The 144,179-nt window shown below is 44.7% G+C and overlaps 3 protein-coding genes across 6 annotated transcripts; 1 reads left to right on the top strand and 2 right to left on the bottom strand.

The window, feature by feature from the left end:
• Positions 1–48,043: 48,043 nt before the first annotated feature.
• On the bottom strand, positions 48,044–95,967 carry NSUN3 (NOP2/Sun RNA methyltransferase 3). Its single transcript, XM_075263561.1, has 6 exons — positions 95,878–95,967; positions 92,628–92,722; positions 91,034–91,368; positions 75,643–75,797; positions 74,963–75,084; positions 48,044–49,729 (listed from the first exon to the last, which is right to left on the bottom strand). The coding sequence occupies exons 2-6, from the start codon at positions 92,720–92,722 to the stop codon at positions 49,471–49,473; spliced, it is 966 nt and encodes a 321-aa protein (XP_075119662.1). The 5' UTR covers positions 95,878–95,967; the 3' UTR covers positions 48,044–49,470.
• Positions 95,968–100,508: 4,541 nt separating this feature from the next.
• Positions 100,509–142,810, bottom strand: ARL13B (ARF like GTPase 13B). 3 transcript variants are annotated; one of them, XM_075263554.1, is made up of 11 exons: positions 142,651–142,810; positions 141,289–141,477; positions 134,902–134,972; positions 133,076–133,325; positions 113,683–113,788; positions 112,130–112,332; positions 109,915–110,026; positions 109,372–109,615; positions 107,973–108,089; positions 105,955–106,023; positions 100,509–100,924 (listed from the first exon to the last, which is right to left on the bottom strand). In XM_075263554.1, exons 2-11 carry the CDS (start codon positions 141,348–141,350, stop codon positions 100,848–100,850), a joined length of 1,311 nt encoding a protein of 436 aa, XP_075119655.1. In that variant the 5' UTR covers positions 141,351–141,477; positions 142,651–142,810; the 3' UTR covers positions 100,509–100,847. The 3 variants fall into 3 exon arrangements, with proteins under 3 accessions (XP_075119655.1, XP_075119656.1, XP_075119654.1); XM_075263555.1 differs by having other exon boundaries at positions 100,509–100,765; XM_075263553.1 differs by lacking the exon at positions 100,509–100,924 and having other exon boundaries at positions 105,827–106,023.
• Positions 119,647–128,094, top strand: STX19 (syntaxin 19). Of its 2 annotated transcripts, none has more exons than XM_075262598.1 (2): positions 119,647–119,688; positions 127,068–128,094. In XM_075262598.1, exon 2 carries the CDS (start codon positions 127,108–127,110, stop codon positions 127,969–127,971), a length of 864 nt encoding a protein of 287 aa, XP_075118699.1. In that variant the 5' UTR covers positions 119,647–119,688; positions 127,068–127,107; the 3' UTR covers positions 127,972–128,094. The 2 variants fall into 2 exon arrangements, with proteins under 2 accessions (XP_075118699.1, XP_075118698.1); XM_075262597.1 differs by lacking the exon at positions 119,647–119,688 and adding an exon at positions 121,039–121,122.
• Positions 142,811–144,179: the final 1,369 nt, after the last annotated feature.

Raw genomic sequence — 144,179 nt, 5'->3', positions numbered from 1 at the left:
CAAACATTAAGCCTTCATATGGCTCTGCAAAGGAAAAATAAGAAAAAGGTTTGGGTTTTAGAAGGTTGAGAGTCAAAAAACGAAAATAAAAAAATGCCTGTGGCGGGAAGAGGTTAATCCATACCCCCTTTTCTCTGAGAGGCCACACCTATAAGTCAGCTCAACCCCAGATGTGCCAGCTGCACAAAGATGTGCCAAAAGTAATCGTATTTATGCCTAGTCTAGTCGAACTAGAGATGAGCGAACACTAAAATGTCCGAGGTTCGAAATCCGATTTGAACAGCCGCACACTGTTCGACTGTTTGAACGGATTTCGAACCCCATTATAGTCTATGGGGGGAAATGCTCGTTTCAGGGGTACGCAAAATTCGATAAAATTATACTTACCAAGTCCATGAGTGACAGTCGGGCTGGATTCTCCTTGAAGTCTTCTCCCGGCGCAGGGTCCCCGCGTCTTCCGGCTGGAATTCACTCTGCCTAGGCATCGGGGCCTAGGCAGAGCCGACTGCGCATGCGAGGGCATGCCCGCGCATGTGCAGTCGGCTCTGCCTAGGCTGGATGCCTAGGCAGAGTGAATTCCAGCCGGAAGATGCCGCGGGGACGCTGCACGGAGAAGACTTCTAAAGGTAAGAGAAGAACCAGCATTGATTGGCAGAATGTATAGCATTCTGCCAATGAATGCTGGTTCTGCATCGAACCTTAAACTTTGAACAGCTAGTACGAGTATTTCGAATACCATAGTATCGTACGGTACCGTATACTAGTACCGTAGTATTGAGTACTACTCGCTCATCTCTAGTCGTAACCACATTAGTAAATCTGTGCCAATATCTCGAGCAGATCGCTGCATTGTCTGTTCGCTGCTCTTCTAATAAGTGCGGCGCACAGTATGATACTAACCTTGGCAGTACTTTCTTGTCATTATATCAGTAGGGGGTACGTTGAGAAACACGGCTCTACACGATCTCTTATGTTTCCTATTGTTTCCCCGAGTACATGCCCTCTTTGCCAAGGAGGTCTCAAATTTAGCTGACTTACTGCTTCCTTTAATTGCTCCATCCATTAGAAACGTCAGGTCAAGTTACAGAACGCAACAGTGTTTCGATTTACTTCCATCAATTTTTATTTGCTTAATTACATATTATGGCGCGTTCATGTGTAGTTTTTTGTTAGAAATGATTCCATTATTTATAGCTCGGCAACATCAAAAAGAGTTTGGAGGTTTTATTTATCGGAGGCTTCGAAACATTAATAAGCGCGTTTTTGTTCGGAGACGTTTGCCGACAGCCCCGGCACAAACCAATTCATTTATGTACATTAATAGGACGTTGTTAATCTCTGACAAATACGCTCGATGTTGAACGGTCCTGGAAATACAACCTTAAATGTTATACCCATCAGGCTGTAAATCTAAAACAAATTTGCATGCAAATATCGGTCACGTCCCATAATGACATTTTCTTTCGGGACGCGTTCTATTTTTAATGAAAAATTTGCCCACAAAATATATTTAGAGGGGGAAAAAAAACGACCAAACTTGCCTAAAAAGACAATTTTCGTAAGCAGCGGAGCTTGTGCGGATTTATAGATAGATCGGACAAATTAAATAACTTGCAAAAGTAAAACACCGAACTAAATACGTAAAAAAAAAACACTTCACAATTTATTTTTTTTTCCCCCATCGCTTCTTAAATTACAATTTAAAAGGAAAAGATAACTCTGTTAACACTGATGAATTTTTACGACAGCATTAAAGCCGAAACAATTAAGGTTCAGTAACATTTCATTGATTGGCAACCATATGTTCTTTCATCTTTCATGTGAGGAACAGCTGGCAATCAAAAGGGTAACTAAGTTCTCCATTCACTGAATCATTTGGAGAAGGAGCCGATCTGTTGATGTCATCCGCTTTTATTAATGAGTTTTTAGTTTGAGGAATGTTTTTCATTTTGATTAGTGGGAAACCATAACTTTTTGTGGCTGGGACAAGATCTGAAGACCAGGGACGTTTCTGGAGATACGAACTTGATGTTGTGGGCTTTTACCCACATAGGCAATGTAAGGGTCTAAATATTTGTAATAAGTTAGTGCTTTATTTTTTAGGGGCGCTCATTATATTGCCTTTAAGACCACCCCCCCCAGTAGTAATATTTGTCCACTCGGTAATAATATTAGACAGTGTCTTTCCTTATTCTGCTTTCATCTTCTTCAAAAAATCACACAATCACACTGTGACCTCTTTTTTCTAGCATGGGTTGCTGTGTAAACAGGAGGTCTCTATTGCTTGTAGATACTATTGACAAAGTCTTGCCCCCTGTTCTTCTATCCTACCTCTATTGTCAAAATTTGCCTCCCACCTCCTTTGTCTCTTACATTATCTGCCATCCAGGGGCGTAACTTGAGGGGGTGCAGAGGGTGCAGTTGCACCGGGGCCCAGGAGCCTTAGGAGTCCCATAAGCACTGGCATCAGTATTGAGATTGCAGCTTCCATCTGGCCCATAAGCCAAGGAGACCTGGAGATGACAAAAAATCAGTTAGGTGGATTCACAACTGGCTTAATGATCGGGCACAACGAGTAATATTAAATGGCTACACATTGAACTGGAAGAAAGTCAAAAGCGGGGTGCCGCAGGGCTCTGTTCTGGGCCCAGTACTTTTTAATATCTTTATAAATGATCTGGACGATGGAATTATTGGGGAACTCATAAAATTTGCAGATGATACGAAGATAGGAGGAATAGCCAACACTAGAGAGGAGAGAGAGCGTATTCAAAAGGACTTAGACACACTGGAACAATGGGCGGAGGCGAACAAAATGGTATTTAACAGGGACAAATGCAAAGTTCTACATCTGGGTAACAGAAATGTAAAAAACATATATAGTATGGAAGGAATAGAACTAAGTGATAGCATAGGGGAAAAGGACTTGGGCATAATAGTAGATCACAAATTCAACATGAGCCAACAGTGCGGTGCTGCTGCAAAAAAGGCTAATAAAATTCTGGGATGTATTAAGACAAGCATTGAATCTAGATCAAGAGAGGTCATTATTCCGCTGTACTCTTCCCTGGTCAGACCACACCTGGAATACTGTGTACAGTTCTGGGCGCCTCAATTCAAGAAAGACATCGATATATTGGAGCAAGTCCAGAGAAGAGCAACCAAAATGGTGGAAGGTCTGCAAACCATGTCCTATGAGGAGCGGCTAAAAGAACTGGGATTGTTTAGTTTGCAGAAGAGAAGGCTGAGGGGAGATTTAATAGCAGTCTACAAATATCTGAAAGGTAGTCACAGTGCAGAGGGATCTCCCCTATTCTCATTAGCACAAGGAAGTACAAGAAGCAATGGGATGAAACTAAAGGGAAAGAGATACAGATTAGACATTAGGAAAAACTTTCTGACAGTGAGGGTAGTGAGAGAGTGGAATAGGCTGCCACGGGAGGTGGTGGGCGCTCCATCAATGGAAATCTTCAAGCGGAATCTGGATAAACATATAGCTGGGATGATTTAGGAAAACCTGCACTCGCAGGGGGTTGGACCCGATAGCCCTTGAGGTCCCTTCCAACTCTACCATAAGAAAAAAAGAAAAGAAAAAAAGATTACACTAACCACACTAAGGTTCATTAAACTCCTTAGCCTCCGTAACCATCACTATTAAGAATTCTCTGTAGGGATGAGGTAGGGGGCCCCGGACAACAGATTGCATCGGGGACCACAAAACTTTAGTTACACCACTGCTGCTACATTCAGCATCATTTAATGCAGCTTCTAAGACCTCTGATGACATCGTCCTCAAAGTCTAAGGTCCTGGAAGGTCCATTTTAGCTTTATCTCTGCAGTGATAATACAGAAATAATAAATAGACATTTGTAGAGGTACAAGACATGGGTAAGGGTGCATTCACATGGAGTAAAATGGAGTGTAATTTGGAGCGTTTACGGAGCGTATACGGAGCGTTTACGTAAACGCTCCGTAAACGCTCCGTATACGCTCCGTAAACGCTCCAAATTACACTCCATTTTACTCCGTGTGAATGCACCCTAACAGTGCCAGCCACTGCAGTCTCCTTCATTGACCAGCTAAAAAATATACAACTAGAGATGAGCGAGCACTGTTTGGATCAGCCGATCCGAACAGCACGCTCCATAGAAATGAATGGATGCACGTGGTACTTCCGCTTTGACGGCGGCCGGCCACTTAACCCCCCGCGTGCCAGCTACGTCCATTCATTTCTATGCGAGCGTGCTGTTTGGATCAGCTGAAAAGAAAAGAAACGACATGCCCTTTCTTCGTCTCTCTCGGTGTCAAAATCCGCGCGGGCAGTTCACGTGTGAACTGACCCTAATTCTTTTCAGTAGTTTTTATTAAATTTTCCAGAATAACAAACAAGACAAAGGATAACAAAGGTCACAGAAAATATTATAATTATAATTAATAGAGACAATATTGGCAATAGATGAATACATTTCAAAGAAAACATTTCATGTCCATCAATCAATTCTATGTTGTTTTTATTTTTGCACGTGTTTGAATTTTTTTTTATATCCAGAAAAATATAAACAAAAGAGAAGAAAACGTGTCTATTTTTCACTTTTCATTGCTAGTGGAGGAAGAGTAATAGAGGCAATGTTGCTGACAGTGGTTACTGTACAGGTGTACAGGGGGACAATGGATATATTGGAGAGGTGATAGAAAAGTGACAATGCTACTGCCAGTGTGAAAAGATGGGAAGGGGATAATAATGCTGCCAGTGGGAAGAGGTGGGAAGGGAACAATGCTGCTGCCAGTGGGTAGGGGACAATGCTGATGTCAGTGGGAAAAGGTGGGAAGGGGACAATGTTGCTGCCAGTGGCAAGAGGTGGGAAGGGGACAATGCTGCTGCCAGTGGTAAAAGGTGGGAAGGGGACAATGCAGCTGTCAGTGGGAAAAGGCGGGAAGGGGACAATGCTGCTGCCAGTGGTAAAAGGTGGGAAGGGGACAATGCTGCTGCCAGTGGGTAGGGGACAATGCTGATGTCAGTGGGAAAAGGTGGGAAGGGGACAATGCTGCTGCCAGTGGGAAAAGGTGGGAAGGGGACAATGCAGCTCTCAGTGGGAAAAGGCGGGAAGGGGACAATGCTGCTGTCAGTGGGAAAAGGCGGGAAGGGGACAATGCTGCTGCCAGTGGTAAAAGGCGGGAAGGGGACAATGCTGCTGCCAGTGGGAAAAGGCGGGAAGGGGACAATGCTGCTGCCAGTGGTAAAAGGCGGGAAGGGGACAATGCTGCTGCCAGTGGGTAGGGGACAATGCTGATGTCAGTGGGAAAAGGTGGGAAGGGGACAATGCTGCTGCCAGTGGCAAGAGGTGGGAAGGGGACAATGCTGCTGCCATTGGGAAGGGGACAATGCTGATGTCAGTGGGAAAAGGTGGGAAGAGGACAATGCTGCTGCCAGTGGCAAGAGGTGGGAAGGGGACAATGCTGCTGCCATTAGGAAGGGGACAATGCTGATGTCAGTGGGAAAAGGTGGGAAGGGGACAATGCTGCTGCCATTGGGAAGGGGACAATGCTGATGTCAGTGGGAAAAGGTGGGAAGAGGACAATGCTGCTGCCAGTGGGAAGAGGACAATGTTGCTGCAGTGTGGGAGGTCTGAAAAGGTGAAGTATGCATCCGGTATGGATTCTTCACTGTGGTATCTGGTGCTGTTAAGGGTGTTACAATGGTGTTTACTTGGCATATGGTAGTTTTTATCAGCTAGCAAGGCCTCACATCACTATGGTTTGACTTTTGCAGTCTGAGCAGAAAAATGTGAGAAGCCTTGCTCTAAGCTCTATTATGGACAATAAGACTATATTATTGCTTTAAGGAGCAGATTACAAAGAAACAAATCCCATTATAAATAACTTTGCGCGCACCATAATGTTATTCTGCTGTAATTGTATCCTTTTATCATTTCAGGCTTCAAGCCTGGATAAGCTAATGTTACTGTTGTATAATTAGAAAATGAGATGCATTGCGTCTCTTAAATACAGATATTTCATGAATCTGAAGGCCTGCTACATCCAGACACTCAGACCCTACTGTAGAATCTACGGCTGCGAATATCTCCAGCACTTCAGGGACGATTCCTCTCCTTCTGTTGCGCAGGATTATTTTATCCTGCAGGTAAGTAAAATGCAGCCTTGTCTGGCCCCGGACCCCGGGAACTTTCTAAAATGTCTAATTGGAGCCATTCAGCAGCAATAAATGTTACAAGTCTTTAATAAGCGACACCAGTAATCATGGAAAACGGGCCAAACAGTACAGAATACGCTCCGGCACTGAATATTCATACTAAGTGCAAATGTTAATTCATTTTGGGCTTGCGTTACACCGGTCTAATTATCTGGTGGAAGAATCTATTAGCGGAGCACTGTCAATCCTGGAGATTGGGTTCAGCAGAGTGAAACTGAATTGCGAGCATTTCCGACTAATTACAAAACCCTTTCTGACATAGCTTTCAATACAGCTCAGAAACAGTGTGCGGCTGACCCATAGGATAACACCAAGAGGGAGGTAAAAGCACTTCTAGATCTCTCCAGCACCCGCACAGAACTAACAATGTTAACATCTCCAAGTGGATTTCCAGGGAGAAAGTGTCTGCACAATAAAACTACCACCTGTGTTAGATACAGAGATGAGTCTAAACTTATCATTCTGCAAGTTTTGTTAAAGGGATTTTCCAGGATTTCTTTAATTGATAATGTATCATTAGGATAGGTCATCCATTAAAGATCTGGGAGGTCCTTTAGCTGGGATTCTTGTGGATCAGCTGCTTGAAGTGACACCAATGCTTGCCTGACACCAGCCTCAATAGTATTTCAGCCCTCAAAACTAACTGCATTGGTTGCTCAGGAATGGTGGGGGCTAGAGAAAAAATTCCAACTGTTTGAGAATCAGTGCAGCATCTGTTAACAAATACCAAGAACTGGAGTATGTGATGGTGGTTAAGGGTCCTCTTTAGAGTGTAACCTTACAGCTATAAACTGGAGTGAAAGCTCTACCCAGTCTGGCACTGATACTAGACCACTCTTCAAGTAATGGATCAAATAGATTTATACACAGAGCGAAGAAAGGGAATGTGTTAAAGACAAAAGGGAGGTGGAGTTCTCTTTCATTGTGAGAATCCAGGATGAGGCCTGAGAAAGAAAAAGGGAGATGTCTACTTGCTGAGCAAGTGACAGAAATATTAGGCCTCTAAGAGCTACTATGTATGATGATGATGATGATGATGATGATGATGATGGTAGTTGTTGAATAGCTACTGTAGGTTATGTATTATGTTGATTATGACTGTAAAACTCAGTGGGTGAATGTAACACTCTTCATGTCAAACCAGCCTGATTTTGGGCTTAGATAAAGGTGTTATCTAAGTTATCCCTTTCTTTTCATTCTTTAACCCCCATAATGGAATCTGGGCTTCACTGCTGGGAAACCACCAGGTCATTATCTCTTGGAGTAGTCCCAGTGTTGGTGACAATTGACCTAGGTCGGTTGAGAAACACTGACATACAACATTAAAGGGTTTGGAGAAGACATAGTCAGGAAACAGGCTGAGGTCAGGGCAAGTAGAGTAAGGACAATACAGTAAAATAGGCATTAAGTCAGGGCAGGCAGAGCAGGATCAGAGTCATGTAGTAAGCCAAGAAAAACACTGATAAACAGGCAAAACAAGATCAGAGTCAATAATAATAATAATAATAATAATAAATTTTATTTATATAGTGCCAACATATTCTGCAGCACTGTACAATTTGCGTCAGGTAACAAGCCAAGAAGCAGCTGCTAAAGTTTGCAATGCTCCCCTCCAGTTGTCCCCAGTTTAATGTCCTCCAGTTTAAGCGCCCCCTTCATCTGCCCCATTTCATGTACCCTCCTCCATCTCTGCCCCCGGTTTAATCTCTCCCCCTCCATTTCTCCCTTCGTTTCATATAACCCCTTCATCTGCCCCCAGTTTCAAATCCTCTTTCATCTGCCCCCAGTTTCATATCCTCTTTCATCTGACCCTAGTTTCATATCCCATTTCATCTGCTCCCAGCTTCATATCCCCTTTCATCTGCCCCCAGTTTCATGTCCCCCCTCCATCTCTGCCCCCAGTTTCATGTCCCCCCTCCATCTTAGCCCCCAGTTTCATGTCCCTCCTCCATCTCTGCCCCCAGTTTCATGTCCCCCTCCATCTCAACCCCAGTTTCATGTCCCTCCTCCATCTCTGCCCCCAGTATAATGACAAATACACACAGACACAGACAGACACACAGAGAGACACACAGACAGACACACACACACAGACTATCTCTTCCTCCTGCATCTCACATCCCCCCCTTCTCAGTACCTTACACTCATCTCTTCATCTCTTCACTGCACGGGACAATGACAGGCCCACCTAGTAATGTGACCGTGTGATGTCACACAAGGTCCTTGAACCATAGTGAAGCATTCCTCCAATAACAAGAGCCTTTTATCTGTTATAAGAGCAGGCGGTGATCGGAGGAATGATTGTTCAGTAAAACATTAAAGGGACATAGTGGGAAATGTAAGGAGCTGCGTGGGACCGCGGGACAGGAGTATGGAAGCGGAACTTTCACACCAAATGCGGGACGGTTGGGAGGTATGATGTATATTCTATTAAAGCATAGCCCTTAATATATACACTAAACATAGGTTCCAAATGTGGAATGAACATAGCCCAACATATACCTGTAACTTGTTTGGTGTTCTTGTGTACAAGACTAAAGACCACCATTAAATATTTTTAGGGCATCATGCAGTTAAATAGTCAGGGGGCCCAATGTATATCCCCCTTAGTGCCGCGTTCTGCTAAGGGCTTTTTATGCTACAGATGTAGCAGAGTTTAACTTGAGTTTCTGCAGCCTGACATCTCAACAGAGAAGACAACAAAAGCCATTGGAAACCCATTGAAAGAGTTGAGGTAAAATTTGAGTCCATGCCAATGTAATAACAACACCATCTGTGATCCCGTGGATTGTGCCCCCACGCAGATCTGGCGGTGTAGTTATGTCAGAAAGGAAACCGCCAGATGCTCAAATACCGAACCAAAGCTTTACTGAGAATGACTGTAAAAATACAGAAATGACTCAGTATATACAATGTGCTCAAGCAATGTCAGTCACCTGGAGCCAATGGGGATCTCCAGCTCCTTCTGACATGGGACGATGCCGACCAAACCACTGAATGGATGGACTCCACAAACTCTCCTGGAAAGGAAGGTTATATACAGAACCTGTAAACTGGTATAACCCAAGCATCACAAGGGCCATACAACATGGCGCGCCAATACAATATAATCCCTTTGTGGTGCAACATCTGGGTACAGCTGCAATTCACACAATGCATGAACACAACAATAAAACACTTCAGTCAGCGAAATGGGCATCACATTGCAACAAACACCATTATATACAGCTATGCAGGGGCTAATACCCCGGGCTAGGGTATGACACTGAATATTTCCATCACCAGTCACCCACCTATAGGTGCTAAACCAAAGAGGTTACCCTTCACCCTCACATATAAACAGCTGATCGGTGAGGGTCCAGACAATCAACCTCCAATGATCTGGTCTTAAGAATAGGCCATTTGTTTTAGAAAAGTAGATGAACCCTTCAAGATGAGAATTGACAACAACAATGAGAATGCCTATGGTGCTATTGGGTCTCATCTGACAAGTCTCTGTCTTGACAATGGTCATAAGTCACAAAGCGAGAGCCCAGCCTTCCTACAACACAAGGAACCTTATTATTCCTACCACGTTATTTTATTACAGGAAACATATTTTTGACATTATTTGCCCAATTACATTTTGCACTGAATCAGTCAGGGAGACTTCTGGAATGATTTTTGACAAGTGAAACTTATGATCATCTGGGAACAGTATGTATGGCGGTACCTACAGGTGCAGGCGACTGCTGCCATCTGGCACATTAGTGTCTACATCTTATCACAAGCTGAATACTCCTAATGTCACTGAAGCAAAAACAACGTATGCTTCCCCGGGAGGAGAGGAGCCTGAGCGACTGCAAATATTATCTCTAGTTGTGGATCCCGGATATAGAAGGCCATGACTAATAACTAGGGCGTTGTATCATTGGTGTTATGTATGGCAGCATACATGTGTTACTTCTAGATCAGCAGACATCTAGAAAGATCTATTATTGTCATATATATACAGTATATATATATATAGAGAGAGAGAGAGACATTTGTTTTTAAAAGCCAGACAGAGATATATTCCCCATCAGATATCAATTTTGGAGCATTTTTTTTTTTTTTTTAAAAAAAGAGGACCTTTCACCATCACAACCATCTACAGCTCTTTGTAATCCTGTACTACTCGCAGCTCCACTGATTTCAATGCAGTTGGAATTTTCTCTTTAGCGCCCACCATTCCTGAGCTATCAGTGCAGGTATTTTCAGCACCAAGTGCTTTAGGGTTAGGTGAGCGGTCCGGCAAACTGACGGCAAAGAACCTAATTAGTATTTTAAGTGGTGAAAGTACATGCACTGATTTGCTACAGAAAATAAACCAACTGCATTGGAATGAGTGGAACAGCGACTATTAAAGAATACAAAGAAAGCCCCCCACGTAACGTACCCAAAGGGGTAGTGGAGTAAAGGGCTCATGACAGAAAATGCGAGAAGAGCAGTAGGTCAATGTTAGTTCAGCAGGGGTTCAGGTAGGGGACAAAGGGGTGGGGACAGTAGGATGTTTAGTAAACTTAGGCTAGACCCAACAGTCATTCCATCACAGGAGTTTGAAGGAGAAACTTGTGCCTTCTACTTACCATGTCGGCTGACATTGAGGCTTTGCTGCGGGAGATGCGCCGGGCCGCTGAGCTTCGCGGTCCGGGGTGGCTGCAGGATTGCCTGGGGACTGCTTCTCCTGATGTGGCTCCTGCGTCAGGTGAAGGTACCCGGCCGCACAGGAGACGCGCGCGGCCTCCAGAGAGATTGAGCCCAGAGCTTCCCCCGCCATCCAGGCGCAGCAGACGGAGCCCCGCAAGGGACCCTCCTGAGGTGCTTTCTGGCCGTCATGCTCCGGCGGCTAGGGGTGCCTCTGGGAGGAATCCGGCCCCGCGGCCTGGACGGGCGGCACCGGGGGGGTCCCGCCGCAGGTCCCCTTCCCCCCGGCGCCCAGCTGTAGTTTCCAGGGAGACGGCCGCTTCCCCTGCTGATGCTCCTAGCAGGGGGCGGGCCGGGAGATCACGGCGGTCCGGCAGTCGGCCGGAGCCGCTTGCTGTCTCGTCTGCAGTCGTGGTGCAGGAGGATCCTGAAGAGCCGGATGTCTTCGCGGCCGAACCGGAAGTCCCTTGCCAGCGGCCATCTTGGGATTCCCGGTTCATCTTCCTTGGGCCCTAGTCCGAGTGGCCCCGCCCCCGGATCTGCGAGCGACGAAGAAGATGTCAGTTCCGGTGACGGGGAAGGGGCGGTGCCTCTGTCCCCGCCCCTCGGCTCGATTGTGATCCCCAGAGTGACGCCTGGAGTGCGGGCAGGCCGCAGGAGCGGCCCTTCCTCGACCAACACACCTGCTGCGATCATTATCTGCTCCTTCACCGCCCAGAGGCGGTGCCATCACAGAGGGGACGGCTGCCGGGGCGCTGCCCCACCGAGCTGGTGAGTCGGACGTCACCCCTTCCTTGGGTATTGGGGGGGGGAGTAATGCTCAATTATTGTCTAGTGTGCAGGGTTTGCTTTTGGGAGTGCAGCAGTTGCTTAGTGGCGCGGGGGGTGTGCAGGGGGGATCCCCGGCGAATGTGTGGGGGGCGGCGGGTCAGGATCTGGTGGTTGCAGGGGGCTCTGGCGCGTCGGCATTACCTGTAGTGAGTGAGGACTCAGGGTCAGGGGCGCTTGCGGCTGCAGAAAAGGTGAAGGAGGATGTCCGCATGGCGGACTCGGCTAAAAGCGAAGTTTATGTGTGCTTTGAGGGCCCTTTGGGAGCCCATTTGAAGCAGGAAGTGCGGGAAAAAATTTGGAAGGGGGAGTATGTGGAAATTTTTTCCCTGCTTCCCCTTGAAAAATTTAACTTGGACCGGGTTAAACCGGACGAGTGTAAGAAGGAGGAGGAACGTCGCCGCTATAGGCTTATCCCTAGGACGTTCTCGAATTGGCTGCAAGCCTTTGTTATCTTGGCCAGCGTAATAGGGGAGCGGGCGCCGGAAAATTGTTCGGCCCTCTTTTGCTATTTGGATTCGATCGGCGAGGCGTACCGGGTCTACGGGGGTAATGCGTGGCTTAGGTACGATGAGCATTTTCGGCAGCGGAAGGCGGTGCGTCCGTCCTTGCGCTGGGACCACAAAGACATCAGCTCTTGGATGAAGCTGATGGCCGCTCCGCGGAGTGGGGGCGGGCAGTCCTTTCGTGAAGGAACCGGCGGTTCGGGATCGGGGTCAGGCCGGTCGGGTGGCGGCGGAAAAGGCTTTTGTTGGCAGTTTAATGACGGCCAGTGCAAGTTCGGCAGTGACTGCCGATTTAAACACGAGTGCTCCGGGTGTGGGGGGGCGCACTCTCTCGCCCGCTGTTTTAAGAAGGGGAAGGGAAAAGGAGACGATGCTGAGCAAAAGAGGGGCAACGCCGGTGAGGGTGGAAAGGATGGCGGAAATGCTAGGACTATATCCAAATAGGGCGGCGGCGGAACGGTTGTATAAGGGTTTTTCGGAGGGTTTCAAATTCCGTGTTTGAATGTTGGGGTGGGGGGGAACCGCGCAATTTGGCATCGGCAATGGCACATCCTCAGGTGGTATCGGAAAAGCTGGTGAAAGAGGTGGAACTGGGCCGGATGGCGGGGCCGTTTTTGCGGCCCCCCTTGGACGGGTTACGGGTGTCCCCTTTGGGGGTGGTCCCCAAAAAAGAACCTAACAAATTCCGCCTCATTCACCATCTTTCGCACCCGCACGGGGGATCCGTCAATGACGGCATTGACCCGACTTTGTGTGCTGTCTCTTACGCGTCGTTTGATGCGGCGTTAGCGTGGGTGCGGCGTTTCGGCCCGGGGACCTTGTTGGCTAAGACCGACATTGAGGCGGCCTTCCGACTTTTACCGGTTCATCCGGATAGCTTCCACCTACTGGGGTGCAAATGGCAGGACAGTTATTTCGTGGATTTATGTCTGCCTATGGGGTGCTCAATCTCCTGTGCCTATTTCGAGGAGTTTAGCACTTTTTTGGAATGGGCGGTGCGGCACCAGGCACAGGTGGACTCTGTCCTGCACTACCTGGATGACTTCCTGTTCATTGGCCCCCCGGGTACGTGGGTGTGTTCCTTGCTGTTGCGGACCATGGAGCGGCTCTGCAGTTGGTACGGCGTCCCTTTAGCTCCGGAAAAGACGGAAGGTCCGGCGACGGAGGTAAAATTCTTGGGCATAGTTATTGATACAGTGGGGATGGAGTGCCGCCTTCCGGAAGACAAGTTGGTTGAGTTGCGGGCGCTGGTTGATAGGGCGTCGCGCCAGCGAAAGTTGCGTTTGCGCGAGCTTCAGTCCCTGCTGGGGCGTCTTAACTTTGCCTGCAGAATTATGCCAATGGGGAGGGTGTTTTGTCGGCGCCTGGCGGCGGCCACGGCGGGCGTCCGGCGGCCTTTTCATTTTGTGCGGTTGGGGGCTGAGTTGCGGGAGGATCTGATCGTTTGGGGGGAGTTTTTGGCACGATATAATGGGCGCTCTGTGTTGTTGGCGGCGCCGGTATCGAACGTTGATTTGGAATTGTTTACGGATGCGGCGGGGGCATTCGGTTTTGGGGCTTTCTTTCAAGGGCAATGGTGTTCTGGGGAGTGGCCTGAGGCCTGGCGACGGGACGGGTTGGTGCGGAATATGGCCTTGATAGAGCTGTTCCCGATCGTGGTGGCCACGGTGATTTGGGGTGAACGTCTCCGGGACCGTAGGGTTCGCTTCCTTTGCGACAATTTGGGGGTTGTACAGGCCATTAACTCGCAGTCCGCCAATTCTCCCCCGGTAGTTCGCTTACTGCGAAAACTGGTTTTGCGGGGTCTGGAGCTGAACTCTCATTTTGTGGCTGTGCATTTACCTGGTTGTAAGAATGTTGTCGCTGACGCTATTTCCCGTTTTCAGTGGGACAGGTTTCGAGAATTGGCGCCGGAGGCAGATTTGGAGGGCGTCCCTTACCCGGAGGACCTATGGCGGCTGGTTTGATGATGTCTATGGCTCTGGTGAGGCGGTCTTTGGGGGATTCTACATGGGTAGGTTATAGTCGGGTTTGGGCTGAGTGGGAGCGGTTGGTAGGGGAGTTGTATGGCGAATCCCCCCCTTCTGATTGGGAAGCGGCTGTTTTGTTTTTTGTGGGGTCCTGTTTTGGGTCTGGGGTTTCCGCGTCGGGTTTATCTCGGAGGCTGGCGGCGCTGGCTTTTTGGTTTAAGTTCCGGGGCTGCAGGGATTTTACGAAGACTTTTTTGGTGAGGCAGGCTGCCAGGGGTTTCAGGAGAGGTTTGGGGTCCCGGGACACGCGTCGCCCGCTGTCTTTTCCCGTTTTGGTGGATCTCCTGGGGGTGTTGGGGACCGTGTGCTCCTCCGCTTACGAGGTTCGTTTGTTTAGTTTGGCGTTTTCTTTGGCCTTCTTTGGCGCTTTCCGGGTGTCCGAGCTGGTGTCCCCTTGCAGGGCCAAGGCAGGTGGCTTGTGGTTGGCGGATTGTGGGGTGATTGCGGGGGAATTGGTGTGCCGTGTGCGCAGATCTAAGATGGATCAGGATGGTAAGGGTATGGTGGTGAGGTTGTGCCCTCTCCCGGGGTCCCCTGCGTGCCCGGTGTCGTGTTTCGGCTCGTTCTTGGAACACCGCCCGACAGGCGGTGCTGCATTGCTAGTGCACGAGGATTCCTCTTGCTTGTCCCGCTTCCAGTTCGTGCAGGTGTTGCGGCGGGGTTTGCAAGCCCTGGGTCTCCCCCCTGGGGAATACAGCTCTCATTCTTTCCATATAGGCGCTGCGACAGAGGCCGCTAGGTGGGGTTTGCCACCTGCGGTGATTCAGCGTATTGGTAGGTGGGAGTCTGATCGCTTCCGCCTGTATGTGCGCCCCCACTTGTTGGGATAGGCTGGGAAAGTGCGTGTGTGTGTGTTGGGGGGGGGGGGCTGTGTTTTTCGTTTGTGTACAACGGGCGGTTGTTTTTGTTATGTTTGTTTTTGTCTGCTTTCCCCGCAGGTGCTGCTCCATGCTTGGTGTGGGTCGTCGGCCACTCGTATGTCCATTGGGGTGGCTTACGTGCAGATGTCCGGCCATCTGGCCGTCAATTGGGTTTTGACCGTTCACAGGTTCAGATCAGATGGGTGGGGGTGCGGGGAATGTTGTGGTCCAGGGTTCTGTCAGAGGTTCAATACCACGCCGAGTTAGACAGGCCCCCCGATGTCTTAGTGCTTCATGCGGGGGGCAACAACCTCGGTTTACGGGCATCCAGGGAGGTAATGCGGGATATTAAAATGGATTTGTTACGGCTATGATCTTCCTTCCCTGGGCTACTTATAGTTTGGTCCGATATAGTGGCGCGCCTGCAATGGCGACATGCCCGATCGGTGGCAGGCTTTGATCGGGCGCGTATTAAGATAAACCGGATGGTGGGTCGTTTTGTAGCAAGGAATGGTGGCATAGTGGTGCGCCATAGAGAGTTGGAGAAGGTATCGGCGGACTTGTTCCGCCGTGACGGCGTTCATCTCAATGCTGTTGGGCTTGACATTTGGCTGTTAGGCATACAGGAGGGCATTGAACGAGCTGTGCGGGTTTGGGGTGACGAGTTCGTGTAAGGTGGTCACAGGAGCTCGCTGTGGCGTGCACAGGAGGGGTCTTTGGAGGCACAACGGGGGTGGAGGACTAAGGGGTCTTCTCCACCCACTTAGGAGTAGGGATGGTAGTGGAAAACCTGAATGGGTAACAAGTCCTGTGGTCAGGGGTATCCAGGACTTAATTGCCTCCGATGGCAGTGCCCCTGGGCTAGGCGAATCACGGCTGGGGGTAATATTCGGAGGTGGGAGTGTTGTCTCGGGGGTGGTGCCTTCAGAGGCCCCTCCTTCTTGGAGGGGATGTGATCTATAGTTCTAAAATTGCTGGGATTCGATAGTTATGCAAATGGAGAGTTATTGTTGATATGTAAATGCTATGCAAATTCTGGAATGTTGGTTCAATGTTTTATACTATGTTACGAATATGGAAGTTAAAAGGTACATTGGTAGTGTGATGTTAATAAAATGCCGCTGTGGCCTATTCTTCCAACCTCTGGTGTCAGTGTCTTATTGGGATGAGGGGTAAATACAGGTTGGGAATAGTCACCCGGCTCAACTAGGCCATTTTTATAGTCAAGAAAGCCTCCCACGTAACGTACCCAAAGGGGTAGTGGAGTAAAGGGCTCATGACAGAAAATGCGAGAAGAGCAGTAGGTCAATGTTAGTTCAGCAGGGGGTCAGGTAGGGGACAAAGGGGTGGGGACAGTAGGATGTTTAGTAAACTTAGGCTAGACCCAACAGTCATTCCATCACAGGAGTTTGAAGGAGAAACTTGTCCCGCCCGCCCTCCCTTAATTTGTCCTTTGTCATGGCGGCGTGCACAGGAGGGGTCTTTGGAGGCACAACGGGGGTGGAGGACTAAGGGGTCTTCTCCACCCACTTAGGAGTAGGGATGGTAGTGGAAAACCTGAATGGGTAACAAGTCCTGTGGTCAGGGGTATCCAGGACTTAATTGCCTCCGATGGCGGTGCCCCTGGGCTAGGCGAATCACGGCTGGGGGTAATATTCGGAGGTGGGAGTGTTGTCTCGGGGGTGGTGCCTTCAGAGGCCCCTCCTTCTTGGAGGGGATGTGATCTATAGTTCTAAAATTGCTGGGATTCGATAGTTATGCAAATGGGGAGTTATTGTTGATATGTAAATGCTATGCAAATTCTGGAATGTTGGTTCAATGTTTTATACTATGTTACGAATATGGAAGTTAAAAGGTACATTGGTAGTGTGATGTTAATAAAATGCCGCTGTGGCCTATTCTTCCAACCTCTGGTGTCAGTGTCTTATTGGGATGAGGGGTAAATACAGGTTGGGAATAGTCACCCGGCTCAACTAGGCCATTTTTATAGTCAAGAGCTGTAGTTGTTGAAAGTGGTGAAAGGTCCTTGATGAACATCTGAATTGTGCCATTACTCTGTCATTTTCTGTGTCAATGGGGCGTGTCTGTGTACACTGTAAACTACTCAGTCAGTGCTGACAGTGTTAGAAGGCAGAACAGCTTACTGACAAGCAGAGTGGTGACACCGCTATTCACTCATTTTTATTGGAGTTCCAAAAATATCTGACTCAATGTGTCCAGTTGTTGGAGTCCCATTGACCGATGTACGGCCACCTCTCTATTCACACAAAATGGAGTCCCACACGTATAAGACATGTATGATATATCCTAATAAATATGCAAATCTATTCTCCAGGATGTAATTAGGAGAGCAGTGCACTCTGTACGCCACCCTATAGAGGGCAGCATCCTTAACATCATGAACGACTCAGTTATAAAGTCTTTTTAATCATAATGTGGATTTAATTGCCAAATCAGTATTTCTGTCCCAAAAGGAACAGATTCCCAGCTATGGACAGCGCTGTTTCGGCCTTATTTTTCATAAGCTCACCGCTTGTTAAAGCGTTCAGTATTCCGTCCGGGAGATCCCCATGCAGACTCCCTGAACGGAATACGAAACGCAGAAGTGAACCAGGCCTTAACCTTAGGGGGAGTTCATCACCTCTCCCAGCCACTGTAAACCACTGCTACAGTGCTGTACTGCCTAGGAATACAAGTCCGGCCGTACCTGGCGGTTTCCGTATACGTATAATGGGGCAGAAAATCCACAGCAGAAGACTCTGCAGGTTTTCTGTGAAAAACGTTGTGGAAAAAAATGCAATGTGTTGCATTTTTTGCTGCATCTTGCTTACGTGGATCCTTAGCCTGAAGTGGGTTTTGCAAAATTTTCCATAAGGGTCTATCTCTGTGCATGGAAGAATAACCAGACGCAGTCCATGGACAGCTATAGCAGGCAGAGCCTTCTTCCCAGTCCCAGACCATGCCTTTAATTGTACCGGAGTAATTTGGCTTCAGACATTACGAGCAGCCATCTATTGATATAGAAATCAGATTGTAGCTCCTGTGGCCGTCTTGCTGAGAATCGCTCTGCCAATAAGGTAGATGCTAAGCCCCTCTGGCACATTCATGATACATTGCCGCGCGGCTCCTCCATGTTTGCATTAATGAGCATTAGCAAATAATTGATTGAGAGGAAATTTCTCGGCATTAGAATGAAGTGTAATGTGTTGTTCTGCTGCTCGCGGACAAAGAAAGATTCCTAACAAAATGGAAACGAACATACTAATTGCTGACTCGCAAATTAAAAAACATGCCGAATGAGAATGTAATTAATACAATGAAAAAAATGTTCCAGTTCACTGACCCATTATCTAAATCCAATTACGGAAGATTCTTCCATTTTTTATACTAATTATTATAACTTTTTACTAAAGAATAAAGTTCAGTTGCCTGATAAAGTGCGATTATATCTCAGCGGGCGGCGTCTTGTCGTTTGTCTGGGTTTCCAATTGTCTTCGTGAACTTTTCCATCTCCTAGGTCAGGGGTGCGTAAACTTTTTGCCAAGAGGGACAGATATGGTGAGTCGAAAATGTGTGGAGGCCTGACATTGTTTTAGCCATTAAAGAGGACCGCTTATCATAGATTTGCGGTATTATATACTGCTAGAAAGATGACAGTTGGTGGGTAAAATAGTGAAGGGGACAGTGTATGGGAGGAATAGTGAAGGGGCCACTGTATAGGCCATACAGTGGCCCCTTCACTTGTCCTCTTTATAGCAGTAATAGGTCATTACTTACCTCTCTGCTCCCCGGTCCCACTCTGTCTCCCTGCTTGGGTGCACTGTTGTGAGATCATGTGCGCCCAAAGAGCAGGTAAGTATTGGAACTTTAACAGTAACAGAACTGGGTTATTGGCGCCACTACTCCCTGATTTTGCTGATCTGGGTTGGCCCTGGTGGCCGATGAGAGAAGACGAGGCTACGAGCAGGAGCGGGGTTAGGTAAGTTAATTGGAGCCATCACTTGACCCCAATGCCTACTAAAAAAGCAGAGGGGATATAGTAGGGCCACTTAAAAATGAACAGTGTTGGCGGGCTGGAGGAAATTTGAATATGGGCAGCATTTGGTCTGCGGGCCGGACTTTGGACATGTCTGTCATAGATCAATGGTTCTCATCCTGCGGTACACGTAACCCAGTTTGTATGCCCTGCAGTCTGGGGGTACACACTACGGCTAAGAATCACTGGTCCATGTTACATGCTGCACTGCATGCAGATCTCTCCTGCCCAGGGTGGACGCTCATACATAACCAGGGGCGCCATGCTTACTTTAGGAGTACAATGAGTGCTTATATCAGTGCATATGTAATATAGACATCATTGGGTGCGGGGGCTATTATTTTACATGTCACTATGTTGCATTGGTGGGGCAATGTGGGGCCAATGATGTTACACATTAGGGCACTGGGGTGACCATTATGTTTCATGTGGAGCCATTATATCACAGCTGGGGGCCATTATACAAGTCATTTATAAGAGTTTGCCACTTTGGGGTACTCGGATGGGACATTTTCTCACTAAAGGGCACTTCACTTGAAAAGGTTGAGAAACTGTTTCCTAAATGATCTCATTTGGAAATTTTCACAGGTCAGTTGGTTTATTGTATCTCATATTTCACAACGGGGGTCACTTCATTAACAATGGTTAAAAGTAAATGTAAAGGAGACAGAAAGAGATATGCCAAATTTATCGCGATGGAGCAGAATGTGTCATAGATTTGGCGCATGAAAGACATGTTAGGCATTCTGTTCCACTTTATGTCACCTCTTGGTTGGCTTCTTTTACAACAGAATTTTGCAAGAAACTGGTGGCAGATGTCAATAGTAAATTTTATTAGTACTGGGATGGATTTGCTTGCAGGAGCCCTGCTTTAAACTAGGAGCAAGTTGCCTGTATATAGGGAAGCCGTAGAAGGAATGGAGGAAAGTTGTCAGGAATAATGTTGGGTAAACCGTGTCAGATTCGTCTTGGGCTAAAATTGTTTTGTTTGGTCAGAACCAGAATTGCCAAGGTGAGACGCGTAAACATAAAAAACAGTAACACTCACCTTTCTGGGCTCCATCATGGCCTCTGTTGTGGGTCCTCCTCCTCTTCAGACCCTCAGAGATTGCTCAGACAAAATCGCATGGGTTATGCCCACATAATGACACTTACACTCACCGGCCACTTTATTAGGTACACCATGCTAGTAACGGGTTGGACCCCCTTTTGCCTTCAGAACTGCCTCAATTCTTTGTGGCATAGATTCAACAAGGTGCTGGAAGTATTCCTCAGAGATTTTGGTCCATATTGACATGATGGCATCACACAGTTGCCGCAGATTTGTCGGCTGCACATCCATGATGCGAATCTCCCGTTCCACCACATCCCAAAGATGCTCTATTGGATTGAGATCTGGTGACTGTGGAGGCCATTGGAGTACAGTGAACTCATTGTCATGTTCAAGAAACCAGTCTGAGATGATTCCAGCTTTATGACATGGCGCATTATCCTGCTGAAAGTAGCCATCAGATGTTGGGTACATTGTGGTCATAAAGGGATGGACATGGTCAGCAACAATACTCAGGTAGGCTTTGGCGTTGCAACGATGCTCAATTGGTACCAAGGGGCCCAAAGAGTGCCAAGAAAATATTCCCCACACCATGACACCACCACCACCAGCCTGAACGGTTGATACAAGGCAGGATGGATCCATGCTTTCATGTTGTTGACGCCAAATTCTGACCCTACCATCCGAATATCGCAGCAGAAATCGAGACTCATCAGACCAGGCAACGTTTTTCCAATCTTCAATTGTCCAATTTCGATGAGCTTGTGCAAATTGTAGCCTCAGTTTCCTGTTCTTAGCTGAAAGGAGTGGCACCCGGTGTGGTCTTCTGCTGCTGTAGCCCATCTGCCTCAAAGTTCGACGTACTGTGCGTTCAGAGATGCTCTTCTGGCTACCTTGGTTGTAACGGGTGGCTATTTGAGTCACTGTTGCTTTTCTATCAGCTCGAACCAGTCTGGCCATTCTCCTCTGACCTCTGGCATCAACAACGCATTTCCGCCCACAGAACTGCCGCTCACTGGATGTTTTTTCTTTTTCGGACCATTCTCTGTAAACCCTAGAGATGGTTGTGCGTGAAAATCCCAGTAGATCAGCAGTTTCTGAAATACTCAGACCAGCCCTTCTGGCACCAACAACCATGCCACGTTCAAAGGCACTCAAATCACCTTTCTTCCCCATACTGATGCTCGGTTTGAACTGCAGGAGATTGTCTTGACCATGTCTACATGCCTAAATGCACTGAGTTGCCGCCATGTGATTGGCTGATTAGAAATTCAGTGTTAACGAGCAGTTGGACAGGTGTACCTAATAAAGTGGCCGGTGAGTGTATACTCACTGTCCTACAAATAACATGTCAGCCATTCTAAGCATCCATATAGGTAATGGGTAAATGATTTAAAGAAGACCATTATGTCCTTTATGCCCACCCAAATATAGCACCGATAAGAACATCAACACAAAGGTCCGTCGACAAAATCTCTAAATAGGGCAAAACAAATCTAATTTTCATAGAATTTTTTAAAAATCTTTCAAGCAGTAAAACTATATACATTTGGTAACATGACTATTAGGGTTGAGCGATTGTGATCTTTTTAGCTGGGATCGAGATCGGTGATGATTTCCCACAATGCTTTGCTACTGGCCAAGCAGTGTGGAAAAAGCGAACAATGTTAGCCTTCATACTGAGTACACGCTCCGCTCATTCTGAGTGGAGTGTATACTCAGTGTGAAGGCTCTGCTGCCTTCCATAGGAATTAATGGAAGCAGCCGACACACAGCCTTAACCCCCTGCACGCCGGCTGCATCCATTCATTCTAATGGGAGACTAGCTAACATCTCTAGTAGCTACTTACCTGCAGAGATGGCTGGTCCGGTGCCTGGTGTTCTCGTTTGTCTTCGCCTCGCTGCCCCTGCCTCCCAGGTTAGTGTTTAAAGAGCTAGGAAGAAGGTGGGGCTTGTGGCTTAGGAGAGTGTGGGCGGGTAAAGGGCAGGGAGATGTGATGTCTCCCCTCCCAGTGCCCGCCCACACTCTCCTAACCTGGGAGGCAGGGGCAGTGAGGTGAAGAAGCACGAGAACACCGGGAACCAGACCAGCCATCTTTGCAGGTAAGTGGACACCAGGGTGGACTAAGTAGCCAGAGGATTAAAAAAAAATCCTCTGGCTACTTAGTGATTAAAAAAAATCACTACACAGTGTGGATTCTAACAATTAAAGCGTTCAATTGTTAGATTCCATGCTGTATAGTGAATAGGATTGTTTTTAAAATCCAATCTCCGATTAGTAAAAAAAAATCCCATTGACTTGCATTGGGATCGGAATTGGGATCGAGATCGGGTTCGAATGAAAAATTATCGGAAATCAGATTTCAAAATCGATCCTGAAAAGTCAAGATCGGCTCAACCCTAATGACTATATACATTTGGTAACGTGCAAATGTGTTTTAATTCCAAGCAATTTTTAAAAAAACCTTTACTATACATCTTATGGTATTGTCAGGATACAGAGTCGCCACGGTCTCCTTGCGGCACGGCGACTCCCCGGGAGACGTGTAAGGCTCTATTCACACAGAGTTACGCCAGGCGTCATTTGTGTGTCATTACAATGACGGCCGTAAATGACGTCCGTAAATTACGGACGTCTTTTCCTATAGAACTCTATGTAAACGTTTTATGACGGCCGTAAAAGACACACAAATTACACACAAATGACGCCTGGCGTTACTCTGTGTGAATAGAGCCTTAAGAGTTCGATTGATTGTGCTTAGGTGATTAAGTGTTAATCTTTTCCTTGCTCTCAGTTCTCCATGCCATTAGTCATCACAGGTGTTGTGGGTTGTTTTCTCTGCTGCTATTTAAACCCCACCCAGGCATGGATCCTTGCCAGCCATTCACTTAGTGTTTCCTGGTCTCCTCCAGATATCCAGTCTGTGTGTCTTTCTGTCTGTTTATTGGTTACTGTATACCCGGCTTGTATTTGACTATTCCTTGTCTTCTGATTTTGTACTTTATTCTGATCTCCTGGCTTAACCTCTTGCTTGTCCGACCTCGCTTTCTCTTCTGTGTTTTTGCTGGGACTTGTGGTCCTCCCTTGTTCCATGCTGTTTTGTCTTTGGTTTTGCATTGCATTTTATACTGTGCTTTCTGCTTAGGTGTGACCCTCGTGACTCCAGTCCCTAGCACTTTCAGGGCCTCCTCTTCCCTGACCCTAGCTGCCTGGACAGTAGCATAGGAGTCGTGGCAGGCGCACTTCAATTAGGAAGTGCATTGGTCTGCCTCATCTCAGTTCTACAGCATAGTTATAGCTGCAGGGCCTACGACCCCTTTTGTCATTAGTTGCACAGTGTTGCTTTCCCAGCTGTGTCACTTTGCACTTCCTGACCCTGACTCCAATCCTTACAGGTATACTAAATTATGGAATTAAAAAGACAACTCATCTTGCAAAAAACAATGGTTATGTACATGGGAAAATAAAAAAAAAAAGATGGCTCTTGGAAGGTGGGGATGGAAAAACAAAAATAAAAAGATAAATCAAACCTTGGCGTCAAAGGGGTAAAAATCTAAAATCACAATCTGCTTAAACATATGCTAAAAAAAAAAAAATGACCCAGACTTGTACATGAAACCAGAATTTCTAGCTGATTTCTGCAGCCTGACACCTGGGTCCATATTCACAGTGTGAGTGCGCGGTACGAGCTGCCTATGACAGATGCCTGCCGTTGGTTCTGATGTACTGGCATTTAGTAAGACGTGCTCGGAATCTTTAAGTAATAAAAAGCGAATAAAATCAATTTCCAGGACAAGGTCATCTGTATGAGGATACTTGTATCATATTTCCTATTTGGTGCAGAAGACAAAAATCATGAATAATATTAGGCTTACTTACATGTTCTATTGCTCTCATAGCACATTGTTTGCCTAATGTAATGAGATCTTGATAGCCTCAATAAAAATACACATTTTTGGGAAGCGCACTAAGATCTGCCAGAATATGCTGGAAAAAAAACAGATATGAAACACTTTAATTTAACTTGCACCATCTGTCAATACTGGCGCACGCCTGAGTTAATCTGCACAGTTATAGTGATGAAAGTAATAATGGTCTCAGTACATTAATGGAAATGCCAACTGCACCCATTTATTTGGTACTCAGTTCCTTCATTACCTGCTCCTATTCAAGTCCAATCCTCCAAATGCAAGGTAATTTCATTAGAGGGAAATAGGACGTGGCAGGACACATTAACTCCCAAGGCCGGCACAGTCACATCGGAGACTCCTCATACTTTCATTTCAATTAGCTTTATCAGCGGGGTCAGGCCACATGTCACTACCTGGGCCCTGTAATTACACAAAAATCTGCAGCCGGGGGTTAAGGAGGCCACTGACCAAAGGATATCAGGGAGCTGGAAATGCTGGAGATAATTGTATCTTACAGGAATAAGCAAGGAAAAGCAGTACTGTACATTGTCTGAGGATGGAAATACTGAGGAAAGGAAGTAAAGGGTTAATGCACAGGAATTGTGTCACATATTTGTTGCTCATGTAGATATAAAGATATGAGATGGATGGATGGATGATAGAGAGAGAGAGAGAGAGAGAGAGAGAGAGAGAGGGAGAGAGAGATAGTTTAAAACAATGGATACTTACTGTATATAACTAATATAGTAATACATCTTTAATAAAATATATGTATCTATCTTTCTAATTATCTATTTAGATAGATAGATGATTGATAGATAGATAGATAGATAGATAGATAGATAGATAGATGATTGATAGATAGATAGATAGATAGATAGATAGATAGGAGATGGATAGATAGATAGATAGATAGATAGATAGATAGATAGATGATTGATAGATAGATAGATAGATAGATAGATAGATAGATAGGAGATGGATAGATAGATAGATAGATAGATATGTAGATAGATAGAAATGTAGATAGATAGAAATGTAGATAGATAGATAGATAGATAGATAGATAGATAGATAGATAGATAGATAGATAGATAGATAGATAGTTGTACCTGCCTCCTGGTATCTGAGGGGGCCCCAATACCACATGAGAAGATAACAATATCATAAGTATGATATTAAATAGATCAAACTTGTTAATTCACCCATTTTTCAGTTGTTTCCAGGTCCTCCACCCGGTCCCCCAGTGAATACTAACTTCCACCCACATACCCACTTCTTACTACTAAGAAGAGCCTGCTTAAGGCTGTATTCACACAGAGTAACGGCAGGCGTTTTTTGTGTGTTTTTTGCACATAGCGCCGCGTAGCGCCGCGTTAACGCCGGGCAACGCCACCGCAAAATAGCGCGGCGTTAACGCGGCGTACACGTGGCGTTAACGCGGCGCTATGTGCAAAAAACACACAAAAAACACCTGGCATTACTCTGTGTGAATACAGCCTAATAGGCTGTGCTCCATGGTGAGGGCGCCTGCCTGAAATATGCTAGGATCTGTGTGTGTGAGACGGGAGCCTGATCTAATGATAAAATACATAGAGTAAAGCTTTATAGATTGGGGATCCCCTCTGTAATTTATATACATATATATTATAGTACATTGGGGTCTGATATTATTACTACATTTCGCTGAGCTCTTTTTTAAGACCACCACCTAATCACTGGTGTAAAAGACCCTTATTATTTTATTACATTTTACTATTATTAGTATTTTACTCTATGTTCATGTTTCAGCTCAGATTTGTGAATATGTCACATAACATATAACGCAAGTATAAAACTGCTTAGTGAAAGGTGTGAATAGGGTCTTACAAAAGTAAATGACAGTGTTTTTTATGTTTGTATCACCTCCGGGTCTCCGATTATTATACTCTGGGGTCTGAAAAGATCCCAGAGTATAATAATTGTTTATGGGTGTCCACAGTGGGACATAATACTGTGTGCAGGGGCCAGTAAGGGACATAATACTGTGTGCAGGGGCCACTATGAGACATAATACTGTGTACAGGGGCCACTATGAGACATAATACTGTGTACAGGGGCCACTATGAGACATAATACTGTGTACAGGGGCCACTATGAGACATAATACTGTGTGCAGGGGCCACTATGGGGCATAATACTGTGTGCAGTGGCCACTAAGGGGTATAATGCTGTGTGTAGGGGCCACTATGGGGGAATAATACTGTGTGCAGGGGCCACTATGGGGGAATAATACTGTGTGCAGGGGCCACTATGGGACATAATACTGTGTGCAGGGGCCACTATGGGGGATAATACTGTGTGTAGGGGCCACTATGGGGGAATAATACTGTGTGCAGGGGCCACTATGGGGGCATAATACTGTGTGCAGGGGCCACTATGGGGGATAATACTGTGTGCAGGGGCCACTATGGGGGATAATACTGTGTGCAGCAATGTGGAGGGGTGGTCGGTCGAAGTCTTTGGTGTCAGTCAGGGGGGGCCCCATGAGTTCGCCACGGGGCCCCACCATTCCTAGTTACTAGAGATGAGCGAGTACTGTTCGGATCAGCCGATCGGAACAGCACGCTCGCATAGAAATGAATGGACGTAGCCGGCACGCGGGGGGATAAGCGACCGGCCGACGTCAAAGCGGAAGTACCAGGTGCACCCATTCATTTCTATGGAGCGTGCTGTTCAGATTGGCTGATCCAAACAGCACTCGCTCATCTCTACTAGTTACGCCACTGTCTATATCATATATATATATATATATATATATATATATATATATATATATATATATATATATATGAACAATCACCTATGCAATGTACTAGAAAACCAAGTCATCGTGCCAGTAACATAAGGGGTCAGTCTTTTGCATATCTATTGCCAAAAGATTCCAGATCTTCTCCAATCTCCTACACCTACTTTTGTACATTTCCTTATATACAACAACCAAAGACATCAAAGACTATCATTCTTTCTTCAAATCGTTTTCTAATTTCGCCTTGCGCACAACCCGGATATAAATGATACAATCCATGGGTCTTGGCACAAATGACTTGGTTTAAAGGCTTTCCCCATTGAACCAAATAGAAAAATTGGCTCTCTATGCCTATTGACTGTCATTTCTCTACCAATTACATTCCTTGTGACAACCACTCAACCTCGGGCTCTCGGCGCCGGCTTACGAGTCCCATATTCTACGAGGTGGCATCCCCGGCATCAATAATTTCAGCTTTGTGTAATGAGAGGTGCAACGCTCAAAGTGATCAAGCAAGACAGGGAGATAAAAATGTGTCTGGATCTTGGGTTCAGCTCTGATTCTCTACGCATTCGCGGCAAGACAAATGGAGCTTTTAGCGGAGTTTAAACTCCTTATTATGCAAAAAAGTAAGAGATGAATACAAATAAGCATATGTCTAGGTTAGGATGTTGACTCAAGGTACTTAGGTAACATTTCTCCTTTTGTTGACATCTTTCAGTGCCGCTAATTTGAATCTCGGGAAGATTCCCTATAGTTTCCTATAAATTTCCGCCACACTGTGACATCTGCTTGCAGGGAGAGAATAGATTCATTTCAAGACTCTTGACATCTGCTGCAAGTCCTGATTTATTTTTCAGCGTTATGGAGCCAGCCGTGTATGTAACCAGCTAAATCTTTTCTAAATGTATCTCTGGGAATGCTAAATCAATGTGTTTTCACAACAATAGGTCACTCTGGAATGTCAGCTGTGGATGGTCAATACCTACCTGAGGTTCGCGATGACTAATTGACCTTGGGATTGTCTTTTTAAGGGGTTGTACAGTACTGTGCAAAAGCTTTAGGCAGGTGTAGAAAAAATCCTGCCAAGTAAGAATAGACATCGAAGGGTTAATAAGTGAATGAACAAAGGAGAAATCGAAATCTCATCAATATTTGGTGTGACTCCCATGGTCATGTGATGGACACACAGGTGCACAGCTTGTTACCAGACTAAGCTCTAAGTACTGTGCTGTGACTGTAACGAGCTGTACACCTGTGTGTCCATCACATGACCATGGACTGTATATCACATGACCATGGACTGATTTGTATCCACTGCAAGTAAATAAAGAATGATAGCAAACAGAGATCTTAATTTTCCACCAAACCCATATCCTTCACCTTGGTTTCCCTCTGCCCCTCTAAGGGTAAGTTCACACAAGGTTTTTTGGTCCGGAACCTGAGGCGGAGGCCGCCTCAAGTTCCGGACAAAAAAAACGGGTAGCCACGGCTGAATGCCAGTGCCGGCATCCAGTCACACACTCTGTCCCAGATAAGGCCCAATGAATGGGCCTAGTCGGGAGGAGGGAGTGTCTTCAGGCCAAATCACGATGCGAATGAGCATGTACCTTCTTTTTTTCCAGGACCCGGAAGAAACGGCTCCCGGAAAAAAGAACTGACCGGCTCCCATTGATTTCAATGGGAGCCGTCTTTTTGGTCAGGATTTTGAGGTGAATACGGCCTCAAAATCCTAACCGAAAAACCCTGTGTGAACTCAGCCTAATAGTTAATCTTAGCATTACCTGTGTGATTGACAGCCTATCTTCCTATCAAGTCTTGGATGGGTTCTTCCTCTTTATTTATTCTTGGCTCACATTCACATTGGTGCTTGCTATTGTCTTGTGCATAACGGCTATTTTCTTTTGTTGTTTGTTACCTGTCTTCTTATTCCTGACCTCTGGCTTTACCTTTGACTCTTCTCTTTGATTACAATTCTGTACTGCGTTGCTTGACTGTTACCGACCCCTTGGCTAGCTGACCTCCTTTTGTTGTTTGTTACCTATATTCTTATTCCTGACCTCTGGCTTTACTTTTGACTATTTTCTTTGATTACGATTCTGTACTGCGTTGCTTGACTGTTACTGACCCCTTGGCTAGCTGACCTCCCTTTGTTGTTGTTTGTCATGTGTGCATTCTGTGTCAACACAAATACCTAGGAAGGGTTTGTCGACCAGTTGTCACCTGTCTATTAGGACAGGATAGGCAAACATAAAGTCCGGGAGTATCCGTGTACCCTGAAGGAATCTTCACATATTATCAAGCAAGTCTACATACGAGGTGAGCCACAGTTGTGCTTTTTCTTTTTTCTCTTTTATAAAGGGACAGGGGAGTGTTTAGCTTTGGGCTCACTGTCATGTCGTGCCCCTTCCCCTGAGTTCACCAGCAGCTACTAGGTAATTGCTCCTCTAGCAATTCCCTTCCAATTTATTTGCAAAATCTCTCCAAGTTTATCAAACATTGCATGACGTTTAATACATTTGGTTCAAATTCCAGCAACGCGGAGCACATCATGATTTTTCTCCGCCATAGTACATTGCTTTAAAAATAGGCTCAGGGACAAGTATCTGAAGGATGGTTTCCTCTGGCTTCTCACTACTTGGCTATAAGCTTGGTTGACAGATCTTGCTTTGTCTTGCTGACAGGTTCCTTCTAAAGATCTGGAGAACTCCTTTAAAGAGCCACTACTATAAAAGCTGTCTATGGTGGCGGCGTCCAACCGAAAAGGACAATTAGGGCAGATCATTCTGACAAGCAGGAATAACAGAGGAACGGCACATACCCCGACATTGATATACTATGGGAAATACAATTATTTACTAAAACAGACATGTCAGGAGAGCGGACGGCATCTTTTTAAGAATGATCTTCCTCCCAATCATGATAAAGTAGAAATCCTCAGAAGCGTCTGACATTCCAATAACCTAAGACATCTCTCCGTAAAAGAAGTTCTTTACTTTTACCACCAAACATCTGTCTATTTCTAAAGAAGTTCTCTATTATATTAGCCCTGTAATATCTCTTGGACACTGCGGTACAAAATGGAGACATGTGAGGAACAGGGTAAGTGCTTGTCACCAGCCAAAATCATCCTCTTGTCTAATACAAAGGCTTAAAGGCATAAAAATATCAAACTGCTAAACTGAAGCTCGGCATCTGGCGGCACAGACATTTTATTTGTATTAGCTCTTCCTAAATCTGATTGTACACATAAGTGTCAGAGCGGCAGACAATAATCTTATATTTCCCCATTCGTCTTCGTGAAAAATGTGCCGCGCTCTTCGTGTTCTTAACATAAACATTAGCATGAAATGACACTTTCCCTCTCGGTCGGGTCTTATTCTATTACCTGTAAAAAGTTTATCACTAATTTTCATCTGGAAATGTCCCTTTAGGCTACAAGAGGAATCTTTTTGAAGATAAGATTTACCCAAGTAATGGAATAAGTCTCATATTTGTTTTCCACCTTTCCTGATAGTAAACAGATAAAATCACAGTGAAATCTAAGACAATAAGCCCACCGAGCAGGGTCTTAAATCTTCACTAATCTTGACGGCGTGGCATGAGACACACAACGACAGCGACGGTTACATCTAATATTTATTAGAAAAGTGAGACGTGTTTGGAGACTTCTATTTATGCACAGTAAATGGTCTCTAGAGGTGCCAAGGGATACAAAGGGATAGACCCGAATACTTACTGCTGCAGCCCATTGGGGTGGCCAGGAGTAGTGATACTTGCTGTGGTCATGGTGGCAAGGATGTAAATTCTTCAGCTCTCCCCTAGGCTGGTGCAGTGCTATGGGGGCCTTCAAAGTGTCTGATGATGTGAAGGTTGTAAATATAGGAATCACAAAAACCTTAAAATTAAATGCAGTATAATTACTTATGTTTAAAACTGAATATATTACATAACAAGATGGCCTCTATGGTGTAGACCTGACCATGTGGACACAAGGAGACTCTACAGGGTTTCCCATGCTCTCATGGGAGGGCCTGGCACTCCCACAGAAAGTGACATCACAGGAAGGGGCGGCGGAGGTCACTGCCTTTCTGGAGGTAGTACCCTGGAGCTGATGTCACATGATGCACATGAGGCGGATACCCCGACCAACCAATCAGACTCATGATAGAGCTTGCTGTTACTTCCTGTACTTGGATATAAAAACCTGCACATGTGGAATAAAGGTCTCTCTGTTTTGTGTGCAATGCTCTGCTGAGGCTAAGAGAGGAGCTTATACCAACTGTTGTGGTGTGAATTCTTCATTGCTAGCACTTAGTCTATGAATTTATCCTTGGTCTATGCCATATTTATGGATAAAAAAAAATCACAAGAAACAATTTTGCATCGTTTTAAACACCGTTTGCAGCAAAAGTTGTTGCAAGTGGCATTTTTGCATTGCCTTTTGCCACTTTCTAGAAAACTGGGCCACGGGCCCCACCAGATTTATCATCATTTGTACCAGTTTTCTGATATAAATCATACCTGAATCATACACCACCTATGTAGATTTCCCCTGGAGAATGGACATTGCCTGCCCTTGTCATAAATTAGGCAAATCCTTTAGTAACGTAGGGCTTCTCAAGACCGGCAGGGATTCTCAAGACCATGATAAATCCCCCCCCCCCCCCCCGCCGTCCACCGTATCGTTTTATAACATACGTGACTGATACTATGTTCACTTTTCAGTGTTCTCTACTTTACCGCCCCCTGTTGATAGTCGAGGGATAAAGTGTTCGGAGTTCAGGATGGGGCATTGTAGGTTTTTTATTTCATTAGCATATTACTCCTCTGTAAAAATAAAAAAATGAAAAAAAAAACATTTATAACATTTTCACTTTTATAGATTTGTTTAGGATTTAGCTGTAGACAATTTGGCAAGGATAAGAGAGATACAAAACCTTTATAGCTAGAGGTGCCATTCTGTCTCAGTTGGACATTAACAATCATTTTCTGGGACTCATGCCAATATGTAGCTTTCAGAAATGATGTCTCTACCCAGAGCACAAAAAGGGAATCCCAGCAAGCAGTCGGAAGATTAGGATTTTGTGGGGAGAAATTCACAGCAAGTCGTCGAAATTGTGTATTTTAAGTGAGTATCACAGGCGGGGAAATGTGAACAACGGACAAAATGCAACAAAGAAAAGATTTCTGCAAATCACTGAGATTCCTGAGACAACCGCGTCTAAAAATAACGTTCGTGGTTTAACCCATTCAATATAATGGGAGCTTGTAAAAAAAAAACTGCCAGACCTTAAACCAACAGATGCCCCAGGCCAGGTAACATCACAGTAGGATGGCGGCGAGGAGGAAATTGCATTATGTTCAGCTCTCTAATAAACTCTGGTTAACTGAAGGCTTACAGCGGGGGCCACGTACAGATGTGTCCTTACTTACCATCGCCCTCGGCTCCAGTTCTGCTCTAGAGCACATTAGGAAATGGAAGCCATAGTCGATCTGTAATGTTCTCACGATCGATTCCAATAACACCTGTAGTACTGTGAAGAATATCAGATTGCTGGAAATTGGTTCACTCTTCTAGTCAATGGACTAAAATCTGGCAGATGGGACAATAGGTAAAGGTTATCATACTCATAGGCACGGCGTGTTCTTGTCTTGGGTATCTATGTGTCTTTGGATGAATGCAATGATTCCATTTGCTTTAGCAGCAGCTGTCTGGCATTGGTTGATAAAGCAAAGGAAAAGGTCATGGTGGTTACTGCAGTAAAGTCTGAATTGAGGTCGAGGCCCCACATAGAGTAAACTCCGTTTTACAGACCGCCAGTGATTTCTCTATAACTATAATTGAAGCAGAGGAAACCTCTATGGAAAGTCCGTGAAAAATGTTGCAGGAAAAAACGCAATGTGTTTTACTCATAGTGCTTTTTTGCTGCAGCCTACTACATGCGGCCTTAGCCTAAGGCCGGGTTCACACGAAGTTCTTTGGTCAGAGTTCAAAAAACCACCTTCCATTAAATTCATTGGGTTCCTTTTTCCACGAGCGGTTTGTTCCCGCTTGCGGAAGGAAGAACCGACGTACCCTTTCTCGAGGTGGATTCCACAGCGGCGCAACGCCTCCCCATTCATTTGGGCCTAATCCGGAGCAGAATGCCACAACTGTATGCACTGCGCCGACATCCAGTCGCAGCTAGCCATTTTTTGGACCGGATTCTGAGGCGGTCTCCACGTCAAAATCCATTCCAAATACCCCCCGTGTGAACCCGGCTTTAAAGTGGTTTTTCCATGTTAGAAACCATACACAAATTTGTATAAACATTTTTGGAAATACAGATAATTACACATTTTGCAGAATGTTAAAGATTTCCTTTAACCATTTTAGTGGTGACAGTCTATCATATTGGCTGGTTGCCACTGGATATGACAATGCAGCCACTTTATTGTGGTATGGGACTTGGTATCAGATAGGGCCACAAAAAGGACATCATAGCTGGGCTTGGAACCGGTGCTGGACCACTGAAAGTTCCTGCATTCATGGTCATATCCATTGATAACCTACCAAGACAACAGATGTCACCACTAAGATGGTTAGAGAAAATCTTTAAAACTCTACAATTTTGGCTTTTTTTCACAGGCGCTGGCAGATATCTAGAAGAGGAGGACACGACCCCCCTGAAGGAAGTGACGTCCTATGCCTAGAATATCCAGACAGGAAGACAGTAAGTATGATGGGGTAGGGGGTGGGTTGAGTTAGTTAGTTGGGAGGGGCTAGTAGTGGGTGGGCTAGATAGGGAAATAGGGAGGGAGAAGGAAGGAGCGAGAGTCAACTCTGAGTAATTGTAGGAAAACAGAACAGGAAGCTACACCAAGTAAACAAATGCAGAAGATGCCAGGAGCTCCCAGAAATCACTGCTAAAGGTATTTGGGTGCACTTTTTAACCTATTAATTTCACTAACTGACCTTTTTTGAAAAAAAAAAAAATTTGCCCAGAAAGCCCCTTTATCTTTTATTTGTCAGCATTTTTAAATATAGAGATGTCCGTAGGAAAATCCCTTTAAGGTGACGATGGCTTTTGTTGTTTCAGTTGGCCTTCCGGAATTGTAATAGAAAATGACCTATCCATCAATATTAGATCATTGGGTTTCAGACACCCAGAGTTACTCCCATGGTCAGCATTCAGGCCTCTCACTGAGCATAAACCACAGCGCGTACATTGTATAGGGGCTATGCTTGGTATTACAGCTCAGTCCCATTCACTTGAATGAGTGAGCAAGATGTCAATGGTCTCTGAAATGGGCCTCAAGCAGCTGATCTGTGGGGGTCCTGGGTATTGGACCCCCACCAATCAGACCTATCCGATGGTCCACAACAGAAAACCTTTTAGATTTTTTTGCATTTCCGATGGAATAAATAGGACTCACATAGGAGGATTTTCTACCGTAATTGTGCGGCGAGTCATCTTTAAAGATCTGAGAACTAAACAGTAAAGGTTTGTTGAGTGTGATCCATCACCCGGAGTGGGAATTAGTAATGGGCTTTGCTAATGGTTATGTTTTTTATGATGATTTACAGGCTGTATCATGGAATGGACAAAGTGATTTAACAGGGACAGAGCCTGTCATTTTATGGTAAAAGCTCAATCTTATTCCAGAGACAACCTGCATAATGAAAGATCAGCGGTGACTGATTAGTACGCCGGCGAGGAAAACATCATAATGATATTGACATACAGAATTGTTCATACTGAAAAATGTGGATCTATTTCAGGCACAATAGGTTTTGTCTCCGTGCTTTCACCAAGGATGGGAATAATACAATTTACATGTAATTACACTTTTCAGATTATTCCGACCGAACACAACATTCTACCTGGAAAAACAAAGAGGATCTTTGCAGACCCATGTTACGTTTAATGCTTTGCTGTTGCAGCAACAACAGGCGTTTCAATACGGGATTTTCTATTTCTGAGAACGTCAGTTTCCATCATATTAGCATGTTGGCGCCATGTCTAAACAGATGGGAGATTTGGAGGTTTGTTTGGATCTGTTGCAGTCAAAAGGCAAAGGGATCTGAATGTTGGATTAGGAGTTAATTTGTCCCCGAAGAAGTTGCCTCTCGTAGCCATGTCAGAACATGCTGGGAGATGAAGGTCAGAGAAGATGGCAGTACATAACCACAGGCGTAACTACCATAGAGGCAGCGGAGGCGGCTGCCACAGGGCCCGGGCCATTAGGGGGCCTGGTGACAGCCGCTACCGCTGCGTCTTTTTTTAAAATTTAAATTGGCCGTTACGGGCCCATATTTATTTGCCGATCCTGGACATAATACTGTGTGCAGGGGCCACTATGGGACATAATACTGTGTGCAGGGCCACTAAGGGACATAATACTGTGTGCAGGGGCCACTAAGGGACATAATACTGTGTGCAGGGCTTACTAAGGGACATAATAGAGTGCGGAGGAGGGGGTCGGTCGAGGTCTTCGGCATCAGTGTCGGTTTGGGGGGGGCCCATGTCAAAAGTTCGCCATGGGGCCCCACCATTCCTAGTTACGCCACTGTACATAACAATAAAAACAGCTTAATAGTTAACCCCAAGACTGGTAATTTTACTGGTAATACACTGTCTACCAATAAGTATTTGGACACCCATGCAAATGAAGATATCTGCGGTCGTGATGTACGTCACACCTTCTGCCGTTAAATAGGAAACAGCATTGGTATTAGTGCATTGGCATTAGTCGCATGTAAGATCCCACAAAGTGCAGAGTTGTCCGATTTCCAGATGGGTAATTGTGGGGCACCACAGAAATGGTCGAACCTTAAGAGACATAGCAAGTGAACTGAATTACCCAAAATCAACAGAGGCCTATGTGATTACAAAGTGGAAGGTAAACGGTGATTGTCGGAATGTGCCCCCTAGTCGGCAGACCCCCGAAACTGGGAGATAGAGACTGACGAGTGCTGGCCAGAGAAACCGCACCCAACCGATGGCTCACATACACCGGAAGTGTCACCAGGCATCCAGGAGTATTGTGCCGCTCAATAACATCCGTAAGGAAGCATCTGCTGGGGTCTACCAAGTATTGGATAGGAAGGAATGTTGCTTTTCTATTCTACCACAGGGGTCCAAATACTTATTGGTAGACTTTTGTAAAAAGTCACATGAAGCCACATTTCAGCATGATGGGCCCACACTCTTGAGGCCTCCTGACTCTCTTCTAAAGCAACACCTCCAGCAACACATGTGACCATACTGAAGTCCAACATGCCCAATCCTTTCATCCCATGGGAGATAAGCTGCTACCATATGAGTCTAGAGCGCCATATTCCCCTCTTGAAATAAGCAAGCATAATTGTCCAAGTTGTTTGTGTATGGTTTTGGTGGAGTCGATGGAAATCTTACAGGTATAGTCAGCTTTCTAGGGACCCACATTCCCTTCTCGGGGCCCTACAGATGCAGTGTGGATCTGACTTGTTTCTATGAGAAAGACAATTGCTTATTCACAAGAACATTTTTGACATGATCTCCCTCCTCTACAGAATCATGTTTATTACAATTAAAGGGATTGACCTTCTGATACAAGCAAAGAACAACTCTCCAACCACTGTGGTAGTGTAATGATTAAAGGGAGTCTGTCAGGAACCCATCATACCATCCCAGACCCTCAGGTAGGTTAGGGTCACCTGAACCAAATAATGGTTTTCCCTTCTGAATCTCTGCCACTGTTACTGAAATATCAATGTTTTAGTCAATATACCAATAAGCAATGCTGGTACCACACGAAACCTCAGTAACAAATCAAAAAAATCACCAATTACCAATGTATTGTCTCCTACAATTACAATCTTAACTAGTTTCAAATCTCAAAATTGAATGGAACGTATAAAGATGTATAATGTTATAATATCCCATGTTGCGGAAATGCAGCTTTTTTGTTGCAGAATTTGCTGTGGCTTTTAGGCCATAGCCAAGAATGGCTACAAAAGGAATGGGAAATATATAGGAAGTTCTTATACTTCTCCCTTCTGCTCAATCCACTCCTGACTTGGCTGAAAAAATACAGCAAAATCTGCAACAACAAAATAAAAAAATCCTTCCATTTGGTCCAGTTTTTTTTTTTTTAATTAGGGGGAGGCTAGGGATAACTGTCCTGGCCGCCGTGAGAAAGTAGTGCAGAAGGTCGCCCTTCACCTTTGAGAGTTTGCCAGGGATGAGGGAGAGGAGGGCCACCTGAGGGGACGGAGGAACAGAGCGGCCAGTGACTTTTTCATACAGGGAGAACACAGCTAGCCAGAAGGGTTGAAGCACCCCACAATCCCACCAAATGTGAAAAAGAGTACCCTCCGTGGAACCACCAAGCCAACACAAGTCAGAAAGTGATTTTTTTTTAGATCTGTTCCCGCGGTGTTGTGTCTGCTATTGCTGTAGTGTAGTGATGTGGGATGGTGTGGCCCGGAGACTGGCGTCTTAACCTGGCAGCGGGCATGTTGCTCGGTTTCTGGGTCGCTCACCCTGTGGGTTCTGTTTTGCAGTGGTGGTTGCTGGACAGCACCACATCCAGTAGAGAAGGAACCCACTATACAGGTCGCCATGCATTAGCTAGTGGGAGTATACACCTTGATCAATATATACACCATGTGCCTTGTGTTAATTTTTAATTTTTTGCTGAGAAGCACAAGATCAATGTATAATATAGAGATGTTAGGTCCATGTTTTTGCTTTGTTCTTCCTCCGAAATAATGGTCATACTTATTGACGTAAATGCTAACAGAGTTCTCAAGTTTCCTCCCACTTTCCAATATCATGCTGATGGCTTCACTAGTTTTCTATGATATTGGTTTTAACACGGCGATTGATTTTCTGTAATATCAGTCCCAGTTTGAATGAAACAAGGGAATTAAATAGGGAATAAGGAGCTAAAGCTGTAAGTAGGGCTCGTTCACACGGGGAGCGGTGGGGCGGATTTTGGCACTGAAAGTGACACGGGGGAACCGCGTCACTCTCGGGTCAAAACCCGGATGTCACGACCATTGCGGTCGCGGCTTTCCCCTCCGGAGTCGGCTTAAATGAATGGGCCAACTCGAGAGGTTGCCGCGGAATCCTGCCGCTAGCGGAAAAAAAGAATGCTAGTGGTATCTATAGACCACCATTGTATGGAGGTGGATTTTGAGGCGAAATCCACTGTCAAAATCCGCCTCCTTGCCCCCGTGTGAACTAACCAGTATTTGCATTGGAGCCTCCATAGGAGAAAAGTCCTGCAAAACCTATGGAAACCAGTTATATTATTATATTACATTATAGTCTATGGGGTCTGCAGGTTTCCACATGTAACCATTTTTTAAGCAGTCAGTCTCCATCTTTTGGGTCCCGATGCAGACCCATCGGACAGAACCCCAATCGCTAGCGTGAACTTAACATAATGTGAATAGTGGTCATCTCTGTACAGCGCTGTGGAAAATGTTGGCGCCATATAAGCAAGAGGGAATAAAAAAAAAACCAGATCCCGATCTATAAATCAATTCTAGATAAAGCGCACTGTATACAGAAAAGAGCGACGCGCTATAAAAACTATAACCATGATAATTACAAAGGGAAACGCTATAGACTATAAAGTGTCTCTCATGCTTGGAGGGTTTTATATGCAAAACACCAAGAACACAAAACAATTATTGTTACTAATCATCTTTGGTAATTCAATTTGCATCCTGATACAAAGCGACTCCTTAAAGCAAGAGGAGAAAACTTCAAGCTGTTTTTTTGACATAGTTTAACCTTTCAATTCCTATTTAGTAAATCTGGGAGAGATGAAAGGCAATGTCAATAGAGTCTCTGACCTTTGCAGTAAACACAAGTCTCTCGTTACCAGTAAACAACTTAGCAAATAAGGCTTTTTAGGCTTCCTATGACAGCGGCTGAATATAAATCATCATTGGAAAATACAAGTCTTTATGAATCTAAAATGAAAGGAGGCTTAATGTTCATGCATGAGTTATACTAAGGCATCTGCAGTCCACGGTAATGTATAAATAGAGTTTCATCGCTTATATATTCTGAAGACTGGAAACAAGAATGGCCGTGGCAGATGGAGACGACCTCTCTGCAGGGTCCCCAAGTGTTAGTCTGTTATTGTACTGGGGATACAAAGTGTCAAGACAATGTCTTTTGTAAATGAGAATCTTGAGTTTCAGACCCATAGACATCTTAAGTAGAGATGAGCAAACAGTAAAATATTCGAGATTCGATATTCGTTTCCAATAGCCCCTCAATATTCGACTATTCAAATGAATATCGAAACCCATTTATCTTCTATGGGGAAAAATGCTTAGTTTCCGGGGAAGCCACACTTCGACTCAGGAGAGTCACCAAGTCCACTATGACACCCCAGAAAATGATGTCAACACCCTGGAATGCAACTGGGACAGCAGGGGAAGCATGCCTGGGGGCATCTAACAAGCCCAAGTACCTGTACTACACCACTATTTCGTCGGGATCCCTGTCAGCTTGCGATATGTGGGAGCTGACGTTTTCCCATAGGAATGCATTGACCAGCGTTGATTGGCCGAATGCCATACAGAGTACAGCATTCGGCCAATCAACGCTGGTTCTGCCGGAGGAGGCAGAGACTAAGATCCATCCACAGCAGTCTCTATTGTGGTCCGATCTCAGATGTAGCATTGTTGAGCGCACAGCTCTGATACACCTGAGATATAACACAGCTGAGTGTGTGCTGAGCTCTGCTACACCAGAGATGCGTCAGAGCACACTCAGCCCTGCTACATCTCGGGTGTAGCAGAGCTCAGCGCACGGCCAGCTCTGCTACATCTCAGGTGTATCAGAGCTGTGTGATCAACACTGCTACATCTGAGATTGGACCACAATGGAGACTGCTGTGGACTGATCTTAGACTCCGCCTCCTCCGGCAGAACCAGAGTTGATTGGCTGAATGCTGTACTCTGTATGGCATTCGGCCAATCAATGCTGGTCAATACATTCCTATGGGAAAAAGTCAGCTCCCGCATATTGCAAGCTGACAGGGATCCCGACCAGATAGAGCTTCAAAGAGCTGGGTGAGTAACATTCCCCCCTAAATAAAGCTAATCCCTAGCTAACCCTGCCTGTACATCTATCCCTGTCTCACAGTCACATAGTTCACAGTCTCATATGACCCGGATCTTAAATCCACTATTCGTATAAATTGGAGGTCACCTGATTTAGCCAGCCAATTACTTTTTCCGATTTTTTTTTCGATGCCTCCGTTATCATAGTTCCTGTCCCACCTCCCCTGCGCAGTTATTGGTGCAAAAAAAGCGCCAGGGAAGGTGGAAGAGGATACAATTTTTTTCTGCGTTTACCTCATGGTATTCGATTGTAATCGAATACCTCGCATGGCCTGATATTCGATCAAATATCAATTCAATCGAACGCCATTCACTCATCTCTAATCTTAAATCTTAGGGCTCGTTCACACGGTGTAACGTCCCGCGAGATTTGGCACGTGTACGCCGCGTGACCCTTTGCGTGCCGTATACGCTCCCATTCATTTCAATGGGAGCGGGGATCATATGCGCCGCGCTAGTTTGTGGCCGTGAATAAATGCACGGCCGCAAACTAGTGCGGCGCATACGATCCCCGCTCCCATTGAAATGAATGGGAGCGTGTACGGCATGCAAAGGGTCACGCGGCGTACACGTGCCAAATCTCGCAGGACGTTACACCGTGTGAACGAGCCCTTAAAGCACCTGTCTATACGGGAACTCAAAAATGATATATTAGTAAATACCTAAAGACAGAGGCGTCGCTATGGGTCCAGCATAGGAGAGGACAAACACATGTGAGTGGACCACCATAGGAGACGGCCACACTAGCACAGGAAAGGAGGGAACGATGCCGGTAAGTATAAATATAGGGTTATTTTTACTACACCTTGCCTGCAGACATTTTTTAAAATCCCTTAATTTCCCATTGTATGGTTACCATCCCCCTTATTTTAATAAGGACTTTACATAGCACTACAAAGCCGACAGTGCTCTGCACTGTTGGCTTTCCCGTTATGTGCCCCAGGGCTGGAGATATCCTTGCCGTTATACTGTCGTTATCCTTGCCATCCCAGAAGGGCGTTCCTCACAGTCTAGCTGGGCTTTGAGGAACGTCCCCCCGACATTACTCGTCTATAGACTAGTACTAGGGGGGCGATCTTCACAGCTCAGCACTATTTTGCTTGGAGTCCGGCTCTGGACTGGTTTTGGTTGGGAAATCCCCTGTATTTTCGCATGTGGAGGAATCCTATATTTTTTAGCATACCAAGACCTTTTCTGTTCTACCATGACTGTTTCCCAAAGCACAAAGCAAAGTCAATATAGCCCTGGTTGGAGGACTTTGGTGCAGAAGAACCTCACAAATGTTGCCTTCCGGATGGATAAAAATTGTCATAGCTTGCTCCAAAATCTTATACACAGCCTTCCCAAAACAGTGAAAGCTGCAAAGAGCGACCAACTTCATATTAATGTCTATGGATTTTGATTGGGATGCCATAGAAGCTCCTGTAGGTGTAATGTGTAGAGATGAGCGAACAGTGTTCTATCGAACACATGTTCGATCGGATATCAGGGTGTTCGCCATGTTCGAATCGAATCGAACACCGCGTGGTAAAGTGCGCCAAAATTCGATTCCCCTCCCACCTTCCCTGGCGCCTTTTTTGCACCAATAACAGCGCAGGGGAGGTGGGACAGGAACTACGACACCGGGGGCATTGAAAAAAATTGGAAAAAGTCATTGGCTGCCGAAATCAGGTGACCTCCATTTTAGACGAATAGTGGATTTCAAATCCGGGTCATATGAGAATGTGAACTTTGTGACTATGAGACAGGGATAGCTGTACAGGCAGGGATAGCTAGGGATAACCTTTATTTAGGGGGGAATGTTATTAAAAATAACTTTTTGGGGCTCTATCGGGTGTGTAATTGTGATTTTTGTGAGATAAACTTTTTCCCATAGGGATGCATTGGCCAGCGCTGATTGGCCGAATTCCGTACTCTGGCCAATCAGTGCTGGCCAATGCATTCTATTGGCGTGATGAAGCAGTGCTGAATGTGTGTGTTTAGCTCAACTACACCGGTGGAGTAGTTGGCTAAGCACACAGATTCAGCTCTGCTTCAATCAGCGCTGGCCAATGCATTCTATTAGCTTGATGAAGCAGAGTGTGCACAAGGGTTCAAGCGCACCCTCGGCTCTGCTACATCAGAGCCGAGGGTGCGCTTGAACCCTTGTGCACACTCTGCTTCATCAAGCTAATAGAATGCATTGGCCAGCGCTGATTGGCCAATGCATTCTATTAGCCCGATGAAGTAGAGCTGAATGTGTGTGCTAAGCACACACATTCAGCACTGCTTCATCACGCCAATACAATGCATTAGCCAGTGCTGATTGGCCAGAGTACGGAATTCGGCCAATCAGCGCTGGCTCTGCTGGAGGAGGCAGAGTCTAAGGTCGGACCTGAATGGAGACTGGTGTGGAGCGATCTTAGACTCCGCCTCCTCCAGCAGAGCCAGCGCTGATTGGTCGAGTTCCGTACTCTGGCCAATCAGCGCTGGCCAATGCATTCTATTAGCCCGATGAAGTAGAGCTGAATGTGTGTGCTTAGCACACACATTCAGCTCTACTTCATCGGGCTAATAGAATGCATTGGCCAATCAGCGCTGGCCAATGCATTCTATTAGCGTGAACTGAGTTTGCACAGGGGTTCTAGTGCACCCTCGGCTCTGCTACATCAGATTGCTACATCTGATGTAGCAGTGCCGAGTGTGCATCAGATGTGTAGTTGAGCAAAACTGACTCAGCACTGCTAAGTCTCTGCATTCGCATAGGAATGCATTGGCCAGCCTTCGGCCAATCAACGCTGGCTCTGCCGGAGGAGGCGGAGTCTAAGGTCGGACCTGAATGGAGACTGGTGTGGAGCGATCTTAGACTCCGCCTCCTCCAGCAGAGCCAGCGCTGATTGGTCGAGTTCCGTACTCTGGCCAATCAGCACTGGCCAATGCATTTCTATGGGGAAAAGTTAGCTTGCGAAAATCGCAAACTGACAGGGATTTCCATGAAATAAAGTGACTTTTATGCCCCCAGACATGCTTCCCCTGCTGTCCCAGTGTCATTCCAGGGTGTTGGTATCATTTCCTGGGGTGTCATAGTGGACTTGGTGACCCTCCAGACACGAATTTGGGTTTCCCCCTTAACGAGTTTATGTTCCCCATAGACTATAATGGGGTTCGAAACCCATTCGAACACTCGAACAGTGAGCGGCTGTTCGAATCGAATTTCGAACCTCGAACATTTTAGTGTTCGCTCATCTCTAGTAATGTGCAGATGTCCCATTACTTCTGTCCATATTGTGTATGTTCTATTATTGGATCCCTTAGCAATAAAAAGCAGCTTAGGCTTTGCTTTATAATACAGTGAAAAAATATTCTGATATACACTGACTGTATGCCAAGATACTTGTGTGGCATATGTTAGATCTAGCAGGAGCAGAGTATGGAGTGTCGGAGCATTCACATTCATCCAATCTCTAAGAAAAGTGACAAACACAGGAGATTAGAGATGAGCGAACACTAAAATGTTCGAGGTTCGAAATTCGATTCGAACAGCCGCTCACTGTTCGAGTGTTCGAATGGGTTTCGAACCCCATTATAGTCTATGGGGAACATATACTCGTTAAGGGGGAAACCCAAATCCGTGTCTGGAGGGTCACCAAGTCCACTATGACACCCCAGGAAATGATACCAACACCCTGGAATGACACTGGGACAGCAGGGGAAGCATGTCTGGGGGCATAAAAGTCACTTTATTTCATGGAAATCCCTGTCAGTTTGCGATTTTCGCAAGCTAACTTTTCCCCATAGAAATGCATTGGCCAGTGCTGATTGGCCAGAGTACGGAACTCGACCAATCAGCGCTGGCTCTGCTGGAGGAGGCGGAGTCTAAGATCGCTCCACACCAGTCTCCATTCAGGTCCGACCTTAGACTCCGCCTCCTCCGGCAGAGCCAGCGCTGATTGGCCGAAGGCTGGCCAATGCATTCCTATGCGAATGCAGAGACTTAGCAGTGCTGAGTCAGTTTTGCTCAACTACACATCTGATGCACACTCGGCACTGCTACATCAGATGTAGCAATCTGATGTAGCAGAGCCGAGGGTGCACTAGAACCCCTGTGCAAACTCAGTTCACGCTAATAGAATGCATTGGCCAGCGCTGATTGGCCAATGCATTCTATTAGCCCGATGAAGTAGAGCTGAATGTGTGTGCTAAGCACACACATTCAGCTCTACTTCATCGAGCTAATAGAATGCATTGGCCAGCGCTGATTGGCCAGAGTACGGAATTCGGCCAATCAGCGCTGGCTCTGCTGGAGGAGGCGGAGTCTAAGATCGCTCCACACCAGTCTCCATTCTGGTCCGACCTTAGACTCCGCCTCCTCCAGCAGAGCCAGCGCTGATTGGCCGAATTCCGTACTCTGGCCAATCAGCACTGGCTAATGCATTGTATTGGCGTGATGAAGCAGTGCTGAATGTGTGTGTTTAGCTCAACTACACTGGTGGAGTAGTTGAGCTAAGCACACAGATTCAGCTCTGCTTCAATCAGCGCTGGCCAATGCATTCTATTAGCTTGATGAAGCAGAGTGTGCACAAGGGTTCAAGCGCACCCTCGGCTCTGATGTAGCAGAGCCGAGGCTGCACAAGGGTTCAAGCGCACACTCGGCTCTGATGTAGCAGAGCCGAGGGTGCACTTGAACCCTTGTGCACCCTTGGCTCTGCTACATCAGAGCCGAGGGTGCGCTTGAACCCTTATGCAGCCTCGGCTCTGCTACATCAGAGCCGAGTGTGCGCTTGAACCCTTGTGCAGCCTCGGCTCTGCTACATCAGAGCTGAGGGTGCGCTTGAACCCTTGTGCACACTCTGCTTCATCAAGCTAATAGAATGCATTGGCCAGCGCTGATTGAAGCAGAGCTGAATCTGTGTGCTTAGCTCAACTACTCCACCGGTGTAGTTGAGCTAAACACACACATTCAGCACTGCTTCATCACGCCAATACAATGCATTAGCCAGTGCTGATTGGCCAGAGTACGGAATTCGGCCAATCAGCGCTGGCTCGGCTGGAGGAGGCGGAGTCTAAGGTCGGACCAGAATGGAGACTGGTGTGGAGCAATCTTAGACTCCGCCTCCTCCAGCAGAGCCAGCGCTGATTGGCCGAATTCCGTACTCTGGCCAATCAGCGCTGGCCAGTGCATTCTATTGGCGTGATGAAGCAGTGCTGAATGTGTGTGTTGGTACTATTCCGTTATCGGGCCAGCAGCAGCGCAGTTCAGCAGCAGCTTTCGGGACAGCAGTTCAGCAGCGGGAATTACAATGACATCCGAGGACTGCTGGCCCGATGCTTGTGCCCAGTAACCAGTACATCGATGACCCCCTCCCCCATCCTTCTCCTCCTGCCAGTGCTGCCCCCCAGCTCTCCTTACATCTTCCCCGTACCCTCTCCCCGCCACACGACTAGGCCTCACCTCAGCGCTAGTACCGAGACCGAAAGGAAAGACACCGGGGCTCAATCCAGGCCCTGACAAGAAACACGCCGACTATAGGAACGGTGAGCTACAGCGAGCCGGAGGGACAAACTTTCTGCAGCGTCCGGCGGCTATCTAGTAGCATTCATTGCTCAAGATTTACGGTGAGGCCTATTACAGGGAGAGGGTACGGGGCAGATGTAAGAAGAGCTGGGGGGCAGCACTGGAAGGAAGAGGAGGATGAGGGCATCGATCGATGTACTGCCTACTACACACAAGCACGGCCTCTATCATCGGGCCAGCATCGGCTTAGTCATGTGGCGGGGAGAGGGTACGGGGTAGATGTAAGGAGAGCTGGGGGGCAGCACTGGAAGGAGGAGGAGATGGAGGGGGGGTCATTGATGTACTGGCTACTGGGCACAAGCATCGGGCCAGCAGTCCTCGGATGTCATTGTAATTCCCGCTGCTGAACTGAACTGCTGTCCCGAAAGCTGGTGCTGAAATGCGCTGCTGCTGGCCCGATAACGGAATAGTACCTGTGTGTTTAGCTCAACTACGCCGGTGGAGTATTTGAACTAAGCACACAGATTCAGCTCTGCTTCAATCAGCACTGGCCAATGCATTCTATTGGCGTGATGAAGCAGTGCTGAATGTGTGTGTTTAGCTCAACTACGCCGGTGGAGTAGTTCAACTAAGCACACAGATTCAGCTCTGCTTCAATCAGCACTGGCCAATGCATTCTATTGGCGTGATGAAGCAGTGCTGAATGTGTGTTTAGCTCAACTACTCCACCGGTGTAGTTGAGCTAAACACACACATTCAGCACTGCTTCATCACGCCAATAGAATGCATTGGCCAGCACTGATTGGCCAGAGTACGGAATTCGGCCAATCAGCACTGGCTCTGCTGGAGGAGGCGGAGTCTAAGGTCGGACCAGAATGGAGACTGGTGTGGAGCGATCTTAGACTCTGCCTCCTCCAGCAGAGCCAGCGCTGATTGGCCAAAGTACGGAATTCGGCCAATCAGCGCTGGCCAATGCATCCCTATGGGAAAAAGTTTATCTCACAAAAATCACAATTACACACCCGATAGAGCCCCAAAAAGTTATTTTTAATAACATTCCCCCCTAAATAAAGGTTATCCCTAGCTATCCCTGCCTGTACAGCTATCCCTGTCTCACAGTCACAAAGTTCACATTCTCATATGACCCGGATTTGAAATCCACTATTCGTCTAAAATGGAGGTCACCTGATTTCGGCAGCCAATGACTTTTTCCAATTTTTTTCAATGCCCCCGATGTCGTAGTTCCTGTCCCACCTCCCCTGCGCTGTTATTGGTGCAAAAAAGGCGCCAGGGAAGGTGGGAGGGGAATCGAATTTTGGCGCACTTTACCACGCGGTGTTCGATTCGATTCGAACATGGCGAACACCCTGATATCCGATCGAACATGTGTTCGATAGAACACTGTTCGCTCATCTCTACAGGAGATTAAAGTCTACGTTTCCCATATTGCATTACTAACATCAGCGCTCTGTAGAAAATAGGAAGCCTTGTATTACTCGCTATCCATAATAGATTAGTTAGGGTGCTGCCTCGTGGCAACTGCAGCCGTAGCATGCACTAGGTTCACACCTGCGCTTGGGTGTCCGTTCTTCAGGTCCACTTGGGGACTCGAAAAACAGAAACTCAATCTCTTAAAAAGTCTATGGGGTCCGACGTAATTCCACACGAAAAATGCGGAGAGAAAAGTCCTGCTTGCACACGGATTCGGGGACGGAAAACCTGAACGGAGACCGGGTGCATGTGTGAACCTAGCCAAGTTAGTAACAATAAAAAATTTTTTTTGCATAATTTGCACCAAAAAAACTGTCTAATATGCCATGCACCATATTCATGATATAGAGATGAGCGAGTACTATTCGAAACGGCAGTTTTGAATAACATTCACCCATAGGAATGAATAGAAGCGGCCAGCACGCAGACTTTGCCGGTTATGTCCATTCATTCCTATGGGTGCATGCTATTCGAAACTGGAGTTTCGAGTAGTACTCGCTCATCTCTATAATCATGAAGTGTTTTAGACACTTTTACAACTTATGCAGAAAAAGGGTGGGGCCTATTGTGAAAGGGGAGGGGCCTAGGTTGCACCTCCAAGAACTTTTTTTTTTCCCTGTTAGGGGGAGTTCACACGGAGTATTCTGGCTCGTCATTTGGTCCGTAGACGCCGCGGGAGGATTTGCGGGCCGTATACGCTCCCATTGTTTTCAATGGGAGCCGGTACCGTACACGCGGCACTATTTTGCGGCCGTGATTTTGCGTCTATGGACCAAATGACGAGCCAGAATACTCCGTGTGAACTCCCCCTTAGATGTCAATAGCTCAGGCTGGTGACGTATTGGTGTGTACTATATGGGTGTCTCTAATAAAGTAGTTATTCAGTGTATGCATACACAATCTTAGATTTTGATCTGATCTATTGATGCTTTTGTCTTCCTAATTTAAGGACTACCCCATGAGTTTGATTTTATTCTGGATCAACAAGTGAAGAAAATAGTTGGGAGTAACTTATTACCTTTCTATAACTGACACAAAACATGCACAATAATAATAATAATAAAAATAAATTTTATTTATATAGCGCCAACATATTCCGCAGCGCTGTACAATTTGTAGGGTTCAAATCCAGACAGAAAGATACATTACAAAGAAAGTCATTTCACACAATGGGACTGAGGGCCCTGCTCACAAGAGCTTACAATCTATGAGGTGGGGGGGTGACACAAGAGGTAGCAGGGGCCGCATTGCTTATACAGAGGTCAGACACTTTTGTAATAGAGGTTACTACAACATAAAACTTTATGAGCCGTCACTAGTTGTGTCCTTTAACATGTGGATGGAGCTTGGACCTATAAAGTTAGCCCGAAATGGCATCATATCATGTGGGGAAATGTGGGAGCGGGGACAGAGGAGGGTTAAATTTTGGGGATTCTAATTATAGTACGGAAGGATTGACATTAGGAATTGTGATAGGCTTGTCTGAAAAGATGTGTCTTTAGTTTGCGTTTAAAACTATAGAAATTGGGAGTTAATCTGATTGTCCGGGGTAGAGCATTCCAGAGAAGTGGTGCAGCTCGGGAGAAGTCTTGTATATGAGCGTGGGAGGTTCTGATGATAGAGGATGTAAGTGTTAGGTCATTGAGTGAGCGGAGAACACGGATTGGGCGGTAGACAGAGATGAGGGCATCCGTGTTCTCCGTTCACTCAATGACCTAACACTTACATCCTCTATTATCAGAACCTCCCACACTATATCAGCTATACCTTACAGTATGAATTGGACCACTAGCTTTACATTGCAAATTCCTTAAATATTTGATGGCTCTACCTTGACAACTGGCATACTCAATTTCTATGAACAGATTACTGGGCAATATGAAAGATTAAAACAAGATAAGCAAGATTTTTTTTTTAATTGTGAAAGTGGACCTTTCACCACCTCCACCAATTCCAGTTGTTAGCATCTGCTAATAGTTGCCGCTCCACTGATTCCAGCACAGTTGGAATTTTCTCTCTACCCCCCCACCATTTCAGAGCAACAAAAGCAGGTAGTTTTGGTGTCTGATATAGTATATAAGCTCTATAATGTCAGAAGGGGCGGTGTCAGGCAGGGGGTGAGACTCAGAGCTCCAACCAGAGGCAGCCAGTGTCAGAGCTCAGAATCACACCCCTTGCCTGCTCCTGCCTGACACCGCCCTCCTGACAGTACAGTGGAGACTAGAGAGAAAAATCCAACTGTGCCGGAATCAGTGGAGCATCGCCTGTTAACTGATGTAAAGAGCCGGACATGTTGGAGGTGGTGAAAGGTCCCCTTTAAGTTCAGTTAGTGCACAGTTCATTAATTTCAGTTTATTGGACCTCAATAATATAAAAGATCAAAACAAGATAAAAAGAAAGAAAAAAAAAAAAAACATTTTTGTGTAAATTGTTAAGTTTAGTGTGCAGTTCATCCATTTATGCTGACCACAAGAACTGGAACTAAAGTTTTAGCAACTTAGATACAAACATAGGTCCCCAGGCTTTTCCTTTATGTGGAAGAACTAATAGTCCATGAGTTACATGTGCTGCAAATGTGAACTCGTGAGATAACGTATTGGCCATGTCACTCAGGTCCACGGGGACGACATCTCTACAAGAGTTCAAGATATTGGAAACCACGGCATCGTTTTCTGCCTGGGATAATGTGCATGTAGAATACACCACCGATCCTCCGGGACGAAGGGCATGGATGGCAGACCTAGTGTAATTAGAAACAAGAGCAAAGACAAACTGGTGTTATAAAAAGGAGATTATCCCGCACACAGGGTCAGAGAAAAATTCCTTTATTTGACAAATTCTAGAACATTTATGTTGTACACTGTAATTGTAGACGCTTGACCCGTACTAACAAGTGACCCGGATTTGAATGTCCTTCAATTTAAAGCAAAGAACTTACAAAGCAAATAGGGTCCTCTAGACGCACAATCTCCGGTGATGAGAACACTAAAGTCCACTCTACTAACTAAAATGAGATGGCGTTGGGACTCCTTTAGCTACATCTTTAAAGGGGTTCTCTTATCTGGGATAGTTATCCCCTATCCACAGGATAACATTAGGGGTCTGACTGCTCAAACCCCCACCAAGAAGGAGAATGGGAGATTTTGGTCCCCTGTTCTGAATGGAGTGGTGGTCATGTGGTTGGGCAGTGGAGATAGCCAAAGTACAGCACTCAGCAATCTCCATTGCTCTTACTGAAAATGGTGCACACACCACCCGACCACTGCTCCATTCAGAATGAACAAGAAAAATCCCCTGTTCTCCTGATCAGTAGGGGTTTAAGCGGTCGGACCTCCACCCATCTGCGAGTCATCCACAATACTATGGATAAGGGATAACAGATCCCCCAGGTCTATGTGGGGCAATTATCTCGGGTTGTCTAGATACTTGGAGATTATAGCCATTCACTGTCTCCTATTGCGCTTCCTGGTGAGCTTGTGCTTGAACACAGCAGCCTGTCTGAGCAAACAGAGCTACAGCATGAAACTTGGGGATGGAAAGGAGGTGAATTTCAGACCTTCTCAGGCATCTATAAGACCTGTTTTTTGTCATCTGAAATTATCACTATCAGTACGATCTGCACTACGGGTTGCTCGGTGTCTCTTTTCTTTTTGAGATCTATAAGACCTTGGGTAAGGAACCTTGGAGATTCGGATGACTAGCGGAATAATGTGAAATTAGACAGCAATCTATCTCAAATAACATATTAAAGGGGTTGTAACATCACAAGGATCCTATCTATACTGCTAGTTTATGTGGATTTAAGCCTTTTCCTAAATGCATTGCTTTATCAAAACTGCTTTGTTTGGCCGCTATCTTAATTTATTCACTTCACTGTTTACACTCTGTTTCTATGGCCCTTGGGATTATCTGCTCATTTGTCAAGTGATGTAGCTGCCTGCTCTCAGGGGGGGGGGGAGGGGCTGGGAGCAGCTCTGAGCTGTTTGTGTCTTTTAAGTAGCGGAGCTTCTAAGATAGGGGAGGTGAGAGCTCCGGGATTTCTGACCTCTTATCAGTCGGTTTAATTGAATTTGGCTGATAAGGGCTGAGATAGGGAGTCTGTTACCTCTGTATGTAATGCAAACTGACTCAAATCCAGCTCTGCTACTTCAGCTTCACACTGTGGTAATTTACAACCAATCCCGTGCAATTGAAACCCCACCCACCAATGTGCCGAGAAAAGCAGGAAGTGAAAAAAGCACAACAGCCTGCAGGTTAGTGAACAAGCGTCATGGGAATACCCCTTTAATTGTGTTATTTTAATAAGTCATTAAACATGATTTCACCTAAATGTCCACAATAACAATGTCATTGGAATGGCCGAATAAAGGGTCCATTCACTCCAATCAATGGGAGCTTTTACGGCGCGCAAAGTCTCACATGCCGTATATGTGCCACATCACGCGGCACGTTACTCCGTGTGAATGGACCCAAAGGCTGTATTCACACTGAGTAACGCTGGCGTTTTTTGTGCTTATTTTTGCACACAGCGCCGCGTTAACGCCGCGTTATTTTGCGGTGGCGTTGACCGGCATTAACGCGGCATAATGTGCAAAAATAAGCACAAAAAAACGCCAGCGTTACTCAGTGTGAATACAGCCTAACAATGTCTTCAGGCTTCCCCCCCATTCAAAGAGATTTTAATATTTATGACCCATTTTTTGGGTAGGTCAATATCAGTTTGGTGGGGTCTTACTCCAGGCACTGTACCAATCCGTTGATTCGAGGTGCCACAGTGTTCCGATGAGTGCTGCGCCCTCTTCATTGTTGACCACAATGGCAGCATCCATAAGGTGTAATGTCAAATAATCTGCTTTATTAGTTCCAAGACATAAATAGTATAACACTCCGACTAATACAGAAGCCTCTTCAAGTACTAGAGAAAGATTCAAGGCATCTTAGCGTGTGTGCCAAAATTTCATTTGTAATTGGCGCAGAATGGCGCAGAGTGTACTGTGGAGTTATGGCTGCATGAGCAGTACAGTAAAGGCATCATGTGAACCTCGCCTAAGCTGCATTTAGTGAGTAGCACCTACTGTTATTACACAGCATCTTAAGAGTTAAACACAAATACGCACAGTATATGAGCCAAGAAAGTGTAAGTGGGAGAGCGAAAAGCTAGGGCTATGGTCACACATGGGCTGTTCTGGCTTCTCTCAGTAAACAATGCTATTTTTCCCTTGTTAGCCTAACATACGGCCGTCCAAACTGTAAAATCTGGTGTTTTGTTACTCAGGCTGTGCCGCCAGATCACACAGTGTAACCAGGGCCGCCGATAGGCCAGTACTACTGCTACTGGCGTCAGGGGCCCGGCCAAATTTAAAAATGGGGGGGGGGGGGGGGGGGGGGCCGGTTTTGGCCCGCCACCGTGTGCTGGCCCCCTGGCGCCGGCAGCAGTCATTGTATGTCCTGTTTCAACTCAGATCTGCGTCCAGAGGACGCAGATCTGAATTGAACACATACGCGGCTGAAGCGAGGAGCTGACCTGTGTCAGCTCCTCGCTTCGCCGCTGCCGCCTCTCTCGCTGACACATATGCGGCTGAGGCGGAACCCGGCAGTGTAGACGCGATGTGATGACGTCACATCGCGTCTACAACTGTGCGCCAGTAAGAGAGAGAGGCGCGCAGAGAGCAGCGGGGGAACGAAGGAGAAGGTAAGTGTAATGTGGAACGTGAAACTGGGGGCAGATGAAGGAGAGGACGGCATGACACTGGGGGCAGAGATGGGGGACATGAATCTGGGGGCAGAGATGGAGGGGACATGAATCTGGGGGCAGAGATGGAGGGACATGAATCTGGGGGCAGAGATGTGGGGACATGAATCTGGGGGCAGAGATGGAGGGGACATGAATCTGGGGGCAGAGATGGAGGGACATGAATCTGGGGGCAGAGATGTGGGGACATGAATCTGGGCGCAGATGAAGGGTGTATATGAAGCTGGGGGAGAGACGGAGGGGGGACATATAATTTACGGGTGACTGTAGGAGGATTATACAGTGTGCGGGCAAATGGAAAATTAATGAGTGGGTGGAGTCAACATAACAGTGGGTGGGGCTAAATTTTCAGCGGCGCGCAAAGCGCGCCGCACATTTTGTCCCTCTTTTGGTTCTTCAAAAGTTGGGAGGTATGGGTACAGGGGGCAATGGAAAGATGTTAGAGGGTGGACGGGGGGGGGGGGGGGGGATTGTTGGGACATCGGGTGTGCAGCACTGCGGAGAGGGAACTGGGGCAATAATATATAATATATAAGCTTTTAGCTGGAGAATAATAATGATGTAGGCTATGTTACTAGCATAGCAGCCTGTTTGGGGGTGGGACTTTCACTTTAAAGGAGTGTTCACATTGCGTTTTTGGCCTCCCTTGCCGGGATACGTTGGTAACCAGTCACAATCAGCTCCCCACTTATCCCTGCACAGAGAACTGCAGGCCCCCCTTTTTTTTTAATGGCCAGTTCTTCGTGCAGGGATAAGTGGGTAGCTGATTCTGACTGGTTACCAACGGATCCCGGCAAGGGAGGCCAAAAACGCAATGTGAATAAGCCCTGATTTATTAGGAGGGCTCTTATAGATGGTGTTGGCTCTCTACAGGGGCTGTCAAACGTAGCAGATTTTACCTGCAAATAGAATCTGATTAAGCCTTGTAATGCTGCTAAATAAAGGGAAATGTAATACAGAATTGGTATGACGCAAAATAAGGTAGTTTTAAAATGGCGGGGGGGGGGGGGGGCAGACACTTAGGCTGTATGGGGCCCCAAAATTCCTGATGGCGGCCCTGAGTGTAACCTCCGTTACTTTAGGGCGGAATAATATTAACAGTATTTTCCTTTCTGGGTGCAATCATTTTATATGCAAGTTTAATGCCATGTATTAAGTTTCAGAATTACAATCCCTTCTACTGTATGGTGTGTGATCCGGTCACTTACCTTCAGTGACTTTGTAATCGTGTTATTCTATGTAATACTGTCTTAAAGGCATTTTTTGGCCCCAAATCGAATTTTTTATTTTTTAAAATTTTTATGTAGATTGTGAGCTCCATATAGGGCTCACAATGTTCATTTTTTCCTATCATTATGTCTTTAGAGTATGGGAGGAAATCCACGCAAACACGGGGAGAACATACAAACTCCTTGCAGATGTTGTTCCTGGCAGGATTCAAGCCCAGGACTCCAGAGCTGCAGTGCTAACCACTGAGCCACCGTGTTGCCCCCCCAAATTGAATTTTTATACCGATAACCATTAAGATGTGATCTGTGGGGGCCTGAAATCTGGACCCCACAAGGATCATCTGTTCAAACAGCCTCTGGGTGCTGGAAGTTGCTAGTGGACAAGGACCACATTCAGCACTGCTCCTATACAAGTAATAAGAGCAAAGCTGCAGTTCACATGAACCATCACTATGCAGTGGATGGGGCTGCTGTGTTGATCCTACACACACCTTCTGTCCACTATCAGCATCCTACATGTGTAGGTTGTGTGAGAGAGTGAAAGGTGTGGTCTGGGAAGACAAGTACGTCCCAGGCAGGCAGCTAAAGGGTGTTTGGTGTAGACCCACACCAGGGAGGTCAGCTGACTAATCAAGACCTGATAATAGTCTGTGTGTGAAGACTGGGAAGTGTGGCACCACACTGACAGAGCTGACCTGTCCAGATCAAACCTATAGAGCAGGTACTGTGCCACCCGTTGTTGTTGCCAAGGTGGGAGACTGATAGCCAGTCCCCTGTATAGTCAGGGAAAAGTTTCCTTATGTTTAAGTTAGTTCTCAGCCGAGAAGGGTTTTGTTTTGGTTATTTGTGCCTTTGCAAAGGCAGTTAATGCACTACAAATGAATAAAGCCTGAACTTGTGTGCAATCCAGTGTCTGTGTCCCTGTTTCCTGCACTGCTACAAGCATCTACCTGAGCGATTCCCCACATTTGTTGGAACAGATGATCTGGGCGGGATGCAGGTGTCGGGCCCTGACAGATCAAAATCAAGACAGGTCATGAATATAAAAATTTGATTTGAGACCAGAAAACCCCTTTAAATTGGAGCTTTCACCATCCAGTCCAACTCTATGCATTGCTCTACTGTCAGGTGGGCGGTCCCTGACTGTTTCTGCCCACGATTGTCTCCCTGACAGTAGAGAGTCTAATCAGCATATTGGGTGTTAAAACTAGCAGCACCAATTGCTCAGGAATGGTGGGGGCTGGAGGAAAAATTCCAACTGCTTCGGAATCTGAAACGGTGTCTATTGATGGACACACAGAACTGGAGTTGGTGGAGGTTGTGAAAGGTCCTCTATATAGGGACTGTCCCTCAAAAATAATTTAGCATCTATCCAAAGGTGAGGCGATGAGCACCTAATCTCTAGGAATCCCAGCACCGGGGCCCACACCGATCACGAGGGTCACATGTCTACCTGTCTCAATAGAGCAATGGAGGCACATAAGCGCTGCTGCTCCATCCAGAGTCCTTGGGACTGATGAAGATAGCCAAGTATTGTACTCTATGGAAAGATCATGGATTATTGATCCTTCACGGGAAGTTGCAAAGAAAAATTATAGATGTCCGCCTTGAAATTCCTTTGTAGTAAAATTTTAGTGTATATTTGCAGAGGATATTGATCATTTCTTCTAAATAATGGCTGATCAGAATGGTATAAACTGCTGAATAATTCACAAGCAGTGAATCTAAACTACAAGTCCGTGTCTCGTGCCAATCCCACAGAATGGCAACGCTGGAAACCCGCAGGAGAGTAGAACAGACTGGTATCAATACTGAATGTGACTTACAGCCGGAGTCTGGTTTCCACACTCATAAATCTCTCCTTGCCGCTCGGATACATTGTGATGTATAAGCTCAGGCCTCTGTATTTTACACCCTGCACACCGGGCTCGCTGCTGTTATTATACTGGAACTGGAATAATTGCAATGAGACTTAAAACCAATAAGCAGCTTGACATAGCTGGGATTTAGCTGAACTTTAGCGTTCAAGGTTATACAGAAAGACTGTACGAAAGAGAGCTGGAAATTTCACTTCTAAGACTGCAGGAAACATTTCTTATAGTCCTCTAGTAAATACATAACAAACCCTTAAAGAGGGACTTTAACCACCCAAACCCATTCCAGTTCTTAGCATCTGTTAGGGTAAGTTCACACGGCGGAAACCTTGCAGTGCATTGGCATCCCGTTGCTGCATCCCGCTCCTGATTAGGCCCGAATGAATGGTCCTAAGCAGGAGGGTGTCTCAAGCCGTGGATGTCGTGGAAAAAACTCCTAGAGACTTCCATTGAAATGAATTTGAGGCGGTTTTGCAGGCGGATTCCGCGTCAAAATCCACCTGCAAAAAAAAAGCCTTAAAGGTCTCTGCTACTCTGATTCCAGCTCTGTTGGAATTTTCTCTCTAACCCCCACCATTCCTGAGCAACAAGAGCAGTTAGTTTTGTTGCCTGATGTGCTATTTAAAGAGGACCTTTCATGGTTTGGGGCACAGGCTGTTCTATATACTGCTGGAAAGCCGACAGTGCTCTGAATTCAGCGCACTGTTGGCTTTCACGATCTGTGCCCCGGGTGAAGAGCTAGCGGTCCCGATACCGTAGCTCTTCACAATCAGAAGGGCATTTCTGACAGTCAGTCAGGAACATCCTTCTTCCCAGCAGCGCCTATAGCGCTGTGCTGTGTGAGCGGGGAGGAACACCTCCTCCCCTCCTGATAATACTCGTCTATGGACGAGCACTGTGAGCAGAGGGAGGGGCGTTCCTCCCCGCTCACACAGTACAACGCTATAGGCGCTGCTGGGAAGAAGGATGTTCCTGACTGACTGTCAGAAACGCCCTTCTGACTGTAAAGCGCTACGGTACCGGCACCGCTAGCTCTTCACCTGGGGCACAGATTGAGAAAGTTGATAGTGCGCTGAATTCAGCGCACTGTCGGCTTTCCAGCAGTATATAGAACTGAATGAAAGGTCCTCTTTAAGCCCTGTAATGTCAGCTGGGCGGTGTCAGGTAGGGGGCGTGATTCAGAGCTGCAATGAGAGGCAGCCAGTGTCAGGGGATAGAGATAAAATTCCAGCGGAGCAGCAGCTATTAAATGAACTGGACTTGTTGAAGGTGGTGAAAAGTCCTGTTTAAAGGGGTATTCCCACGTCGCATACTCACCAGCCTTCGTTGTTGAAAAATCTTCTGTCTTCCGGCTTTGTTGCGTCATTGGTGGGCGAGGTCATATATGCAAAGCCAAGCGGTGAGATGCCGCTGGCCCTGCGTGCGCGCTCATAGACCAGTCTAGCCTTCACAATGCAAATACAGACCCGACATCCGCCTCTCTATTACAGCAGGTGACGGTCTGTATTCGCATTGTGAAGGCTAGACTGGTCTATGAGTGTGCACGCAGGGCCAGCGGCATCTCGCTGCTGGCTGTGCATATGTGAAAATGTGACCCGGCTCCTGCTGCTGCTGGCTTCATGCAGGGCAGAAGCATAGCGATGTTGCAGGCACCTGTGCCGGCGTCTAACCGTCCCCGGCATCCGCCTCTCTATTACAGCGGATGCCGTGTCTGTATTGGCGGCTCCTTCCCCCCAAAGGGTAAACTACCCCCCCCCCCAGGCTCGCTCCCGTGCACTTAGCCCCTCCTCCCTCCCCCTCAGAGCAGCAGATACATCACTTGACTTATGAGCAGATAAGTCAAGGAATGTGTCCCAAAAAAATGAATAAAGTAATATAGCGGCCAAACAAAGCAGTTTTGCTGAAGCAGTGTATTTAGGAAAAGTCTTACATTCACATTAACAAACAGTATAGATAGGATCCTTGTGATGGGACAACCCCTTTAATGGAGTAAAAGTGGTCGTACACTTTTACAGCTGTCGGCCACTATTCCTTCCTCCCACACTCATTTGTATTCTTGGTGGAACCGCTTGACAATCTACTGTGTAAGATGGTGTCCAGACGTTTGCTAGTGGCAGATGTCTAGGAGAAAAGGTTTGGACGCCTAGACTTCAACATGCAAATTTTTTGGTCTCATGGGGGAATCCGTCACCATAGTTGTTTGGCACCTCTCTATCGAGAATACATGCATGCTTGGCAGAAATGTATGTGTGTGTTGGATTTGGGGAAAAAGCAAACAAGTGACAGTCCGGACCCATATTATATTTATATGGGAACAACTAGACATACCATATTAGGTGCTATTTATAATGTGGTGTGGTGCATTCACACTGAGTATACGCTGACTGATTCTGAACGTTAAAACACGTTCAGAATCAGTTTGTACAAAGCAGATCCCATTCATTTCAATGGGAGCCGGCATACGTGCGCTCCCCATTGAAATGAATGGGCTGCTTTTTTTCACTATTGGTTTCAATGTGATAGCCAGACTAATGCTTTATGGGGCAATATAGTATATATTTACTGTAAACCTATTCATCAAGTCAAAAAGATGAATATTTAGAATGAAAAGAAGGACAGAGGGATATGTGTAAAAGCAGGAGTGAAGCTCCAAATGCAGGACACTTGGGAGTTGTCACGTCTAGTGAGAATACATGCAGAACATACGAAGAATATCTTTAGATTTGGTTCACTGCATCACTAACAAATCCCAAAACATTAAAGGGGTTGTCCACTTCTTATTTTATTGATGACAACGCCCATGCAATGTAATTACAGTTCAGTGGCGTAACTAGGAATGGCGGGGCCCCGTGGCGAACTTTTTTTTTTTTTATCAAATGTAGACTGTGAGCCCCACATAGAGCTCACAATGTACATTTTTCCCTATCAGTATGTCTTTTTTGGAATATGGGATGGAAATCCATGCAAACACGGGGAGAACATACAAACTCCTTGCAGATGGTTTTATGCCCTTGGCGGGATTTGAACACCAGGACTCCAGCGCTGCAAGGCTGCAGTGCTAACCACTGAGCCACCGTGTGGCCCCTTCCGTGGCGAACTTTTGGCATGCCCCCCCCCCAACCGACACCGAAGACCTCGACCGACCCCCTCCTCCGCACTCTATTATGTCCCTTAGTAAGCCCTGCACACAGTATTATGTCCATTAGTGGCCCCTGCACACAGTATTATGTCCATTAGTGGCCCCTGCACACAGTATTATGTCCATTAGTGGCCCCTGCACACAGTATTATGTCCATTAGTGGCCCCTGCACACAGTATTATGTCCATTAGTGGCCCCTGCACACAGTATTATGTCCATTAGTGGCCCCTGCACACAGTATTATGTCCATCAGTGGCCCCTGCATACAGTATTATGTCCCGTAGTGGCCCCTGTATACAGTATTATGTCTCATAGTGGCCCCTGTATACAGTATTATCCCCCATAGTGGCCCCTGTATACAGTATTATCCCCCATAGTGTCCCCTGCACACAGTATTATCCCCCATAGTGTCCCCTGTACATAGTATTATGTCCCATAGTGGCCCCTGAATACAGTATTATCCCCCATAGTAGCCCCTGCACACAGTATTATGCACCATAGTGACCCCTGCACACAGTATTAACCCCAATAGTGGCCCCTGTCACAGGACCCCCTAATTGCCCAGGCCCTGTGGCAGCCACCTCCGCTGCCTCTATGGTAGTTACGCCCCTGTTACAGTCCCATCTTTTTTACTTGTATGGGGCGAGGATATAATTACATCCTAACAGTGAAGAGGTCACATCGCTTGCTTCAACCTTTTCTGTGGGGTCCCGGAGTGTCAGACCATTGTTCTTTTATTGATAGCAAATCTTGAAGAGGTGAACAAACCCTTTAATAGTCTAACATGCAAAAATGTGACGACTATGACGTGCTCTTGGATTATACCCCCAAACTAGGTAATGTCTAGAAATCTAATTGTAAAAATAAGGGGTTTTCCAGGCTTTATAATTGATGACCGATCCTTTCCCCCGCCGATCAGCTGGGCAAGCACTGAGACTTGTCTTCACTATTTGCCATATACAGTGAACAGGCCACGTGGCCATGTGACCAGTGAATGTGACATCACCCGGCCTGCACAGCAGAAGCAGAGTTCAAGGAGCAGCTTCAAACAGCTGATCCTCTCTCCAGGGTGTCAGACCCCTCCTGATCATCTGTCCAGGGTGCAAGACCCTTTTTGATTGTCTGTCCAGGGTGCAAGACCCCTCCTGATCCTTTTTCCCGAGTGTCAGATCCCTCCTGATCCTCTGTCCCGGGTGTCAGACCCCTCCTGATTTCTGTCCCAGGTGTCAGACCCTGCCTGATCCTCTGTCCCGGGTGTCAGACCCCTTCTGATCCTCTGTCCAGGGTGCAATACCCCTCCTGATCCTCTTTACCAGGTGTCAGACCCCTCCTGATCTTTCTGTCCAGGGTGCAAGACCCCTCCTGATCCTCTTTCCCGGGTGTCAGACCCCTCCTGATCCTCTGTCCCGGGTGTCAGACCCCTCCTGATCCCCTGTCCAGGGTGCAAGACCCCTGCTGATCCTGAACCAATGACCTATTCTGAGAACAGGACATCAATTAAAGTTTAGTAAAACATATTGCAATAAAACTGCAGCAGAAACACATCAAAACCTGCCTGTGTGAACACTGCAGGTTGGAAACAGAAGTATACTATAAGTCTGGCAGATCAGCAGTATGATATATAAGCTCCAGACAGGCATTATGTGATCTATCCCATCTCACATCAAAAGTCTATAGACTCAGACACTCAGTGTGTACAGACTTTTAATGCATCATGCTCTGATCCTTCTGACTCTGCTACAAAGATATGCAGACACAATTTGGATTATAACCCACCTTGTTCATTGCACTCCCCTATACTCAGAGAGGACGCCCTGGGAGTATAAGGTCTTTTCATGAGACAGCGGATAAGGGTAAAAGCAGCTTGGCAGACACCAGAGCATGTCCTTGCTTGGCTCTGGCATGTGGTATTAATAAGATTTTTTCCAAAGCACGCACCTCTGTGCATTGTTTATATGACAGTGCTCTGCTGCTCACTTGCTGTATTTTTAAAAGCAGTGACCCATTCAAGTCTATAGGACACTGCTGCAGTACCCTTAACCACCACTACGAAAAGTATGGCAATCGAGCAGCGCAGTGTCTAGTACATAAATCCAAAAGTCGCCTGCTTTGGGAAACAACTGATCCCCAGGGGTCCTGACAAGCTAAAATTACAGTAAGGGACAGTCTTAAAGGGGTCATCCAGCCCCAAATCAAATTCACCGATCAATATCTGATCTGCTGGGGTTCAAAACATCCACACCTTGCACAGACCCAAGTGCCAGAAGCTGCTAATGTGGGCAGTGCCGGTCCTATAGAAGTAATAGAAGTGGTGCTGCAGTTCACCGGAACCACCACTAGGCAGTAGACAGGGCTGCATGTACTGCACTTCCACTGGCTGATTCCTGTATCTGAAGGCTGGTGGAACACTAGAACTATGAATTTATTTCAGAATGTTCCTATTATTGAGTAAGTATTACCTTATCTAGTTTTATTAGAATATAGACAGAAGAATATTTGCACTGTCACCAGCAGGCAGAGATGGCGCTAGCTCTAGCTGTTCATGTGATGCTGTACTGAGCAATCATTAGATCCATAGCAGAGTACAGATAAAGTAACACATAAAGGGGTTTTCCGCAGGGTAGGTGATCAGTATCTGATAAGTTGGAGGGGGGGGGGGGGGATCCAAGACCCAGATCACCAGCTACTAATAATGATCAGACAGGCTCCTGTCACACAGTTATAATGAAGAATATGAGAGCTCCGCCTCCTTGACTGTATAATTATAGTGTCTTAAATTAAGGATAATATAGAGATTAGGTTTCTGTTTACTTTCTGAAGTGATAACGTCATGTCCATGATACAGGAGTCTGTACCAGCCAATCACTAGTCTCAATGGATGATATTGGGATGTACAGGAGGTGATCATTGAGGCCAATACATGGCTGTGGTAGTCACTTGAATGATGTACGTGATGTCATCAGTGCAGAGTGAATGATGTATGTGATATCATCACTGCAGGAAGTGAATTATTTATGTTATGTCATCACTGCAGGGAAGTGATGATGTACGTGATGTCATCACTGCAGGAAGTGAATGATGTATGTGATGTCATCACTGTAGAAAGTGGATGATGTCATCACTGCAATGATGTAAGAGACATAAGCAAAGACTTGTGGGGTCACTGGAGTGGTGGGGGATTGCGTATAACTTTTTTCATTTTATCCTATTTCCTGTTCCTATTTCAATTTCTGTACATCTCAGAAGCTCCTTTAATTCTTCCAACATATGATCTGTGAATCTCCTAAGCCCTCACACTTCACCCCCATTAAGATATAAGCGCTTCGATGTTAAACAAGCTTATTAAAAGCTCTTTCCCCTATTTAATACATTCACCCCATTAACATAAGATATGGACGCCCACACACATGAAGGAGCTGATCCCTTTAAACATGTCCGCCACCGACATCAGAAGAAGAGATTAAAAATGCAGGACAAAAAGACCTTTCCTTTCACGTGTAAAGCCTGTATTTTCCATCCTTAGTATTTTGGCTTCTTAAATATACAGTATGCTCTAATGTAAGAACAGATATGCCGGATTCGGAAAAAAGGGTCAGATTTAATGATACCATAATTTAACCGTTTTCAATGTTAAAAGAAAGTTGAAACAAGTCGCTCCGGATAAATCCCGACTGTATTAATTAGAAGGTGTCCGTGTGCCAACACTGCCATCTTCTGTTCCACGGGGCACGCTGCCCGCTATCTCGCCGTCCCTACCTGCGCTGTACGATACAGCTCATAAACTTGCAGGAAATACAGCACTATCCACATTTGCAGCAATTCACGGATTCCTTTCAATTATTTGCTTAATGCTCATTTTAACAGTTTTATTTTGTTTGCTTTCCAGTGCGGCAAAGGATGTTACCTTCTTTTTTTTTCTTATTTTCAATTACCTTTTTCTTTTTATTCCAATACAAAGAATTTCAATCTACTCCCGAGAGCAGCCGCCGAATATGTTCATAAACTCTAAAGCAATTGCAAATAAAATGTGTAAGTCTTGCTTGCAATTCAGAAGAAGGCCAATAATGGGCCTGATACATAGATTTTATTTTATGCGGGAGGTCAGAAAGCGTCGTAAAAACGGATAGTAAAACAGTGGTAATAAAGAGGTAGAGACAGGTAAATGAATATGAGATAGATAGATAGATAGATAGATAGATAGATAGATAGATAGATAGATCCATAGATAGATAGATAGATAGATAGATAGATAGATAGATAGATAGATAGATAGATAGATCCATGGATAGATAGATAGATAGATAGATAGATAGATAGATAGATAGATAGATAGATAGATAGATAGATAGATAGATAGATAGATAGATAGATAGATAGATAGATAGATAGATCGATCCATGGATGGATAGATAGATCCATGGATAGATAGATAGATAGATAGATAGATAGATAGATAGATAGATAGATAGATAGATAGATAGATAGATAGATAGATAGATCGATAGATAGATCGATAGATAGATAGAAAGATAGATAGATCCATAGATAGATCCATGGATAGATATGAGATAGATAGATAGATAGATAGATAGATAGATAGATAGAAAGATAGATAGATCCATAGATAGATAGATAGATCCATAGATAGATAGATAGATAGATAGATAGATAGATAGATAGATAGATAGATAGATAGATAGATCGATCGATCCATGGATAGATAGGAGATAGATAGATAGATAGATAGATAGATAGATAGATAGAATTTCAATCTACTCCCAAGAGCAGCCGCCGAATATGTTCATAAACTCTAAAGCAATTGCAAATAAAATGTGTAAGTCTTGCTTGCAATTCAGAAGAAGGCCAATAATGGGCCTGATACATAGATTTTATTTTATGCGGGAGGTCAGAAAGCGTCGTAAAAACGGATAGTAAAACAGTGGTAATAAAAAAAGGTAGAGACAGGTAAATGAATATGAGATAGATAGATAGATAGATAGATAGATAGATAGATAGATAGATAGATCCATGGATGGATAGATAGATCCATGGATAGATAGATAGATAGATAGATAGATAGATAGATAGATAGATAGATAGATAGATAGATAGATAGATCGATAGATAGATAGAGATATACAGTATAAATCGATCGATAGATAGATAGGAGACAGACAGATAGATAGATAGATAGATAGATAGATAGATAGATCCATGGATAGATATGAGATAGATAGATAGATAGATAGATAGATAGATAGATAGATCCATGGATAGATAGATAGATAGATAGATAGATAGATAGATAGATAGATAGATAGATAGATAGATCCATGGATAGATAGATAGATCCATAGATAGATAGATAGATAGATAGATAGATAGATAGATAGATAGATAGATCGATCCATGGATAGATATGAGATAGATAGATAGATAGATAGATAGATAGATAGATAGATAGATAGATCCATGGATAGATAGATAGATAGATAGATAGATAGATAGATAGATAGATAGATCCATAGATAGATAGATAGATCCATAGATAGATAGATCCATAGATAGATAGATAGATCCATAGATAGATAGATAGATCCATAGATAGATAGATAGATAGATATAGATATACAGTATAAATCGATCGATAGATAAATAGATAGGAGACAGATAGATAGATAGATAGATAGATAGATAGATAGATCCATAGATAGATAGATAGATCCATGGATAGATATGAGATAGATAGATAGATAGATAGATAGATAGATAGATAGATAGATCCATAGATAGATAGATAGATCCATAGATAGATAGATAGATAGATAGATAGATAGATAGATAGATAGATCGATCCATGGATAGATAGGAGATAGATAGATAAATAGATAGATAGATCCATAGATAGATAGATAGATCCATAGATAGATAGATAGATAGATAGATAGATAGATAGATAGATATAGATATACAGTATAAATCGATCGATAGATAAATAGATAGATAGGAGACAGATAGATAGATAGATAGATAGATAGATAGATAGATAGATCGATCCATGGATGGATAGATAGATAGATCCATGGATAGATAGATAGATGATAGATAGATAGATAGATAGATAGATAGATAGATAGATAGATAGATAGATATAGATATACAGTATAAATCGATCGATAGATAAATAGATAGATAGGAGACAGATAGATAGATAGATAGATAGATAGATCCATGGATAGATATTAGATAGATAGATAGATAGATAGATAGAAAGATAGATAGATCCATAGATAGATAGATAGATAGATAGATAGATAGATAGATAGATCCATAGATAGATAGATCGATCGATCGATCCATGGATAGATAGGAGATAGATAGATAGATCCATAGATAGATAGATCGATCGATCGATCCATGGATAGATAGGAGATAGATAGATCCATAGATAGATAGATAGATCCATAGATAGATAGATATACAGTATAAATCGATCGATAGATAAATAGATAGATAGGAGACAGATAGATAGATAGATAGATAGATAGATAGATAGATAGATAGATAGATCCATAGATAGATAGATAGATAGATAGATAGATAGATCCATGGATAGATATGAGATAGATAGATAGATAGATAGATAGATAGATAGATAGATAGATAGATCCATGGATAGATAGGAGATAGATAGATAGATATAGATATACAGTATAAATCGATCGATAGATAAATAGATAGATAGGAGACAGATAGATAGATAGATAGATAGATAGATAGATAAATAGATCCATGGATAGATATGAGATAGATAGATAGATAAATAGATAGATCCATAGATAGATAGATAGATAGATAGATAGATAGATAGATAGATAGATAGATCCATAGATAGATAGATCTATAGATAGATAGATAGATAGATAGATATAGATATACAGTATAAATCGATTGATAGATAAATAGATAGATAGGAGACAGATAGATAGATAGATAGATAGATAGATAGATAGATAGATCGATCGATCCATGGATAGATAGATAGATAGATAGATAGATAGATAGATAGATAGATAGATAGATAGATACTCATTTGTGGACCTTTTGAACAGTGGAAAAAAAGACAAAAACAATAGAAGGCAAGTAGAGGTGATGGGGTACAATAACCTATTGTGAGAATGGGAATTTTTCCGAAACTGTAATAGAGAGAACTAGTATGGCAGATCATGGGGAATATCCCTTTAACTAATAACATTAAAATGAAATATGTGGAACATTAACTAAAAGACAACATCCCCCTGATCAGAGCTGCCCTGACTCAACGGCCTTCAGTGTTCCCTGACATTTCCCCTAGTACACCTATAGAAGATCTATATATCCCCCTGGCATGTAATGTGTAATAAAGACTGATGGTCCAATTTCCTCTGAACATGTCGCTTTCAGTCATCGCCCTCTAAAAATGTTCAATGCTGCAAATGATCTGCCAATACACGTCCTACAAAAAGAGAATGCGTCACTCGCCCACATAGACTGCAATGTTTTCCTTGAATGTACAGGTAGGAAAATCCTTAAATTTGGTTATTTCACATTTCATGACTCTTAGTCATGGCCCAGCCTGTACCATGGTGGGATCAGCAAATAAGCAGGATGGGTCATATGTGCAGGGAAATAGAAGCCTTGTAAATCGGAGAACTGGGCGCTATAGTTGAAGTGGACGTTTCACATCCTCAGGCACCGGCTATAAAGTTGGCAGTGCACTCAATTCCACACACTGTCATCTCTCCCGGGATGTGCCCCTGTACTGGGGATATCGGCACATACTGCTCAGCGACATCACTGGACTGTGAGAAATGCAACCCCTGACTGTACTCTTACATAGCCTTGTACTGTCAGGGGGCATTCCTCACAGCCCAGTAGTAAGGCGCACACTTCTGACCGTGGATGGATATCAGTGCTGAAACTAACGGTACCAATATCTCCTGCACCTAGGTGGCAGGGGCGTAACTACCGGGGTAACAGATTAGGGGCCTGGGGACAGCCGCTACTGCTGCATTTTTGTTTTTTTCTAATAGGCCGTTACTGGCTGGAATAACTCAACAAACAGTGTTACTTACCTGTCCGGGCTCCGTGCAGGCTTTCTTGCCTACTTGTGTGAAGTCCCTGACGTCACATGACCGGGACCTGCATCCATATGCGTTGCGACGCAGGTTCCCCCCCGGTCACATGACGTCCCGGACGTTATTGAAGATGGTCGACAGCGGCGGACAATGCAGCAGAGCCAGAGATAGGTAACCAACCATGGTCAGTCGGAAGCTGTAAGAATTCTCTAATTCACTATAATACTACAGACTGAACTCCTAGGAACGCAAATATGTAACAAGCCTTGCATCTAATTCATTATAGAATATTAACAATTACGAGTATTTTTTTTTTTTTTTTTTTTTTATGTAGATTGTGAGCCCCACATAGAGCTCACAATGTATATTTTTCCCTATCAGTACGTCTTTTTGGAATATGGGATGGAAATCCATGCAAACACGGGGAGAACATACAAACTCCTTGCAGATGGATTTTTGCCCTTGGCGGGATTTGAACACCAGGACCCAGCGCTGCAAGGCTGCAGTGCTAACCACTGAGCCACCGTGTGGCCTCATACGAGTATTTAATAATAAAAAAAATTTTTTATAATTTTATTTTGAAGCCGGTAACTTTTCTCTGGCTACATCCAAATCTGGTCCTTGACTACACAGCCCTGGCTATAAGGAGATTATTTCTCGCTTTCTTGTTATTGCTGAATTTATCAATACTGTCCAACTTTACATGTCTAAAACTATGAATCCTGTTTGTATTTCTAGACATATTTATAAATCTGTTGTACGGATCTTCTGGCTTATATTTTACAAATAAAAAAAAAATCTGTCTCTGATGCACCAAAATTCTGTCCCCATCGCCCGAGCACCAAAATTCTGACCCAATTAAATCGTCATTTTAATCTTGCACAAGAAAATAGCAGTATACATCAATACAAAACACTTCCTAATATAGATCCTGTTTAAATTTAGCCCCGTTTATCTGACTTATTTTCAGTGACCTCAGCTGTGACGTTTGATTTGCAAGCTCACTACCCCTCCTTGTAAGCAGTTCAGCCAGCAAACAAAACTTCATAGGAGCATATGATCTCTGATGTGGGAATGGTTTATTACCTGTTATTTCGTCGCAAGGTAGAGTGCAGAAGGAAGGGGTACACAGAGAGTGAGAGCAGGCAGATGAATCATGGGAAATGTAGTTTGTTCACACATTCACTCCATGCAAATAACAATGATACAAGGAGCAGCAAGTAAAATAAAGCCAAGCAAAGGCTACACAAGGGAACAGTGAGGATTTAGCACTGCTGTGGATGGGTTTGCAGATATTTTTTGGAAGCTGGATAAGCCCTTTAAGGGTTGCCCACTATAGGAACCTCATACATAGCTCAGCTTAACCAATGTTACCCGACCCTTGTCTCTTCTGACTACATTACTGAATGCTTTGCCCTGTTGCCATATCTTCGTTTCCCTGTTCTGACCCCATCTGTTCACTATACCCTTCTCAATACCTTATAGAAACCTTTTAGTTTTATAACATAACAACTAAATCTAAGAAAACACCATTTAGGTTTGATTTTATCCCAGCTAGGTTTTATCCAGAAAATCAATCACCAAATCAGCATAGGATCTGGGGATAATATCACTCCTTAAGAAGTGAGCACCTTCACAGGCATATGGAAACTTACAAAGCCTTTTTCGGCCCACTGGGGGATTATGGGAAAAAATATGCAAATCTGTTTTCCAATATGTAAATAGGAAAACAGTGCCTCTGATTGCTGCCCTCTAGGGGGCAGTTTAAGGGGGCTAGTTTTCCTATTTACATGTTGGAAAAAATTTTTTGCATATTTTTCCAAATCAGCATAAGACACCTAAGTCAAGGAACCAACCAATTCCGTCCACCATAAACTAAGTCATGAGAAACTTGCACATCAGGGAATGTGCACTCAGAGTTTTTTGCAGGCAGATTTTTTTCAGCGCCAGGTGTGTTTCTCATACCAACAGAATAGGTCCGGTCATTACTTTCTGATCCGTTGGGGTCCAACACCTGGATCCTGCACAGATCATCTGTTTTGGCTACAAAGGAAAGGGATTGAAAAGAGCTCTGCTTCTACGTAATAGCTTTGTCCACTGTATAGTGGTAGTTCCCATTACTTATGTAGGAGGAGACTGCCTCTGCTTCCTGTCTACGCCGAAGGATATCTCACCCCCAACAAATTGGATACTGTTAACCTAATCCTGTGGACAGGTCATCATTATGAAACAGACTTTTGGGGCCAGGAAAACCCCTTTAAGTAAAATGAGTTTCACAATTATTTATTTAGCGCCATCAAATTCTTTACAGATATATTGTCAACCCTGTCCCATATAGGGGTCACAATATACTGTATATACTCGAGTATAAGCCGACCCGAATATAAGCCGAGGCCCCTAATTTTACCACAAAAAACTGGGAAAACTTATTGACTCGAGTATAAGCCGAGGAGGGGAAATGCAGCAGCTACTGGAAAATTTACAAAATTAAAATGTTCGAAGTTTTTGGGTGCAGTAGTTGTTGGGGAAGGGGAGGGGGTGTTTTGGTTGTCTGTCTGCCCCTTCCCTGAGCTTGAGGACTGTTTTTTTTCCCCCCCACTTGGAATTCAGTCTGGCTGAATATAGGGTATCTGCAGTGCTCCTATTAACCCCTTCCCGACGGAACAGGAGCACTGCAGATCCCCTATATTCAGTAGACCGGGCACTGTAAGACACAGGGATACCTAATGTGTATGTGTTTCACAGTCATTTTCTACTTTTGTAAGTATTCTAGGGAAAGGAGAGATTTACAACTTTTTCTTTAAAAAAAAATAAAAAAAAATTTAAAGCTTCTTTTTTTCCCACTATTTTATGGGATATTCTATACATTGATATTGCGGCTGGTCATAGACCCCCCCCCCCCCTAAAAAAAAAAATGTATATATATAAAAAAAATTTTTTTGCTGACTTAAGTATAAGCCGATGGGGTCTTTTTCAGCACAAAAACTGTGCTGAAAAATTCGGCTTATACTCGAGTATATACGGTACATTCCCTACCAGTATGTCTTTGGAGGGTGGGTGGAAACCCACACAAACACGAGGAGAACATACAAACTCCTTGTCAATGTTGTCCTTGGTTGGATTCAACTGAACAATGATCCCAAATTTCCCCTCACAACCGTGTGAATGTGCTGTATAATACATATCATAGCTGCTGCAGAACGTCTTTGGAAAGAGAACACAGATCTTCACGTTAGTGGTGCAGCGATGGTCCCGTGTAGCACAGAAATACTTTAGAAAGTCTAAGCTCTCGATGGATACCAGATTACTTTGTTGTATACCATTTAGCGTAGCGTGACAATGACGGATTGGAATTTTAGGTTTATTTCTGCAACCTTTAGACCTCCCAATGTGTATTCACGTGGTGCCACAACCTCTGCGGCGGCTTAATACCATAGGATAACGATCAGTACTATCATGGAGCCGGAGAGATATTCGCAGTGACACGTCTGCACAACACGGAGGGTTAGCACAAGTAACAATGATGTATGCCTCGGCTTTCCCTACAGCTTCACAGATTTGATTTTTCATGTCAAATCCAGAGTGAGAAAATTATAAAGGAGGGCGAAGGCTTATGATTGATTCCACCCTACCAAATAAATGACATGATGCATTACCCCAATAAGACACTCAAGTATTTCACAGATCAATCAGAATGTTCTTTGAACTCAGCGTTTTTCATTTTACTAAGGAAAAAAAATCGCCATTGTTCGGAATTCCACGGTGGCTTTTATGTCCCATTTTATGAAATATTTTCAATGTCTAGATCTCATCACGCTACTCCAAAGACTGCGCGCCACAGTGAGGAAAAGAAGAGACTGTGCTATAATCAATGGGGCCCCGGAAATTGAAAGGGCGCCTGTCCCTTACACCTATACCATAAGAGGGGTTTGCTGCGTTAGACTTCAGTGTTTATCCCATCAAATAAGATGAAATCTGCATTTGCAAAAAATTTTTAGCCTAAAGTCATAGGCAAGTGCAGGCAGTCTATTCCTCTGTAAGGCTAAGGCCCCACGGGCCGTATCCGCAGCACTAAAGCACTGCGGGAAGAACTGCTGCGTGAACGCATTGTGGTTCTTTCCGCAGCGCTTTTAAGAGAAAGTTCACAGAGTTTTCCTCTGCGGACTTTCTCTTAATATTATATCTATATATAGATATAATTGACATGTTGCAGCTTGCAAAGCTGCAACGGCTTTGCAAATCTCAGCGTGTCCGCGCTGCAATCTTTTCTGCAAAGTGGGGATGGGATTCGCATGAATCTCATCCACTTTGCCTGCACTGCACAACGCCGTGATTTTTCCCGCAGCGTCTCCACTGCGGGCAAATCGTGGCGGTTCCGGTCCGTGGGGCCCCGACTTAAGATCAGGAGCAAAGACAAAAGTCTGGGTGAACTTGGCCACGTTCTTGGAAACAGGGAAGAGACACACATGCACAATTGATTTGGCCAAGTGTGCATGTGTTCTGAATGAGGATCAGTGGGGGTCAATTATCGGAACTCTGCTCTTAGTGATGTGAATTGTAACACAGTTGCAGTTTCCTGGTGACACTGCTACAGTGTACAGAGCCAGAAGTTGAGTACAGTGTATACGTATATTGTGGCAGTGATGTCTGGGAAATGTAGTTCTACTGCCATTCACTTCAATAGGTGCAGTGTAGCCTCCAGCTGTATAATTTGTATACGGCTTCCAGCATCAGTGAAGGGTCCATGTCCCCATGAATTTAATACTTATGATCTATCCTATAGATCAGTCATCACTGAGCCGCAGACAACCCCTTTAAGCTGGCTGTACATATAATATTACATATCACATGGCCTGCTTTAATAAGAAAGCTATAAACTAAGAGACTGCAGACCTGAGTGACTATGCCGTACGACAGAGGAGACTCATAATCACCTATAAATTAATTTAGTAATCTATATAAAGTAAATTGTTGAGGGCAGACAGATTGTTTTTACAACCAAGCAAATAAATCTCATGAAAAATGCTCAAGACATATCGCACCTTAGTAAAAATATCCCAACCCATTTCCATATCGCTGTGCTGGCCGGCTGACAGAAAGGAGAAGCGGACGGGATAGAAGCTCTCAAGAACGGTAATGGATTTAACACAGTCCAGTAGGGAAGCATATTTCAGAGAAAGACAAATACAGGAACAAGAGGTCATGCTCTCCCGCTGGATGCTGCCAGACTCTGGAAATGGAAGGCAGCGGCGGGGCAGGAGGCGAGCAGCGACAAATACAAAACTACCTGGGCTCGAAAAAGAAATATTACAAACTGAACGGCGGCCAGAGAGGAGGCAAGTCAAGCAGAACGTAAAGGAAAACATCTGAACGTGAAAGACACAAGAAGCGCAAAAGTCACTGAAAAGTTTTATAACTTGTACCAATCGTAAGAGTCTGCAGTTTAGGCCCAGCTCATATCTGCAATGGAGGCTGCGTACAGCGTTACGTAATAAGGGGTATACACTTACTGAACAAGCGTGGACATATAGAATATATATGTAGGTATAAAGTCGGGGCCCCACGTGGTGGCAAAGCCGCAGTTTACGACGCATCAGTCACTATATAGTGGATGGGATTCTAGTCACAGTGCGGAAAAAAACACGCTGTGGACATGCTGTGATTTCCCAAACTGTTGCGATTTTGGAAATTGCAGCATGTCAATTAAGTTCACACGGAGATTCTTGGTCAGGATTTTGAGGCCGTATTCGCCTCAATATCCTGATCAAAAAGATGGCTCCCATTGAAATCAATGGGAACCAGTCAGGTGTTTTTTTTCCGGGAGCTGGCTTGTTCCGGCTCCCGAAAAAAGAAGCAAGGTCTTCAGGCCATTTTGCCTTACTCCTCCTGACTAGGTGCATTGATTGGGCCTAATCCATAGCAGAGGGCACGACTGGTGCCGGTGCAGTGCACTGGTATTCAGTCGCGGCTACCTGTGTTTTGGATCGGAACCTAAGGCGGCCTCCACCTCAGCTTCTGGTCCAAAAAACCCTGTGTGAACTTACCCTCATACCTACTGAAAAGCTGGCAGTTTCCCCACAGGTATGATGGAAGCAGGACGCTACGTGGGCCCTTAGGGCTCGTTCACACAGTGTAAAGTGCCGAGTGATGTGGCACGTGTACGCCGCGGGATCCTTTGCATTTATTCACGGCTGCAAACTAGCGCGGTGCATACGATCCCCGCTCCCATTGAAATCAATGGGAGCGTGTATGGCACGCAAAGGGTCCCGCAGCGTACACGTGCCACATCACGCGGCACGTTACACCGTGTGAACGAGCCCTTAGACTTATATGGTTTTTGTGGCAGTAGGTTAAAAATGTTTTTATTTTTTTTTTAATTATTTGAGCCCCTCTGTTAGGACATTCCACTTATTAGGCCCAGTGCTATCATGGTAAGACCCCATGCACACGACAGAGTGCGTATCCTTTTTTTTTTTAATGTAGATGGTGAGCCCCATATAGGGATCACAATGTACATTTTTCCCTATCAGTACGTCTTTGGAGTATTGGAGGAAATCCACACAAACACAGGGAGAACACACAAACTCCTTGCAGATGTTGTTATTGGCAGGATTTGAACCCAGGACTCCAGCGTTGCAAGGCTTCACTGCTAACCACTGAGCCACCATGTTGCCCCATACTGAGTGCATATCCGAAGTGGGGCCATGTTTTCAGCGAAATGAACCAGGGTGAGACTCGGAGTGACTGCTACAAACTCAGCCCCCACATTGGAAGCGTGCTTGGTTATGTGCATGGGGTCTTGGGTTATAACCACACAACAGTGAATATCGGCCGTGTGAAATCATTTTAACAAATGCTGCATTAATTTCACTGTATGTGTACAAGGGTTATTCACATGACCGATATGTCGGCGTTATAATAGACTGCCAAAATATAGATCTTGTTTTATTGTTATCTATTTGCAGATCCCTCCATACACAGTAATGTATGAGGGATCTGTGAAAATGGCTGCCGATCAGATGCAAAACGGCCATTTTGACCATCATCCTTAGGACTCCAACTTTAACCAATCTCAGTGATCACACTGCTGAGGCTGTTCTAGAAGAAATAAGGAGTGTCCTCACTCTGTTGGCATCGCTATCGGCATTGATCCTGGCAGTAAGACAATATATCTCTGTATACTAAGCAGTGAAGACAGCTTGACTGTCCTCGGCCTCTACGGTGCACTGTGCATGTGACGGGAGCTGCCGGAGATGAGTACAAGATTTATCTCCAGCAAAGTTAAAGGGGTTTTCTGGCTTCAGATGCATTTTTGATACTGATGACCTACAGGATAAATCCTCAGCATCCGATCTGGAGGTCTGACACCTGGACTCACCATAGATCTGCTGATCCGGCTACCTTTGGGTGTCAGAATCCATAGCAGTGTACAAGGAGTGCAAGCAGCCATCCCCAGCACCATCCTATACAAGGGACGACAGCAGCAGAAGTCTGCAGGATCCTACTATTTATAATGCATTTAGGGTCAGAAAACCCCTTTACAGGGAAACTCCAATTATAGAACTACTTGTCATAAAAGAACCCAAATTTTTGTGAGAGTCACCCCATAGAATGAGGGGGCTAGGTAAATATCTGTGACCTCATGACCCCATCATGACCCTGCAGTATAATAGTAGTTTATTGGGTGGCAAACCCCACAAACCACCATTATAGGGAGCACTCTCACCCCAGGGGTACGTGTACCACAAGCTGAGACCACACTGAGACACCAGACCTGCTGACAGGTTCCCTTTTATCCCTATTATATATCTAATTCAATAAGGAGAGCCATCAATCCAGAAGAAGAGAAGAGTCTCCTGTACCTGAGTAACTCGGTTTGTATCGCAGGGAGGGTTTTCCTTTGGGATATTCGTTCTGCTGCTTGTTGGACATCAGATGAGAACAACCAACTTCTGTCATTGGAACAAGGGGCATCTACTAAGACCTATGGCGTAAAAACAGGACCACAATCAGACTAGGAAAAATCTGCACATCCTGCAAAAAATAAGCTGAGTATTAGATTAGTCCAAAATTATAAACCCATAGAAATTACCTCCTTTTACTATTATAGGGAGTCGGTCACCGGAACCCAGCATATTAACCTGCAGATAGATAGGTTAGGTTTACCTTAATCAAATGGTGTTCCCCCTTGTGAATCGCTGCCTCTGTTGCCGAGATATTGCCGTTTACCTCTTATCTCTTTGGAGCAATGACAACACTCTTGTGGCACCAAAGAACTCAGCAAAATCAAAAGTAACGTGGGAATAGAAATAGAACAACACTGTTTGATTTAGGTAACCATAACCTATCTATCTGGGTTGATAGGCTATGGTGAGCACTCACTACATACAGTATAGGACCACAAACCTGTCCCAGAAGCTCAGCCCCATATTATTTTAACAAGTGAAAGGTGAAGAGAAGAAGAATATTCTGGAATCTTTCCAGTATGTAAAGGTAAACTATGCAGAGAGAACAAAGCACGCCATCCTAAAACAATACAGACCTTGTCATATGAGTTGGCATGTACGTTCCCTATAAGCCTCCCATCCAGCTGAGACGTAGAGATGGCATTCACATGGGGCCATGGTACAAAGGACTCCAATGTCTGCTTCAGCCACCGTGATCTGTGGATATCCGGCTCATTACAGTGAAGACGCCCTAGGCCAAAATGATAATAACACGAGCGCAATAAATACAGATTGTTCAGAAATGTCTAACACAAGCTTACTGTTATATATTCCTTACCGACACAGTCACTGTATACAGATTATTGCAGCTCAGGATTTATTGCCGACTAAAGCATTTCCTTCCATATTGTCTCAGGATACTCACCGATGGCAAATCACTATTAATATCCATTTGGTGGGGTCAGACTGCCGGGACCACCACCAGCTATAGCCAATGTGTGATCCGGCGACTGCCACTTGTTCTAAAATTTGGCAGGGGTGACAGCGGTCAGGAACTATTGGCCTATCGGACAATAATGGCCATATGCCAGCAATGCGTTACTAGACACCGCTTGTATACTATAAAGCAGTGTATCATGAGGTTTATATACAATATGGAACAAACATTTCATAATGGATTAGCTGCAGTCCCCTGCCAAACTTGGAGGCCAGTGCCCCATCAGTCTCAGAATCGGATGGGAGTCACAGTGGTCCGATAACATGATGGGGCATCCGACTGATGTGTCTAAGCTAATGAACTCCATGGCTAACTATTATTGGTGGACTGTTAAAGAAAACGGAATTGTTGAAGATACCTGAAAAAAAGGGATAACTAAAACTGTTCTTGCACAGGGGCCCTCAGTTGTCTGCGTCTGCCCCTGGCGCCATTGCTAGGAGATCCAATGATCAATTGTGGGGAACCAGGGATCAAGTGTTCAATTCCTCTGCAGCACCACCAAAGGTGAAATTGGTACACACAGATACAGTGCTGGCCAAAAGTATTGGCACCCCTGCAATTCTGTCAGATAATACTCAGTGTCTTCCAGAAAATGATTGTAAGCACAAACTCTTTGGTAATATCTTCATTTATTTTGCTTGCAATGAAAAAACACAAAAGAGAATGAAAAAAAAGTCAAATCATTGATCATTTTACACAAAACTCCAAAAATAGGCCGGACAAAAGTATTGGCGCCCTCAGCCTAATACTTGGTAGCACAACCTTTAGACACAATAACTGCGCACAACCGCTTCCGGTAACCAGCAATGAGTTTCTTACAAGGCTCTGCTGGAATTTTAGACCATTCTTCTTTGGCAAACTGCTCCAGGTCCCCCCTGAGATGTGAAGGGGCCTTCTCCAAACTGCCATCAAGAGATCTCTCCCCCACAGGTGTTCTATGGGATTCAGGGCTGGACTCATTGCTGCCACTTTACAAGTCTCCAGGGCTTTCTCTCAAACCATTTTCTAGTGCTGACCTGAAGTGTGTTTTGGGTTATTGTCCTGCTGGAAGACCCCTGACCTCTGAGGGAGACCCAGCTTTCTCACACTGGGCCCTACATTATGCTGCACAATGTGTTGGTCGTCTTCAGACTTCATAATGCCATGCACACGGTCAAGCAGTCCAGTGCCAGAGGCAGCAAAGCAACCCCAAAACATCAGGGAACCTCCGCCATGTTTGACTGTAGGGACCGTGTTCTTTTCTTTGAAGGCCTCTTTTTTTCCTGTAAACTCTATGTTGATGCCTTTTCCTACTTTTGTCTCATCTGACCAGAGAACATTCTTCCAAAACGTTTTTGGCTTTCTCAGGTAAGTTTTGGCAAACTCCAGCCTGGCTTTTTTATGTCTCTGAGTAAGAAGTGGGGTCTTCCTGGGTCTCCTACCATACAGTCCCTTTTCATTCAGATGCCGACGGATAGTACGGGGTGACACTGTTGTACCCTCGGACTGCAGGGCAGCTTGAACTTGTTTGGATGTTAGTCGAGGTTCTTTATCCACCATCCGCACAATCTTGCGTTGAAATCTCTCGTCAATTTTTCTTTTCTGTCCACATTTAGGGAGGTTAGCCACAGTGCCATGGGCTTTACACTTCTTGATGACACTGCGCACGGTAGACACAGGAACAATCAGGTCTTTGGAGATGGACTTGTAGCCTTGAGATTGCTCATGCTTTCTCACAATTTTGCTTCTCAAGTCCTCAGACAGTTCTTTGGTCTTCTTTCTTTTCTCCATGCTCAATGTGGTACACACAAGGACACAGGACAGAGGTTGAGTCAACTTTAATCCATTTCAACTGGCTGCAAGTGTGATTTAGTTATTGCCACCACCTGTTAGGTGCCTCAGGTAAGTAACAGGTGCTGTTAATTACACAAATTAGAGAAGCATCACATGATTTTTCAAACAGTGCCAATACTGTTGTCCACCCCTTTTTTATGTTTGCTGTGTAATTATATCCAATTTGGCTTTTTGACAATTCTTTTTGTGGTTTTCCATTGAAGACAAATTAAATGAAGATAATAATACCAAAGAATGTGTGATTGCAACCATTTTCTGGAAGAAAATGAGTATTATCTGACAGAATTGCAGGGGTGCCAATACTTTTGGCCAACACTATAGGTGGAGGTATAGGTACACACAGATAGGTCCAGGTATAGGTACACACAAACAGGTGCAGGCGAAGGTACACACAGTTGCAGGTATAGGTAGACACAGTTAGGTGCAGGTATAGTTACACACAGATAGGTGCACGTATAGGTACACACAGATGCACTTCAAAATGAGCACAGGCCTCACCACACTGCAAATATTTGGTATACACAATTAAATTGCATTATTGATATAGTCACTATACACATACACTTGAGGTTTTTGCTGCACAATTCGATCAAACTGCTAATGCTCAATTTGTTAGTAACAAGGTGACCTTTTGGAAAAATATTCACATGGCAGAACTTTTCCTAAATGAAAAATTCAGCTTCAAAAATTTGATGCTGAATTTTTCCACTTCACCAAATTCCACGTCAAATTCTGCATCTCCCAGGCTGAATTTTCCACCTCTCATGCACAATGGGAGTTCTCAGGCAGAATCCACCTGAAGATCAAGCAGGACACTTATTTTTTCCAGTAGCTGAAAGAAACAACTGGACAATTCATGGGTTTTCCCTAGTGAATACTACAAAAAAAAAAAAAAAAAATAATACTAATAATAATACATTTTATTTATATAGCGCCAACATATTCCGCAGCGCTGTACAATTTGTAGGGTTCAAATACCGACAGAAAGATACATTACAAAGAAAGCAATTTCACAATAAATAAAATAATAATAATAATAATAATAATAATAATAATAAAAAAGTAGTCAGCATTATCTGCAGGTACACAAAACCTACGGCTGCAATACAAAATCAAACACAAGATGTAATATCACGCTGTATGCATTAAGTCCAATGTCCTGCTCATGTAAGGCATGGCAAGCCTTATACCAATTCAACTCATCATATCTAATATCCTATCCACAGGACTGGAGGTAACTTGCTGATCAGCGCGGTGTCACCCATGGATCTTGAGAACTGGGGTGTTTTGCACCCCAGTGTGTGTTGAGTTGAATGAGGACTGCCGGTGATACCCGACCGCTGTCTGAGCAAAACCCCCCAGTTTTCGAGATCCAGTAGTGGAATACCCCACCGATCCTGTAGATAGTGGTAACTTGCTGTGGCTGGACCACCCCTTTAAGAATACTTCAATGTCATACCGATGATTAGTAATTAATATTAATAAATGTTTCTAATACAATTGTGATGACGTTGAAGGTGTGGGGGAACAATAATATCTTATGAAAAATTGTGTATAGAGGTGGGGGCTGAGATGGTTCTATCTGTCCATCTCTCTCTCCCAGAGAGATGCAGTTTGGATCTTGCCAGACTGGTTATGTAAATACTATGCTCTGTGTATTGGGTGATGCTATCTTACAAAGAAACTAATTAAAATGGAGACAGTTCGGCAGGAACCACGGGCATTGTTAGGAAAGGATCAAAGACCAAAGACCCTTTTTAAGATAAAGGGACAAGAGAAGGGTAATTAAGTTAATTGTCTCCAACAAGGATGTCTATTGTCTTTAGAATACCATGAGATAGACATCTAGGATGTGTATTTGAGACATGTGCTGATGGCTGCCATTTTGATTGATACATGCGGCTACCATGTGCTCACAAGACTCCATTTTAGAGTAAAGCCAGCCCTCAGGGGGGTGTGTCCTCTCTCCAGTTTCTTATCCAATAGATATGCATCAGGGCTATTGTTACAAACTTCTCCACCAATAGATGTATGCTAATTCTACTAGCCAATCCTGTTCTGTCTATGCCATGTGATATATACTTTGTTCTAGCCACCATTAAAGTAGAATCCATTTTGATACACGACCACCATGTGTCTTCATGATTCTCCAGGCTAAAAGATGGCGGAGGCCGATCTTGGCCTGTTAATTATTTTTCCTTTACAGACAGCATATCTCTGGGGTATTATGATTTGACCTCAACAGAAATTGGCGCCCAAACGTGCGGCTTGAGAGATGAGGAGACGGTTTGCTGATCCCCCGGACGACCAGATTACAGGAGTGCTTGGAAATACAGATCCAACAAAGTCAGCGCTGCAAGGTAAGAACTTTAATCTTACCAGTTTGATCTGTGTTTCTAAGAACTTTTGTATTCCTGTCCGAGTGTGAGGTAAACACATATGTTCCTTATATAGATAGCTCAAGCTTTTTGCAAAGAACCTAAAAGAATATATATTGTCTGTAAAGGGGGATGGGAAATCTCACTCTTTGTATACTGTCCATGCTGTGATTTGATTGATACATCTGTTATAAAGTGTATAAGGCGGTACAGGCAGTCTCCATCCTTAGTTAAAAGACAGAGATTAGTTCAGTGAAAATGGGGAGTAATCTGTGTGATCCCCCAAATAAATCTGTGTGGTTCCGGGGAGTAATCTGTGTGATCCCCCAAATAAATCTGTGTGGTTCCGGGGAGTAATCTGTGTGATCCCCCAAATAAATCTGTGTGGTTCTGGGGAGTAATCTTTGTGATCCCCCAAATAAATCTGTGTGGTTCTGGGGAGTAATCTGTGTGATCCCCCAAATAAATCTGTGTGGTTCTGGGGAGTAATCTTTGTGATCCCCCAAATAAATATACCCCATATGAACTAATAGAGATGAGAGAGAGAAGTTGCCGCCCAAGTAAAAGAAAAAATAAATAAATAAATAAATAAATAAAAAAAATCCTTAAGAGAGCAGGGGTTCCTAAGATAGGATTGTTTGATAGTAAATGTTGGGAACCAATGGAGATTAGATCATGCAGGACAGATACAGGAGCATAAGTTACAAAGAGGAATAAGCTCTGATTGAAGAACAGAATGGGGGGAGTGCAGAGTCAGCCAGTATGGAAATCAACCCAAGAGATAGTTTAAGGAAAGAGCAGTTAGAAATGGAGGTGAGAAACTGCTGATAAGATATTGGATAGTTGGATAACAAATTAAGTAAGGAATGGTTACAGAAATAAGGTATTAAGTGTTTGTATATCTTTCTTAGTGTAAGGGAATATATAGTGAGCACTCACAGTCCAGATAAAGGGTTAAATCTGGTCTGCACATGGCATTGTGTTGTTAGTGCCATGTGAGTGATGATGAAGGTCAGGCCCCTCCCCCCAGTGTGACTCGTATATATCCACAGCAGAGGTATCATGGTATACAGGTTTGGTAGCAAGAAGGGGGGAGGGGAGACACGGCAGTTAGCTAAGATTTTAGCTATGAGTGATACGATGTAACATCATTGGTATAATGTATGGAGAATTATGAATATATGGTTTAACAATTTGTAACTGTATAATTTAAGCTGTTTTTAGAAATGCCAGTATTTGATTTTTAAAACCTTGTGTAACAGTGGTAAAAACTTTGATTGAAATCTCATAAAGAAAAATGTTAAAATTCTGGCAGTTGGCCCTTAAGGCAAAACCTCAAATATAGTTTAAGAGTTTCTGAGCATCTGTAGCAACTAGATGAGTGGGGTCTGCCATGGAAATATTCGAAGACTGCACAGAAATATTAATATGTAATGTTGGTATCAGTATTGGCTGTTTAAATCATATTTAATGTCTTTAGAATTGGATTAATGTCATAAATTTTAGATAATCATCATTATGTTTATTTTCCAGTGATATACACATTGAGGAGAAGACGAAGGCATCTAAATCACATGTTTTGTTTATTTTTCTTCAATATTCAGCTGTGCAGGAATTATAACTAACTCTGTGATTATTTGTAGGAAAATATGAAAATTTGACAAGTTCTTTATGATTTAATGGATGTGTGTGTGTCTGGAGCTCCAGTGTGAAGTTTGCATGTATGTATATGAATGGGCACATATGTGTTACATGTATTTGCTATATGCACATGCTCTGTTTGTTCATGTTTATATTGTTACATTTTTAAACTCCACAGGGAGCAGATGAAGAAATTGAATGCTGATAGTCCCACAGAGGGTGGTGACAAGTAGATATGAGTTCTTTTCCATCGTTGAATATATATATATGTCTTCTGGTGAATATGAGATGTACTTGATATACCATGTACATGTACTAGGTACTCTAGGTGTTTATTGGTTATGAGTTTATACTGTAAACCCATGAATGTTAACAATTGGGAATTATTTTGTGAAAAAGTTTTATCTAATACTTGTAAAATGTTATTGGTCATTTCTATTCAGATTGATCCTTCTGATATGGGATTAGGCACCATAAGGGGTAGGCAATGCATGAGAGCTATCTTAATATGTACACGCAGGTAAAGATAAATCATAGTTTTACAAAACAAAAGTGGTATTTCTGTGGCATTGTTTGCTACAAGGTGATAGACATCTGACTAAGTAGATTAGAAGTCACTCGGATGTCTGCTCTGTAATGTGTTTTTGTGTATAAATTCTTGTTATGACGGGGGAGGGGGGAGATAGATTGATCCCTTAAAGTTTTTGCCTTCTCTGCTGATATATTTTGAGCATTTAATGAATTAGTTGTGATTCTGAAATAATTAGAAGTTGTAGAGAATTGAATTTACTTAGGATTGTATAAATAAGTCTGAATACAGGTTTGGCAAGTTTTAGCCAGCCAACCACTTACAATGGCTGTACCCTTAAACAACAGAATGTCTTAATTAGTGTCTTAATTAGTGTCAAAAGTCCTATTGTATAATGGCTAAAGGGTAAATAGAGTATTGTATTGCCCTGTGTAGCTTAAAGTGAGACACTGGAAATCTAATTAGAAGTGTCTCTTATTATCACCTTAACTAAAAGAAGTGATAGCAAAAACCACCAGTGTATGAAAAAGATTAGACAAATGTTTTATGGGAGATTAAGTGAATATTATTGTGGTATGTTGATAATTTAAATTTTTTTTTTTTTATTCTTTGTGCCACAGATAGACAGACATGAACCTGATGTGTTTTCCTCTATCAGAACGGTGGTAAGGCAATCCTCACACAGATAGACAGATGTCATATTTCTTTGGCAAGATAGAGTAACATGGAATTTGCTCTACATCCTCCTCAAACATCTCATTTCAGCGTTATTTGACTTTTGAATCCTGCAACTCTTATACCAGTAGGAGTTCATGATTCAAAGGGGGGGAGTAGATAATGAGATATTTGGTAGATGAGATATTTTTAAACTCCCTCTCAGAAGAGGCGGCTTCGGTCATGTCACTGACGCCCCATTGGAGAATCCTGACTATGAGATATTTGTGGACGGTTCCAGGTACCTAACAGAAAAAGGCAAATTTGAATACAGGGTATGCTGTAGTCATTATACATGACACCATAGTATAAGAAGCCCTTCCACCACACATGTCAGTATAAGAGGCTGACCTTATAGAAGCCTGATAGCACAGCAAACATTTACACTGACTCCTGGTATGCTTTTGGCATTGCACATGGTTATGGTCCAATATGGAGGTCTAGGAACTTCCTGATGGCACAGGGCAAACCAATTAAGAAAGGAAACTTAGCAAGTCAGTTGAGATATGGCCATATTGCTCCCTAAGCAGTTGGCAATTGTGAAAGTCAGAGCTCACACAAAGGGAAGAGACCCTGAGAGTATTGGAAATAGGCTGAGTAAGCAGCGGCACTACCGCCATGGAAGGGTCTCAACCAGGTGAGAAAAATAGCAGACCCCAAGGGGCTGTACTCTAAGGTGACTGGTGAGGAAATTGAGAAATGGACAAAGGCTGGTGCCAGAGAATGTGAAAATGGGGGATAAATCAGTGTACCCCCAAATGGCTGGTTTGGCCCACGGTAAGGTGCACGCCTCTTGAAATGCCATGGAGTCATTAGTGGGTAAACTATAGTTTGCCTCAGGTTGGAAGGGCTGCAGGGAATCACGTAAAAGCATGTCACATATGTGCTCTACACAATCCAGGACAGGTAGTTAAGACACACCGCATGCACACCAAAACCCCTGTATCCATTACATACAATTGCCTGAATTTACAACATACAAATATGTGTTGGTCTGTGTGTATTTTGTTCTCAGGTTGGATCAGCCGAGCAACAACGCAGGTAACTGCCAAGAAATTGATATCTGAGCTTGTGTGTAGATTGGGGATACCTGAGATGAGAGAGTCTGATAGAGGGACACATTTCACAGGTGAAATAATGAATAAAATAATGTATGTATTGGGGATTGAGCAGAGTTCAGGCAAAGTAGAAAAGGTTCAAGTGCACACTCAAGGTGCTTTATGGAAGGGTGCTTAGACTAAGGGTTGTATTTTCCCCAGACTTCACAACTTAAGTGTGATAAGTACTGCCGGCTATGTCCAGAACTTGTGTCAAAGACTGAAAGTAACACATGAACAGGCGTTTTCTTCTATTCTAGACCCTGTTTGATCTTTTGATTTTTTCCAGGAGCACATAGCTTGCAGGTGGTGATTGGGTGATAGTGAAAAGACATATCAGAAAGACGGCCCCTCCTAAGTGCTGATGACAACTGCCACCTCCGTCAAATTGGAGGATACCTGCTTCCCATTATACAAAGATTCCTGAATCACGGCAGGAATGAAGAAATGGACATTATTTGTTTGTTTTTTTTTTTGTTTTGCTTTCCTAAAAGGATAATGGGGATATGGCAAAACATTGTACAAATTGCCATGGGCATATTGTGTATATAGTATTTTCTTTCAAGTTAATTTTGATATGTTTTAATAGATGTTATGATAAAGATAGATATAAGTGGTAGACATTTATAAAAAAAAATATCAGATGGGGAATCCAGCAGGGCTGGCATTTAGGGAACTAAGTGAACGTACTCATCTGATATGAAAAATAATAAATGTCTTAATGGGGGAATTGTGGGGGAACAATAATATCTTATGAAAAATTGTGTATAGAGGTGGGGGCTGAGATGGTTCTATCTGTCCATCTCTCTCTCCCAGAGAGATGCAGTTTGGATCTTGCCAGACTGGTTATGTAAATACTATGCTCTGTGTATTGGGTGATGCTATCTTACAAAGAAACTAATTAAAATGGAGACAGTTCGGCAGGAACCACGGGCATTGTTAGGAAAGGATCAAAGACCAAAGACCCTTTTTAAGATAAAGGGACAAGAGAAGGGTAATTAAGTTAATTGTCTCCAACAAGGATGTCTATTGTCTTTAGAATACCATGAGATAGACATCTAGGATGTGTATTTGAGACATGTGCTGATGGCTGCCATTTTGATTGATACATGCGGCTACCATGTGCTCACAAGACTCCATTTTAGAGTAAAGCCAGCCCTCAGGGGGGTGTGTCCTCTCTCCAGTTTCTTATCCAATAGATATGCATCAGGGCTATTGTTACAAACTTCTCCACCAATAGATGTATGCTAATTCTACTAGCCAATCCTGTTCTGTCTATGCCATGTGATATATACTTTGTTCTAGCCACCATTAAAGTAGAATCCATTTTGATACACGACCACCATGTGTCTTCATGATTCTCCAGGCTAAAAGATGGCGGAGGCCGATCTTGGCCTGTTAATTATTTTTCCTTTACAGACAGCATATCTCTGGGGTATTATGATTTGACCTCAACAAAGGTTTTTAGGAAATACAAAGAACTTTGGAGCCAGCGGGAGACCTATCAATACACCTTGAAACCAAAAAAGACAATGTAAAACAATTAGCTCAAGGTAAAACGCTTAAGAACTTACCGGTACTTAATTACAGAGCAGGAATATGGAAAGTGCTGATGCGGTTGCAGAAAGTGGTCATGTCTCTTTCAGCTCATTTCCCCATAACGTCCTACTAAGCAGTTCCTGCCTGACACTGTGTAACATTAATCACTGCTGGAGAGATGATGCACTTCAGATGCCGAGCCCCAGCACAGCAAAGAGTCTGACAAGTGAGATGATCTTGGCAGCTAGATAAGGACTATTGTCTCCCCTGCGCCCGACTGACTCCACTATCACTCTCTCCAAAATGTCATTTCTGAGATGGCAATATGTCCGTATAACCGCACGTGCAGATAGGAGGCAGGGAAGGGGCATCGCACAAACGGGGAAGATGGGTGAAAAACTGCAGGATCTGAGCACTAAATGCCTATAATAATACACAATGATGAGTATGAGGTGCTTCATTCTCAAGACGTCACATTGGCCCACATTTACTATTGTGGTTACGACTATATATAGTGCCAAAATAACGTTGACAAAAATTCTGGCTCAAAGTAAAGCCCCATGCATATGACTGAGCGTGCCGTCCAATGTGGGAGCCGATTGTATAGTGGAATGGACTTGGAGTGGCATCAGAGTGCCTTTCGCGATGCATTCACCTCTATGAGGGCTTCCAATCCATTCTGTCCCAATGGCCGGACTGCTCAATGATCATCGGAATTGAAGGGAAGCTTCTGCTAGCAGAAAAAAAGCTGCTCCTGACTCCCACTGAAGTGAATGGGAGAGTTGGAAAGATGGGAGTTTTCAGAAGATCCCTTAAAGAAATCCGAATGGCCAAAATGTGATGTGATGAATCTAACAATGTCTTTGACACCCATATTTGCCAAATCTCCCCCCAAAAAAGTGAGGCTTCCATAAAAGCAGAGAAGGCTTCCCGAAGTTCTGAAAGAGTAGGCAAATCTGGAAGAATGGGAAAAGCTACTGGAAGAATGGGCAAATCTACTGGAAGAGTGGGCAAATCTATTAGAAGAATGAGCAATTCTACTGGAAGAGTGGGCAAATCTATTGGAAGAATGAGCAATTCTACTGAAAGAGTGGGAAAATCTACTGGAAGAGTGGGCAAATCTACTAGAAGAATGAGCAAATCTACTGGAAGAGTGGGCAAATCTACTAGAAGAATGAGCAAATCTACTGGAAGAGTGGGCAAATCTACTAGAAGAATGAGCAAATCTACTGGAAGAGTGGGCAAATCTACTAGAAGAATGAGCAAATCTACTGGAAGAGTGGGCAAATCTACTAGAAGAGTGGAAAAATCTACTGGAAGAGTGGGCAAATCTACTAGAAGAATGAGCAAATCTACTGGAAGGGTGGGCAAATCTACTGGAAGAATGAGCAAATCTACTGGAAGAGTGGGCAAATCTATTGGAAGAATGAGCAATTCTACTGGAAGAGTGGGCAAATCTATTGGAAGAATGAGCAATTCTACTGAAAGAGTGGGAAAATCTACTGGAAGAGTGGGCAAATCTACTAGAAGAATGAGCAAATCTACTGGAAGGGTGGGCAAATCTACTGGAAGAATGAGCAAATCTACTGGAAGAGTGGGCAAATCTATTGGAAGAATGAGCAATTCTACTGGAAGAGTGGGCAAATCTATTGGAAGAATGAGCAATTCTACTGAAAGAGTGGGAAAATCTACTGGAAGAGTGGGCAAATCTACTGGAAGAATGAGCAAATCTACTGGAAGAGTGAGCAAATCTACTGGAAGAGTGAGCAAATCTACTGGAAGAGTGGGCAAATCTATTGAAAGAGTGGGCAAATCTATTGGAAGAATGGGCAAATCTATTGGAAGAGTGGGCAAATCTACTAGAAGAATGAGCAAATCTACTGGAAGAGTGGGCAAAACTCCCGGAAGAGTGGGCAAATCTACTGGAAGAGTGGGCAAAACTCCCGGAAGAGTGGGCAAATCTACTGGAAGAATGAGCAAATCTCCCTTTATGTGCTGATCAAGCTACAAAGAAGGGACATGACTGGCACATTGCATGTCCCACATCACAAAAAGTGGCATGGCACGTACCAAAAGTGGATGTATCACAATCATAAAGTGGAATGGCCTTGCCAAAAGACATTGAACATGGACACCCTGGAAAAAGTTTTGCGATGTGCATTGTTCTCCCTGATCATGTCATGGTAATATTGGCAAGCAAAACTACAGCAACTAATCCAAGACCACCACAGGAGTCAGTCCGACAATTAATAAAACCTTCCAGAGACATCCACAGATAGTCTCCAACCTTTATAGCAGTCACAGCTGTTTTACATAGACATAGATTTAATATATTACATGCATGGTCTCGTACCATTATACAGTGAATAAAAGGGGACCCCACCAGCCAAAAGAATGGGGGAGAACGAGTTCTGGAGTGCCTCATGTGAAGATAATGGTGGTGGGCATGCTTAGCCTATGTTCCATTTACTTCTATGTGACTGAGGGCCAACGCTGAAGACCAGGTACCATTGACACTGGACTGGCGGGGTTCAGTGACAGGAGTATGACTTTGTTTTAAAGAAATATTACCAGCTTAAAAACTCCTTTAATAAATGAATCCATGTAGAATTAGGGTATGTGCACATGGAGGAAAGAGAATAGGAAGCGGAGACGACTTCAGCTTCAAATTCTTCTCCACCATTTACTGACTCTCAAGCTTTCACTTGCATCTTAGGCTCAGATGAATGGGGCGAATCCGGGCTCTGCAGGTGAATAATCCACGGAAGCCACGGCAATATCAAGCAGACGCTTACTTTTTCCGTGTGTTGCTTCGAGCTCTTCCGCCCATTGAATACAATGGGGGGGGGGGCAGATTCATGGCTGAATTTGGAGCTGCTTTTGAGGCCGTATCTGCCTGGGAACATACCCTTAAAAAAATGTAGAGATCCCCTTCACAGTGACACCATCTTTGTACAATCTAAGGCATGTAAGTGTGTCTTTCGCATGTCTACTGGTGTATACCTGAATGTTACACGCTCACTATCGTACAGTAACCTTCCATAAATACTGGACAAAAATAAGTGATGGTATGAAAGAGATCAGAGAAGTAATGAGAATGTGATATCGCTCATAAATCCAGATATGGATGAGAGCACAAAAGACTTGGCGGCAAGTAAAGACGAGCGAGAAGTGACAACAAGCGGCTGAATAATCTGTACTGATAGAAAGCACCTCTCCATCTCAGCAGACAATGCTTTGTCATATCTTATCCCCAATCCTTTTAAGATGGCTTTCAATGTAATATAAAGACTTTATCAGACCTTTAAATCCACCTACAAGACTGCACTGAAAGCCTAGCAGGCGGCAGAGGAGTCCCTTTAGGATTCGGAATCCTAGACGCTACTATAGGGACACGGCCCCACCAGTATGAAAATATACGTGACAATTGTTACTGCAGAAAATGCTTGACAAAAATTCTCCTACAGAGGTAAAACAGGTAAAAAAACGAATTCTTATTTCACTATTATTGGAAACGTATAAGAAAAATGTTATCTTTGTACCGTATTAGCCAGTGGATATGAAGTGTAAAGATTGAGAGTCCTCGGTAGTTTGATACCTTTCTAATGGCTAACAAAACATGGTGACATATTGCGAGCTTTCGGAACTGCTATAAGGTTCCTTCTGGTATATCAGCCTGATGAAGGAACTTTATAGCAGTTCCGAAAGCTCGCAATATGTCATCATTTTTTGTTAGTCATTAAATTGGAAACATATACTATTTGATCCCATATCTTTGTATGTGAACTACAGGCGACAAGCGCGCGATTCGGGTTGTGACTGAACGGCAACGGCGGTACATTGATGACATCTGTGTCCTGTCCACATCGCCAAGGCCCCAAGCACTGATCTCAGTGAGCCCGTGCAGCATAATGGAGAGGAAAAGGACTTGTCCTAAGTTATGCCCCAGGTACAAAGCCCTATGAGCCATGTGTATGGGGCCATAGAAATGAATGGGTTAATGTGATAACTATGAAAACCCCATGAGGCCTAAAGAGTATTTCTGGGGCTTACCTAATGATGACCTATATTTTGGATCAGCCATCAGTATGTGATTTGTGGGGGTCCAACACCAGGGATCCCGGTTGAAAAAGCTTCAGCGACTAGGTGAGAGCATCGGCCTCGTCACTGGATAATAAACACATTGCCACACATAATGTAGGGGCCTTGCTTGGTATTGCAGCTCAGCCCCATTCACTTGAATGAGACTAAACTGCTGCAGTGCCATGTGACCAGCGAAGATCACATCACCTTCTTTTGGAGGTGTATATTCGTTAATACTTAAAACAGGGCCCGAGTCTGGTTTCAGATGTCTCCCTCTAAAATTGCAGCGCTAGCTGTGAATTACAAATTACAGCATTAGTTCCCGGTCCCTTGGGATGTAATACTTACACCTCTCATAGCTCTAATGATGTACTGGCGTGGAGTGAAATCAATAAATAAGTGTATTACAGGCCTATTGATTTCACCTCCTTGGCATTGCTCAAAGATATGTAAATCTCCCAGTTAAAGGCTATGCGCACCTTCACAAGAGCTTGCTAAACTATTGCAATGCATCTACAATGAAAAATAAAACAACATTGCAAACAGTCCTGAGCGTTTTATGCTCTCCGCGGCGAAACTGTCGGACATGCAATGCTCTGTGTCCGGGTTAAAAAAAAAAAGTTTCGCCGCGGAGAGCATAAAACGCTCATCGGCGCTCACGGCCGGACTCAGCATGACAGGTTTCTGTCTTCTGCATGCAGATTTCCTCCCATAATCCAAAGACATACTAATAGGGAAAAATGTACATTGTGAGCATATAAATAAAAAGAATCATTTACAAAGTTGTTCTTTATTGTAGGTGTACTGCAATAATAAAAAAAAACATCGGCTACAGGAGTGTACACACTATTTAATCCAAAGGGATTCAACTTTTACTACATCATCGCAGCCCCTCTATTTTTATATTTGTCCCAAACCCCCAAACCTTGACCGATGCTATCCCTTGATATGCATCCTCCTGATGTGCAGATCACAACATACTAAATCCCCCCCCACACACACACATATTATTGTACATATTATTTGAAGACAAGTATTTGCAATAATTGTAATTTCATTGCTCAAAATTTTGGTAAAATTTTTACGGAACATGACATAGTGATCATCAACTCTAAAACAAATGAAAATTATTATTTTTAATATTATGTACGAATCATAAAAATCAGAGGCCGTTACCTGGTGTCGCACACTGCAGTAGTGCTATAGACTTGCCACCGGGGGCAGCGCACATATCCAGGACAGTCTCTCCATGCTTGACATCTAACGCTAAGACTGGGAGCAGCGAAGAGGCATTCAGTATATAATACGCTTTAATCTTGCCGGCTTGATGGCGTTGTGAAGGAAACGTTCCAGGATTTCTATTGATATAGCACTTCAGTGACTCTGGAAAGGTTTGGTGAGTGAGCTGGTGGTAGTTGTGCACCAATAGATTGTTCAGGGTCTCCAAACTGGACTGGAGATTATTTAGTAACACTGCATACTGCCAGAGGCCGGGGGTGGTCAGCACTTCTCTGTGAATTACAGGTATGTAGTTATACATGTAAGTTATTCTACAGTCTAAATGCACAACTGTAATAATAATGGAACAATCCACAAATATACATCATGGGGCAAATACATGTATATAGAACAAAATCTATCTATACTTAGAATCTGTAAAACGAATTAAAGGGATTCTACCACTAATTAGCTATTGTTTGTGCTTTAGACGTTGGAATAGCCTTTTAGAAAGGCTATTCGTCTCTTTTAGACGTGGTCTCCACCGCGCCGTTCCTTAGAAATCCCAGTTTTTACCGGTATGCTAATGAGTTCTCTCGCAGCAATGGGGGCGGGCCCCAGCGCTCAAACGGCGATGGGGCGTCCCCACTACTTCCCGAGAACTCTCTCCAGCGACGCCTCCTTCTTCAGCTGCATCCTCCACCTTCTCTCGTCATTTTCCTTCTGCGTCATCTCCAACGCCTGCGCAGTCGGCTCTGCCAGTGAGACACTAAGTAGAGCCGACTGCGCATGCCGGCCGGTAGCCATATTTTCGAGGCCGCAATTGCGCGCACACGCAGTACACTCCTCGAAGTCTTCACCGAACAGAGCGTACGGTGCATGCTCAGTAAGGTCTGTACTGCCCTCCTAAGCCTGGATGACTTCACTCACGCGTCCGAGGGCTGTACAGACCATATTGAGCATGCGCTGTACACTCTGTTTGGTGAAGACTTCGAGCAACGTACCGCATGTGCACGCAATTGCGGCCTTGAAAATATGGCCACCGGCTGGCATGCGCAGTCGGCTCCACTAGTGTCTCTCTGGCAGAGCCGACTGCAAAGGCGTCGGAGATGATGCAGAAGGAAGACGACGAGAGAAGGGGAGGATGCATCTGAAGAAAGAGGCGTCGCTGGAGAGAGTTCTCGGGCAGCAGTGGGGACGCTCCCATTGCTGATTGAGCGCTGGGGCCCGTCCCCATTGCTGCAAGAAAACTCCTTAGCATACCGGTAAAAACCAGGATTTCTAAGGAACGGCGCCACGGAGACCACGTCTAAAGATAAGAGACGAATAGCCTTTCTAAAGGCTATTCCAATGTCTAAAGCAGAAAAAATAGCTATTTAGTGATAGAATCCCTTTAAAAATAGATCTTTCCCCTCCTGGGGCACACGTGGTGTAATACACCTGATTGGCTCAGAGGACTGTGGTAATGTCATGTAGCAAAGATGTTTTGGAAGCAGTTTTAATAAATGGCCTGACTTCTGCAAAGATTTTCTAACTTTCTTATTATACTTACCTGACTATTTGCCACTGATCCCCCAACTCATTTGTATAGGTTTTATCAAAGTAATCCAGCACCACCCGGCAAATCTGTCTCTTCAATCTTGCCATCTGTTTGCACAGGACACCGAAAACATAAAACACACAAAACCAGGTATTATTGAACAGCACTAAAATAGCACAAAAAACATAATTTCCCAATAAGAGCTAGTTCACATGGGGATAAGCGCTGCGCATTTTGCTCCTGATTCTGATGTGGGAAGCCACATCAGAATTGGACCAAAATGCGCCTGCCACGACTGTTGCGGCTTCACCCTCCGGAGTAGGCTCAAATGAATGGGCGAGGCGAGGCAAACGCGGAGCTGAATCAGCCGCGGAGTCCGCCTGAAGAAAGGGCAGCTCGCTTCTTTTTTCTGTGAGCCGGAACATACCGCTTACGGAAAAAAAGTCAGCTAAGGCCTCGTTCACACGGTGTAACGTGCCGCGTGATGTTGCACGTGTACGCCGCGGAACCCTTTGCGTGCCGTACATGCTCCCATTGATTTCAATGGGAGCGGGGATCGAATGCGCCGCGCTAGTTTGCGGCCGTGCATTTATTCACGGCCGCAAACTAGCGCAGCGCATACGATCCCCGCTCCCATTGAAATCAATGGGAGCATGTACGGCACGCAAAGGGTCCCGCGGCGTACACGTGCCACATCACGCGGCACGTTACACCGTGTGAACGAGGCCTTACGGTCTACATAGACCTCTATTGTGAGGGGGCGGATTCTGAGCTGGATTCGGCATCACAATCCGCCCCCTCTTGCCCTGTGTGAATGAACCCCAATATCAGGGTAAGGACAGAAGAAAGTCTGAATGCTGCTACTGTCTTTAGCATGCGATCCTGTGATTCCTTGGCAGCTTGTACTGCCACCAAGATGATGTCATGGCAAAGTGTGTTGCAAAATTTTTAAAGAGGCCGTGCCCCTTTTTGGAGCCCCCTACAATGCCTCCTGTACCCCAAGGAATCTCATGCCCGTCATTAATGTTCCCTTACATGAATTATGTTCCTCAAAATTAATATTCCCCCAACACCCCCTGACTCCCTACTTTATTATTCCCCCTAGTGTCCCTTGTTGTACCCTATCTATCCTGACACACATAGTCACAGTCACTTTGGGCCGGTGGCCTATAAGTAACCAGGACCACGGTTAGAAGGTTGTGTTGCAGACGTCTTCTCTGTGTTCTTGGCAGCTTGTAGGGTGCAGGTCTAAGGCAACTTGCGGCCAACAAGCAAGACAATGATAGGGCTGAGTGTCAGGACCGGGTTGGGGCACCTCTTCTCCTCAGTTCTGCAATGTGGTAGAATATTTAATAACTGGGTAAGCAGAATCGGGAAGAACCGGCTACATCTCAATCTTGATTTCCACTTTACCCCTGATCAATTTGGAGTTTTTATTTTTTTTCTCCAAAAATCTGTCCACTCATTGGAAGGTTATAGGTTAATTAGCTTATTCTTCAACTGGGTGGTAACCTTCAATTTTCTCTGAGAAAAAAACTCCCACTTGGAGAATAAGGATAATTTACATATTACCTTAAAGGGATTGTCCTGGAACAAAGGGACAACCATTTTAAAATTTAAATCAGCCGGGGGAATTTAATAAAATATAAAAATGCATATTCACCTGTCCCCGTTGCTCCGGTGTCCTCCCATGTCCCGGTTCTTCTGCTCTCCCGGGACTCTTCCAGAGTTCCGCTCAAGCCACTGATTGGCGAAGGGTCTGAATGTCACTACCTGTGACATCACGGATCCTCTTCCTTAGGCCGCAGATTGGTCATGTGACTGTGTCGGAAGAGACCCGCCAAAGCAGAAGAACGTGTGGGAGGATACCAGAGCATCGGGGACAGGCGAGTATGCATTATGTATTTTTTCAAAATTTTATTCAATGCCCCCGCCCGATTTAAATGTTAAAAGGGTTGTCCATTTTTGACTGGACAAGCCCTTTAACTTTTGAATGGGTGGATGGATTCTTCCCTTTAATAAGAGACTTGTGCAATGAAGTTTCTTCCTTATTCTCCTGAGACACATGATCTGCTTCCATGAATCATCCGGCTACTGGGAGATCACGAGATAATGGCGTGGCGTTGTGTGACGCAAAGGGCGCAGTATCACACCTGACACTGTGCAGTGCTATGTCAGGTAATAATACACATGGCGGGTGGCTATTAGGACTGAATGCAGATACTGCACACTGACATGATGGGCACACTCTGGTTTCTGAAAGGTGTTAAAGGGAAACGCCAATGTCATTTTCCAGTCTATTACCTGTAGAGTACAGAATGAATACTCAGGGAACAATATACTTTGGGACCCATCTTAAGGGCGTCATTATATTGTGGGGCCCATATTAAGGGGGAAATTATACTGGGGGGCCCACCTTAAAGGGAACAATATATTGTGGGGTCCATATTAAAGGGAATATCATACTGTGCGGCCCATCTTAAGGGGGTCATTATACTATGGGGTTCATCTTAACGGGGTCATTATACTGTGGGTGCCATATTAAGGGGAAAAACTATACTGTGCGGTCCACCTTAAGGAGGACATTATACTAGGGGACCCAATTTAAAGGGTACATTATATTGTGGAGCCTATATTAAAGGGAATATTATACTGTGGTGCCCATCTTAAGGGGGAAATTATACTTTAGGGCCCACCGTAAGCAGATCATTATATTGTGGGGTGCATATTAAGGGGGAAGTTATACTGTGGGTGCTTAAGGGGGAAATTATACTGTGTGGTCCACATTAAAGGGATCATTATACTAGGGGGACCTCCTTAAAGGGGACATTATATTGCTGGGCCCATATTAAGGGGGACAATGTACTTTGGGTGTCACATTGAGGGAGAAGGTTACTGTGGGGGGCATTACACTACAAGGGCTTCAGGAGGCCATTACACTGTGTGGGGACCACAAGGGGCATGATGCCATATCAGGAACACTAGGGATAAAGTTACAACTGGGTAGAGCCAAAGTGGGCAGGTTTAGCTTCTGTTTCAGTGCCGTGAGAGGTATATATAATATATACTAATGCACAGCTGTAATTAGGAGAGGAGATATGTAAATCTGCATCTCCATTACGTCACTGAAGATTCCCATACACATAATAATTATGATATCAGTCAGGGGATGAAACACAGGAGTCATAGGAGAAGTGTCTGTAGATGTGGAAGCGCCTGTACATGAGGACGGTGACACGGTCTCCATATTACGAGCACTCACCTCTCATACTGTGTAATACAGACAGACACGTCCCGCAACCTCTAAGCACGTGTAGGAACTCACACAGCAAAAACACTCCGGCATCGAAAGGGTCAAATCCAAGTGCGAGAACTATCACGTGACAACTTTGAATACCGAACGTCACTTCCGGACCCGCTGCCTTGTGGGAAATGTAGTCCAAGCAGAGATGTAGTATAAGGTCATGTCTCCCGGCTGAGGAGCGTCTGGTGACACAGTTACTATAGCAACAGCTGCTGTGGGTCACTGAAGCTCAGGCGGCCATATTTGTTTAGGCTAATCTCTCCCTTTCTGGGATGTTTTACATTATAATAAATATACACACAGTAACTATTATGTGGTAAAATGATAATAAAAGCTGGAAAACTGTACATGGCTTGCACTAGTCCCTAAAAAAAACACGGGAGAGGTGGGGAGAGGCTTTATTACTTTATAAGTTGTATTGTAACACAGTAAAGGCATATTGTCAGTCATTAAAGGGTTAAGGAATGGGTGAAATAAATCCTCATATAATGAAGACACGTGAGGGGCCGGGTTTAGGGTCCCATCACATCTTAGGGTCCATTCACATGGAGGAAAATGGCGCTTTATATGGCGCTGAATTTTCCACGCTGAAAAAAAAAGCCTCCTATTGACTTCAATAGGTGCCGCTAGCTTTTTTTTTTTCCACTAGCGGAACCCATTGAATCAATGGCTTTTTTTTTTTCAGCGTGGAAAATTCAGCGCCAACTAAAGCGCCATTTTCCTCTGTGCGAATGAAGCCTTAGACAGGAGGGGTTCGGTTCTGACTGATGTTATATCATTCTGGTCTCTCGGAGGACCAGAACAACAGCCAGGTGGATGGCTAAGGGGGTGTTCACACTTGTGGCCGTCTTCGTCCTATTCCCCAGAAAAATTGCATAGGGGACGGCTTCCCGGCGCTCAGTTTTATAACCCATTCATTTCAATGGGTTTTGAAAGCAAACCGCCTGTGTCCAGATACAGTAAATGAATCAATCCATGTATGGCATATGAATATCATACATGAGTAGAGATGAGCGAGTAGCATTTGATCGAATACTACGGTATTCGAAATACTCGTACTCGATCAAGTGCTATTCGAATGGAAAAATTTGAAAGCTATATAGTCAGCCAATCAACGCTGGTTCTTCTCCTACCTTTAAAAGTCTTCTCCGTGCAGCATCCTCGCCTCGTCATCCAGCAATGAATTCACTCTGCTAGGCATCGGCCATGGGCAGAGCCGACTGCGCATGCCCGCGCTCCAAGAAAATGGCCGCTTTGACTGTAAGCGGCCATTTTCTTGTAGTGCGGACATGCGCAGTCGTCTCTACCCAGGCCCGATGCCTGGCAGAGTGAATTCATTGCCGGATGACGCCGCGGGGACACTGCGCGGAGAAGACTTCTCGGAGGATCCAGCCCAACCCTCACTCGTGGACTTGGTAAGTTCAGTTTGATTGAATGTTGCCTACCCCTGAAATGAGCATTTTTCCCCCATATAGTATAATAGGATTCGATATTCGATTTGAGTAGTCGAATATTGAGGGACTACTCAAAACGAATATCGAGTATTTAACTACTCGCTCATCTCTATACATGATCCGTCCATGCAGGTTTTGCACAGACCCATAGTTTAACACGTTCCTGTGTAGGTAGGCTTATTCATTGGCTGCACTTCACACAACTAATTTAATTAAAGAGGCCTTTAGTTCTTAAAGAATTGGGTGTATCTCAGGATGTTCATGCATCTGTACCGGGTGTCAGTCTGGTGCAGATTTGTCCAAAACGGCCAGCCAAAAACGTCCTGCAAGCCAATATCTTCAGTTAAAAAAAGAACGGACACTCACTAGACTCCCATTATAGCTAGAGTTCCTCAGGCTCTGTTCGTGTCCACTTATTTTATGGTCCGTCCTTCTATGGAGTAGGTACAATGGATATCCGGTGCAGATGTAGACTAAGAGTATGCCAAGTGGTGCAAATCTGGCACAATCAATAGGTTGCCCATCTAGAAATTCACGCGTGCCACATTGATCATACAACCTGGACCATTGGGATAAATGTTGCATGTTTTCAGACTGTATTAGTAAATGTGGGCCAGTGTCCTAGTCACCTTATACTATTATAGTCTGTGGGACAAGAGCCATGCCATGCCATGCCATACAGCGGAGTGCCAAGGGATATAGATAACCGCCCCAGACCTCAGCTCTGTTCAGTACATGGTCCCACACATCATCCCATAGAGACATACACAATATAGAGGAATAAACACACTGCACTTTGTATCATTCAGGTTTCTTTACTGCAGGTTTTGTAGTGTACCAATACTCTTGATAAAATTCTATACAATTATTATATACAGTACCAGTGAGGATTATATATAGCAGTAGAAAGATAGTGGCTACATAAATATAGTAAAGGCCAGGAATACTGAAATGATATGGAGAAATTGTCACAAAAATATATGCAGTCCCAATACGGGAAAAAATACAGAATCGGCCAGATCAATTATGGTAGTAAAACTTCCCAGACAACCCCTTTAAAGGGATCCTATCACTAAAAAGCATTTTTTGTGACTAAGGCTGTATTCACACAGAGTAACGCCAGGCGTTTTTTGTGTGCTTTTTGCACATAGCGCCGCATATACGCAGCGTTAACGCCGCGCTATTATGCGGTGGCGTTGCCCGGCGTTAATGCGGCGCTAAGTGCAAAAAACACACAAAAAACGCCTGGCGTTACTCTGTGTGAGTACAGCCTAACACGTAGGGATAGCCTTAAGAAAGGCTATTCTTCTCCTACCTTTAGATGTCTTCTACGCTCCGCCGTTCGGTAGAAATCCCGGTTTTCATAATTATGCAAATGAGTTATCTTGCAGCACTGGGAGTGGTCCCCTGCGCTCAAACAGCAGTAGGGGCGTCCCCAATGCTGTGAGAGAACTATCCAGCGCTGCCTCCATCTTACTTACACAGGAAGTGGCCATTTTCTTGTGGCCTGTGAGCATGTGCAGTCGGCTCTGCCCGAGGCCTAGAAGTTTGACCCCCAGTGCCGGAAGAAGACTCGTGAAGAGACCGTTCCTAAGAAGATGGAGCGGCGCTTGAGAGTTCTCTCGCAGCATTGGGGACGCCCCCAGTGCTGTTTGAGCGCTGGGGCCGGCCCCCAGTGCTGCGAGAGAACTCATTTGCATACAGACGGAAACCGGGATTTCTACTGAACGGTGGTAGAGAGAAGATATCTAAAGGTAGGAGAAGAATAGTCTTTCTTAAGGCTATCCCTACGTGTTCGTCACATTAAATTGCTTTTTAATGATAGGATCCCTTTAAGGAGGTTCCTCAATACCAGTACTACGCATATGCAAGAAGGGGCAAAGAGACTGCAGGCATTGCATAAAAACTGCAAAACTGCCCAGAAAATGTGGCCTTTATATATAAAAAGTGTTCCCATATCAAGAAAAAAGGTGTCAAAGCAGCCAAGCAGATACAGCCTGTGAACATATTACAGAGGGAATCGGTTTGGCTGCTATGAGCAAGACTGACACACTTAGGCCTTGTTCACACAGTGCAGTTTTCCAACAATTTCAATCAAAATGGTGATTGGCGAATAAAGGGAGGAGAAATATGAAAGGAAAATCTTTTCCTGTCTTCACTTTAGAGCCAAACCCAGTTTTAGATAAAAAAAAAAACAAATGCATTAAAAAACTGCAATAAAATTGCACTGTCTGATTACAGCCTTATATATTTTTTTTTTTGGTTCCAACTTGGTTTTACAAAAGACAGAGGCACCTCCCAAGTCTCATGAATAAATTAATTGCATTTGTACCATCATAAGGAATCCACTTAGGCCGGGCTCACACATCCGAAAAGGATTCATATTTACATACATGGAATTTCACCCCGTGAGAGTGTGAACCCAGCCATAAATGGTTTGTCTCACAATAGCGGATTATCTCTTACCCATAGGATTGGCGATAAAGGTGTGATAACTTGAAACCACATTCATCGGTAGACTCCTCCCTCTTGTCTGTTCATTGCAAGGGGGAGGAGGAGTCTGAATGGGCGTGTACCATGTGGCTCTATTCAATGTCGATTGAGACCATGAGAACGGCTAATTGCTACAATCTGCTATCTCCATCCGTACTGGCAAGAAATAAGCAGCACCCAATACGTGACCACTCCGCCATTATACTCCTCCTCTTTGTAGTGATGTAATGAGGCACAATGGGGGGCTCAGTCCCTCATTCTACTGATTGGTGGTGGTCCCCGCGATCACACAGTTATTACCTATCCTTTAGACAGAGGACAAATAGCCATTGTGAGACAATAAGGCTCCGTTCCCACGGAGTAACACGCCGCTCATTTAGACACGTAAACATGTGTCAGAGCGAGGCGCTTCAAAACAGATCCCATTGACTTCAATGGGTGCTGGTTTACGCGCGCTACACATTGAAATCAATGGGTTATAAAGCCTCCCATTGATTTCAATGTGTAGCACGCATAAGCCGGCACCCATTGAAGTCAATGGGATGTGTTTTGAAGCGCCTCGCTCTGACACGTGTTTATGTGTCTAAATGAGCGGCGCGTTACTCCGTGGGAACGGAGCCTTATAAATACTTAGCAGGCTTTGTGCTTCTTAGAACAACCTTGTAAAAAACGTTTAAAACCTGTAAAATTTCCAGGGAAGAAAACAATTTTTTAAAAAAAGTACATAATACTGGATGAAAATAGTTTGGACATTCTAGTGGAGGAGAGATGTCGTGTCCCACGTTGTTATAGCTGACGTGCCATTTTACCATCTTCCACAATGCCCATGCCATAAGCCACATTCGGCCAACTTACTGGCGGACCAATGACTGGCGACATCACTTCCAATCATTTTAGTTCTGTAAGTATAAAATACTGATGTCACAGGATGGTCACCAGCGCAAGGACGTGTAAAAAAATTACCATTCCCTGTTGTGCATCTCAAGAGATGACATCGTGTGTGTCACTGTTGGGTCTTTGCCGCATTGTCAATGGCGGGAGAGGCTTTCCATAAAAATCTAGTTCAAGACAAACAGCAAAACACAAGAAACAATGGTCCGATTAGTAGTATAGGGTGCAAGTATAGAGACTGGTAGAGGCAGCGCATGCAGGGTGAGTATGGTGCATAGGAGTCATGTCATCAGAACCAGTGCTACATGGAAAAGGAAATGGTGAGGGTTAGTCAGAAGAATGGAGAACAATCCAAAATCCTAAATGCAATGGTCATGTTGGGGCAGATTTGCTGAAAAATTTTGTGACTGTACCCGACGTTAGAAATCCATGCCCATACTGTATCTACAGACCCATTCACACTTGTAGAGTGGGTTTGAAAGGAAGAGCTTTTACGTGTTGACTTGGTTTTAGAATACACAATGAAAATCTGAACATGGTCTTATAAATATAGAGACTTATAAGGCAATTCTTTAGTATTTAAAGAGGACCTCTATGATTGGCTTGTCCCTGTGATGACATCACTACAAGGTCTTTTGTTGTCTTCTAAGTAGTAATCTATGCAGAGCAGTGGCTGCAGCTCCCTGTGTCTATCATACTGGTAGATCTCCATGTGCACAGTAGATCTATGATATGATAGACACAGGGAGCTGTGCATTTACATATACGTTTAAAAGGTAATTCATTAAAACGGGGGGGAGGGGCTTTTAACAAACGATTAGCAGGACCTGAATAGCCTTTTTAAAGACTATTCAGGCATATGTTCATCTAAAATGGAGAAAATCCAGTGATCGAGCCCCTTTAAGTTTTTTTTTTATTTTTAATTTACCTCCAGTTATAAACAACTTTACATAAATGAATAGTACAAGCTGATATAAGAAATGTTGTAATATATCTCATTACAGAGATCTGTCTCCTTATTTTCAATCTGACTGCTTTAGGGTCAGTGCACATTGGGAAGCTTTTTTGGAGGCCGATTTTGAGGCGGATTCAGTGTCAAAAATCAGCGCCAAAAAACGCTGTGTGCACTGACCCTTACATTATATCCATCTCTGTAGTCACCTCACACATACAGTAGAGCTCTATGGAGAAAAGAGGGGTAGAGTAGGGTTCTCCTGCTGACTGGTTAAAGGGGTTAACCGAGGAGTAGTAATATACTTAAAGGGTGCATTCACACGGAGTAAAATGGAGTGTAATTTGGAGCGTTTACGGAGCGTATACGGAGCATTTACGTAAACGCTCTGTAAACGCTCCAAATAACACTCCATTTTACTCCGTGTGAATGCAACCAAAGAGGACCTTTCATCAGATCGGGCACATGCTATATACTGCTGGAAAGCTGACAGTGCGCTGAATTCAGTGCACTGTCGGCTTTCCCAATCTGTGCCCGGTGTAAAGCGCTATCGGTCCCGGTATCGTAGTGCTTTACAGTCAGAAGGGCGTTTCTGACACTTAGCCAGGGACGCCCTTCTGCCCAGCAGCGCCTATCACGCTGTACTGTGGAGCAGGGAGGAACGCCCCCCTCCCGCTCCTGATAATACTCATCTATGTACGAGCTGTGTGAGCAGAGGGAGGGGGCGTTCCTCTCCGCTCCACAGTACAGCGTGATAGGCGCTGCTGGGCAGAAGGGCGTCCCTGGCTAAGTGTCAGAAACGCCCTTCTGACACTAAAGCGCTACGGTACCGGGACCGATAGCGCTTTACACCGGGCACAGATCGGGAAAGACAATAGTGCGCGGAATTCAGCGCACTGTCAGCTTTCCAGCAGTATATAAAACTGCATGTGCCCAATCTGATGAAAGGTCCTCTTTAAGGATCCTTAGTGATCACTGATGATAGACCAAGGGGGTTTCAGTGGTGTCACATGATGTCATGTAGCATTGCCCCCCTCCCCCAAGTCACTGTACACCCCCTTTCCCTGAGTAATTATTTGTGCCTCAGATACTGGCTTTCCTATAGTAAGTAATTACCTATGAGATCAGGAAAGGGGGGGGGGGGGGTGGGCTGCATCAAATCACATGACCTGGGAGTTGTGATAATGCCAGATCCCTAGGGTTCATCATCTGAGCAGGTAAGTATATTACTACTCCCTGGACAACCCCTTTAAATTAATTTATTGAATCATTCTGTGTGGTACTACTAGCCTTGTATCTAGAAACATAAAAGAGCTAAAAAAAAAAAAATTCAAAGTAGCAGCAGCAGTAATTATTTGAGTGTCTTTTCTAGAAGCTCATCTTACCCTTCCTCTCTTCATAGACTAAGTAACTAACTCTGCTTGATAAGCCAAGTAAAAAAAAGTTGTAAAATAAGATAAGTCAGTGTTTTATCAACTGCAGGAAATAAATGGCACAAAAGACAAAAAAACGCTCAAGAACAATTTATTCAATGTAAACAGCAACAAGCCATATAGAAAAATATAGATTTACTATGAAATGACCTCTAGGTTATATATAAATATATTAATTAATAAAGTTCTCGTCTACCTGAATAGTAGGTGTATTCATTTGGGAATCAGACTTCCTTATGAATAAACCATGTCACACCCTATTGTAAAGAGGAATCTGGTTGTAAATATAGTCATAGATTTCCAGGATGAATAACAGAGGAGCAGTACAAGATCACATTTTGGACTGTTATATCTTAAGGAATCCAAGGATTTACCAAAATAGAAAGGATCCTACAACTTTCTAATGTAAAACAATGTAGCGGATCCACTACAGTCCTATGTATTGTACTGGAACACCCCGGCGGAGTCTCATAGTCGTATTGATATGTGATTGATTATTGATATCCTATTCATTATAGACTCATTCATTTTGCTGCGGTATCCATGTAATTTTGGGCTGGTGATGTTTATGAATGAATGAATGAAATATATCCATATGAAATAATTATTTAATCATTCACTTTGTTTGGGGTACGTTTGGGTCACACGAGGATACTCCACTGTCTCCATTCTCCTGAGGAATTTTAAAGGTTTTTAAGTAGAGATTCCCATTTTGAATAGCACGCACCCACAGGAATGAATGGACGCAGCCGGCATGCAGGGGGTTAAGCGGCCAGCCGCCGGCAAAGTCTGTCTGCCGGCCGCTTCCATTCATTCCTATGGGTACGGCCGTTTCGAATAGTACTCGCTCATCTCTATCTTTAAGATTACTGGTCCGCACTTCGTTATTCTTGTTATAAACTAGCATTCTATTATATTGGTGTTCGGATATTAATTTTTATCTATCTATCTATCTATCTATCAGATGTAGGGAATTATTTCTCCTGTATGTTCCTTATACGAAGGATTTGTCACATGAAGACAAACCCCTGTTCAGTGATCGGTCTGGTTCCCTTATACTCTGATGAACACGGAGGAATCCAGTACACAGATCGTCCGGATTTCATAGCCCAAACTAAGTTTGGAAACCCAAACTCCCTGACCATAGTGTTCTATGATGTCAGGAGTCCCTACCTCACTGCAGCTCTGCTGTGCCATACGATATATGGGATAGTGGATATGGGATAGTGGGACCACAGGGAGGTAGGGGCTCCTGACATCATAGAAGACTATGATGAGGGAGTTTGGGTTTCCACACTGAATTGGGACCAGTAAATCCAGTCAATGTACAGATCGGATTTTCTCTTTGATTCGTCTAAATCCTGGACACCCCCCTTTAAAGATGACCTGTCATGTCTTTTAACCTTGGCGGTATGCACCCGGGATCTGGAGATATTTGCACGGTTTGCTTCAGTACAGATATCTCTTCACAGTCAGGAAGATAGGCCTTACAGCCTTGCATCATCGCAGGGCTATGAGGAACGCCCCCATGACAGTACTCTATGAGGAGCACCCCCTAGAAATACAAAGCTTTGTACTTCTAGGGGACGCTCCTCATAATAACTGCAAGAAACTCACCGTGTACCAATCCCTACAAAGGGACTACACCATGGCCACCTACCTGGAGAGAATACCCCACCCCAAACACAGACAGACCCTGAGCCGGTACAGACTGAGCGCCCACAACCTAGAGATAGAGACGGGGCGATACAGGCAGACGTACAAGCCACGGGAGAACAGACTGTGCCAGCACTGTGACCAAGGGGCCCATTTCCTGCTATACTGCACCAAATACTCAGCTGTGAGGGCCGTCTACTACCAAAGACTCTCTGCCCACTTCCCAGACTTCACATCTGCAGGCGAAAAGGGGAAACTCTACATCCTACTGGGAGAAGAAGAGGCCACTGTGGAGATCGCTGCCCAATAGGTGTCCAGCTGTCACCAAACAAGAGGAAGATGAAACGCATGGACTATCAAACCCCCCATGGACTATTAAACCCCCCACCCACAAGACCACTAAGCTCCCCCATCATGCGTCTACCCCATACCCACACGCCCCAAACAAGAACGACGAGACCCTACAGACACTCAAACCCACAGACCCCGTACCCATCCCCCTCCACCACCCCCAACCCCCTTTTTGCTTTGGCAACACCAAATGTCTTATTCTTTAGTAATGCTATCTGACACTAGAATGTATGGCGCATTATTCTAACAGTGGAGGGATTCTGGCACCGATATCTGGCACCCGGGCGCATACCTGCAAAGCTGGAAGTGCATTGTCAAAGCAAGTCAGCTTTCTAGCAGTATATAATACCGCACATCTCCGAGGACATGAAAGATCCTACATTGTACGCTGCTAATGGCTCAGCATTTTTGGGTAATTCAGCACCTCGTACATCCCTTGTAGGCTTGACTATTGGGAAGTTTACTACTTTAGTTTACACAAGCAACAGAAGTGGCAATTGCGTAGAATGGGGATAAACGTTACCACCATCTTATCTTCAGTACAAATGGAGTGATCCCCATCACAGCGGCTTCTATACAGTCCTGACATTTCCTTCATTGGGATGTATGTGGTTAGTATTTGAGAAATAACCAATGAAGAGGAAAGAAACATGACAGAGTAAAAAACCAAATAACTGAGGCCCCATCCATGCTGGTTAGGAAGCAGCCGCACATGAAGAAAGCGATGGGTTAATGAGAGCGCCATGGCCATGGAGAATGGAGTTTGCATGCGAAGAAACAGAAGATAAAGGCATTTTACAATTACCATTATGATGTGTTTCTCCAAGAGCCTCAAGTTTTGGAAGTCTAGTAACTTTTGGGGTTCCCCAGCCAACTACAGGGAAAACAAACAAAATTTCACTAAAAATATAAAAACATAAAAACATCAGCAAATGGCTCAGTGGAAACTGAAAAACAAGAAGTTCTACAGAGTTTGGATAAAAGAGCTAAAAAGAGACAAAACCAGTTACCTACATAGACGTCTGATACAACATTAAAAATCTTATAAAACTTATAAATAAATAAATTTGCTGTTCAAATAATACATTTTACACTTAAAAACTAAGGGCGTCTAGCAGGTGAATTCTGTCTCCCGGACTCCCAGCACACGGTAGGGCACTTAGAGACCTTTGGGCTCAGACAACAGTGGTTATTGTTAGTGCTTTTAAAGAGGACCTTTCACCTCCTGGGGCACATGCTGTTTAATACACCGCTAGAAAGCAGACAGTGCGCTGAATTCAGACTGTCGCCTTTCCCTTTTTGTGCCCCTGGTGAAGAGCCATTGGTCCCAGTACTGTAGCTCTTCACTGTCAGAAGGGCGTATCTGACAGTCATGGACGCCCTTTCTCACAGTATAGCGCTATATTGTGAGAGTGGTGAGGAACGCCTCCTCCCCTCCTGATAGTAGAGTCCATAGTGCTTGACTCATCATTCAGTGTCATCGCTGGGCGGTAAGCAAAGCCCCCCTCTCACAGTACAGCGCTATAGCCGCTACTGTGAGGAAGGGCGTTCCTGACTGACTGTCAAACGCCCTTCTGACAGTGAAGAGCTACGGTACCGGCACCGATAGCTCTTCACCGGGGGCACAGATCGTGAAAGCCGATAGTCTACTGAATTCAGCGCACTGTCAGCTTTGTAGCTGTGTATTACACCGCATGTGCCCCAGATGGTGAAAGGTCCTCCTTAAATAGAGAGAAAATAAACTTGTCATGCAAAGTAGCTGGCAAGTCCCCAAAGGATGGTCGTAGTCTGGGCAAGTGTTTTTAGACTCCCTCATAAACCTTGCTCAGTGCCTCTCCTTTGCCTACTGGGTTCCAAGTGTCTTACTAAGCGGTGGAAGATTTTTTTTAGAAGGCATAATTCACCTGACAGACTCCCTTTGAAGAGAGTCTGTCACCAGGATGAAGCATATTAAACCAGTAACTCAGATAGGTAATGCTTTTTCCCCATGAAAAGTTATGCCTCTGTTATTATTCATTTATTTCGGTTTGCAAATGAACAATCTGGAGCACATAGGGCGCCTCCATTGCTCCAAATTGTTACACCCCACACTGCTCTAATACGCCTGTCTTTACCCCCCTCCCCCTTAAAGTGACAGGGCAAGGGAGCTATGCCGACATCTCACCTGGGCCTGTGTTCTCACATCTGCATCAGTATATTAGAGCAGTGCGGGACGTAGCAGTTTGGAGCAACGGCGCCACCTTAAGTGCTCCAGCTCATTTGCACATTGTGAAATAAATGAATTTCTCGTGAACAGAGGCATGAATGTTCATGGAGAAAAAGGGTGTTACATTCAGCCGACCTGGTGACACACTCCCTTTAAATACTGAACCCAAAAATACTTTTATGACATGTGACACGACAAGGAACCACCAACGATGAGGATAAACATAACCAGAGAGTCTCGGCTGCCAGGATATGTCATAAAAGTCAACCCTGCAAAAACCTCTTTAATAATAAAATATCACACCGTAAGAAGCGGTCGTACCAGCAGACTGACAAAAAGCATATAAATGATGTAAAAATAGGATATAAATACAGTTTATCAATTATTAAGAGCTAAAAGTGCCAAAAACAACAAGATATTATTGCAGTTTTATGTAGCTCGTGTTGGTTCAAAAGCAAACCTAATAGATTGTAACATTTAATAAAGCTCCAATGTAGACTGTCCACACGTGATATCGAGAAATACATAAAAGCTTTCTTCAGTATTGTCCACAAAAAAAAAAAAAAAAAAAAACTTGCTTGGATATCTTCCAGCAGGAGGCGCACTTCTTTACTCACCAGGTAACTGAGGTGGCGGCGTAGTTGGGCTCTTTAAATCTGACTCCTCTGCACTTAAAGGCTCAATTTTGTTATTTCTTTTCATTTTTAGCTTTTTCGTCTTCTTTTTGCTTTGAGCTAAACAAAACAAAAAAAATTAAAACATAAAAAATAAAACAAAACAGAATTCATGTTATAGGGAATTTATTATGTATTTCTGCATGAATTATTGGCATATAAAAGATACCTAACCTTATTGGATGGCTCTATATGAGAACCATATCTCATAGCAGCGCGCGCAAAAATACGTGCGTTATACGAACATGCCATTGAACTCAATGGCTAACTACATTTTACATGTGTAAAATGTACAGAATACACCGAGCGTAGACAGAATACACGGAGCGTAAACTCCGTGTGAGGGGGCGCTAACACTCTGTTTTGCCCTCCTCCCCAGGATAGACTTCTATAGGCACACTTCAGGTATCAGAATTTACAGTGCTTTTTTTTTTTTTTTAACTAGTTACTATTCCTTTAAGGGATCCTATCACTGGATTCCCTTTTTTTCTGACTAACATGTAGGAATAGCCTTAAGAAAAGCTATTCTTCTCCTACCTTTAGAGGACTTCTCCACACCGCTGTTCGGTAGAAATCCGGGTTTTCTTCGGTATGCAAATGAGTTCTCTCTCAGCACTGGGGGCGGGTCCTAATGCTGCAAGAGAAATCTCCAGCGCTGCCTCTATCTTCTTCTGGAACGCCCTCTCCCTGTGTCTTCTTCCATCCTGGGTTTCAATCTTCTAGGCTTCGGGCAGAGCCGAATGTGCATGTCCGGACCACAAGAAAATGGCCGCTTACACCAGGTTACTGTGTAAGCGGCCATTTTCTTGTGGCCGGGCATGCGCAGTCAGAGAACTCATTTGCATACCGAAGAAAACCCGGATTTCTACTGAACAGTGCTAGTTCACCTCAAAATCCACCCCCTCACAATAGAGGTCTATGTAGACCGCGAGCTGCCCTTTCTTCAGGCGGATTCCCGGCTGAGTCAGCCTCATTTGGGCCTAATCTGGATCGGAAAGCCGTGACGGAATGTGCTCACGCGGAGCAATCAATTGGCCTCATGCACACGGCTGAAATGTTTCAGCAGAACGCACTTGGGTAACATGTATTCCATCTCCCACTGTTTTCAATGGGGCTTTTTGTTCCAATGTCACAGGGCAGGATCTGCTCTATAATATTCAGAACAGAACTTAGCATCAGAACCCATATAAGTTGTGTGCGGGAGGCCTTACAGTCTCTGAGAGGTGACCGAGTACCCCCAGAGTGTGACAAACAAACTGCATTATTCATTTATCTACGTGTATCAAGTACTATCTAATCCTGTAAATTTAACAAAAAAAAAAAAAAAAAAAAAGATAGATACCGGATTCCCTCCGTTCAGAAGGATCCACAACGGCCTCGTCCTGCTCCAGCTTCTGGGCCAAAGCATCTTTATAGGAGTCTAATAAATGTCCATCCTGTGATGCCCGGCCGCTCTCGCTCCCTTCACTTCCAGAGTCCATTGCTTCCTCTTCTCCCTTAGGCTCCAGAGCAATGTCTAGCCCATTCTGTCCATTTACCATTTTTTGGCGCTTTTTCTCCTTTTCCTTCCTAATTTTTTCTTCGTTCTAGTTATTATAAGGAAGAGAGGAAAAAAAAAAATTATTGTAATTCAGGATAACACTGGTCAGAAGGTGAAGCATGATTGTACAGCTCTAACATATAATACAATGATATACAAGTGTATACACTATATACAGCTTGACAGGTGCTCTCTCCTCAGACACTATCTATAAAACTGGCTCCCATCTGCCGGGCGCTGCCAAGATCCCATCAATGGACGGTTTATGAATCTTGACATAATCTACTATAAAACGAGATCAAAGTCCAATGCAACAGGATAGAAACACACAGAGTAATAGGATACCTCCATGATAACGGCCGATATCGGCTGGAATGGGTTCACCATAGGGACGGAGGAGTCTTCATCAACCAGTTGTCTTCCCTCTCGCTCGGCTTCTTCCCTTTCCCTTTCTTCTCTATACGTAATGGAATAAAACGTTACACGTAAGGCCGTGATGGTAGGAGATCACATTTCTATATACAGTCGTACCAATGGAAGAGGCAGGAGTGGGACAAACTGGTCAGGAATATGATAGAACTGATGACTGAGTGTTGTTTGTCTGTTATAGATGTAGCAGAGCTGAGTCAGTCATGTCACACGACTCACAGTCACGGTTATTCATAGGTGGACAGGTAAGTACAGGGGACACCGCCCGGCGCTGCTCATTCCCAAGAGTCCTCCTAGTAGATCAAATCTAGCAACATAAATGACTGGTGTGACCTGCTGGCGTACAGAACTATTAAAGGGACATAGTAGGCAATAGAGTTGAGCGAGTACTGTTCGGATCAGCCGATCCGAAAAGCATGCACGCATTGAAATGAATGGAAGCACCTGGTGCTTCCGGTTTGACGGCTGCTTAACCCACTGCGTGTCGGCTGCGTGCATTGATTTCAATGCGTGCGTGCTGTTCGGATCGGCTGATCCAAACAGTACTCACTCAACTCTAGTAGGCAACAGTTGCACTAAACTTTTTCCAGAAGAATACAAATATTACTAAGGGCGGGTTCACACCTGCGCCCGGTCCCCGCTTTCAGGTTTCCATCTTCTGTCCGAGAAACTGGACAGGAGACGGAAACTCGGCAGTCAGTTTGAAATGACTTTCTTTGTAATGTATCTTTCTGTCTGTATTTGAACCCTACAAATTGTACAGCGCTGCGGAATATGGTGGCGCTATATAAATAAAATGTATTATTATTCATTTGAATGGGTTTGCAAAGTGTCCGCCCGTTAGTGTTTTATGGTCTCCGCGACGAAACTGGTATTTTTCACCGGACAAAAAAAGGGCTTCGCCGCAGAGACCAGAAGTCACTCACGGGCGGACACTGACTACTGGGTTACCGGCTCCTGTCCAGTTTCTTGGGCAGAAGATGGAAACCCACAAAGCGGAGACCGGGTGCAGGGGTGAATCCGCCCTACGGAACTCTCTGACAGTATGAGGCTATTGCAGAGGACTAGTGGGGGGATTTTGTTTCTTACTACCCAGTGATAACATTAGGCTGCAAGGCCCACCCTTCTGACAGTGGAGAGATATTGGTGCCAAAACTAATGGAACAGATATTTCCGGTACTGGGGCACGTCGCAGCAAAGCTGACTGTGTGCTGAATAGGCAGTTCACACGCCATTATGCGTGTGCATTTCCCGGGGCTGTTGCCACGATGGGATGCCGATGCAGTACACGGCTCTCCGCTCCGGAGTAGGCTCAAATGAATGGGCCTACTCCGGAGGGAGGAGTCGCGAGGTGAACGCCGCAGCTGAATCAGTTGCGGAGTCCGCCTGAACAAAAGGCCGCTCACGGTCAGTTTTATCCTCTAGAAGTAACAGAATGAATGACAGTAAGCAGAGATCTAGAAAACCGTGAGGAATTGATACAGAAAGTATATTGTATATCTTTTTATTGTGCATTTGTTTGTCAATATTGGTCTGAAAGTGGCCAATCCCTTTAAATAGCATCAGACACTAAAACTAACTAGGCTTGTTACTTGGCTATGGTGGAGGCTAGAGCATATCAGAAATAAAGAGGCACAGCACTCAGCTGAATGTCTCCGCCTTGGTGAGGGTCAGTATCCTGAACACCCACCAGCATGTTATTATTACACTTCAAACATTTTAGGGCTCCCTAGGTTGCTGCAAAATTCCAGTGAAGACAGTAAGCCCTGCCAACAAATTACTAATGTGTATAGAGAGCTTACAGAGGTTGTCTGCGACTATGATACTGGGCTACTCCTCTCTGGCCAGTGACAGCGCATCCACCGGTCCAAACACCATACTGCAGCTCAGTCCCATTCAAATGAATGAGGCTAAACTGAAATATCAAGCACAGCCACTATACAATGCAGGGTACTGTGCTTGATAAGTAGTGAACAGGCCACACAAATCAATATTATAGTCCTGAACTATAAATGGACTGCAAGAGGCTGCAATGCGTCATGGAAGGCAGCAAGTTGGAGAAATCACCACTATCAAAATAAATATAAAAGTAAAAATATGTAATGCTTTTTATCAATGTATTGTCTATTACCGTTCCTCACGTAGCCTCTTGACGCGCTCAGCTATCTTCTGCTTATCTTGCTCCTCCTGAGCTCGCTGCTCTGCCGTCTCCTTCTGGACACGTTCATGTAGTGCTTCAAAATCTTTAGCTATGATTTCTAGCAACCAATTGAGACCTTTTCTTATATGTGAGTCAATTTTTTTACCGTAGCCTAGAACTGCTGAACACGGCTCCTAAACATCAACAGAAGGAGAAAAGAAAAATCAATACAGATATTAAAAGGGATTCTATCATTAGAATCCAGTTTTAGGCTCCATTCACACTGAGTAACGCTGGCGTTTTTTGTGCTTATTTTGGCACGTAGCGCCGCGCCAAAATAAGCACAAAAAACGCCAGCGTTACTCAGTGTGAATGGAGCCTTAAGCTAAACCCACATAGGAATAGCCTTAAAGAGGACCTATCACCGATTTGGGCACAGGCAGTTCTATATACTGCTGGAAAGCGGACAGTGCGATGAACTCAGCGCACTGTCGGCTTTCCCGATCTATGCCCCGGTTGAAGAGCTATCGGTGCCGGTACCGTAGCTCTTCACAGTCAGAAGGGCGTTCCTGACAGTCAGTCGGGAACGTCCTTCTTCATAGCAGCGCCTATCGCGCTGTACAGTGTGAGCGGGGAGGAACGCCCTCTCCTTCTGCTCACAGTGCTTGTCCATAGAAGAGTATTATAAGGAGAGGAGGACGCGTTCCTCCCCGCTCACACAGCACAGCGCGATAGGCGCTGCTGTGGAGAAGGACATTCCTGACAGACCTACAGTACCGGGACTGCTAGCTCTTCACAAGGGGCACAGATCGGGAAAGCCGATTCTCCAGTGCTGCCTCCATCTTCGTCTGGAACGGCCTCTCTCCGTGTCTTCTTCCGGCGCTGGCTTCAAACTTGTATATCCTGGTTTTCGTCCATATGCTAATTAGTTTTCTTGTAGCACTGGGGGCCGCAGGTATGTGCAATCAGCTCTGCCCGAGGCCCAATGGCAGAGCCGACTGCACATGCCCGCGGCCCCCAGTGCTACAAGAAAACTAATTAGCATATGGACGAAAACCAGGATATACAAGTTTGAAGCCAGCGCCGGAAGAAGACACGGAGAGAGGCCGTTCCAGACGAAGATGGAGGCAGCACTGGAGAATTCTCTTGCAGCATTGGGGGCGTCCCCCAGTTCTGTTTGAGCGCAGGGGACTGCCCCCAGTGCTGTGAGAGAACTCATTTGCATACCGAAGAAAAACGGGATTTCTACCAAACCGTGGCGCGGAGAAGACATCTAAAGGTAGGAGAAGAATAGCATTTCTTAAGGCTATTCCTACATGTTAGGGAGAAAAAATAGCAATTTAATGATAGAATCCCTTTAGGCTCCAGTTGTCAAAACAAGCCATTATATTGGCACCAAAGTTGCTTAGATGTTGCGATCACTACTGACTGTGGCAGCTCCTGTAGTGGGACCATTTCTGCACTGTACATTTACAGGAATTGGTGCCTAAATTTATGGAACCTGGTGCTAAGGGGTTAACTATACAACCTCAATGAATACTCACAATTTGACATAAGCACTTATTGTCGTTCACCAATTTCTCCAGTGACAGATACTCTATAATATCGGCTTCTGCCATGGCACCCTCCCGATCCTGCTTATTTGCTAACCTGTAGGGTGAAAAATAGGGTTGGTTAGTGTTTTCTATCCCAAATACATCTTCAATATCTTACAGATCCAAGAGCCCAAACTTTAGAATGTGAAATAAGAAAAAAATTCAAGTTAAAAAAAATATAAATTTTTTTTTTAAAAAAAGTTAATTATACAAAAACAAGAAAATCTATTGAGTTACGGAAATGGAGGACGCCAGCCTGTTTGGTCAACGCAGAATGATGAATATCCCGTAAATACAGTATGCAGCCGAGATAACCTGAACTTCTGCAACTGGTTAAACAACGCAATATCTTATTACGGAAGACAACAACATACAATGAAAATCAATAGAGTAGTTCTTTATCAATGACTTTTCATTGTTTTTTGAGGTCTATAATGCTGAAGCATGCTACATCTGTATATGTGATCGGCACAACATTTTAAGCTTATGTAGAAGGATAGATTTTTTTTTACAGCGTACCTAACTTTTTGATAAATGCATAGTTCAGGTGAATTATTATTATTATTATTATTTATTTATATAGCACCATTAATTCCATGGTGCTTTACATTTGGGGGTTACATACAATACACAGAATATACAAATATGAATATAAGAAAGTATTGTAATATGTCTTTATTAAAGATATAGATTTCCTTGTCCATTTATTACATTTAGTTATTTTTACATAGAAGTCTATGGAGAGGGGAGGAGTCTGCTGGAAAATACACACAAATAACTGAAGCTGTCACAATGAGCGAGGAAGAACCCTACTGACACTGCTGTATCTTCAAGAAAAGACTCTGCACAAAATGAGGCAATAAATCAGTGAATTAGCCCGCAGCAGCCTCCTCCTCCCTCTATAGACTTCTACATAGATCATCTATATAGAATTAATCTAATTATTTATACATGGAAAGCAATTATGGTTATGGTACCCTGCTTATATAGAGACCTCTCAGAATTATTTGGCTTATACAGTATTACAGTATACACATCATTTATTTCCATTACGGCACACTACATATTCCTCCGTGCCGAAAAACACTCCTCAAAAAAAAAAAAAAAAAAAAAATAATAATAATAAGTGAAGTAAAAATACTCTTCCAAAGAGAAGTGCAACCTGTCTTCACCTGTACTCTTCATTTATGGAGAAGTAGTTATATCATCGGAGGGTCACTTTAAGACCTGTAAGGTCAGCTGTCCACCACACAAGTAGGAAATAGCTGAACATGTATTGTATATGTACTGTATATGTATTGTATATATATTGTATACGTATTGTATATGTATTGTATATGTATTGTATTTGTACTGTATACATATTGTATACGTCTGCCATCAGACAGCCTTTATTTCTATGCACATAGGGCTTAATCCTTTGTCTCTCCGATATCCGCAGGCTACATTAAGCGTCTGACAACCACTCGGACTGGTTATGGGCTTTCCTCCAGGGTATTATCCCATCAGTGCTATGTAATATGTAAGGCCGGCCGTTGTGACGTAAGTGTCATTGGTTTACATTGTATTCAGCGCACACACCAGGCACATAAACATGACGTATACACAACACAACACAACAATGACTCGCAGACACGTCTTCTGTTTTCCTGCTCAGTATATGAATGTGAAAGAAAATGAAACTTCTCATTCCTGACACTTCATTCATAAGTCACGGGTCCCGTCATCTTATAGCTGGGATATTGTTCTACATATGAGGCAGCCATGAAAAACATCTAATAACCAAAAACAACCAGGTCCAACAATGTACCGGTATATCCTATAATATGAATAATCCAGCCCGGTGTAGATCCATGCTGTATATGTCACCTGGGAGCGTGTCACGCGCGGCAGCACTATTACACGGAGGTGTAACGCCGTCTGTTGGCTTTGCTGACGCCTCTGATAACAGATGTAAGATTAGGAAATGGCTTTAAATAGAGAGCTGTGCTAATATTAAAGGCGAGGTTATACATTAATCCCAGTGTGGGTAGGCTATTAAACATGGAACTTTCCGTATATATTACAGAGGAACACGAGACAGACTGGTTTTAATGGCACATACATATGCTGTAGCTGCTCAATAAAAAGGGGGGCTGGCCCCCGGGACATCTCTGTTTTCATTTGCTCTATTGCTGACCATATTTGAGGCCATGTCTGCATGAGGTCGTACATATTGTGGATTTTCTGATGTGAAAAAACACATTGTATACAGAAAAAATTGCAGTGAAACTCCACAGCATAAATAGATTGAAGGTAAAGCTAAAACTGTATAGACAGTAACAATATTAGAAAATGTCGGGGAAATGATTGTGTAAGACCCCCACCCCCGATAACTGCAGCATGTGAATGAAAGCCAACAAGTGCTGACGTAGAAGGGCCCCAAGAGTTACGGTGTTGTCGGCCTTGTCATTGAGAGGAGCCACATCATCATCTACGTCACCATCCGAAAAACGTCTCAATGGCAAGGCTGAGCAGGGTCAGAGGGCAGATACCGCACATCTGTTACTGAGCCGTACATAACACTACAAAGGAAAGCATCAGAGAAAGTGCAAAAAGGGGAAATCTACAGTTTTATCTTCATGTACAATAAAAGATTTTACCATTGTACACAACCACTACTACAGAGCGGAACTGGGGAGGGGGCAGAAGGACATTACCCCCACAAGGTACCCATCCTGGCACCAATATACATGAATATACTGTATAACATAATACATATCAGCATATAATCTGACTGACATATATAAGAATATACAAGCTCCTGTGAGGACTATATACATCTATATACATCCAGCGGTGGGGAGCGCACTGTCCTTGTGTAATACTCCACATACTAATGGTGCTGGGAGGGGGCGCTAATTAGGTAAGCTTACCTCTCACTCCTACCTAATGTATCAGCGAACAAGGGGAACAATGTCACAAGACAAAAGAGAGAATGAGAGAGAGCGAAACAGAGAAAGCAACAGAGACAGAGAGCTACAAAAGGAAAAGACAGAGTAAGAGAGACTGAGAGCAAAAGAGACAGACAACAAGAGAGCGAGCCAGAGAGTCAGACAGCAAGGCAGGAAGCAGAAGAGAGAAAAGAAAAAAAGACTGCAATAGAGAAACACAAAGAGAGAGTGCGAGACATACAGTAACAGGCACAGAGAAGAGCAAGACAGAAAGGCACCAACAAAGACTAAGAGCGTCATAAAGAGAGTCAGAGACCCCTTAATACAAAAAAAACCCAGCCTGGTCTATGTAGCAGTACTATGGGCTACCTCTTGGCCAGATGTTCTTTAGGCACATATCTGCAGTCACATTACCATCATGTAGTACATTGGGCACATATCTGCGGTCACGTTACTATCATGTAGTACATTGGGCACATATCTGCGGTCACGTTACTATCATGTGGTACATTGGGCACATATCTGCGGTCACGTTACTATCATGTAGTACATTGGGTACATATCTGCGGTCACGTTACTATCATGTAGTACATTGGGCACATATCTGCGGTCACATTACCATCATGTAGTACATTGGGCACATATCTGCGGTCACGTTACTATCATGTAGTACATTGGGCACATATCTGCAGTCACATTACCATCATGTAGTACATTGGGCACATATCTGCGGTCACGTTACTATCATGTAGTACATTGGGTACATATCTGTGGTCACGTCACTATCATGTAGTACATTGGGCACATATCTGTGGTCACGTCACTATCATGTAGTACATTGGGCACATATCTGCGGTCACGTTACCATCATGTAGTACATTGGGCACATATCTGCAGTCACATTACCATCATGTAGTACATTGGGAACATATCTGCGGTCACGTTACTATCATGTGGTACATTGGGCACATATCTGCAGTCACGTTACTATCATGTAGTACATTGGGTACATATCTGCGGTCACGTTACTATCATGTAGTACATTGGGTACATATCTGCGGTCACGTTACTATCATGTAGTACATTGGGCACATATCTGCGGTCACGTTACTATCATGTAGTACATTGGGCACATATCTGCGGTCACGTTACTATCATGTAGTACATTGGGCACATATCTGCGGTCACATTACCATCATGTAGTACATTGGGTACATATCTGCGGTCACGTTACTATCATGTAGTACATTGGGCACATATCTGCGGTCACGTTACTATCATGTAGTACATTGGGCACATATCTGCGGTCACGTTACTATCATGTAGTACATTGGGCACATATCTGCAGTCACATTACCATCATGTAGTACATTGGGTACATATCTGCGGTCACGTTACTATCATGTAGTACATTGGGCACATATCTGCGGTCACGTTACTATCATGTAGTACATTGGGCACATATCTGTGGTCACGTCACTATCATGTAGTACATTGGGCACATATCTGCAGTCACGTTACTATCATGTAGTACATTGGGTACATATCTGCGAGCACGTCACTATCATGTAGTACATTGGGTACATATCTGTGGTCACGTCACTATCATGTAGTACATTGGGTACATATCTGCGGTCACGTTACTATCATGTGGTACATTGGGCACATATCTGCAGGCACATTACTATCATGTAGTACATTGGGCACATATCTGCGGTCACGTTACTATCATGTAGTACATTGGGTACATATCTGCGGTCACGTTACCATCATGTAGTACATTGGGCACATATCTGCGGTCACGTTACTATCATGTGGTACATTGGGCACATATCTGCGAGCACGTCACTATCATGTAGTACATTGGGCACATATCATATAATGTTCTTGTCTGGACAGACAAGATGAAACAGCGCAGCCATCAGATGCCGCATACATTATCCAGTGGTCACCCCAATGGTGTAAAGAACTTGTTGAGCTTGGCGGGATAATCTATAAGGGATATCACCCGCACCCCCATGTCTTACACTCATCTTACAGTTACTGTAAATTTCCATGTAGGTGATGACTGGCATCTATGCCAACATCGGGCACAAGCACTTCCACTGTTCTAATATCGAGCTGGGAACACACGAACCAGCCCAACCGGTCGGATATTTCTGTCTGCTCAGAATAAATGCCCTTTAACCATTCTAAGCAGACACGTGAAAAAGTGAACATGCTAAGATATTACCTGTAAGCTGACTGTGACAATAGAGAACAGAGAAGGGGCAGCATAGTGGTTCTGTGGTTAGCACTGCAGCCTTGCAGCACTGGAGTTCTGGGCTCGAATCCTGCCAAGGACAAAACATCTGCAAGGAGTTTGTATGTCCTCCCCGTGTTTGCGTGGATTTCCTCCCATACTCCAAAGACTTACTGATAGGGAAAATGTACATTGTGATCCCTATATGGGGCTCACAATCTACAGAAAAAAATAAAATAGAGCATATAGATAGCAGCGCAGGGATAAAACGCGTGGGACCACCAGTAACACTCAGGTCATGTTCACTCAGTATGGATGTTTCAGAAAATCCCTCTCAAAATGTAAATTTCTGCCTGCGGGTCTGTACATGTGAGCATGGACTAATGTAGATGACATGTGTAGCCACCACTCCATTTTTGGGGCTGATGCAGCCCTGTACACGGCTATCTCTGCCAGTCTTATAAAAAGTAAGGTGGGTTTTTGACATCTGGGACCCCCCATTAATCGGCTGTTTGAAGAAGCTGCGGTGGTCATGAGCGTGATGGCCTCTCCCTGTGCTGATGACATCATGTTCATTGGTCACATGGTACAGCAGCAGCTCAGTCTCATTTAAGTGAATGGGGCTGAGCTGCAATACCAAGCATGGTGAATGTTATTCTCCACATCACCCTGTATGTCCCGAGCCTCGACCGGCCCATGATACTGCGGCCATTGCTGGACCCAAAGGAAAAGTGACGGCCAACATGAATTCACAATACACTAACTGAGGACATCTCACAGGTAAGTGAATGAGACTTCTCAGAATACCTACTAACCTTGGGGCGCCCAGGGATTTTTTTTAATTTAATGTAGATTATGAGCCCCATATAGGGACCACAATGTACATTTTTCCTATCAGTATGTCTTTGTAGAATGGGAGGAAATATATGTAAACACAGGGAGAACATACAAACTCCTTGCAGATGTTGTTCCTGGCGGGTTTCGAACCCAGGACTCCAGCACTGCAAGGCTGCAGTGCTAACCACTGAGCCAACGTGTTGCCCCCAATCGCCCAGGGATTCTTATAACTTGCACATGGTCTTTCAGGAGGGAGATACTTTTTTTTATTTCCGTAGATTTAAAAGGGTCAGAAACTCTTTGATGGACATTTTCTACACCATGACATACAATCTAGTGTTCCCTGTTATCAGCCACTGGAGAGATTGGATTTACTGTACCTATATGAGATTAATAATATGAACACTAAACAAACCCTGACCCCCATGGTCGCTACTTTATATCCAGATGTGGAACTACGCTGCTTCACTTGGTATTCAGTTAAGAGACCGCAACGCTCGCCTAAACGCTGCAGCCTATTCAACCAGCTGATCTGTAGGGGTTGGACCCCGCCCCATAAGCTACAAAGGTTAGATCATCAATATACTAGTCCTAGAAAAACCCCTTTAAGGCTGAAGCCCCACATTGCGGAAACGCAGCTTTTTTTGTTGCGGATTTTTGAGCCAAAGCCAACAATGGCTACAGAAGAAATGGGGAATATATAGGAAGCCCTTATACTTCTATCATCTGCTCAATCCACTCATGGTTTTGGCTTAAAAAAACCACAGCAAAATCTGTAACAAAAAAAGCTGCGATTCCGAAATGTGGGGCTTTAACCTAAAACAGCAATGGACATTCAACGCTGGGGGTCCCAGTGATCAGACAGTCGTTCCGTATTCTATGGGTAGGTTATATGTGATATTTGTGGGCTAAGCAGGAATCCCAATGTTATAATCCTCTGGATTCACAAGATATAAGCAGTATTCACACTACTGTGATTCATCCACGATCTCTACAAGTGTTTGCAGAAACTTCTTTGTGAAACCCAGAGATAACACATCATGACTTGACAATGCCTTGTGCTACATCTGTACACATGCAAATAAGCAGATACCAGAGATGTCCCGCCCGCTGGTTACACGAAAGCAGAGCTGCAGCATTCTTCCTATATAAGTGGCAGACAATGGCTGTGCTGTGACTGGTCGCTGTACACACTGCCACTCCTCCAGCCCTGCAACAGGCAGGACAAGATTCCTTGCAGTAACGTGAATGTGCACTAATAGGTCACTCTCCACAAATCCCTCCACCGGCCCGTGACATTGCGGCCACTGCTGGACCCAAGAGGGAAAGTGACATCCAACATGGATTCACAATCCAGTAACTGAGGACATCTCACAGGTAAGTGAATGAGACTTCTCAGAATACCTACTAACATTGGAAATATAAAAAAAACAAAAAAACGTGCGAGTCTTCAGTAGGTGATACCTTTTTTTAATGGCTAGCTCATAATGATGACAGAATATGACATTTCGAAGCGCTCGGCTTCCTCAGATATATCTAAAAACACTTTGTAAAGGCTGCATAGTTATGTTTATATTCTGTCATCATTAGTAGTTAGCCATTAAAAAAGGTATAACTACTGAAGACTCGCAAGTTTTTTGCTTTTTATATTCCCTACCCACTGGCTAACACGGTGCAAGAACAAACACTTTTCTTATAGTAACCTTGGGGCGCCCTGGGATTCTTATAACCTGCACAGATCTTCCAGGAGGGAGATACTATTTCATTTTCGTAGATTTAAAAGGGACAGAAACTCTTTTTTTTTTATGGACGTTTGCTAGGCCATGACATACAATCTATTGTTCCAATTTATCCGATTTGATGGACTGTAGCTATATGGGATTATGGATATGAAGACTAAACAAGCCCTGACCCCACAATCGCTACTTTATTTCCAGATCTGGAACTTCCAGAAACTTTACATACTTAAAAAGGGGGTTCACCGATAATGGGTGCAGAGATCTCTGAGACTCCAGTGTGCGACCGGATAGGTGTGCATATGCGGCCAGAGAGGTGTACGACCGGAGAGGTGTGCGAGGTCTGCATGTGCGACCGGAGAGGTGTGCATGTGAGAGGTGTGCGGGTGCGACCAGAGAGATGTGCGTGTGCGACCGGAGAGATGTGCATGTGAGAGGTGTGCGTGTGCGACCAGAGAGATGTGCGTGTGTGAGGTCTGGGTGTGCGAGGTCTGCGTGTGCGATCGCCACTCTATTCCCATAGGTGTGAGTAGAGCAGTGGTCACACACATGTACTATGGCTCCATTCACACAGGGGTCTCAGAGATGGTCTCATCGCGTCACTGATGGGGGTCTGAAAACTGGGAACCCCAGGAATCAGACATTTCTGCCCTATTCATAGGTAAACAGAAGAATAGGGACGGGTGTGTAGTGTATAGGCAATATGTCACAAAGTAACAGGTGGCAGCTGTAATAAAGGGTTGTTAGAACATGTGAAATGCATGTATAAAAAAAAAAAAAGTCTGCTCTCCGCAAATGTAATCTCCCTGGCTGGTCACGGACAGGGTTTGCACTTTTGTGCTGCATGGAATAGCGGTTTACTATGTGGTATATGTGTGGTTTTTTTTACATTGATGCCTATGGTGCTGTTCAGTGGTCAGGTCATCAATGTTAGGGCTCGTGCACACGGAGTAAACGCGCCACGCAATGTGGCGCGTTTACTCCGTGTGAACCCTGCCTTAGATAGGCCAGGGTCTGACCACAAGGACCCCCATAGGTCACCTGATTGAAGCCCTGGTCATGTGATGTCATGTTTATCAGCCACATGGCTTGTTTGCAGCTCAGTCCCAATCTAGTGAATGGGGCTGTGATACAATGTAGTGCAATGTACTGGAGGAGGCCGCAGCACTCTTCCAAAAGCAGTGATCAGTCATAGTGCCTGGAGTCAGAGCCCCAGCAGTCACACATTGGTGACCTTGCCTAAGGATCGATCATTAGTATCACAGTCTTGGGGAACCCCTTTAATGTATGCACAGCTTTATATGTATAAGATATAGTGTGAAAGTAAGATATGAGACAGGCCATAAATATCTGAGCTGTACAGGGAAGACCGCCAAGTCCTCTAGAGATTGTGCGAACAGGGATCTCATATCTAACATGGTCCATGAATAACCAGAGGCGGGGAGGGGGGGGGGGGGAATTAAAAAGCAAAATAATATATATATATATATATATATATATATATATATATATATATATATATATATATATATATATCTCTTCTGCAGTATTTTCTATTAGAATCCTTTGGAAATGCAGGAACAGTTAATACTGGGTTCACACAAGTGTCATGCTGGCTTTTGTTCTGGTCCATCAGAGGACCAGAACAACGGACAGACAATAGACACAGAGAGCCTGACGGACCCCTCTGACTATAATGGAGTCCGTCAGGTGGCTTTGTTTGGCTAAATAAGTAAAAGTACATTCAGAAAATAAAGTTCCCGATCCCTGGCAATGCTATATTGTGAATAAAATATTACAATTCCCCCGTACAATTGCTGTGTCCTACAAGAGGGCTCGGTGCACATGAACATAATCAACTTTATTTACACACAACTTCAGTTACGCAAGCAATTTGCTTCCAGATAGAACCTATCAAGTCATAAGAGACAGGACATTGCCATGTGAGTATATCAATATGTCATGAATGCTGCAAGCGAACCTTATAAAATCACTGAGGGGGGTCTCATGAGAAGTGAGGAGAGCGCAGGATAGCAATAGCAGAGACTACCAATGGAGGCTTTAGGACACTGTCCCACTGATGAGGACTTCTTTTAACATACATAACTAGCCACACCGCTTTCTCCAAGTAAATGAAGACGTTTCAGACTCTGCCCCATAAGACACTGATTGCTGGACGCACATGCATAGTGCCCAAAGCGGTTGAAAATGAAAGCGTGCGAGGCCTAACTGCAATAACAAGTAGTGTATATATATACAGTACAAGGACCTGGGAGAGGAGAAAGCAGAAATCAGCCTTATAAGCCCATCATTGTTAGAGGGGATCCCCAAGAGTATGCTGCTGGTATACCCTACAATAGCGGGCCTTGGGTTCTCCCACTATCAGCAGTCACGAGAATAGGAGATCGCACATGCCACATGCCATAGGTGGGCACATGTGACATCCAGGAGATTGCTGGAGATCCCCATCCCAGAAGTCCCATATGCGTCCCACCACTCCATTCATATGGGCCTGCACATGTCACCGCGTGCCCTATGTGAATGGAGTGCTGGGACGCATGTGTGGCCACCATTCACTAAGGTGGGACCTCTGGGATGGGGATCTCCAGCAATCTCCTGGAAGTGAATGGACTGTTGGTCACACATACTCACCATCGCTCCTTTTACACAGGACACTCGGCAACATGCACAGGCCCCTTTTTTTCTGTGAGGGATGGAGGTTGACCCTCTAACTGTTGACTCCCTGCAATGAGACACTACCAGCAGGAAAATCTGTCAAAATGGGCTGAGGGTATCACATGAAATCCGAGGCCAAACACACAGAAATAATTGAGGTGCAGTTTCTTCTTCTGAGATTTGTATAAAAGCAAACCCTTACACCCACAACCAAGGGCCTTCTGTGATGCATTCATTTCTATGGAGGCTTCTGTTCCAATGACACAGAGCAGGATAAGGGCTAGTTCACACGGGCAAGAGGGGGTGGATCCGCCCCCTCACAATAGAGGTCTATGTAGACCACTAGTGCTCTTTTGTGTGAGCGTTTTGTTCCCACTCACGCAAAAAATAAGCGAGCTGCCCTTTCTTCAGGCGGATTCCGCGGCTGATTCCTCGCGACACCACTCTCCGGACTAGGCCCATTCATTTGGGTCAAAATCCAGAGCAGAAAGCCGCGACGGAGGCCTGTGTGAACCCAGCCTGACCTGCTCTACAATCATTGGAATAGAATGCAGCACCGGACGCCCTCTCAGATGGCACACTTGGTCGTGTCCATGGGGCCTCCTTACACCACCAGTGACCCTAGCATGGCTAACCTGCTGTAAACTCACAGAATTTGGCCTTTGCCTAAAGAGGTGGCACACACGGCCAGTTGAAACAAATAGGCCATTTGTGTTATGCAATGAAGGTGTCAAAGCAAGGATCTATCCGTTGTAGCTGCTCTCAATACCTGGTAGCGGGGGAGTCCGTCTGATACCTTAGAACATCTAGTACACAGTCCAGTCACATTAATGTGACCACCTGTCAAAATCCGGAATAACCCCCTTTGGGAGAGCGGACCGCAGCGAGACGTGCAGGAAGAGAGGGGATGTTGTGATGATGGTCACTGGGATATTGAGCCATGCCGACTCCAGTGCCGTGTCCAGCTCTGCTAAGTTACACGGTTGAGCATCCATGGCGCGAACAACCCAATGGAGGTGGTGCCACAGATTCTCGATTGGGTTTAAGCCCAGGGAATTTGCTGGCCAAGGGAGTCCGGTAAACTCATCCTGGTGCTCCTCGTACCACGCACGTACACTGTGAGCTTTATGACACGTCGCATTGTCCTGCTGGTAGATGCCATCATCCTGAGGAAAAACAATTCGCATGTAGGGGTGAACATGGTCCGCAAGGATAGATGCATACTTGTGTTGATCCATCGTGCCTTCCACAATGATGAGTGCATCCAGATGGCGGATGACACGCGCCTTCTGCGATTGGTTATCTAATGTTGGTGTCAAAAGTAGGCGGTGCTCACATTAATATGACTGGACTGGGTATATTACTAGATAGAAAGCAGGATGGCCCCACTCTCTAGCACTCAAGCCAGGATATCTGACAGACTAGCTCTCAATTCTTTTACTATTGGATTCCTAACCGGACTGTTGAATGGTCTGATGAGGGATATGATGTCTCCCTGCTGGAATTTTAAGTGATCTGGCAGAAGAACGTCCCTGTATCTGGTGTAGTGCGGTTAGAGTATCTCAGGCACTTTATTAAACTTACACAAGTTTATTTTCACATGCCCTTCATCTGAACTTTATTCGCCAGCTCCTGCCAGGATATCATAAACTAACATAAATCACCATTCATTATTGTAATATGTAAACGACAAGATCTGCCCAGTTACATATTACGTCCTACATATTTGTTCCCAGATATCACAGAGTTCACCCAGAAAGATGTGAGAGCAGCAGAGGTGGTGCATAGTCCAGTATTCACACAATACAACTGGTTGTCCAAGGGAAAATGTTTAAGGTTGCAAGCAATATGCGTTCATGTATGGTAGGGTCATGTGACGTGACATGACAGGTGCACATTTCTTTTACATGCCAGTTGGAACAAAAATGGTTGCAACTACGGGTATCATGGTGGCCAGAATGGCAGCGCGGAGAAGACATCTAAAAGGTGGTAAAAGAGTGGCCTTTCTTAAAGGGATTCTACCATTGAAATGGATTTTTTTGGCGGTCACACGTCGGAATAGCCTTTAGAAAGACCATTCGTCTCTTACCTTTAGACGTGATCTCCGCCATGTCGTTCCTTAGAAATACCAATTTTCACCGGTATGCTCATTAGTTCTCTCGCAGCGATGGGGGCGCCCCCAGCACTAAAATGCGATGGGGGCGCCCCACTGTTGCTGGAGAACACGCTCCAGCGACACCTCTATCTTCGGCTGGATCCTCCCCTTCTTTTGTCGTCTTCCTCCTGCATCACTTCCAACGCCTGCGCAGTTGGCTCTGCCAGTGAGACACCAGCAGAGCCGAGTGCAATTGCCACTGGCCTGCATGCGCACTCTGCTCTGCTGATGTCTCACTGGCAGAGCCAATTGCGCAGGTGTCGGAGATGACACAGACGGAAGATGACGAAAGAAGGGGAGGATCCAGCCGAAGATAGAGGCGTCGCTGGAGCGTGTTCTCGAGCAGCACTGGGGCCCGCCCCCATTGCTGCGAGAGAACTAATTTGCATACCGGTAAAAACAGTTATTTCTAAGGAACAGTGCAGCGGACACCACGTCTAAAGGTAAGAGACGAATAGCCTTTCTAAAGGCTATTCCGACGTGTGATCGCCAAAAAAATTCATTTCAATGGTAGAATCCCTTTAAGGCTATTCCGACGTGTTAGTCAGAAAAAAAAAGGGTATCCAATGATAGGATCCCTTTAAAAGCAGAATCTCTGATGGCATGTGTGCTAAATATACCCTATCCATTAGACATGTGGTCTCATGAAAAATTGTGTGTCTGTTAGAGAACATAAAAACCTAAAAAAAAAACACAAGCAGGCTCTGAAGCAGACAACACGTAGTAACAAGTCTTCTGTTTTCCTTGGTTTCTAGAACTCCTTCCACACCAGGATTAACCTACCAGTCAGTGAAGATGAAGGATCGTCTACAAGAGCTCATGCAGAAAGCAAAGGACCTGGAGGAGTCCAAGGCAAGAGAGACCACTGGAGAAGAGGATACAGATATCCAACAACATGCCGTGGTCTTTGAGAGAGAGCCCATCATTGAGCGGTACTTACATGAAATAAGGAAGATTCAAAATGACATTACGGATCTATCGGAAAACGTGACTAAGTTTGGACAGCAACAAAAAATTCTCGTCTCCTCGATGAGACGATTCAGTGTCCTAAAGAAAGAGAGTAATATCACAAAGGACATCAAGGTCCAAGCAGAAAGCATAAAGAATCGCTTGGACACCTTCTCGCAACACGTTCAGAGAGCCGAAACCGAAACAGGGTCATCCTCGAGTCTGACGCGGATCCTAAAAACCCACCACGCGGCCCTATTCCGGAACTTCCAATCCGTCATGTTCCGCTATAATGAGGCGATCATGAGCAAGCAGGCCAAATGTAAGACGTTCATCATAAGGCAACTGGAAGTCGCAGGTAAAGAAGTCAGTGAGGAGGAAGTGAACAACATGGTGGACCAGGGTAAATGGGATGTCTTCAATGAGAACCTCCTGACCGAAGTCAACATTACCAAAGGACAACTGAACGAGATCGAGCAGAGACACAAAGAACTGATCAGCCTGGAGAATCAGATCAAGGACTTAAGGGACATTTTTCTCCAAATTTCTATTTTAGTTGAGGAGCAAGGAGAGGCTTTGAACAACATAGAAATGGCTACAAAGAACACAGAGGACTACGTCCAAAAGACCAATGAAAAGTTTAAGTTGGCCGTCAAGTACAAGAAGAAGAACCCATGCAAGATGTTTTGCTGTTGCTGTCCATGTTGTTAATAGGCTTCTTGGATTTTTTTGTTATTTTATTTATTGACTTTTTATAAGCTACTTCTTTGTTTTTACCTTAAGCTTGGCCCAATCCATGTATTGCCCCAGAAGGACTGTCCATTAGGGGGTATATGTCTGAAAACAGTAACCAAATGTATTCTGTGAAAGATCCATTAAAGGGATATACTGGGCATTTTTTATTGATGACGCATCCTCAGAATAGACCATCCTTGTCAGATCATTGGGGCTTGACAACCGTGACCCCCCCACCAGTCAGCTGGTCTCAGCCCCGGCACAACACAGTGGATGGAACAGGGAGCAGACAGCTCCATCCACTGTATACTGGCTGTGACGGGTTACTGCAAAACCGCTCCCATTCAAGTGATGCCTTGTGCTTTCAGTTTCATCCACTGTATAGTCTGCTGACTGGTGGAGGTGCTAGTGTCTGACCTCCAACAACCTGATATTGGTATCCAAACCCGAGGATAGGCCATCAATATACAATACCTGGAAACCGCCGAAAGGAGGCAAACTGAGCCCAAAGGAGTCACATTTGGACTCGCTCACCTATTTTCCATTAAAAGGAGTCTATCATTAGAAGAACACCTGTGTAACTAATGGCACATTGGAATAGCCTATAAAAAGCCTATTCTACTCCTACCTTCCATCGTTTTCTTATCCCCGCCGTTTCTGATAAAATGAGTTTCTTCTGTTATGCCAATTACAATGATGGAGCAGCGGAGTAGTTTCTACTGTGCTCCGAGCACCCACGCGTCATAACCTTACACCGCCCCTTATCCGATTGTGTGCGCTCCCCTCTTCCTCTTCTCCCTTTCTAAAGCATCAGACATAGAGCTGTAACAGACCACCGGAAAATGGCGGCCCAGGCATGCGTAGAATTTCCCTAATGATAGACTCCCTTTAATTGCCATCTTTTATGTTGGAAAGAGGAATACAGACAACTATGCCATTCCATCCAAAGGGGAAAAACAGAAATCAGGTCATAAGGAGGCAAAGCTGAATCCTTTGGACCCGGTTTGCCCCACTAAAGTGAACAAATACATTGCAGTATATATTTGGATATTATTTTCACATTCGAACATATATCCCCTAAGAGATCGCACATCAGAGGGCAAACTATGGTGTGAATTCAGCCTTATGTTTTTTTTACAAGTATACCGTATGTTATAGAATAAAAATAATGCACGACCAGGTCTGAGAGACGTTTCTTGGAGCCAAATCCAAGGTTCTTGTACATCTTAGCTTCCAGTTACACTTGTGCTCCTCACGTCTCCTATTCCTGTTTACTAAGCAGACCTTTAACGCTTCATTATTCTTGGTCACGCGATGATACGAACGTCCACCTTAGAAGCATCAACTTCCTCCTCCGTGTAGCTATAGAAGGAAGGGCGGTACGGAAAGCTTCCTGCAAGGAGACACCGGCGCTCCTCGGCCTTCTCACACCACACAGATAAGGACTGGAGTCTAAACAATATTCACTGCCAGCCATATATAGAGGAAACTATCCAGGGTCGCCTCAAAAATGTGGAAATTGAGGGTGAGAAAGGATATTAGGTCTCTTTAAAGGAGTCTGCCATCTTTCTGTATACAGAGGCTTTCAGACTGTACTTGCTAAACTTTCCCAAGCGCCCCCATTTGGTACGTAGCCTGGGTAATGTCACTAAGCAGGCAATGATCTATAAGAAGCTATTGGAAATGAAGGGTGCTCATTTCTGTTAGCCGGGGGTCTTGCTAGGCCGCTACATGTGTCTCCCCCCTTACATGGAGTCCATTCAAATGTACTGGCGGTCGTGTAATACACAGTCATGTTACATTGTCCTGGGAGCCATTGATATTACAATTCTGAGTACAGGGGGCCTACCACAAAAATGGTCTCTAAACCACGTATATGCTATTGTAGTGAGAAAGAGAGGATACCTTTTTTTTCTTTTTTTGCTGCTGAGACAAAACCAAATTTTTAATCCATGTGCAAAGGAGCTGTTTGGAGCATCGGCGGCATGGCAGAGAATGCCGGAGCGCACAACTTCTCCGCGCATTGTGACTTGTCATTCTTTATGTTAGAGACCATTGCTTGTTAGTGAGCACAAGGGAAAAAAAAGGGTGCTCTTGTGGTCACTGCAACGATCTGGGTCCTCCCAACAGTTAATTTGTACAGGGATTAAAAGAGGATTTGGCATGTTCTCTGAGCCATGAGCTGACCCACAACCACAAATATGTGGTTTATAAGAGATTTGGATGACTGTCTATGACCCCTTAGAAGAGGGATAGGGAACCTTGGCTCTCCAGCTGTTGCAAAACTACAAGTCCCAGCATGCATACTTGCTCTGCTGTTCTTGGACCTCCCATGGAAGTGAATGGAGCATGCTGGGAGTTGTAGTTTCACAGCAGCTGGAGAGCCGAAGGTTCCCTACTAGAGATGAGCGAGTACTGTTCGGATCAGCCGATCCGAACAGCACGTTCGCATAGAAATGAATGGACGTAGCCGGCACGCGGGGGGTTAAGCGGCCGGCCGCCGTCAAAGCGGAAGTACCAGGTGCATCCATTCATTTCTATGGAGCGTGCTGTTCGGATCGGCTGATCCAAACAGTACTCGCTCATCTCTATTCCCTACCCCTGTCTTAGATGAACTAAGATAATACTAGAGAACAACCCATCAGATAGGACACATAAAAGCCTCTTTGTTGGAAGGCCAACACGCAGCCCCTGGACCAATCAGTTGTATGGAGCCCATCCTATACACAATACAAGGCCAAAAGCAAAAAGCTCTGTCCCCTGTATAGTGGCTTAGTACCTGCACTGCAGTACGACACCTGGCCACTAGACAGGGGACACAGCTTTCTGCTTCCAGCCCTGTGTAGCGTATAGGATGGCCACTGGAAGCCGCTACATACAGCTGATCTGTCCGGGTGCCATCAGCTATTTATCGCCTATTATCAGGATAGGCCATAAAAAGCCTAACCCCACACAACCCCTCTAAAAAAACATTCTAAAGCTTAAAAGTGAAAAAGGGTCCATCTCAGATTGTCCATGCCCATCCTTCTGCAAGTGACGTGGGAGACCAAAAACCTTCCCTAAAGTTAGCTATAGATTAGAGAACATACAGACAATATGTTTGATTACCCTATGTACATTATATATTCTTATCCCCATGTCCAAATATTACTCATGCAAAATGGTGACCTGGCGCCCGTCTGGTGGAACTAGTAGACACCAGTCAAGAGCCCACCAAGCCAATTGCAGCTCCTACCCGGACACTGTCCCACACAGTGGGTGGTGATGCAAAATGGAAAAGATATATAGGAAAACCAGGAACTGACAGAGCGCTCTGTGAGTTCCCGGTTTTTCTATATATCCTTTACATCATGCATATTGTGACCAAAGCTCCACTGACAAAATGAATATTATTAGAAATCTTCATGTACAGTCAAAATATTAATACTTGTCTCTTGTCGTTAAAAATGACATAATATCTTATATACTATATAATCTACTCTGGTTCTTTCATTGCTTGCTACCAGGATCTCCTCTTGGGCCACTCTCTTACTACATTGGGCATTCATCAGGGTTCTGTATAGTCTACACGAACCCTCGGCCTCCTGATCACTGATCGCACTGCCCTGCTGCCGATTCATTTTTCATCACCTCTTGGTTCTGCGGCTCCACCTATTGGTGACATAAGGTTTTACACACACACCTTTTCACTGAAACCTCACGCAAGATCCCGGCAGATAACTCTCTGCTCAACAAGAACAGGTTTCTAACCATAGAGCATATTCCACTGCTGAAAATGGAGGTCATAGTTATAAGAATCCAGAACAGTACAAGGATCGATTACAGAATAAAGACTTTAATATGAATTGACTCACTTGATGGGCTTGTATTGTGGGATATAGGTCACTTTACCATTCCCTTCTGGAGATTGTGATAGTAAAAAGTTACCCCCTATGCACTGCAAAGGCGATGACTGCTAGTATCAAAGGTTTGACCACTGGGACCACCTCCCATCCCCAGAATAAGGTAGACCAGTCCCCTGTATTCCACAGTTACAAAACTACAGCTAAGTGAAGTTTGCATGGAGCAAATACACAGATGTCGAAGAGTTAACCCGAACTTTTGCAGTTTGTTGAAAGCCATTGGTTTTTGTTGTCTTTTGGGACAAGATATCACATTGCATTGTGTACGTGTGTATACATCTAAAATATATGCACATGTACACACAAACGCCAAGAAACTGACCGATTCTGTGAACACAAACATGATATGACTAGTGAAGACTGTATGTTGCAGAATTGCTTTTCTGAGTAGTTTAAGGCTAAGATTTGTCAGAGATTTTGCAGCAGTTTTTTGAGCCAAAGTCAAGAATGAGGGGAGAGGTGGCCGTGTATGCACATGGCGCTCCAGCCACTTCTATGGGACTTTATACTATGGCCGAGCCGCAGTACTCAGCTTTTCTTGAAACTCCAGAAGAAGGGAATTGGATACAGTATCTCTCTGCTCCAGTCATGAAATGGGGATAATGACACTCATTTTTCAAATGTGGGTCTAAGAGGTGTGACCTGCACCTGTCTGAAATTGATGGCATATTCAGTTATAAACGTCCCCGCTGGAATAGCCCCGTAATCCTAGATAAATGTGCCTTATTTGTTTCTCAAGTCTGTGGCCCCACGTAATGGGCCACAGTATAAAAAAAAAAAAAAAAAAAAAAAAAAAAAAGAGCAGTCTAAAGCTAAGTTCACATGGGGGGTGGTGGGGTGGATTTTGACACCAAGAGTGACACGGGGGAGTCAAAACCCGCTTGCCACAACTTTCGCGGTTGCGGCTTCCCCCCCCTGTTTGTCTTGGGGCTGACAGACTGCATCCTTATCATAGTAAAGACAGTTCCCTGTGAACACATAGGAGGAGGGGGATCAACTTTGGTTCTTATATGTGAGCCGGAACCAGCCCAGAAACTGATGTGCAGCACTGAAAGAACCGAACCCCAAAATAGGTAAAACTTAATCCCTAAACACCCCATCAATCCATTGGCAGACGGTCTGTAATCCATTACTACAATACTCCAGAGATATAAGGACCAGATCACTGTACTACTTACACTAATACTGGTTTTCCAGCGATCCTGGGATGTCTCAGGACCTCGGCCACCGTCTCCTTTGTTTCTTCCATCCTGTCGACATCGCTGGAATCAATAACAAACACCACGCCGTAAGACTCAGCGTAATAGTTCTTCCAAATGCCGCGGATTTGCTTCCCACCGCCGAGATCAAACATTGTGATGTCAAATCTCCCCTGTCGAATATCTGCTTTGGAGAAGCCCACAGTCGGGGCCACGTCTTGTGGAGATTCTGGAACAGAAGAGCAACAGTCAAGAATGCAGACACCATGTTCCAATAACATCAGTATATTGTACATTGTATCTAGCGGCGGGGATTGTTGATGCACAAGGCGAGAGAAAGGTCTCCTGCTGGAAGGGTTTGTACGGACTTTAGTTACAATAAACGTTTAAAGGGGTTGTCTATTGGGTTAAAAAAAAAAACTTAAAAATTGACGGGAGGCTCAGAAAGGGTTAAAAACAAACCAAATAAATAAAAGCAGCAATAATCACTTTACCAATCCCCTTGCTGCTCCCTTTCCGACACTGCCTGGCCTTTCTTTCTCGTTCTTGTTGGCACACATTGGCTGTAGTGGTGACCTGCTGCAACCAATGAGCGTGCCCAGAAAGAACGAAAAGGAGAGAGCACGGAGCAAAATGGTCAGGATTTTGACGCGGAATCTGTGTCAAAATCCTGCCGCCTCCCACTGAAATCAATGGGAGCCGGTCATTTCCTTTTTCCGTGAGCGGTTTGTTCCCGCTCGCAGAAAAAAGAAGCGAGCTGCCCTTTCTTCAGGAGGATTCCGCGGCTGATTCAGCCCCAGCGTCCGCCTCGCGGCACCTCCCTCCTGACTAGGCCCATTAATTTGGGCCAAATCCGGAGCGCAAAGCCGCGATCACGTGGAACCTCATGTGAACTAGCCCCAAATTTGGATCTGTGGCAAATCATGATCGAGTATGAACGGATTGGCTTTTTCTTTCTACTATTTTATACATTTAAACCTATTCAAATATAGATAATTAATAGAGATGAACAAGTACTATTCGAAATGGTAGTTTCGAATAGCATGCTCCCATAGGAATGAATGGATGCAGCCGGGGCCGGCATCCTGCCGCTTAACCCCATGCGCACTGGCCGCTCCCATTCATTCCTATGGGAGCGTGCTATTTGAAACTACCGTTTCGAATAGTACTCGCTCATCTCTAATAGTTAATAATAGATACCTATACATTGGAAGTGTACTACACTGTGTTCACACTTGTGTCGTTGCGTCCATTTTCACAAGGCCCATATCATCCATCCTATGATGAGGAGGAGGATGATATGTTTTTGCCCGCGCTCGGTGTCAGTTTTAAAAAAAAAAAAAAAAACACTAAAGACTTTATAAAAAAGAAAACAAAACCTGACAGATTAACTTGCCGTACATGGCGCTCTACTGAAGTAATGATAGCGTAAGAGTATAAGGGAGCATTCACACGAAGTTACGTGCCGCGAGATTTGGCACGTGTACGCCGCGTGACCCTTTGCGTGCCGTACACGCTCCCATTGAGTTCAAAGGGAGCGGGGAGCGTATGCGCCGCGCTAGTTTGCGGCCGTGCAATTATTCACGGCCGCAAACTAGCGCGGCGCATACGCTCCCCGCTCCCATTGAAATGAATGGGAGCGTGTACGGAACGCAAAGGGTCACGCGGCGTACACGTGCCAAATCTCGCGGGACGTTACACCGTGTGAATGCTCCCTAAGAGTATAAGAGTCTCTGCCAGTATCCTATGCACGTAACAGTATTTTAGTCATTTATGTTATGGATTGTTTCTCATTCGGGCCTCACCTCCTTGGATGCCTTTCACCGTTGCAGTTTTCCCAGCGTTATCCAAACCCACCATAACCAGAGTCACTTTCCTATAAAAATAAAATAAAAATGAATGATGGACTTGAATTCCTCACAGGATAATGTAATGTACCATAAGACTCCACTTCGTGTCCATCTAAGCATATAACCATCATGTTAGTACAGAAAATCCTGCCATTTGTTCTCCACATGGAAGGTGCGTAATGTAACAAGGTAATGCCTCTGGGATTGACATGGCTAAATCTGAAGCTGCCCATATTCTGTGCCCAGAACTGGAAAATCCTTTGCAATATCTGTAACCGGACCCCACCCACCTATCAATTATAATACTGGTACCAGGGCTAGGCAATTTTGCCAAAAAAAATAAATATATTCTTGAGACCCCACTGTGCAGCAGATTATACTGTGTGGGGGCCACTGTGCAGCAGATTATACTGTGTGGAGGCCACTGTGCAGCAGATTATACTGTGTGGGGGCCACTGTGCAGCAGATTATACTGTGTGGGGGCCACTGTGCAGCAGATTATACTGTGTGGGGGCCACTGTGCAGCAGATTATACTGTGTGGGGGCCACTGTGCAGCAGATTATACTGTGTGGGGGCCACTGTGCAACAGATTATACTGTGTGGGGGCCACTGTGCAACAGATTATACTGTGTGGGGGCCACTGTGCAACAGATTATACTGTGTGGGGGCCACTGTGCAACAGATTATACTGTGTGGGGGCCACTGTGCAACAGATTATACTGTGTGGGGGCCACTGTGCAGCAGATTATACTGTGTGGGGGCCACTGTGCGGCAGATTATACTGTGTGGGGGCCACTGTGCGGCAGATTATACTGTGTGGGGGCCACTGTGCAGCAGATTATACTGTGTGGGGGCCACTGTGCAACAGATTATACTGTGTGGGGGCCACTGTGCAGCAGATTATACTGTGTGGAGGCCACTGTGCAGCAGAATATACTGTGTGGAGGCCACTGTGCAGCAGATTATACTGTATAGGGGCCACTGTGCAGCAGATTATACTGTGTGGAGTCCACTGTGCAGCGGATTATACTGTGTGGGGGCCACTGTGCAGCAGATTATACTGTGTGGAGGCCACTGTGCAGCAGATTATACCGTGTGGAGGCCACTGTGCAGCGGATTATTCTGTGTGGGGGCCACTGTGCAGCAGATTATACTGTGTGGAGGCCACTGTGCAGCAGATTATACCGTGTGGAGGCCACTGTGCGGCAGATTGTACTGTGTGGGGGCCACTGTGGATCGGATTGTACTGTGTGGGGGTCACAGTGGAGCAGAAAGCTCTACAAAGCCCCATTCACATGACCGTATTTTGCAGGTCCGTGCAATTGTAGAGCTGCACAATTATAAAGGTTTCATTCCTGTGTTGGCACTTTGTGATAAATTAGTGGGTTTTGGGTTGCAGTTTGGGCACTCTGTCTCTAAAACTTTCGCCATCACTGCCCTAGAGACATCGTTCAATTTGTAGAATATAACAATTTAATTATTTAAAAAAAAAAAAAAAAACACAACAAGGAGGTACAATCTGAAATGAGTAGGAGGAAGATTAGAACCAACGTCAAGAAGTAGTTGAGGCTTGGAGCACACTTCCAGCAGACATGGTTGGAAAATCTCCAGTAAGTGAATTTACACAAGCCTGGGATAAACTCAGCTATCCTAAACATGGAGACAAAATAAGGGCAGACACAAGGCCCATAGTCATGCCTGTAATGAAGAACCGGAGGCGACAGCAAACTGGGGACCAGCAGTTTCTTTGAGTCTGCCACTACCTACTGGAATATTGCTATAGGTAGTGGCCGATAATTTATTTACCCATCCACGCTCCTGTCTAAGCCAGCCTCTGCTGCCGCCTCCAGGCAGCACTGCACGTTGCATCATGACGTAACGTCCGAGCATTCTGCATTCTTCATCATCTGGTACAGCGCGCCCAGAGGCCAGCCTGGAGGGTGGATGGGTGAGTAAATTATCGGCTGCTACCTATTGCAATAATCCAATAAGTAGCAGCCTAACAATTCACTATTTCAAGGCCATATACTGTGTGGGATCCAAGAAAAGGAGGCCATACACTGTGTAGGGGCAAAAAAGGGGGGCAAATAAAATGGGGCCATATTATGTGTTGGGACCACTGAGCCATGTTATATGACATCACTTTGTTCTGTCTTCAGCACTCTATAGCTGGGGAGTGCTATGGTCAGCCCCTTGCGACTGGGCCCCTAAGCCTGTGGGCCTCATAGACCCCCTGACCACACTACTGTCAGATATAGGGAATTGAATACTTAAACACTTTTAATGTCCTTCTAGCCACGCTGTCTCTTGCTCTATGGTATTGTTGCTGTAATATAGTGCAGGTAGCCTGGAGGACTGTAGCAGAGGTTCTGTGCAGGAAAAAGATGTAAGGGTGCATTCACACGGAGTAAAATGGAGTGTAATTCGGAGTGTAATTTTTACACGTGTAAAAAAATGTACACATGTATTTTGGAGCGTTTTTTTTACATGTGGCGTTTACGGAACGTTTTTTGGAGCGTTTACGCGTGTAGAAAAACACGCTCCGTACTCCGTAGACGACACGGTTAAAAAAACGCTGCAAAATACGCGCGTAAATTTTTTACACGTGTAAAAATTACACTCCAAATTACACTCCATTTTACTCCGTGTGAATGCACCCTAAGTATTCAATTCACCAGTGCTGTGTGGCCTGGACTGTATGTGATGAAATTTGAGGTGAGGTGGGGAGAACTTTTACAGGTGTGTGGTGGGGGAAGGGGGTCACCATTATATATGTGGGGGTGGGGGTGGATCAGGACTCTATTACGTGTGTATTAACAATCAGCATAATGGAAGCTTTCAAATGTGAAAGCCTAAGGGAGCATTCACACGGAGTAAAGTGGCACGCTATTTGGCGCGTTTGCACCGCGTGTTTGACGGCGCGTTTGCGGTCGCGTTAACGCCGCGCAAAGCGCCAAATAGTGGTGCCAAATAGCGTGCCACTTTACTCCGTATGAATGCTCCCTAACAGGCAGGGATAGATATATACAGCCGCAAAATTACTAATGGCCCTTTGAAGACAACCATAAGGGAGCATTCACACGGAGTAAAGTGGCACGCTATTTGGCGCGTTTGCGCCGCGTGTTTGACGGCGCGTGTTTGTGGTCGCGTTAACGCGACCGCAAACACGCGCCGTCAAACACGTGGCGCAAACGCGGCGCAAACGCGCCAAATAGCGTGCCACTTTACTCTGTGTGAATGCTCCCTAAGGCTGATGTGGCCTTTAAATGAATGAGACCCCCTTGGTGTAGAGCGCATTATTACATGGTCTGTAACAGTAAGGACAATCCCTTTACATTCAGATTTAGCTAATCACTATAGTCTGGGTTATGTACATCTAATATAGTTTTATTTCCTGTCACCTATATAGAGCTAGTATATACTACGGCCCTGCACTGCTCACCAAGACAAGTTTCCACTTTTATTACAGAATAGTTACCTGAAACACTGCTTGTCACTCTATGGAGCCGGCTCTATTGGTGTATACTGTACTTCTGAGCTTTCCTTACCTTGTAACCTCATATACCCCGGCATCAGATACATGTGCTGACATAGAAATAACTAATACACAGGATCATACAGATTACTGAAGATTATCTGCAGCTCTCCTACTACCCGTAGACTAGTCACACTTTTAGCAGAGCCAAATATCCATATACAGGAGCTCATAATATAATATCATATATAAACACAACATAAACGGATGTACGATCATGGACAGTGTATCTGCTATCTATATAATAGACAGGGAAAGAGCCCCTGACCCTCTGTAGAGCCCTCGATTTTTTAGGCCAGGCCAGGCAATTTCCTCACAACCCGGATCTCCAAAGCAATAACATAACAAGGCTCCGAAAGGGGCTGTAAAATAAAGGGACAGAAATAGAAGCAGAACTTGGGGTGTAACCACTATTACATTTATAGGACACCTGAGCCCTGCACACTGCATGTATTAATAGCTGGGACAGGAATCATCTGTGACCACAGCATTCCCTTCATGTCCAACGCAAATTCCCTACAAATCAATATCTAGTTACGGAGCAGGGATTAGGCTTACGCATTATTTCAGTATCAAGATATGAAAGTATAATGCTTGGTTATATAAGCCAGTCTTCTAGGCATGGAGTGATAGTGTCCATGCTCCACCACAGAGCCACTCTAAAAAAAGGTCCAAAAAATTCTCTATCAGTCTGACCCCCCCCCTCCCCCAGTAATCTAGCAGTTATTCAATAGTCAGTGGACAATTTGTTTTCACGAACCAGCAACCAGATCTAAAAATTCAGGTGTGAATGGAGTTAACGCTGTTGATCCCTTTGACAGCCAAGTCATACCCAGAAGGCCCCAATAACAGACATCAGCTGCCGCAAGCCAGAGCCATACACTGCCATACACTGCTTAAAATGACACAGTGGTTGCTTTAAGTAAAAGCATCTGTAAAGGAAGATTCCCAGCTGAAGACAGTTAAGGCATATCAACAGTGTATTCAGATTTGGAGGTCCTAGACTTAAAGAGGACCTTTCATGGATTTGGGCACAGGCAGTTCTATATACTGCTGGAAAGTTGACAGTACGCTGAATTCAGCGCACTGTCGGTTTTCCCGATCTGTGGCCCGGGTTAAGAGCTAGCGGTCTCGGTACTGTAGCTCTTTACAGTCAGAAGGGCGTTTCTGACACTCTGTCAGGACCGTCCTTCTGTACAAGCAGCACCAATAGCGCTGTACAGTGTGAGCGGGGAGGAACGCCCCCTCCCTCTGCTCACAGTACTCGTCCATAGACGAGTATTATCAGGAGGGGAGGAGCTGTTTCTCCCTGGTCTCAGAGCACAGCGCTATTGGTGCTGCTTGTACAGAAGGACGGTCCTGACAGAGTGTCAGAAACGCCCTTCTGACTGTAAAGAGCTGCAGTACCGGCACCGATAGCTCTTTACCCGGGGCACAGATCGGGAAAGCCGACAGTGCGCTGAATTCAGCGCACTGTCAACTTTCCAGCAGTATATAGAACTGCCTGTGCCCCAAACCACGAAAGGTCTTCTTTAAGGTAAATTCACACAGGGTTTTTTGGTCAGGATTTTGAGGCCGTATGCGCCTCAAAATTCTGACCAAAAAGATGGCTCCCATTGAAATCAATGGGAGCCGGTCAGTTCTTTTTTCTGGGTGCCAATTCTACCGGTTCCCGGATAAAAAGAAGCGACATGCTCATTCTTTCAGGCGGATTTGCCTTGCAACATCCACATGAAGACACTCCTTCCCGACTAGGCTCATTCATTTGGGCCTAATATGGAGAGGAGTGCGCGACTGAATGCCGGTACACTGCACCGGCATCCAGTCACAGCTACCTGTATTTCGCCTTCGCCTCAGGTTCCGGACCAAAATACCCCATGTGAACTTACCCTTAAGCTTCTCATCTATTAGACATTTACGGCTTATCCTATATGCAATTAAATGCCTAAATTCAGAATACCCATTTTAGCCAGCACAGGCCTCCAAGTTATGCATAGCATGAACCTCTTTTGTTGCCAAGCCGTAGCGGTCACCATGTAGAAGTATTTTCCTTCTGCTGTAGCTGCTGACCACTTCTGTGTCTTCAATACGAAAATAGCCCCTTTTCAGGCTAGAGCTACATTCCGATTTATGGAGAGAGAGAGAGAGAGAGAGAGAAAAAGAAAGAAAGAAAGAAAGAAAGAAAGAAAGAAAGAAAGAAAGAAAGAAAGAAAGAAAGAAAGAAAGAAAGAAAGAAAGAAAGAAAGAAAGAAAGAAAGAAAGAAAGAAAGAAAGAAAGAAAGAAAGAAAGTGAAGGGAGAAAGAAAGAAAGGGAGAAAGAAAGAAAGGGAGAAAGAAAGAAAGAAAGTGAAGGGAGAAAGAGAAAGAAAGAGAGAAAGCTGTGACTCCTTTTGCACAACGAAAGATAGTCGTGTCACCCTGTGACTATTTCACTTATGTTAGTGAATGGTTTGTGACCCAACGGTGCCGTTGCATAAAAAAAAAAAAAATTTGACCAATTTTAACTTTTTTTTGCAGAAGTCGAGCACATTCAGGGGTCACAACACGACTCCATTCACTAACACAAGTGAAGGAGACACAGGCCGACACTGTGAACTTTGCTTATGCAATGGGAGTCGTAGCCAAAATCACCATGTAGCCCTATCCTAAAGGACATCTCAGAATATAAAGCCTGCCCTGCTGCTTCCAACCAAATTTACACTCAACTATGAGGTCAATGGCCAGGGTTATCTTAAGGATGAAGTAATGGGGCCACACGCACAGATGTACATTTATGTATCAGCAGCTCAGCAGTTCCACAACTCACCTCACCGGCTGACGCCATCTTTTAAACCAATTCCTGCAACAATTTGCCATCAGGCTAAACATAGGACATCCAAAGAAATGGTAAACTATGTTCTGCGGCTAGAGTCTTAAGAAGGCGTCGACAACATGGATGCTCTGTGATATCTTCTACTTTCCTCCACTTCATGAAAATCTCCAAATAAATGATATTCTGAAAAATAAAACAGTAAAGCAGAATGAGAATCTGGATTCATTATTATCGATTACCAACATTTAGCATTTATTTTTTCCCTCTCAATTCAAGGCTGAGATCTGGGATGCTGTATGGAGATGGCTCAGGTAGTATACATGTCCACGGCACAGTCTACAGACATCACATATGTATACTGCCAGTCTACAAATACAGCATGTATAGGAATTTCCCATATGGACAAGGCTGGTAAAAATTAATGCATTCATAAATACGGCACAGTGCCCAGAAATGCGGTACCGTTTTTTTTTTTTTTTAATTTTCCAAGGACCCACAGGAAGATGAAGTTCGCTTGGGGTCCAATTGTTGGGAACCTTGAGTATCAGGAGAATGGGGGCCAAAAGTCCCCCTAAAGCCTACTTGTGAATGAAGCAGCGATTGAGTGGGTTCCATTTTGACTTCAAAGGCTAGTGATGTCACATTCGTTCATTACATGACCTGCTAGCAGCTCAGTCCCATTCAGGTAAAGGAGTCTGAGCTGCAATAACAAGCAAAGCCACTATACAGCACTGCGTTGGGTATTGCAGTTCGGTCCCATTCAAGTGCTCAGTCCCATTCATGTAAATGAGTCTCAAGTAAATGGGTCAGAGCTGCAATACCAAGCTCACCCACTATAGCGTACTGTGCAGGGTACTCAGCGAAGTGGCCGCAGTGCTCATCTGAACACTGTGGTTTCTTCAAAAAGCTTATCTTCGGGGGTCCTGGGTGTTGGATCTCCACCAATCATATACAAAAAAGACCTCATGTCATCAATAGACAACTCCTGGAAACCCCCTTTAAGGGTGTACTCACATATGGTAAGTTTATTGCAGAGACTGTCCTGTTTACCCACATGGGGCAGGCAGATACCCAAGCACCGGCTACAGAGACATCCCCACTCACATGTACAGGTCTGATGTGTAGTCACAGGACAGTCTACAGTAATAGCCATGTGTGCAGGATGAGTACAGCACTGACTCAGCACCCCCTACCCATTATCACCACGTGACCTGTCAGATTTAGGATGGTGACCCTCCCCCCATCAATGACAGACCTCCATGTACCCTATAATACACAGTAGCAGCAGAATTGAGTGCAGTTCTTCCATTCTCTAGCAGACAACACGTAATCCCCCCCATTCACACCATGACCTACCTGGCAGCCACCCCCCGCCGCGTCTGACACCTCCACACACCAGTGACTGACACTAACTAGCGGCCAGTCCTCCACAGCCTGTGATTTATCACTACAGACAGACGGACGGACACGGGAGTGTAGACCGGAAGCTGCAGACTCTATGGTAACCCAGCAAACACTTTCCTGCGGCTTGCAGCCACGCCCCCTCGTTCGCCCAGCCAATCGATATTCTGATAGAAATAAGCCACTAGCGAGGCGGGTCTCATGGATAATTACTACACAGAGATGATAGAAGAGCTGTGATTGGCTGATTTCAGGGACGTAGGGTTGTTATGGTGTCTGTGTTATTACATAGATGCTGAGGTTTGTTTAGTAATCGGCGCAGAGATCACGTGTCACTCCATGTGCTAGAAGACTACAACTCCCAGCTGCCGCCAAATACTAGCTCTGGGATCAGAAACCTTCAGCACTGCAGCTGTGGTGAGCCAAAGACATCCCACAGAAGTGACTGGAGCATGCTGGGAGTTGTAGTTTCACTGCAACTAATAGATAGATGCAGGATAACTCAGAGGTCTTAAAGGGGCTCTGTCATTCAGAAAACAGATTTTGAGCCAAGGGCAGGTTCACACCTGCGCCCGGTCTCCGCTTTAAGGTTTCCGTCTTCTGCCCAAGAAACTGGAGAGGAGATGGAAACCTGCAGTCATTTTTCAAACCCATTTATTTGAATGGGTTTGCAAAGTGTCTGCCCGTGAGCGTTTTGTGGTCTTTGCGGCGAAACCATTTTTTTTTACTGGACACAAAGTTGGACATGCAGGACTTTGTGTCCGGTTAAAAAAAACGGTTTCGCTGTGGAGACCACAAAACGCTCACGGTCTGTCGGGTTTCCGTCTCCTGTCAGCAGAAGACGGAAACTGAAAACGGAGCCCGGGGCGCAGATGTGAAGCCACCCTCAGTATATGCCTGAACAGCCAAAGGCTGTTAAGGGGTGAACCTGCCCCTTTCGCCGCCCGAAGCGAATGACCGAAAGCTGCCCCACCCCCGGAGGAGCGGGCAGAGGGGGCGGGGTGCTGTGAAGGGGGCGGGGCTTAGCAGACCTGCTCTCTGCCTTAGCGTGAGGGGAGGCCGCTGGAGCAGCGCTGCCCCAGGGGCCTCCCCAATCCACCACAACTTGTCCTGGACTGGCTTAGGTAAGCAAAAATGTCGTCGTCCCCCCCCCCCCCCCCCGGGGCCCTGGCATAGCGCCGCCTGAAGCGGTCGCTTCAGGTCGCCTCATGGGAGGTGCGGCGCTGCCAGGTGCTGCCTCCAGTTCTTCCACAGATGGTACAAAATCGGTAAAAATGATATACTAATGAGGCTCACCAAGCACCCTGGGCGATCCCCAGGGCCAGTGAGCATCCCTGCATCATACCTCAGTAACGCCCCTCCGTGGCTTATGCTCCGTTATAGCCTCCTCCATACCTGCTGTACTGCCTACATCCTCTGTTGTCTCACTCCTGGCGCTTCAAATCCCGTGCATGCACAGTAACGCTCCATTCTGAGCTCTACTG

This window comes from Leptodactylus fuscus, chromosome 2, assembly GCF_031893055.1.
Source record: "Leptodactylus fuscus isolate aLepFus1 chromosome 2, aLepFus1.hap2, whole genome shotgun sequence".
Taxonomy (NCBI): domain Eukaryota; kingdom Metazoa; phylum Chordata; class Amphibia; order Anura; family Leptodactylidae; genus Leptodactylus; species Leptodactylus fuscus.
The sequence above is the reverse complement of the archived record's forward strand: the minus strand, read 5'-3'. Positions and strand labels throughout refer to the sequence as shown.

What these genes read in the sequence shown, in the direction of transcription:
- ARL13B (XM_075263553.1), bottom strand. Translation starts at nt 141,350, where the DNA reads ATGTTTAGCCTGATGGCAAATTGTTGCAGGAATTGGTTTAAAAGATGG. An exon ending in GCTGGAAAACCAGTATTAGT is followed by an intron (nt 113,789 to 133,075) that starts GTAAGTAGTACA and finishes TTCACCCTACAG; the next exon opens with GTTAGCAAATAAGCAGGATC. An exon ending in GCCGCCACCTCAGTTACCTG is followed by an intron (nt 106,024 to 107,972) that starts GTGAGTAAAGAA and finishes TTTTCCCTGTAG; the next exon opens with TTGGCTGGGGAACCCCAAAA.
- NSUN3 (XM_075263561.1), bottom strand. Translation starts at nt 92,722, where the DNA reads ATGGCAAGATTGAAGAGACAGATTTGCCGGGTGGTGCTGGATTACTTT. An exon ending in ACTGCAGTGTGCGACACCAG is followed by an intron (nt 75,798 to 91,033) that starts GTAACGGCCTCT and finishes ATTTTGGCCTAG; the next exon opens with GGCGTCTTCACTGTAATGAG. An exon ending in ATGCCAACTCATATGACAAG is followed by an intron (nt 75,085 to 75,642) that starts GTCTGTATTGTT and finishes TTTACGCCATAG; the next exon opens with GTCTTAGTAGATGCCCCTTG.
- STX19 (XM_075262598.1), top strand. Translation starts at nt 127,108, where the DNA reads ATGAAGGATCGTCTACAAGAGCTCATGCAGAAAGCAAAGGACCTGGAG.